The 144,179-nt window shown below is 42.1% G+C and overlaps 3 protein-coding genes across 5 annotated transcripts in view; all 3 read left to right on the forward strand.

Annotated features, from left to right (window-relative positions):
• ATP6V0E1 (ATPase H+ transporting V0 subunit e1) overlaps positions 1–18,948 on the forward strand; it is a 37,775-nt gene extending 18,827 nt beyond the window's left edge. Inside the window, exons 3-4 of the mRNA XM_029217909.1 lie at positions 9,818–9,947; positions 18,452–18,948. Coding sequence (XP_029073742.1) covers positions 9,818–9,911 — 94 coding nt within the window. The 3' untranslated portion in view covers positions 9,912–9,947; positions 18,452–18,948. The remainder of the gene's footprint in view (positions 1–9,817; positions 9,948–18,451) is intronic.
• A 12,898-nt stretch (positions 18,949–31,846) lies between these two features.
• Positions 31,847–97,038, forward strand: CREBRF (CREB3 regulatory factor). Of its 3 annotated transcripts, XM_029216518.1 has the most exons (10): positions 31,847–31,943; positions 57,143–57,336; positions 59,555–59,680; positions 61,136–62,222; positions 69,233–69,427; positions 71,081–71,270; positions 72,482–72,555; positions 80,382–80,504; positions 87,301–87,436; positions 96,917–97,038. In XM_029216518.1, exons 2-9 carry the CDS (start codon positions 57,328–57,330, stop codon positions 87,414–87,416), a joined length of 1,920 nt encoding a protein of 639 aa, XP_029072351.1. In that variant the 5' UTR covers positions 31,847–31,943; positions 57,143–57,327; the 3' UTR covers positions 87,417–87,436; positions 96,917–97,038. The 3 variants fall into 3 exon arrangements, with proteins under 3 accessions (XP_029072351.1, XP_029072350.1, XP_029072352.1); XM_029216517.1 differs by lacking the exon at positions 96,917–97,038 and having other exon boundaries at positions 87,301–92,981; XM_029216519.1 differs by lacking the exons at positions 31,847–31,943; positions 96,917–97,038 and adding an exon at positions 32,797–33,136 and having other exon boundaries at positions 87,301–88,200.
• BNIP1 (BCL2 interacting protein 1) lies at positions 96,980–115,691 on the forward strand. Its single transcript, XM_029216520.1, has 6 exons — positions 96,980–97,193; positions 99,924–100,016; positions 103,812–103,903; positions 107,056–107,157; positions 107,964–108,082; positions 115,067–115,691. The coding sequence occupies exons 1-6, from the start codon at positions 97,110–97,112 to the stop codon at positions 115,261–115,263; spliced, it is 687 nt and encodes a 228-aa protein (XP_029072353.1). The 5' UTR covers positions 96,980–97,109; the 3' UTR covers positions 115,264–115,691.
• The last annotated feature ends 28,488 nt before the right edge of the window (positions 115,692–144,179 follow it).

The raw sequence follows: 144,179 nt of genomic DNA on the forward strand, positions 1-144,179 counted from the left end.
GTAATTTGAATAATTGTTCTTTATGCATTCTTTGTCCTCTGGATGTTATCAAGATTTTCGCTTTATCTTTGCTTTTCAGCGTAGTTTCACTGTGATGTGCATAGGTGTGGTTTTCTTTGAATTTATTCTGATTGGGTTTGCTGAGCTATTGGATCTTTAAGTTAATGTTTTCCACCAAATTTGAGAAAATTTCAGCCTATAGTCTACTTTTTTTTCTTTTTGCTCTATTCATTCTCCTTCTGAGACTACAGTTCCACCTATGTTAGAGACTGTTTGATTTTTTTTTCCAATATTTTTTCCCTGTTTCTTCAGATTGGATAGGTTCTGTTTTTCTCATCAGGTTCACTATTTCTGTCATCTTCAATCCTCTGGTAAATCCATCCAAATATTTTTCAGTTCATATATTATACTTTTTAGTTCTAGAATTTCCATTTGGTTCTTTTTTAAAGTTTTAACTTATTTTCTGAGATTCCCAATCTGTTCATTCTTTATAGCCAATTTTTCTTTTAAGTCCTTAACCATACTTATAACGCTGTTTTGTTTTGAGTTTGTTTTAGATCAATAAACACCTTTATTACATGAGCTAACATAAGAAGGAGGAGGATTTCTTTGCTTTTCTGGGCCTTGATTTTCCTCAGATAGAACTCCAGCTCCTTGCCCTCTAGTACATAGCCATTTGCAGGCCACACCTACTTTAGAGACATTACCTTTTAACTGATCATCTGTGTCATTTTGGACTCAGCTTCTGTTGATTCCTTTGTCCTTGATTGTTGATTACATTTCTTGGGGTTTTTGCATGTGTGTTTTTTACTAAATGCTAGATATTGTAGATGATAGACATTCTGGATTCTCCTTTGTTCCTCTGAAAAACGTTAAATTTTTTCTAACAAACGGTTAAATTATTAATTGATCACCTTAAACCTGTGGAGGGTTGGTTTTACACTTTGTTGGGCAGATCTATTTCAGTTTTTGCCCTTAGAGTGAGTTCTCCATTAAGATGTGGCCCTTCTGAGGTTTCAGTGGAAAGCCTGAGGTGTTTACCAAGCCCCTCTAACTTCAGACTCCAAGTTCTCTTTCGCTGCTGTACGCAGCAGTGGAAATGCTCTGTTTTTTCGGCCTTCTGGGTGTCTTCCACCAGTCCTTGGCATTTGCATTCATGGTCCAAGGATGAGCCAAGGAGTTAAGGGGAATTTATACACAGGTTTTGGGGCTCCCCTTTGTGACACATCTCTTTTTGTGGTTTCCCCTCTTAATTTCTAACTGCTGGCAGCTCTGAACTTCATCTGTTGATACCTCAAGCCAGTAAGACTGCAGGGTTTTGCTAGAGCTTCACACGGACTGGACAGTGTCCTCAGGGGAAATGCTGTATAAAACTTCCTTCCTTCTTTCAAGGATTGAATCCCTTCTAGTCTCTACCTGCTTTGGGCACTCTTTAGTACCATCAGTTAGTTGTTTTTCATATTTTGTTCAGAGTTTATAATTAATATCTATAGAATGAGTCTGATATAAGCCACTCTGCTACTACCAGAACCAGAACTTTACCTGTTGACTTTTTTTATTTTCAGGTATTATATTTTTCATTTCTATAGAAGTTCTTTTTGCTGCTTTTATAGTTTTGTTTTCCCTCCCTCCCTATCCCCTCCTTCCCCCTCTCCCTCCCTATCCCCTCCTTCCCCCCTCCCTCCCTTTCCTCCTTCTTTCTTTCTCCCTGCATGTGTTTTAAGTGTATCTTATTTCTTAAAACATAGTAGACAGTTTATTTTTAGTGCATATCTGATCATTCCATTATCTGAAGTCTCTTCAGGTTTGTGTCTGCTCTTTTCTGTCTCTCACTCATGGTGTCTTGTTTCCATATGCATTTAGTTATATTTGACTGCCATCTGTCCATTTTCCCTGTAGTGTGTTCTTAGGTTTTTTCTTTTGACTGTGCCACACGGCTTGCAGGATCTTAGTTCCCTTACCAGGGATTGAGCCTGGGCCCTCGGCAATGAAAGTGCAGAGTCCTAACCACTGGACCACCAGGGAATTCTCTGTTTTCCCTATAGTTTTATATGTATGACTTCTTGGGGGCCTGGTATGAGGGTGGGCTCTTCCAGAAAGTATTTACATTGCTTCTGCCAGGTGCCTAAGGCCATCATGAGTGTGGCATTAAATTAAGTAAAATTCTTGGTATGTTCTTTTTTAAAACCATGTAGTTGGCAAACCTTCATGAAGACCAGTTCTCAATGGCAGTGTTTTTCTCCTTCCTCCTTGGTGTTTGTATTTGAGACAGTTGATTTTCCTAGCATTCCACTTAAGGGGGTCGTTTGATTTTTCCTTATCTTGAGACAGAACCCTTTGGGGTCTTAGCTTTTTTGCGGTGTGTGGGTGAAACTTTCATTAGACTTTCTACCTTCAGTGGGCGCTGGGCTTTGTCTGCCGTTTTTCATGCCCTTCGATGTCTGAAAATAAAAGCTGAAGTTAATCTGGTTTAGTTATGCTCTCAAAGTATGGAACACAACCTGTAGTCACTTTATTTTCCTCTCTGGGTACTTGCCTTCACTTAGTTTTTTGCTCTGAGACTTGCTTACATTTCTCTCATGGATTCATGTAAAATATTTGGATGTCTTGACTGTTGATAGTGGAAAGGAAATCTAGGTACCTGTAGATATTATTATCTACTATATTATCTATTATCTACTATATCTATTATCTACTATATTAAAAGTTTATTTTTCTTACTCTGACCATATAATCTTTTCATTTATAATTTGGCAGATAAGAGAATTTGAACTGGAAGGCCTAGTATAGAAAGTATGGAGAAAAGAAAGGAAAAGATGATTCAACTTTAGAGCTGGCAAAAATAGGGCATATTCCTATTTTTGTATTGTAGTAGTGCAAGGGCCATAGAAGAGATACAGTTGGCATCAGGTTAATGGAAAGTAAGTTTATGCCTTCTCATCTGGAGCTTGGGGTCCTCTTCCAAACTCCCATGGCTATGGCAGAATTAAGTTCCTTGTGGTTGTAGGACTGAGGTCCCATTTCCTTGGCTTGGGTATTAGTTGGGGGCTGCTCTCAGCTCCTAAATGACACTCACATTCCTTGCCATGTAGCTCCTCCATCTTCAAAGCTAGCAAGAGAGAATCTTCCTTTGTGTCAAATCCTCCTCATCCTGTAGCAGTCTGGGTCCAATAAGGAGGTAGCAACCACACAATAGGTTAAACACAGGAAGTTTAACATAATTATTCACTATGGCAGAAGAGTAACTATAAGATAGAAGGAAACTCCATATGGTACCCTAGGGCTCAGGGAGAGTACCCAAGCAAGGACAAACTTGGAAAGAATTCAGACCTTGTTGGAGAAGGTGTAGTTCAGCCCACCAGATAGCAGAGAAGTTCATTAGTTTGGCCAGGCTGGAGTTGGTCTGGAGTTGGTCTGGAGTTGCTGGGCAAGCAGTTGGCCACGCTCTAAGTGCAGGTAGCAGAGCAGGCTGGAGAGATCAGTGGCTGGGTAGTGGGAATTCTTGTGCCAGTGTGATCAGGAGGACTTCAAAGCATGTAGGCCAGGTAGGGGTTCTGGTTTTCATATCGAGAGGGCTGCAGAAAGGTTTTTTCCAGGCCAAGTCTCTAGATCAAAGAGCAACCGTGTTCTGGGCCAGAGCCTGTGCAGATTCCACCAAATGTCCTCATACCCACTCCCCCAGCTTCTAGCCCATGCTGTGTCCCTCCAGCTACCTCTACTGAGAAAGCTTAACATCGTGCTCACTTTAAAGGAGAAAAAGGGATTCAGTTTTTTATTACAGAGCACATGTTAAAGGGTGCGTTGCAAGATGGTTGGCAATGAATTAATAAGTGATACACGCACTCCAAATGGCCTTCATCAGAAAGAGCCCTGTCCCTTTTAGGAGCTCACCTGATTAGGTCATGCTCACTCGGGGTAAATTCTCTTTCTTTTTTTTTTTAAATTGAAGTATAGTCGCTTTACAGTGTTTCAGGTGTACAGCAAAGAGATTCAGTTATACATATACATATATATATACACACACATATATATTCTTTTTCAGATTTTTTTCCATGATTGGTTATTACAGGATATTGAATATAGTTCCCTGTACTGTACAGTAGGTCCTTGCTGGTTATCTATTTTGTATATAGTAGTGTGTATCTGTTAATCTCAAGCTCCTAATTTATCACTCCCCTTCTCCCTATGGTAACCATAAGTTTGTTTTCTATGTCTGTGAGTCTGTTTCTGTTTTATAAATAAGTTCCTTTGTATCATTTTTTTTAGATTCCACATATGAGTGATATCCTATGATATTTGTCTTTCTCCGTCTGACTTACTTCGTATAGTAATCTCTAGGCCCATCCATATTGCTACAAATGGTATTTTCATTCCTTTTTATGGCAGGGTAGTATTCCAGAGTGTGTGTGTGTGTGTGTGTGTGTGTGTGCGTGTGTGTGTGTGTGTGCGCGCGCGCGCGCATGCGCATGCACACATCTTCTTTATCCATACATCTGTTGATGGAAATTTCCCTTAAAGCCAGCTGTATCTTTTTTTTTTTGAGGTATAGTTAATGAATAATATTATGTAAGTTTCAGGTGTACAACATGGTGATTCACAATGTTTAAAGGTTATATTCCATTTATAGTTATTATAAAATATTGGCTGTATTCCCTGTGTTGTACAGTACATCCTTGTAGCTAATTTTATACATAATAGTTTGTATCTCTTAATTCCCTACCTTTATATTGCCCCTCCTCCCTTCCTCTCCCCGTTGGTAACCACTAGTTTGTTCTCTATATCTGTGAGTCTGTTTCTGCTTTGTTATGTTCACTAGTTTGTTTTATTTTTAAAATTCCACATGTAAGTGATATACAGTATTTGTCTTTCTCTGTCAAGCCAGCCGTATCTTATAATCTAATCACTGCAGTGACTGTCCCTACATATCCACCATCCCCTGTTTATACAGGGTGTGTACGCAAGGGGATGGGAATTTTGAGCAACATCTTAGAATTCTGCCTACTGCAGAGCAGCTGGGGGCGGGAGAGGAGGTGGAGATGAGCATGACTCAGTGCAGCATGAGAAACTCCTTTGTAAAGTAAAATAGGTTGTATTTCATTCTGTGGCTTGAATGCATTTTTAGCTGTATCACAGAGAAAGAGAAGGAATAAGTAGTATTTATTGAACACCTGTTTGTCAGCTACTACACGGAGCACTTTCATATATTATTCCTTTAATTCTTTTTTTTTAATATAAATTTATTTATTTATTTTTGGCTGCGTTGGGTCTTTGTTGCTGTGCCTGGGCTTTCTCTCGTTGTGGCGAGCGGGGCTACTCTTTGTTGCGGTGCATGGGCTTCTCATTGTGGTGGCTTCTCCTGTTGCAGAGCATGGGCTCTAGGTGCACAGGCTTCAGTAGTTGTGGCACACAGGCTCAGTAGTTGTGGTGCACAGGCTTAGTTGCTCCGCGGCATGTGGGATCTAACTGGACCAGGGCTCGAACCCGTGTCCCCTGCATTGGCAGGCGGATTCTTAACCACTGTGCCACCAGGGAAGCCCTTTTGTTTTTTTTTTTATTTACTTATTTATTTGGCTGTGCCAGCTCGTAGTTGTGGCACGTGGGATCTTCGTTGCCGCATATGGGATCTTAGTTGCAGCATGCGGGATCTAGTTCCCTGACCAGGGATCGAACCCGGGCCCCCTGCATTGGGAGTGCGGAGTCTTAACCGCTGGACCACCAGGGAGGTCCCTCCTTTAATTCTTAGTATCTTGAGGCAGGGATTATTATCTTCATTTTACAAAAGGGAAAACTGAGGCTCGGGGTTGTAAGCTCACTTGCTTGGAGTCACTCCACTAATATTTGATGTAGTTAAAATTAACATCCAGCCCTGTCTAATACTGAATCCCGTATTTTCTAATAGCATATAGTAACACTGCTGCCCTTGAAAGAATTTGCGTCATTGGATTGGGATAAGGATATTTGACAGAGGTCACCTCGGTAGAGACAGGGCAAGTCACTTCTCTGCTGTTTCTTAAGGAGGTGATAGAGGTTACGCCTATCATGGCCCTCGCTGGAGGGACAGCAGATCAGAAGAGAAGTTCTAGCCGGACTTCCCTATTCCAGCAGGGAAGCTGAGCAGTTATCCGCTTGACCTGTGCATCACTGGGAAGTAACCATGCCTCTGTTCCCTGTTCTCATATCTGAATGTGGAACAAAAGAACAAAGCAGGATTTGAGAGAGCTCGGTATATAGCCTTTTCTGTGGGGAGGACGTATTTTATGCTTGAAGAATTCTAATAACCAAGAGCTGAGCTCAAGATAAGTGGCCAGGAGTGTTTGTAGATGAAGTACCCTCTGCCTCTCTCTTCCAGAGCATACTCTGCCCCCACCCTTGGTTTGTCTCTCACAAGCTCATGAGCCCCTGGGGGCAGGGTGGGGGGGTTGGCCCCTCAGCTGATTCCTCTGAGCATCCTTAGGGCCTGACGATGGAGCATGGCATTGGTAAATGATTGTGGAATAAAAGGGGAACTCCTAGGCTGCCTGATCTGTTTCATCCTTAATACCCCATGGAAGCAGCCTGGTATCAGGGACTCAGAAGTCCTGGGTTCCCTTTCCAGCTCTATCCCTGATTCGCTGTGGGAGTTTTAAGCTCCCTAGGACATAGTTTCTTTGCTGTTAAAATGAGGACCGTGAACTTGACCTCTGGTGCATTCCAGCTCTTCAGTTCTCTGGAAGATGTTACCGTGCCATAGCTGCCTCGGTAGTTTGAATAAGCTCAGGTTAGTTATTAGGCTGGACTTCAGGTTGTGGAGACATGTGGAACAGTTTGGGCAAATATGAAGAGTACATTTAGTTCTGTTTTCTTGGACACGTGAAATAGTAGATTCATTGGAATATGATCTCTTTCTCCACCCACTTCCATCAATTCAGAGTGGATTTTTTTTTTTTTTCCTCCTTCCAGTTCTCCCCACTGTTTATCAGCTTTAAAGAAAAATCTGAAGTCAGGCAGTAATCAGAAGGGCAGACGAAGAGCTCATCTGGTTAGAGGGGGGAATTTCCTCCAGGACATTTCAAATGAACTGACCTGGGCTGTTTCCCAAGGAATTTTCTTGAACTTCGGTTTGTTGTTGTTGTTTTAAGTAAGATGTTTCACTTGATTTGAAACATTAAAAATAGTACGTAAAATTAAATTCAAAAAAGTTTCCGAATACTGATCTGAGCAAGCAGAGTGGACTTCGTTCTTGCTTCTGGATATTTCTTCTTTACCTCAGGTACCAAAGGCTCATGATGGACTTCATCTGTAGTTAGCAGATGGATTCTTTGTTTCCTTAACTCCCAGACAGTTTAGATTTAGCTAAACTGATTGATGCTTTCTGAACTGTTGTCAGTTAAAATATTTCAGAAGGTAACTTTTGTACAGAAGGTAACTTTTGTAAGAACATTAGTCTGACCTGATTTTGGGTTCAGGAGCTGCTACCACCTAATTAGTGTTGTGACCACAGGCGAATCATTTCACCTCTCTCTGCCTCAATTTCCTTAACCATGTTGTGGGAGAATTAAAAGAAAGATCATTTGTGAAGTCTACCATCATTTTTTTTTTTTTTTAAAGCTCCCTGGGTGATTGTAATGTGAAGTCAGAATTCAGAAGCATCGCTATCCCACATCGTACAAAGTACTGGGAGATGGTGTTTTTATTCAGTATTAAACATTTTTGGTAACGAGAGGAGACAGAGGCGAGGCTCTAACATATTTTTTATTTAGCATTTGTAAGCACTGGCCAGTATTTCAGTCTGTCCTGAAAGGACGGACGACTGTTTGTACCGTCTGCTTCCATTGCCTGCTGGGATCGGGAAAGTCCTGGGCCTGCGGAATTTTCCGTGACTCTCAGCTCTGCACCGTTACTGTTCACTGCAGTCGAGCTCTTCAGTGTGTCTGCCTGTGCTCCCCTCCTCTTTCTTTTTTTCAGGTAGATGTTAAACCTCAACTACAAGTATGGGTATTTTGTTTGCGTCAAATATTGTAGTTCTAAGGACAGATCAGAGAGTCTCATCTGAATTTTTTGTTTATAAAGTGAGTCAGCTTGAGGTAGCTGTCTTGGCTGGATGTCCTCAGGTGTCACGTTTCCTGTCACAGAACCACCTTCTGTTGGGCTGGGGTGGGGAGGGGCGGGTACACTGTTTCTGTAGGTGAAGCTGCTGTCGCTGCTAGATTCTCCAGCAGTCTGATCACTGGTGATCAGAATCAGCTTTTTGATCCTTTTATTGGAAGAGTTCTAAATATTACAGCAAATGGAAGAAAAGAGATCCAGCCAGATAATGGTTGCGTTTGGCTAGTTCCCCTCCTCTAGGGGAATTTAAAGTCCTAAAATTGTAGAAGGAGACTACAGGATAGCTGAGGCAGGGTAGCTCCTTTCCCTTAGAAAGCAGTTCTCTGTATCCCATGCAGAGAGGACAGCGGTATCAGATTACGATGCTAAAATCCATCCTCCAAGATCAGTAGTGGATGGAGTCTGGGCCTGTTTACCAGACCCCCTCCCCCCAGATGAGAGCAATTCTAATTTCTAATTTAAATAAAAACTCATGTATTTTGAATAGGAATTAAAGGCACTGTGTGTTCTGCTTCATTCTGTGCTCGCTTGAAGCGGTAACTTCTTCGAAAGGCCTTCCTGACCACCCCATCAAAGGAGTACTACCTCCATCATTCTCTATTCCTTCGCCTCACTTTATTTCCTTCCTGACGTTACATTCCGTAAGCTTTGTGAGGGCAGTAGCATTTCATTTTCTCCTTTGTATTGCTGGGGCCTGGAGCCTGGCAGGTGCTCATTAAATATTGGTTTAATAAAGTAAAACATGGAATGGTTTGAATAGCCAGCTGTTTATTTGCTGTCTTTCTGTTGAGCCGTACGAGTTCTTTATATACGTTGGACATTAGCCCCTTATCAGATATATGATTTGCAAATCTTTTACTGTCTTTCTTTTTGTTCTTTGCTTTGGTCTTAGTTCAGTGATTCTCAAACTTCACTGAGTATATGAATTCCCATATCAGATACAAAACCATTTATTCAGAACTTTGTGAGCAGTAGAAGAAAACTTTAAAGACAGTTTTGGCTATGTACTGTTTTGCACTTCCGACCCTGAGGTACATATGTAACACCATCATACTTCCTCCATAATCGGTCTGTGATACAGAGGAATACCTTGTTACTTAGATCTGAAGTAAGCAGGGGGAGTTAGATGCCCATTTGGTTCAGCTCCACTACTGCCCAAAAGATATGTAACACGTTTTAGTGGTGATGGTGATGAGAGAAGGGGTGCTCAAGTGATATAGTCTAATTGGGAGACAGTGGGCTGAAATTTAACCTTGGCTATACCGGTAAAACTGAATGTGTCATTTTGGTTGTGGGTCTTAGCATTTGGAGAATGGATAAAGTAAAGTAAACTGATTTTTCCTGAGCCCAGAAGTTGTGATGATGATGATAAACTGAGATTACGCAAAAACACTCTGAGGTGATGATATCATATGAATTCAGGAAATCTTGACTACTTGGAAAGGGAATTAAGAAAATGAGAGAAAAGACAGAGACATACTATGATGAAGCCTCACTGCTTTGTCAATAATGTATCAGATGAAGGGAGGGTGTGTTCTGTGAAGGCTTTTTCTTACAAGACATGCTTCCATTAGCACAGTGTGCTTTATGAACTTTAAGTGTGTTGAAGGTTTGGTCTGAACAATAGATTTAAATTCTACTAAAGCACTTTTCTCATCCTAATTTAAAATGGTCCCGTTCCAACATGATTTCACCACTTTCTGTTGTCCTTCCTCCCCCATTATTTTTTTAGTTGGCTGATTGCAATTCTGGCCCAACTCAACCCTCTCTTTGGACCGCAGTTGAAAAATGAAACCATCTGGTACCTCAAGCATCATTGGCCTTGAGTAAGAAGACCTGCTCGCCAGTGCTCAGTCATTGAGGTGACTATGCCCTTGACCTTTCACATCAATGTTGTCAATCGGTCAGCTAGAGTTTGCCTGGACTTTTCCTCATTTTAACACTTGGCAAGGGCAGACTGCTGAAAGCAAACACAATCTGAATTGCAGAAATAGATTTGGAACTTAGGCCATTCACTTTTAGCAAAGGATTTATCCATAAGATTCTTTTAAATTGTATTCTTACCCAGCCAGTTAAATAAATTATGTTTGCATGTGGTCTTTCGGACACAGATCAGGAATGTGACTATGTGTACTTGGTATTTTGAGATTTAGCAACTTTAAGTGGCTGACAGATTTTAGATGAAGGGCATCTGTGAATGCTTTGGACAGAGAGAGACAGACGCTTTTTGAAAATTGGCCTCAAAATTGCAAGTTTCATTTGCTTCTGAGGATCAGGGAAGTAAGGAGTGGTGTAGTGGAATGATTTATTCACTGGCCAAGAGTCAGAAAGCCTGTCATTTCATTTGTTCTTCAGTCTCCATTATTATGTTAACTGGAGGTTAGCGCTAAATGTTTGACTAGATTCAGGTTCAGCTTTTTTGGCAAGGGTACTTAAGTGGTTCTGTGAACTTCATATTGCCTTATATCAGGAGAGACGTGATGTCTGGCTGTCTGGTCGTTAGAGATGCCAAGGTGATCAGTGGGTTCTGGTCCCTCCAGGTGTAAAGGTCTCTGTCAGCCTTTATCCAGTGATTGTATCCATTGATGATCTTAGCCTGAATGAAGCATTGCAGTAGAAATTGCAAAAATGGTGATTTTCTAGTTTTTGTTATTACTTCCATATTTGATTAGGTGAAATATTTCTATAAAAAAATGAACTTTTCCTGGACTTCCCTGGTGGTGCAGTGGTTAAGAATCCTCCTGCCAATGCAAGGGACATGGGTTCCATCCCTGGTCCGGGAAGATCCCACATGGCACAGAGCAGCTAAGCCCTTGCACCACAACTACTGAACCTGTGCTCTAGAGCCTGCGTGCCACAACTACTGAGCCCGTGTGCCGCAACTACAGAAGCCCACGTGCCTAGAGCCCGTGCTCTGCAACAAGAGAAGCCATCACAGTGAGAAACCCGCACACCACAATGAAGAGAAGCCCCTGCTCGCCACAACTAGAGAAAGCTTGCACGTAGCAACGAAGACTCAACACAGCCATAAATAAATAAATAAATATTTTTTAAAAAATGAACTTTTCCTTATCAACTAGAGTTATTTACTAACCTTGAAATGTAGATCATATAAGAAAGATGGGATACACACTTAGTTTTTTTCTTTTAATTTTCTTTTCTTTCTTTTTTTTTTGTGGTACGCGGCCCTCTCACTGTTGTGGCCTCTCCCGTTGCGGAGCACAGGCTCCGGACGCGCAGGCTCAGCGGCCATGGCTCACGGGCCCAGCTGCTCCGCGGCATGTGGGATCTTCCTGGACCGGGGCACGAACCTGTGTCCCCTGCATCAGCAGGCAGACTCTCAACCACTGCGCCACCAGGGAAGCCCTCTTTCTTTTTTACTTTATTTATTTTGGCTGTGTTGGATCTTTGTTGCTGCATGTGGGCTTTCTCTAGTTGCAGCGAGCAGGGGCTACTCTTCGTTGCAGTGTGCGGGCTTCTCATTGCGGTGTCTTCTCTTGTTGCAGAGCATGGGCCCTAGAGCATGTGAGCTTCAGTAGTTGTGGCACATGGGCTCAGTAGTTGTGGCGCACGGGCTTAGTTGCTCCGCGGCATGTGGGATCTTCCCAGACCAGGGCTTGAACCCGTGTCCCCTGCATTGGCAGGCGGACTCTTTAACTACTGTGCCACCGGGGAAGTCCCTCTTTTAGTTTTCAAAGTGAGTAACTTGGTGCCCAAGTTACTTCTGGGGTATTCAATGAGGTTTTCTTTTCTTTCCTTTTCAATTTTAATCAATTAAATGTTTATTATCCTTTTTATAAAGTTCAGTTGTTCTTTCTTTGGCCCTGTGGGCACCTGTCTAGACTGGCTTCTATGTCCCTTTGATATTAGTCTTTGATGATTTTCTTTCTGGCAACATCAAGGTGTCCCAGACCTCTCTTGTATGTTTCTTGACTTGGAATCAGCTGTTCCTCTAATAACTTTCCCACTGAAAGGATTCCCTGGTTCACTAGTCAGTCCTCAAGCCCAGTTGGCCCTGTTTTTCTTTCAGTGGAAGTGGTATTTATAAACCATGATCTGATTGCTAGGTGCATTCATTTCTGTTGGGGTGTTGTTGCTTCTAAGCCTTTACAGTGGACAAAGCCAGGAAGTATGGATTTTTAAAAAGAAAAAAAAAATCACGGGTTCATGTCAGTATTTCTAATTCAGATTTAACATTACAGGATTTTCATTTGACTTCTTCAGTTTTATACTTGAATATCATTCACATATGCTGAAAATCTTGGCTCCTAAAGACAGTAACTTAATTACTTAATTTGATTATCATATAATATATATAAAATAGTTTCAAAATTACCCCAATGTAACTACTAACTATAAGGTTATTGAATGCAGTTTAGGATTTCTTTGCTGCTTTATTTGTTCTTAGAACAAATAAAGAACAACATGCTGTTTTCTGTGGTTACTTTAAATTATTTCCTCTGGTGGTTATCGATTTGTTATACAGTTAGGTTAAGATGATTTATTTTGTGTTCAATTTATAGTAATTTTTTCTTTTTTTTGGCTACATTTTTTGGAATATGTAAAACATTTCCAGAGTCAAAATTTTAAGTAAGCTATATTCATAGAAGTCTATATCCTTCCAGTGTTTCATTGTGCAGAGATAAGCAAATACATTGTGTGTGTGTGTGTGTGTGTGTGTGTGTGTGTATTCATCCTTCCCTGACACACACAGCTGTTACAGAAGAAATATCATATTACGTATGCTATTCTGTACCTTGCTCTTTTTCACTGAACAATATATCCTATCAGTGTATAGAGATCTTCCTTAATTCTTTTTATAGCCATTGATATCCTTTTGCATTATTTCCAGTCTTTTGTTATTATTGATAAAGCCACAGTGCCATCCTGTGCGTATGACATTTTGTATTTTTACCAATTTTCTTTAGATTAGAGTCCTTGAAAATAGAATCTCTGTGTTAAAGGTATAAATACTTTTTCCAGGTATTACTACATGCCCTTCTATAGGGACTGTACCATTTTTGCATTTCTACCAACAATGTATGTGAATTTCTGTTTCCTCACAGCCTGGATTTTTGCCAGCCTGATAGGTAGGCAGCCGTTTTTTTCCCTTAGAGTTCTGCCTGCCTAAAGGGGTTTTGATTCCCTTTTATATAGATTTTTTTTAAAAAAAAATCTGATTTTTATATATATATAAAATCTCCCCGCCCCCCCCTTTTTCCCCATCAAGTTCTGTTTTATGTCCTTCCTCTTAACTACAGTGAATGTTAGGTGGTGGTATTGATTGGGGTTTAAAGCTGAGAACCTCAGGCCTCTCAGAGTGAGATCTTCATTCTAGCATTGCCTTTCACTTACCTTCTCTGAGCCTCATTTCCATCTCTCACTATAAGTAAATGGGGCCCACAGTGAATAACACTGTGTGTGTGGATCTGGTGTCATTTGCCCATTCTTTTCAGTTCCATGTGTCTGTAACCTGAATGATGAATTCCTAATGTTTGCACTCTGGTCCACAGCACAAACTAGGACTGCTTGAAACCCTTATGTTAACGGTTGTTCCTTTAAAAGCAGAATGGCAGGAAATAGAGCACAGCCAGGCAGCCCTAGTTGTGAACATCATGTCACATTGATTCCATGTTTGAGGTGGTGATTGTGGTAGTATTGTACCTCTAGTCCTATGGAGTTATCACATCAGGAGATCTAATCTAATCATAACATTGGAGCAAACAGAACTCTCTTTTTTTAAAAAAAAAAAAATTATTTATTTATTTATTTTTGGCTGTGTAGGGTCTTCGTTGCTGTGCGTGGGCTTTTCTCTAGTTGTGGCGAGTGGGGGGCTACTCTTCATTGTGGTGCACGGGCTTCTCATTGCAGTGGCTTCTCTTGTTGCGGAGCACGGGCTCTAGGCACGCGGGCTTCAGTAGTTGTGGCTTGCGGACTCTAGAGCGCAGGCTCAGTAGTTGTGGCACATGGGCTTAGTTGCTCCACGGCATGTGGGATCTTCCCGGACCAGGGCTCGAACCCATGTCCCCTGCATTAGCAGGTGGATTCTTAACCACTGCACCACCAGGGAAGCCCATAAACAGAACTCTTAAGACAGGACTTCACTTTTCTTGGTGGTAAAATTCAAAGAATGAGCTAAATTCCCTTTAGAACTTCGAACTTTTACACAACTGTGAGATGATAAAGGAGTGCAGAAACCAGATTTAGGCCTGTCCTCAGCTGGTAAGGAAAAGTGTTCAATTCTGTATGTGATTCTTTAAGAGGCCAGATTTGGAAAGTAGGAGATGTAAGCCAGGCATGGTATTCAGCAGAGAAAAATGAGGAGCAGTCATGAAAGCTTTCAAATAATAATTCTATACAGATGAAATTGAACTGATCCTGAACAACACGGTTAAACAGCAAGCCGGTCTTTTGCTACTCTAAACACTTTAATTGCCCTGATTTTCTTTCATATGTTGATAGGCTGAGTTATAGCACATTATGTTTATTGGCTGGAAATCTTACCCCATACTTCAAAGAACTATGTTCACGCCATCTCTGTCCCCTGCCAACCTTGGCTGCCTCTAGAGCCTCGATTCCTGAGATGCTTATGGAACTATCACATCAAGGTTGCTGTTTTTCCGATGTCCCATTTTCCTGCAGCTTTGGGGGTGTGATGCTTGTATGGAATCTCCTTGGAATGGCTTCAGACCAGTGTTCTGTAAGTTAGTTGGTTAACCGCATCATGGTGATATGTTTAGATAAGCCTATATGGTTTACCGCAGTCCTAAAAGGGCAGGCATTCTATTTTATTACAAAGTCTGGACCGGAGAGGAATACACTATTGGTAATTAGGCCTCTGCCCTGAGGAAGCTGTTTTTCTATGCATTCCAAAAATATTTGAGTGTCACGAGGTACATAGTACTGAGTGGGGATTTCAGAGGAGGCTGTGGACTCTGAAGGGGTTTGTGATCTGTTGAGAGGTTGGAACTAAGCCATACTTGTGAAAAGTTAAAACAGTGCAAGGTGTTTTATGGTTAAAAAGCCTGTCACAGTTTTCCCTGTCACCTAGAACCCATTCGATCGCTTCTTTCTCCTCTTCCTTGAATCCAGTTGAGCCACTTATGTCACTTGTGTCTGCCTGTCTACTCTGTTCCTCTGTCGGGGACCCTACTATCTGACCCAGTCACTGCGGCTCTGAATTACTGCAGTGGCTCCTCATCACGCCTGCCTGCCTCTACACTCAAGGTATCTACAAACCACCACCCTGTTTATCTTCCTGACATAGCACTTCCTGAAACACATCCTGCTTGCCCCAGAAACTTTGAGTAGCTCTCCGTGGGCTACAGCAGGGCTTTTTCTTAAACCCAAGGTCCCTGATTTTAATGGGTACGTGCCGCTTGGAATGCTGTATGTACCGTGTTGTCAGCACAGCTTGTCAGGGTCGCCAAAGGTCCCATGAGCCACAAAAGATGAGAATGACTAGTCTGCAGATTCTGTCCCACTTTCTAACTTGGTGGTCAAGGCCTGCCTAGTTTGCCTTCCAACCACCTTCGCCGCTCTCTGCACAACTTTCCTCCGTGACCTACTGGTTCCAGCCATACCATTTTCATGCTCTTGACCTAATTAGCTTTACTTAGCTTTTCCTGCCTCACTACCCTACCGCAGTCGTTAATGTAGAAGGCCGGTTAGTAAACACACTATTCAGCGAACATTCTGGTTTCTTGTCTCCACTTGCCCATTCTCAATTCTTTCTGATGTTTTCTCTGAGTGTCCAGCTTGCAAGTCCTTGCACTTCCTTTCCTGGCCACTTGGCTTCCCAGAGATCTCTTCTCTCCTAAATGTATTTAGCTCTGCTGTTTTTGCCTTGAATTGTGAAACACTCAGGCCTTTATAGGTTGCTTAAATACCTCTTGTAGTTAATCTCCTACAATAAATACATACCTTACCATGAGAGTAAAGAAGGAATTATTTTGCAAAGTTATCTGAAACGAAAAAATAAAGATAAAAATGAGACCTCTTTTTTGTTTTAAAAATATATATATTCACTCATCATCCTTCCCTGAACAGATTTCTTGATTCTAGCCTTAATATTTTTATCTTTTTTTTTTTTTTTTTTTTTTTTTTTTGCGGTACGCAGGCCCCTCACTGCCGTGGCCTCTCCTGTTGCGGAGCACAGGCTCCGGAGGCGCAGGCTCAGCGGCCATGGCTCCCGGGCCCAGCCGCTCCACGGCATGCGGGATCCTCCCGGACCAGGGCACGAACCCTTGTCCCCTGCATCGGCAGGCGGACTCTCAACCACTGCGCCACCAGTGAGGCCCTAGCCTTAATATTTTTATGTTGTCTTTATTCTCAGTTTTATCTGAAAGTAGCTTTGTGATTCCTTTATTTTACAAAATGAGAGCATGGACCCTTTGGTTGAGTTCCCCACCTCCACCCCAGAATGGCTATTTCATATCAGAGAGATGATTAGAATATGTGCTTCTTTAATTCACTCCAGAATCAAACCACAGGTCTTCGAGCATAATGCTCGTTCACATTAATCTTAAACTGGTATCACTGAGCTTGAGGGAAAATTATTCCCTCTTTCGGTGTGGTTTTTCAAAAGTGAAGACCTGTTTTCCCCTTCTGTGATTGTTCATTCATCCAGAAAGGCCTAAACAGTGAGGAAGTCTGACCATATGCTCTTTTTTTAAAATTTTTGGCTGCGTTGGGTCTTCGTTGCTGCACGCAGGCTTTCTCTAGTTGCGACTAGCAGGGGCTACTCTTCAGTGCAGTTTGCAGGCTTCTCATTGCGGTAGCTTGTCTTGTTGTAGAGCGTGGGCTCTAGGTGCACAGGCTTCAGCAGTTGCAGCAGGTGGGCTCAGTAGTTGCGGCACGCGGGCCCTAGAGTGAGCAGGCTTCAGTAGTTGTGGCGTGCAGGCTCTAGAGTGCAGGCTAAGTAGTTGTGGCACACGGGCTTAGTTGCTCCGTGACTTGTGGGATCTTCCTGGACCAGGGCTCAAACCTGTGTCCCTTGCATTAGCAGGCGGATTCTTAACACACTGCGCCACCAGGCAAGTCCCCTGACCGTATGCTCTTCATAGGAACTTCACACACAAAACATTTGGATTCACTGCTTCACATATTCTCAAGTAAATTAATAATCTGCCTGGAACTCAGGTCTATGCAGAGGGCTGTTCTGCTGGCCTAAGGAAGAGAAGAGAAAATGATCGTGAGATTAGAGGAAAGGTTTCATGAAGCCATGGAAGCAACCGGTAGCTCTGGTCATTGCCCCTACCTAGCCTGCTACGGTTATTTTCCTTAGTACGTGGTAAAAATGGTCCACTAATTACATCTTCAGTTGACTGTTTGCACTGTCCTGCCCTAGTGGGTCCCCAGCAGTCCGGTGCTTTCCACCGTGGAGGGCGGCTGGCCTGCCCAGCTTGCTCCAGTGAGATTTACCAGCAGTCTCATGTCTGCTTCTGGGCACTTTGGCCCCGGAGCCTTGGGAAACCCGCCATTTAATCTCCCGGCACTGGGGATTCTCCAGGGTGCGTGCCCACTGGCTTGGGAAATCGCAAGGGCCCGTGTGGTCTCCCTGTGGGCTTTGTGACCTCCAGCCTTCCAGACCTGCCTGCTGCAGCCGTGCCTCATCCCCACTTAACTAGCCCCTCACTCCGCCTGCACCTCCCTCAACACCCTAGCAAATGGTGGGCCACAACCAGCTTGTTTTCTTACCCATTAACTCGAGGCTTGTGTGGAAATCACCTCTTAAAGACACTATTTAACTTTCATTTTCTCTTTATTTTTTCTCTTTAACTTCAAAAGTAGCACATATGGCTTTATTTATCAAGACGTTATACAATGTGACCACTGTTAGCAGTCTGATGTGTGAAGATACCTATTTTAAATGTTGGCCAGCTCTGCAAAGGTGGTGTTGCAGCTTTAAGCTTCTAGAAGAAGAAATTCTCATTTGTCACCTACACTTGGGGTGGCAAGAACGGTGAGCCATCTCGAGTAGCAAGGAGCCTGCTCTTTAGGAATCTGACGCAGGGACCAGCTTGCCCGCCTGTGGGAGCGGAAGTGCAAATACAGATTCTTGAAGCCCAAGGGAACTTGTCAGGTCCCAGTGCAACGGGTCTTAGTCAGCTCCACTCTTCCTGCTTTCTGTGATACCGTCAAACCGGGACTTGGGATCCTCAGTTTAGCATTGTCCTTGGTAACTGGACTTATTGTCACAGCCCTGCAAAACCTGCCCGAACTTGCACATTAACTGAGCCCACTTTCATTTAGGGGTCATCTGTGTATTTAAAATTATTGGCCTGGTTGACTTTCTTGGTGTTACCCTTTTGTCCTCCTGAGGTTGATGGAAAGGCCCAGTTACTGGAACGGTTTTGTTTTGCAGGTCACGAAGAGAACTCCTTTAGATGCAAAATCACCTCCTTACCCAGGCCACCTTCCTTGACTCGCCCACTTTGGCTGTCAGCTGCCTTAAACGTTCCCACCACATTTGAATATCTTATTCTACAATGCAGTATTTTTTCCTGTCACCTTTTTTACACTGTGATGAATGATGTGCCTATTGAATCTGAACTGTGCTGCCTCTATAAAATGTTTATGTACTGTTTGGAGATAGAAAGTGCTGTTCTTTTGAGAAATAAGATTACTCTCTCCTTGGAAACTGTGGATTTGAAGATGGCTCCTGCCTGCTCACAACATGAGAATCAGCGAAGTGTTTAAAAACTATTACATGACAGTAAGACTCCAGTGGGGCAGTCAGTAGGAGAACATGTTCAGAGGGAAAGTCTGTCCCACCAGAATTATACCAAAGTATATTTTCAGGATGAGTTTCTTATTTCTGCCCTCCTTTGGAATAAATTATTTTTCTGCTCTCAATGGAAATCTGGTTTTGGTGTTTGTTAAGCTCATTTCTGTAAGCTTTTCTGTCTCTGGATAATGCCTTTTTGAAAAATGATTTTGTAGTCCACTGGCTGTGTAGTTTGAGATACCTGAGGAGTCTGGTAAGTACTGTTGTTAATCATCCGGTAAACACCTGAGTGCTTGTTGTAGCCACTGGAGGAATCAAGGATGTGGAAATTGGGTCCCTGTAAATTCAAGAGCTGGAATGCTATTTGGGGAGGTATATAATTCAAGGCCCCGTTTGACCATTGTCCATAAAAATGTGGTCATGATGCTAAGCAGGTAGAGGGGCGGTGCCAGCCACAGGGACAAGCAGGAACCAGCAGTTCCTTGTACCACCTCACTATCAGAAATAGGACTGAAAAATCAAGTGGTTAAAAAGCCTGGGACGGGAACAATAATTCTGTGTTTCGGTAGCAGGCCTCTCAATAATTCACTAACTTGGGGACTTTATTAGTTTTAAGAAATTTAAAATGAAAATGGATCTAAATTTTCACCAGCTCATGGCTCTTTGACAGCCAGCCAAGAATGGGTTTCCTGTTTTGCAGTTTGTACTTTTCTATTCCTCCCAAACTATCTGAACTCATTGCTTTGCTATTCTTATGACCAAAGAGAGTTTCAAGTTGACATGACTCTCCTGCTTTCATTTCTTTCTTTTCCTTCATTTTGAACTCAAAGTTTTTCCTGAGAGGCAGCTCTGTACTTTACATTTCCAGCAAACAGGCCTCTTTAGCTAATTTCATGGAATCCAGAAAACACTGAAGATTTGATGTTGAGGGACCATAGTGATACATGCTAACCCCATCATTTTATAGATGAGGAATCTCAGCCCAGACAGGGAGAGTTACTTTCCCAGTTTAAACATAGCTGGTCAGAGGCAGATGGGAGAGTAGGATCCGTGTTTTCTAATTTCTACTCTAGAGCACTTCTTCCTTGTACCCTGCCTCTCTCAGAGTTCCACTGGCCAGGAGCCAGCTCTGGGGCTCGGGTGGGAGGGAAGAATTATGCCTTTGTGGATGATCAAGCTGTCTCTCATCGGAGCAACTTACTTGATCCTTAATCGTTATTTGTCATCTAAGAAACCAATGCTGGTGGTTACTGTGGGTACATGAAAGGATGCCACAGTCTTTGAGTCCTGACCGCGGTCGGGGGAGCGTGACTTGAGTGCAGCTGTGTACCCAGATTCTTCAAGTCAGGCCCTACTGCCCATCATCACTGGCGGTCAGTCTGAAACCGTTCCAACTCCCACCCTGGACTGCTTCCCAGCAGACCACCATGGGTTTGAAGCTGAGCCTCATGTCGTCCCTAGTGTGGTGCTTCCCTTGAGTGTTGCTTTTGCCTGTCCCGAGTTCAGCACGGCATGAGCTGATAGGGAGCCTACATGGGTTCAGCACAGCAGACCTCGGCTGTGGCATGCTTGCAGCAGTGATGGAGGGCAGCTCTTGGGGGACCCTTCTCATTCACGATCGTGGTTTGACACATTTCTGATTTAATGGCATGGTTGAAGACAGAGGTCACAACCCTGGCTGATCCAGGTCCCTGAGTTCTGCCTTGTTCTGTCACTTTGTACGGATCCATTTTCGTACTTCTTGTTCGCTGTAAGACATTAGGGGGTAAACTGGATTACATTGCTTTTTGCACTTGGGCTTGCTTGCCATTTGGTGGGATCCAGTTCTTACAGATGGGTAGGGAAGATTTATGTGTTGGCTCCGCTAACAGCAGTGGGAGACACAGGGACATGAGCACTGAAGGGCCTGGTGATGTGCCAGGGAGGTTTTGAAAAGCCTGCTCAGTAAACTTTGTAGGGAGATAAAAGGCCCTAATAAGGCAGCAGCTCAGGCCTGAATCTAGAGGGTTTTCTCCGAACCCTACTAGGACTCACTCCTAATGAGGCCTCGGTATAAAGCCTGTGAAGAAGAAAGGAGCTCATTTCCTAGCCAGATTGGAGATCAAAGGCCACCCCCCCACCCTCCCGCCCCTCCCTGCCCAAAGACTGATTGCAAGCTCCTAACAGCCAGGTAAACTCAGATATATGTTTTCTCCTCACCTCCTCCCTAATAATTGAACCATTTTGTTAAAACGACCCAGCATCTGAGATGGATGCCTGTGAATCCTATTTCCTTTGACAGTGCCCTTGCTCTAGTGCTTGTCAGGGCCCAGATTGGAAGGAGCACCATCCAGCGCTTTAAAAGGATACTGGAAGTGTTTCTCTCTTCCAAAGTCCTGGTGAACATGGTGTGGCCTGGGGATGATCATCAGACTAGGAGAAGCCCTAGCTTTGCAATTATTCCATCACTTGCTAGTTATGTGACTTGGGTAAAATCACTTAATATCTGAGCCTCAGTTTTTTCATCTATAAAATGGGGATAATACCTGACCATTCTGCTATGTGAGGTTGTTACCAAACGTGGTGGTGAAGGTGATTTGTAAATTATAATAATACACAAAGGGTATTTTTCAAAGAAATGGTAAAATCCCTAGGACCCACTGACAGTACTTTTCTATGAAGATAGGCCCCAGAGAGGCAGCCAGCTGATTTTTTTTTTTTTTAAACATATGGTTTCCCTTTTGTTTAGTCATTTGTACTTGGGTTACAGAAAAATAAAAGGCACACACCAGGATCCAGGCCTGATCTCTGAGCAGGGAGATGGATCTCTTAGAAACAATCATAGCATAAGTGTCTAGACCACATCCTTCCTGCCCTTCCAGGCTCTACCAGCTCATATACCAGAACGGGAGTATTTCTGGCATGCTTTTGAAGATGTAGTTCAAGGGTCATTGGTTTCTTTTAACATTCTTTTTGTTGTTTTCTTTAAACATATGATGTCTGTACTTTTATCACTGACCCAACAATTTTTTATTATATCTTCCTTTGGTGTTGCTTCAGAAGTGGCACCTTTTTGTTTATTTCTTCTGGCCAGTTTTTTATTTTTTTTTTTAAGCACTGGTAGGTGTTCTGCCATGTGGAGGGAAATATAGAATTGAGAAATTATTTTAAACTGTTGCTCGGACTCATGGAAGATTTGGCCCTGGATTTCATCTTCCAAAAATTTGAAGTCAGTTGCTCCTTTATCAACTATATTTAAATTACATTTAAAAATATCTATCTGGCAGTTTAGAATGGTTTCGTCACCCCACCTCTCTATGCAAGAGCTCTCTTCTGTTTGGAGAACAAATGTATTTAAAATGGAGATGGACTCAGAAGTGAAAATTGTGTATTACTTTTTCCCCTGTCCCTTTATTTCAGTTTTCTCTCAAGAATTGAATGTATGAAGTTAATTGTAGAAAATCCATAATTTTCTAAGGAAAAAAGCACAATGTAAAATGCTGTCGTGAAGGATATTTTTTGTAGCAGAATTGATGGAAAGCAACCTTAATGTTCAACAAAAGGAGATTCTTACATAAGCCATACTGCATACAAATAAAGGAATATCCTGGTGCATTTAATAATTTTTTCCCCAAAATATATGCCTGGAAAACGAGATTGAAAAGACAAACAGCAGAACTATTAACATGGCCTCTGGATGGTAATTGCAAATGATTTTAATTTTCTTTTTCCTTTTCAGCATTTTCTCCAATGAAGCTGTGATACTTTAGCAAAAAGAAGAAACAATAAGTTTCTTTAATAACAAAAGATAATAGGATATTATGTTAAGAGGGAAAAAAACCCCACAGGATTTCAAACTTACATGCACAGAAAAAAACCTGATAGGAAATGGACCAGAATGTTGATTGTGATTATGTCTTTTACAGCTTTGTGTACTTACAAATTTTCGACAAAGAGCATGTTATTTTGTAATCAGGGGAAAAATGGTGTTTTGCAGGGGAACATTGTCAGAATAGTATTAGTACTTCCTTCAAAGATTATATAACACACACGCAAATACACACACACACACACACACACACACACTTTTATTTTAAGAGTAATTCAGGGCCCAGGGAAATGAAGTCAGCTAGATTTATTAAAACACTGAAGCTGGGCTTCCCTGGTGGCGCAGTGGTTGAGAGTCCGCCTGCCGATGCAGGGGACACGGGTTCGTGCCCCAGTCCGGGAAGATCCCACATGCCGCGGAGCGGCTGGGCCTGTGAGCCATGGCCGCTGAGCCTGCGCGTCCGGAGCCTGTGCTCCGCAACGGGAGAGGCCACAACAGTGAGCGGCCCGCATACCGCAAAAAAAAAAAACAAAAACAAAAACAAAAAACACTGAAGCTATTCTGAATCAATGAAAATCCGCGAGTTCACACAGCAGTTCTGATTAACTGTTTGCACTGTGCAGGATGGAGTGCAGAGCATTCAGCTTATAAAATGCCAGCCTCCCTCTGTATAGGTGCTCACAGTGACCGCGCGGTGAAATGAAAAGGGAGCATTGATTTTGATTCTGCCCACATAGAAAAGTGGAAGCCTGGGGTATGAATGTTCTGGGGTCCCACACGGGTAGAAAAAGCCCTACTGTTCTTCCAACCCCAACTGCTCCAAGCAAGTCTTTCATTCAGGCTATGTTGCTGTTTCATTTCAAACCCCCTCCTTGTGAAATGTATTGGCCCTTTTTTCCCCACCTCCCACTACTTCTCCCCAGCCCCCCTTCCCAGGCCAACTCCAAAACAGGAGTATTCTAGCTGAGGATGCTCAACGATGAAGACGGCTACCCACGTGAATCCAGCCAAGCTTCTATTTAAGTTGCCATCAGAATTTTGACATGGTTTCCATAGTTTCTTTCTACTGTCCAAAGTGTGGTACTGCTGTGGGCACCACCCCAAAATGGAACGCGAGGAGCAGATGTTTTGTAAAAGTAAGCGCTGTGTCTGGGGAAGTGTGAGTTAAGAAGCTAAGTGTGACTTTGCAAGCCGTGTAAGGTTTTCAGCAACATTCAACAAGTATTTTCAGCTCCTGTTCTTTGTCCTGATGTTACCTGCTTGAGACACTGGTAAGCGGAAGAAACTCAGCCTGTGACCTCCTCGAGCTGAGAGTTTAGCAATGGACCTCAGTGTAGGTGCAGCATCTTAGCAAGTACAGGTTGCTGGGTAAGAGCACTAGGAACCCTCAACGAGTGGTGGAGGAAGGCTTTTTAAAGGAAATGACCTTTAAGGGGAAACCCAAAGGATGAGTAAGAGCTAGGCAAACAGGAGTGAGTGAGGTGTTCTAGGCCGATGAGTGGTGAAGTTGTGGGAGTCTAGGAAAGGGAGAGGTGTCCTGGATTATGGGAATAGGAGTGAAATGAAGTCAGAGAAGTAGCTGCACTGGGGCCATATTTATTAGCACATACAGATGACTGATGGATGTCAGAGGTGGGGGGAGAGGTCAAGGATTACACCCAGGTTTCCTGCTGGCTGGACCATGGAACCTTTCACTGAGATACGGAGCCATGATGAGTTCAGTCATGGGCAATGAGAGTTTGCAGGTGCCTGAGATATCCACATGGACGTACCTAGTGGGCACTTTTTACATGGGCCTGGAGGTTGGGAAGGAGGACCAGGCTGGAGGTAGGGATGCTAGGCACCAGCACGGATATTACTGAAGCTATGGGTGTGGTTATGGGGGCTGAGAAGCAGTCTAGGCTGGAGACCTGAGAAGCACCCACTCTTAAGGGGTAGGCAGAGGACGAGGGGTCTGTCTATAAATGACATCATTAGTAAACCCTGTGGCTTAGACAATAGTCAGCACCACCTTCACCTCCAGCTTACCAAATATTTTCACATATGTTATCCAGTGAAGTAAGTGGGACACATTATTCCTATTCCACAGTTGGAGAAATTGAGGTCAACAAAGGTTACATGACTTAGCCAATGCCACCCAGAGGTCTGTCTTTATAATACATCAAAGGTCATCACATTCCAAAGGTTTTTTTTGCCCCTTCAGCGGGTATGGTTACAGGGCCTCCAACCTTCCTACTCATCCACACCCAAGCCTCTTCCCATCTCTGAGATCCGGGAGCTCTTTTGCAACTTCTTTTTTTTAGTTTGTGTTTTTTCCTTCATTGTTATCAGTCCTATTGCTAATGATAATAGCTAGCACTTATGTAGCACTTGGGTAAGCAAGACGTTGTTCTAAATGTTTCACATATGTTAACGTGTTTAATCCCCACAATAACCCTGTTAGGTAAATACTACGATTATCCCTATTTTACAGATGAAAAAATTGAGGCCCAAGGCCACAAGCTGCTGCATAGAGGTAAGGGGATTTAAACCCAGAGGAGTCTGATCGCAAGGTCCCGGGCTGCTGCTGAGCCTCCATGGCATTTTGTCCCAGGGTAAATTTCCTCACGTGACCCTTTTAGGGTCTTGCAGTCTTAGCTGCTTCCCCGTGGTTTGTTTCTATGGTACCTGCGGTAAAGGAGTAGCCCATACCTACACCTGCATGTCCGAGGGAGGGGGTGCGCTTCCTGCTCTCCGCTGGCATTTCTGAAAAGCAGGGTCACCAGTGGAATTTTCAGGCATAATGTAGCACATGCACAGAAAGTGCGGGTCTGGGCAAAGCATGGTCTCCTCTCTCACCTCCCTTTGCCTAGAACACCTCGCACCTTTCTCATCTTGCTGTGTTGACCCGAGTCAGGCCCTGGGGGCGCTTTCTGACCTCCTCCCTTCCTAAATTGTGCCCCCTCTGGGTCCCACAGCAACTGTGGCTGATTCCTGTCATCACAGCTGTGTAATTTACAGGTCTTTCCCCCCAGGCTGCAAAAGCTTTGCTGTGCAGCATCTCTGGCTTGTTCGTTTCAAGTGTTTGATCTCTACAACCTTGCACTAAGTAGTTGCTCAATAAGAGTCCTATGCGTGGCCAGCTTTCAAATGCACATTTTGTAAATTCCATTCTTGGGATACTGAGTTTGCTTAAAGCAAAGGTACAGTGGTCTGACCTAGAGCTCTAAGGTCTTGGTGAGCCAGCTGCTTGGGTGTGGGACATGTGCAGTCAAGCAGGACCCCATGCAGAGAAGGGTCCCACACCTGGTTTAATATTCTGCTTTTGTTGTCATGAAATTCTTACTAATTTTTGAACAAGGGCTCCCTGCATTTTCATTTTGTACTCGGACCTGCAAATTATGTAGCTGTTCTGTAGGCTGGAGTGTGTCCTTCTGACCGCAGTGGGTCCTAATCAGAGTATTACAGAAATATCTGCACACCCCCTGAAATCACCTGCAAAATTAGGTGTGTGTATACTTGTGCGCTTTTTTCTGGGGAGCAAGTCTATGGCTTTTATCAGACCCCTAGGGAAGTTCAGAGCCATTGTTATTAATAATAACAACAATAGCTAACCTTCACTTAGGCTTGTTGTGTGCCAGACTCTAAGGACTTTACCTGTGTTGCCTTACGCCTCACCAGAGTGTAACTGAGTTGGGGCAGGGCAAGAGCAGTATTGTACATTTCCCTCCTTTCTAATACTCCCTACTCCTCTGTTCCCCAACCAGAGGAGAGAAGAAAACCACCGACCTGGTCCTCCCTTCTTTTATGGAGTTGGCAGGAGCCTGAACCTTTGTTTGGAGGAAAGGAGAACCACCCCTTACTTTGTCCTGATCCACCCTACTCCCAAGTTCCCCAAAGGCGACTTCTCTTTTGCCAGACTGGGAAGAGGTGATTGGGTAAGAAGCCTCTTCATGTCCAGCTGACTGGTTATCAGGGCACCAAGAAGGAGCTGTAGCCAGCTCACCAGGACTTCTGCCACCAGAATCCTGACGTAAGCCTGAGTGGTGGGTGCACCGCCCAGGTTGCAGGGAGCTGGTGCCCTTGGGATATGTATGGAAAGGCCAGCAGCCCTGCAGGAGCCTAGATGGGCACTGAGTTATGGGGGTAGATTAATGAGACTTCCTCCTAGTACTGCCCTCTTAAGACAGGATAGAGTCCACAGCTGGCATTCAGGTTTGTCAGTGTGCTCTATGTCTCACTGTGACTGGAGTGTGAATTCAGGTACATTGCACCCATTTATTTTATGCATCTCACTCTTGGGCTGGACCTTGTGAAAACAAGCTGGAAACTCAAAACTGGTGAGCACCATCCCTGGTTTTGCTGTAGCATGAGGGAAATTTATGACCTTGTGAATTTATGGGGTGGGGGGACCTTGGATACACAGGACCCCCTAACTTCACCCTCAGTTCTCTGTACTTTTTATTATTATTTCTTTCCTTTAGTGACCTTTTCTGGACTCTACTTCCTGTGTTTAGAAATCCAGCTTCACAGTTTTACACCAGGTTGGGCCTTTTGGAATGTGCCTCTATTTGTAGTTCAGCAAACTGTTATCTGGCTACAGGTCTTGGTTTCTACTTCTTATCAGTCTGTTCCTCCGCTTTCTGTTTTTATTGTCCTATTTCTGGCCTCCCCAACAAGAAGGTCTTATTGTACCTGTCCGTTGGGAGTCTTTCCTACAACAAACACTAGATTGTTCTCACTCCCTGGCTTCCTGGTTAGCTCTCAGTTAGAGTGGCTGATAGTAACAGTGTATCTTCAGCTCAGCACTGACAAAAAACCAAAACCAAACCAAAAAACGAAAACCCCACAGGACCTACTAGATGTCCTGGAAATTTTCAGTCTTAGTGAAACAGACAACAATTTTGACAGGAATGCTGCCTTGGAAGATAATGGCATCCCAAAACAGTCTTGAGTTGCTTGCTGCCCTCTCTTGCCATGCCACTTTCCCTTCTCTGCTGCTGCTTCTCTTCCAAGAAACTTCCCGTCACATTCCTCCCTGGAAGGTAGAGGAGGGGAAGACCAACACTGTTGAGCACCTATTAGGCATCAGGCCGTGCATTTCATCCTCAAAATCAACTTGTGAGGCAGGTGATGACAGAAATCAAGGGATAGACAGATTAGGAACTTGCCCAAATCAGTTAGCAAGAAAGTGGCCCTGAAACACGCGTCATGTTCTTAACAACCAGGTCAGGGCTTCCCCTCTTATAAACTCTTTGTATTGTCACCTTCCCAAGTCAGTCTCCTTCACCAGGTTCTGAGTTCCTCCAGGGCAGAGGCTGTGTCTTCCTGTACACATTAGGCACTCAACAAATGTCAGTTTCTTTATTGCTTTCTCTTCCCTTATCTGTCACTAAGCAGGCTTGAATCTGCTGTCTACTGATGTGCCTGGCATTCTCTGTAATTCAAGGATGTATTAGTGTTTATGCCCCTTGATTTACTCGAGGAAATAATATCAACACATGTTACGAATAATACAAAGCAGTAAGTACATTAAATGCTCAGTTGGGTGGAAGAAGGAAGGAGATTAATGAGGGCAGAAATAGATATGATAGAAATAAACTTCATAAAAGATATGGGGGGCTTCCCTGGTGGCGCAGTGGTTGAGAGTCCGCCTGCCGATGCAGGGGACGCAGGTTCGTGCCCCGGTCTGGGAGGATCCCACATGCCGCAGAGCGGCTGGGCCCGTGAGCCATGGCCACTGAGCCTGCGCGTCCAGAGCCTGTGCTCCGCAACGGGAGAGGCCACAACAGTGAGAGGCCCGCGTACCGCAAAAAAAAAAAAAAAAAAAAAAAAAAAAAAAGATATGGGGTCTTCAGCCATGGAGGATGAATAGGATTTAGAGGTTAATCTGTGCCTTCCGACCACAAGCAGTTAACAAGCTCCTATCCTGTGGCAGACATGGTCTGGGTTTGGAGAATGAGGATTCAGGGGAAATAAGTAAATGATCGACTAGGGAAGTGCATTTGGGGCTGAACTTCGGTGCCTCCCAGGAGGAGTAAGAAACCGAAGCTCAGAGCTGTCACATAAAGAACACTGCATCCTATTGAGAGGTTGAGGCTATGGGAAGAACTGATCTTTTCTCTTCCCCCAAAGAATATTTTTTAGGAGGGATGAATGAGGGATGGGTGCCAATTGCCAAACATCAATTAGTATCCCTTTTAGATTCACCCTCAGGAACGCTTCAGTTTTCTCAGGAAGAAAATTGGTTTTCAAAAGTGTCAGAAGGACACCGCTTTTCCTGGAGATCTTGATTAATCTTAATTAATCTCACTTCTAAAGCTGTGAAATCTTAACATATTATACAGATCCAGAGGGGTCTGGAAAGAAAACACAGATTCAAAAGGAAAACACTCATTTAGAAGATATGTGCATGACCAGCAGGCAGGGCTCAGTCTGTGCTCCAATGAAAAATTACACACAGTGCAAACTTTAGGTCAAAAGGAAAGTTAGGACCTGTGGCAATTATTTTAATGCTTTCAGGAGAACTCAAAGTTAGAAGGACCATAGGGAACATCCAGTTCTAGCCCAGTTCCTCCTGGTGAAGAAATTGGAACCCAGAGAGGTCGAGCCCCTCACCCTGGGTCTCATAGTTGGTGGTAGAGCTCCAACTGGGGTCTTGGCGCCAAGAACAGTGTTTCAAATACATCAAGGCTTAAAGTGGGTGAAATGTCTGCATTTCCAATGTCTCTCTAAGGATACAGAGAGTGTGGGTAACCGTGGTTGGTTCTGAGAAGGAGAAATGAGTGGCCAGGGAACAGGGGTGGGAGAGAGGTTTAATTTTCACTGAATACTTTTTGTACCTTTTGAATTTTGTACAGTGTAAACATGTTACCTAATTAAACAATAAAAATTATTTTTAAGAATTCAGTGGAGTCCTAAGTATTACTTTTTTACTCCATTGACTCATATTTGGGTAAAACATAGTTTTCTGACTCAGGCTATCCCAGTATGTAAATGGTTCTGCAATATCAAGGTTAAGCATTTTGGAAGTGGTCATGGCAGTTGGTTACTGCTTTGTGGCTAGAACAAGAAGAGCCTTCTGAAACTCAAAGCAATGCTATTCCAGAGTCCTAACTCCCTGCCAACTTTGACTGGCAGGATAAAGCCCAGAGAAACAGAAATCAATTAGGAGTCAGTGATTTCATTCACTTCAGAGCAGGAAGTAGTCATTAATAAAGCTTGATGGAAAGGTCTCTGTTAGCCAAAAGTCTGTCCTTTCCAAGACAACAGAACATGCAAAGGCGGGAATACAACGTAATTCATTAGTAAGTGCTTTCAATGGGCAGCGTCTCGTGCTGGGAGAAGAATCTGGGTGGTCCTTGAGCCCAAGAAACGGTTGCCCAGTAGAGGAGGTGAAAATACCTATGTTCAAAGGGCAGTAACAGTGGAAAAGCTAACCATCTGCTGGAGTTTTTCCAAATATAGTATTACGAGAGAGGATTATCTGTGACCTACAGAGATTTAATGCATGAATCTCATGAATGAGTGAGAGGAACATGGCTCAAACTTCCCAAGCTAGTTTTTCTACTGGGGTTTCATTTTTAAACTCCAGTTCATGTGGAAAATTAGAAGGTGGTATGTTAGACTTAGGAAAATAATTATAGTCCTGCTACTTCCTGTGCAATAGGGAAAATACTCATTCCTTCATTGGGTATTGAGACCCTAAGGCATTTTGAAGGATACAGAGGTGAGATTTACTTTTACTGTCCTCTTTGGTATCTACATATACTTATCTATTAATATGGTGTACAAAAGTATTATTTCAGTAGCTGTTTAACTGCTGAAGTCTAAAGTTATCCTTGCTTGTATTTAGTCTGCTGTGGATCTTCTAAATAATGTCTAATCATACTATCATTCATTAAGTGCTCACTATAGTTGAAGCACTATGGTAAGTGCTTTATACGAATTATTTTCACTCAGTTCTCACATCAACCCCATGAGCTACTTACAGTGGAGCCTCACGAGGTTGAATAATTTGTGCTGATTCACACACGGTAGAGCAAGATTTCAAATCCAGGTTGCTATTCAACGAGTATTTAATGACTATGTGGCAGGCATGAAAGGTAGAGGATAAACAATACAGGCTGGTCCTTGTCCTCTTGAAGCTTATGACCTATAAAACTCTCTGATTCAAAAGTCCATGGTTTTGACATTGACGTTACTACTTCTCTATATGTGTGCAAAGAGGAGCCACCTTTTCAAAGGCAATTACTCCTAAGAGGAAACTGGCATCCTAAAGGAATCTAGTCAAGCATTTCTGTTCCCCAATCCTCCTTTCCCAATGCTTATTAAAATTAGATTTCTGTGCTCAGAAGATGAATTCTGTGCCTTTAAGGAGAATAAAGAGCAGTCTGCAAGCGCAGGCTGTGGTGACAGAACTGGGTTCTAGTCCCAGTTGGGTCATTTACAAACTGCCTGACCTTGAGCAAGTAACTTAACCTCTCTGAGCCATAATTTCCCCGTCTGAAAAATTGGTGTATTAGCACTGCGTGTTATTATTAATAGAATTAGGAAACACACACACTCAGGTCCATGTGTTACGAAGGCTTGTTTGTCTAGGCGCTCTGGTAGCATTTTGTTTGTACCGTTGTGTACAGATCGCTGTCTCAAAGGTGCACGAAATCTGGTTTATTCCAGCATCTGGAGCAAACGTGTGCAATAAATATTAGTTGAAAGAATGATCGAACGACTGAAGGCAAGGTCAGTTTCTCAGTGAATTGAGAGGTTCAGATGCGAAGAACATTCATAAAACAGAAAGTGGATGCAATCCCCCTTCTAAGTTAATGCCCTCTGTTTTCCTAGATCCCTTCAAGTTTCAGTGAACTTAAACTGTAAAATGGGCATACGGGCACTTCCGGCCTCACGGCGTAGTTCTAAGGTTAGATAGAATGCAGGACGTGAAAGCATTTGTAAACGAACAGCGCCGAGAAACGTGAGGGTAGCTGGCTATCAGACGGCCCACGCCCACAATGCAGCTGCAGGCGCCGAGCCCCCGCTCCGCCCCCTCTTTCTGGTTTTTCCCGGCCACCCGCCCCTCCCGCGTCATGTGATAGGGGTGCTTCACCGGGCCGATCTCCTGATTGGCCGGGCTGCAGGACGCCTCGCGATTGGCCCGAGGCCGGCGGGCCCCCGCCTCCCTCCTCCTCCTCGCCGCGGCCCACGTGAGGGGGGCGAGTCACGCGATTTCCGGGAACCCGTCAGGAAGGACATAAACAAAACAAACCCGAGGAAGCATGGAGAGGGGCCGCGGCCCCTGCAGCGGAACCGGACCCAGCCCCTGAGCCGCCCCCACTCCCACAGGTGAGCTCCGCTGCCCGCCACCCGGAGCCCGCAGGGGCCAGGACTAGGGGACGAGCCGGGCGGGGGGCGGAGGAGGGCCGCTGGCCTAGGAGGTGGCAGCGCCGGGGCTTTGCGCTGGGCTGGCGCGGGGCGGGGGCCAGGACCAGGGCAGAGTCTGGGGGCGCGCGGGCCGCAGGCTGCCGCCTGCCGGTCACGGGGGTTCTGGCTCCCCTCCCCCACCCCCGGCCCGGGATGGTTATATAAAAGCGCGGGGCGGCGGTAGAGGGAGCTACGGGCGGGAGGCAGGCTAGGCCAGGGGTGGGCAGTGCCGGGCGTCCGCCCTGCCAGGCCGCCCGGCCCTTCACCGCTGCCTCGGAGCCCGGGGCCGTGGCTGCCGGCAACCGGCCTGTCAGAGAAGCGAGCGGGTGGGAGGGGCCGGGGAAGGGAGGGGAGGAGAGGCTGGCGGGGGAGGACGAGAGAGAGGGGCGTGTGAGGAAGGGCCGGGGCCACGAAGGTTGGAACCAGGCTGACAGGAGACGAGGAGGCGCGGGCTGGGGGTTGGGGGGCTCCTGGCAGGGGGGTCTCGGGGGTGGCCGCTCCCCTTCCCGTCCCCGCCCCAGCGACTGGCGAGCGGGGGCCTCCCTCCCGGGATTTGTTTATATGTCTTCTCAAAGCAGCTTGAAGCGGCTTGGAGGCGGCGCTTTCTGCGCAGAGTGGCAGGTCTACTATCCAATGGAGCAGGCGGATGAAGGCTGCCAAGCCAATGAGAGTAGGGGAGGCGGTGCCTCGGGCCCCCAAATAGTTAGGCTGTGCCGGGGTGGGCCGGGTGGGGCGGCCATGTTAGATGGGAGGGGACCGGTGGTGGTGGGTCACTGAGAGGGGAGGAGACAGGGCAAAGGGCAAGGGAGCCGGGCCGGGGGCGTTTCGGGTGTCCGAAGGCGAGTCATATCGGACGATGAAGTAGCTCAGGGGAGCTTGACCCCGACCCACCGCTCTCCCCACCCGAGCAGAGGAGGCAGGGAAGTACCGAGGGCAGTCTAGCCGCCCCTTGGGGGTGGGTCCTGGGACTAGATGGAGCTCAGTCTCTGGATTCGCCCTCTTTCTCGGCCTTACGCTTCCTGACAAACCCGGCCGCCAAACCCTGTAATTGCCCTCCTTTAACCCAAGAAGGCAAACCTTTTTGCTGTTTCTGAGCGAGCTTGAGCCTTAAGAAGGTACTTGGATAACTAGCGGTCTAAATTTCTGCACCAGGCCTCAGATAGAAGCAGTGAGGAGGAAGTTATGTTTTTCTGGATTTTGCACAGAGGAAGCCAGGACTAGAAAAGCCGAGAAAGTTAAGGGCTGGGCGGGGTCTCCGTTTTTTCATCAGGATACCTTCTAAAGATCAGGCCCCTCGTGTTTGCCCTAGCTTAGTAGTAATTTGCCCCTCCTGCTTGCATAAATTAGTAGCTCACTTAAATTAGCTTCGTGAGAAAACTGAGCCATGAGAAAATTATTTAGGTTTGAAGGTTCTTTAGGACTCTGTCTTGCGAATATCCTGCAGGTGAGAAATAGGATCAAGATCTGACTTCTTTTTGAAAAAGCAGAAAATAAGATTTCTTTGTAAATCTTGTGATTTGTGGTAAACTGTTTGTCACTTGGTTGTACTTCTAAATATTTTTTTTCCCATTTTCTTGTAATCCACAATAGCTAGGAGAAACACCAAAGATGAAAGAGGAAATGGTATGAGTAATTAGAAAGTAACTTATTTTACTTTATTTGCTTCACGATTATTTTGGCATCTTGTCCGCCGTATTAGATGCTTAATTTAGTTTTATGTTAACATAACCTTACAATCTGTGACTGCAATGGTATTGTCAAGGGTACCAGGCTGTTGTTGCATCTTTGGTTAAACACTTATGGTTAGGAACATGCCTTAGGTATATCGTGCAGGGGCTATTCAAGAGTTGACTGTTTTTATTTAGGAATTTGCATTATCTCCTATTTTGTTAATTGGAGAAAAATAATAATTGGTAAATAAATGATTTATCGATTTCTGTATTAATTTGATATGATTGACTCACAGTTCTGTTAAGAATGATATATAAAAATATAATCCCTGATTATTTGATAGACTTCAGCTATTAAGTATAATTTTTATGACAAATAAAAATATTACCTTATTTTTTCTCTTATTCTAAGAATGGTAAATAGATCCAACAGGACTTATTTGGATGTAATTCTTTTATATGATTGATAAAGCATTTTTGGAATTTTTAGACTAGTAAGCATAGAAGAGGCTAAATATATCCAAAAGAAGAGACTTGGGATCCTCCACTTACTATCCCATTTTCTGTCTGTCATGACAAGGGGAAACAAGCTTTTACAAAAACTATGTCTCGTCTGGTTTACTAGTTTATCATGTGTGGGTTCTTGGATGCCAGTGTAAGGAATAAAGGAATAATTATGGCTCCTTGTGGTGGTGAACTAAATACAAGTGACAGTGAAAATACAGTGAGTTTGCATATTGATTCTATTAATGTAGCACAGTTTTAAAAGATTAAGAGAACTGAATTCACTGTTCGCTTTTAAAGTTTAGTTTTTAGTCAAGATTGACAACTACGAGACTTTCAGTGATTCAGCAGAGGTTTGTTTCCATGTGGGTTTGTACTTGGATGTTTTGGGGACGAATCCTCTTTCACCGTATTCAGTAGTTTGTCTTTCAGGGTAGATAAACTCTTAGACTGGACATAAATTTGTCAGATCGTTGGTGCTAATGATTCTAAGATAGTGTAACCTGTACAGACTTCCTGTACAGGGTCAGGTAGTAAATATTTAGGCTTTGTGGACCATGTAGTGTCTGTAACAGCTACTGAGGTCTGCAAATTGTAGCATGAAAACAGCCATAGACGATATGTTTGGGGCTATAATCCAGTAAAACTTTATTTATAAGAACAGGCTGTATTTGAAGGCTGTAATTTGTTTGTCAACCCATGTTCCAAGACATCAGTCTCTGGGTTTTAAATACTTAGATGTTAACTTATTGCAGCATATATAAACGTGAACTTCAAGTAATATTTGAGCACTTGCAGAATGTACATATCTCCTGCCTTGAAGAATTTTTAGAGTATTGTATTCTATATTTTTATTTTATTTGCAAATAGGTGTTTTCCTGAAAAACCATTTAAAGCAAATGTTGGACTATTAAGTCCTATTTACTTTAGAGGTGCATTGTGATTGAAAAAAAATTTGGCTTTAAGATGTCTCTAAGAACCTCAGTATATTCAAGGGTATAGTCCTGTTGAGGTTTAAAAGTGCATTTAACACATCATTCGTAACAAAACTGTACAGCTGTTTGAAGAGAGGTTGGTCAAGTGAATAGATAACACACTTAGCTCTTATTTATATATTTATATATATATATATACATATATATATATATATATATATATATATACACATACAGTTAATTTGGAAGCCACATTGATTGTGTTGTTGCCTGAGATGTTTCTAGAATTACCTAAATAAGGTGGGGTGCTTTTTCAAAGAAGACCCCCAAAATTTTTAGGTTGCCGCCACTCCCCTTCCTTGGAAAATGTCAGGTCGTGCTAAGTGCCCAATGAAGCAGAGATGCCGTAACTAAAAATATTACACAGGCAAATACTTTTTCATGTGTAGTTTTTTGTTTTGTTTTTATGTAATATTTCACCAGTCTTGTTGATTTGAACTGGATTTCAAGCGTGAGCATGAAAGTTCAGGAAAGAGAATATATTGACCTCTTAAAGCTGAAAAGCATCATGTGGCGTTCAATCTTGTTTCTAGTTCTAGTTAACCTATGTTTGCCTGGGTGACTATGAGTAATTCAATTTATTAATTTGTTAATAGTGGGGATGTTTTTCTATCTCACAGAGGGATATTGGGAAATTGTTAGTTATTGTGTGCTCAAACTCTTGTACTTTGAATATGCTAATGCTTCAGGCCGCTTGAAACCACATCCCAAATCTGGATTCAATTTTCTTTCTCTTGGTGATTGCCTCTCAGTTTCTCTTTATTAGGACTTTCCCCACCCTACAGCATTTCTCTACCCACTTAACAGCGAGCAACTTGAGGTCAGAGTCTGCCTCTTATTTCTATATCTCCAGTGCCTCACACCTTTTAGTGCTTCTGAACTACTTAAATAAATGAGTGAATCGCTAAAAACTGCTTATCTGGAAGGCAGTGAAGTCAGTCTGCTATTAGTAGAGATGTTGGGCTTTCTGAGTTGGAAGGGAGTAATTAATCACCATCTTCTCATACAAAAAGTCTTCATGTTAAAATTGACCCTTTCTTGTAAGAAAGTTTATAGAGAAGCTATTTCGATGATGTCTAAAAACCCCTTGAATTCTTTTATTAATTTTTTTCAGGTACATTCCGTTAGTTAGACTCATTGAATATTCCTTCCAGGTGCGCACACTCCCAAAAAACAACAACAAAAAGACCTTGTGCTTTGTCCTTGGATTTGTCATTAGCTCTTGGCACACTTGGTCTTTGGGTGTTTGGCAAATGGGAGTGAAACCTCTTATTTCTTAGCTCTTTGGGATAATTATTCATCTATGTAGCAGGGTCCCTTTGGGGGAGAAGCACTGTAAAATCATTCTGGCTAATAAGTCTGATTTACCCCAATGGGGAAGGCTAGATGTGGAGGGAGTTTGATGCAGGGGACTGCAGTGGTACTTTGTGACTGCAATCCCGTTCCATTGCCAGCCAAGCCTTGTATGCCTTTTCATGACAGTATGCCTTCTTTTTTTTTTTTTTTTTTTTTACAACTTAGAATTTTTATTAAAACAATCATTTAAATTACAGCAATCCCCCAGAATAGAAAATAGCCTTCCCTGGTCTGGCCCTGACAGGAGGCCCCATAGTTAGAAGGGTGGTTTGACGTCTTTGAAAATGGATGGATGGAACTTCCCTGGAAGCCCAGAGGAGCCAGCCTGGCCCCAGGGCGGCTGGGAGAGGCCATCTCCCCGCCAAGGCCACCCCCTCCAGGGGCCTCCAGGCCCCAGCCCTGTCAGCGGGTGAAGCTTAGTCACTGTCGCAGGTTGTCAGTCTCAGGACTTGCGGTTTTGATTTGAAAGAGAAAAGAGAGGGAGAGAGAAAATGGTACTTTGTGACTGCAATCCCATTCCATTGCCAGCCAAGCCTTGTGTGCCTTTTCATGACAGTATACCTTTTCAATGCCAGTTCATGACATTCCTTCCAAAAATCTATATTGGAACTCTCCTGCCCCAACAGCTTTCTAAACTACTCATCTCTCCACTAATTCCCAGCAGCTCTGATCATCCTGTCATTCTGTCCTTTTAACGCCAAAACCACTTTTACATTTTTTGTTACAAAGTCATGTTTTCACTCATTTATCTTTGGGTATTATTGATGTTGACAAGTTTCTGACGAAAGCGTCATGAGCTTGGTGATTTTTTGTCCTTCTTCAGTTTTCTTCAGATTCTTTGTTGACACTTATTTTCTTCCAGATAATGTTTTGTCTTGGTGAATTTAAGCTGCCCCTTTTGTTTTGTAGAGGAAGTTCCTTTGACTGCTACACACCATTCCTGGTACAGTTTGCCTTCTTCCCTATTATATGTTTGCCATTCACCAAGAAATTAAAGCATTATGAAAACGAAACTTAAAATGTCCTTGATGTTATAGGGAGAAACAAGGGGCGGGGTGGATATACTCTTGTTTGAAAGATTCACTGTACCCTTTTTTTTTTTTTTCCTGGCCTCACTGCTCAGCTTGCAGTATCTTAGTTCCCCAACCAAGGATTGAACCTGGACCCTTGGCAGTGAAAGCACCGAGTCCTAACCACTGGGCCGCCAGGGAATTTCCTCACTGTACCCTTTAAACAGCAAGGCTTCAAACATCCTACTTGTGTTGTAAAAGATGAGGTAGACTTTATAGCTTTTTGAACTGTTTTTAGTAAGGGTTTACATCCTTACTACTGAATCCTCTGCTGGAGTTGCCCATAGACGAGTAGAGGAGACAGACATTGCAGTTCAACATTATAGTATTTAGAACAACATGTCCTGAGAATATGGAAGATGGACTACTAACTCTGCCTGGGCAAGTTGGAGAAGCTTCCCAGAAAAGACAGCATTTGAACTGGGTTTGAAGACTAGTGAAGGAAGTCAGGGAAGTCTAAAAAATGTACAAGATGTGTAGGGTGGGGTTGGGTATGAGAAGGCCTCAACTAAGGCAGAGGTGGAGATGGAAGAGGAAGGGACTACTTTGTGAGATTTAGGAGGAAAGAACATTTTTGCTTTCCCTTGGCCTTTAATTCTCTTGGGCCTGCTTTGCTCTCAGGTCTCTGTAGCTCTGACTTTGGTCTCTTTCCCCCTAGTTTTTAGTTTTTCTTTTAGCCCCTCATCAAGGTCTGACACGCCTCCCTTCTTCTGTCTTCTCATCTGTGGTCACCAGGTACCTTTGATTCTGACCCAGTGTGTCCCTTACCTTTACTTCATCTCCTTGCCGCCATCCCTTCCTTTACTCTCTTTAGGTTTCCTTTCCCTTTTTTGAGTCTTACTTTTCATTTTGCTCTATTTAAAAAGAAAACAAAAATTCTTTCACATTACTGTTTATTTTGCATATGAACAGCAATATATGTCTGAGTTGATTCCCTCTTGGGAAATCTTGTGAAATCAACTTGTCTTTGATACCTATCTAGGTACTAATTATCCATCTCTATGAATTTCCTTTTTCGAAGCATTTTCCTTTGTATTCAGAGATGTCACTTCTCATAGGCTACAGTGCAGAATATTACTAATTATATCTTGTGTTTTTTACTTCTTATGTGCCTTAAACTTGTTCTGTGATGAGACCCAATTCAAATCTCACCTTGCCTGAAACTTTCCCAGGTAGAGATGGCAGTACTCTTCTCTCTAGTTTTATAGCCTTTTCTGAACACCTCTTTTTAGAACTAGCTTTATTGAGGTATAATTTACATAAATTCACACAATTTTTAGTTTTGACAAATGTATGCAATTATTTAACCTCCTCTGCAGTCATGATATAGAACGTTTCCATTACCACAGAAAGTTCCCTCATGCCGCCCTTCACCCCGGCCCCAATTACTGATTTACTTTCTATCACTGTAGTTTTTTCTTTTCCGGAATTTCATATAAATGCAATCATAGAATGTGTTGTCTTTCGAGTCTGACTGCTTTTACTTAACATAATGCTTTTGAGATTCATGTTGTTTCAAGTTATCAATTGAGTACTTGTTATTATACGGATGTACCACAATTTGTCTGTCCATTTACCAAGTGGTGAATATTTGGGTTGCTTCCAGATTTTAGGCTACTGTGAATTAAGCTGCAGTAGACATTCATGTACAGTTCTTTTAAATACCTGTTTTCACATTCCCTTTCATTTTGGAGGTCGAGTTGCAAAATGGTTAAGAATGAAAGTTCTGGAGTTACCTGTGTTCACAAACAAGCTTTTTGCTAATTCTGTGGTTTGGAGAATCTTTTTTTTTTTTTTTTTTTTTGCGGTACGCGGGCCTCTCACTGTTGTGGCCTCTCCCGTTGCGGAGCACAGGCTCCGGAGGCGCAGGCTCAGCGGCCATGGCTCACGGGCCTAGCCGCTCCGCAGCATGTAGGGGTCTTCCCGGACCGGGCCACGAACCCATCTCCCCTGCATCGGCAGGCGGACTCTCAACCACTGCGCCACCAGGGAAGCCCTTGAGAATCTTTAAGATTCCCTACTTGTAAAATGGGACTGGTTGGAGATTGGAGCAAGCTGGAAAGCACAGGCCCTTTTCAAGCGATAACTCTCACTTCAATTCAAGTGATCTTCCTGAGAATATGTACCCAATGTTGTCAGGTCTGATATTTCTCCCCCAAGGGAGTGGCATTTGATAACAGGATACAGAAATTTTATATGAAATTTCCAACTTAAGTGCTGGCAGTTAAAATTTAATTTTTTCAAAACACTAACGTGTGGGCTGAACAAAACTCATATGTAGGCATTGATTTGTGACTGCAATCCAGTTTGAGATCTTTGCTTTAAATCTTCGGTTTTTTGGGAATTCCTGGGCGGTCCAGTGGTTAGGACTTGGTGCTTTCACTGCTGGGGCCAAGGTTCAATCCCTGGTTGGGGAACTAAAATCCTGCAAGCCGTGCAACATGGCCAAAAAAACAAAGCCTTCAGTTTTTTGTCTCTTGTTTTAAAATGTACATACTCTTGGTACAGTGAACTTATTAGGACCTTGTTACATTCGTTTTATAGCTTAGAATAATAACTTGCTGATTTTCTATCTCCCAAGTTAAAAACTAATGAATTACTGTAAATGAATTTTATTCTGTTTTCTGATTGTAGGGGGATATAAGAATTATGAGTGTCTAATGGAAGGGTGGGACCAGATTCTTTTTACTCTTTGTATTTCTCTTCTGAGAGCTGCTGATTCTATTCAAAGCTATGTTTTCCCAGCAATTGGGATAGTCTGCCTCCTTTGATTTATTCTGAACCCTGTTGAGACAAGTATGGTATAGATTAAACTGTGTGTTTGTATGTGTGTGTGTTCGTTAGAAACTGTGTAAGGTATTACGAGTACAAAGATAAATTTTGTATAAATCCATTCCCTCGAGTTGCTCAGCCTCTTTGGTGAAGCCAGTATAAATACTATAAAAAAGATAAATTGTATGTAATTTTTTGAACAATAAGGGCAGTAATTTCTCTGAAGAAGCCTTTCCCCTTGTAATTTATCCACCAGTTCTTTACTGTGTGTAGAGATGACTAGTTTGCAACTTTATGAATTACTTTGTGACTCCAGAGATTCTTTTGCTGATTAAACCAGCATGTTGAACATTTCACCCTCATAAAGCTGGAGCGAGGGTGTTAAATGACCTGTGTTGCCTGCATATCCTTTATTCACCCTAGTTCCAGGCAGTTGGGTTTTTGTGATAATTAAGTGTGGAATTCAGACAATCTAGGATTCTGAATTGAGTTTAGGTTTATACATTCAATAGCAGCCACATCCCAGGAACATCTTACACTGACGAAGGAATCAGGAAACAAAAAATAGCCACCATTTATTGTCTGTTTTGTGCCAGGGCTAGATTCCTTACATATTATCATGAATCACAATATCCCTGCAAAGTAAGAGGGGGAATTCTTGTATTTACAAATAAAAGAAGGCAAGTAAGAATCTGGAATGAAATTCCAAATACTCAATTTTAAAGCAGAACCTTTTATCTTGAATCTAGAGTTTGTTTCTCAAAGAGCAAGTCTTTAGGAGTATTGGAGCCAAAGAGGCAGCCAGCCTTTCTCAGTTTTGAAAGAAATGATTGCAAAACTGTATTCACAACCTCTTTGTAGCCCTGCGCCACAACCTCTGTACCTCTATAGTCCTGAGCTGGTGGTTTATATAGCCCATTTCACACTAGGAAGGAATTCGAAGGGAATTTCAAAATTGTCTCTAGTATACATTCATGCTACTTGTGAAAAGCATCAACTCTGAGAAGGGAGGGAGGAGACAATAAATTTTGAGGAAGGGTCCAGATCCCTGATAACAAGAGCACTGAAGTTGTTAGGGTATGTCCCCAGTGTCCTCTATGATGGATGTTTCCCTGCAATCTTGCTGGACGGCTCAAGTGTGATGTCACGTGCACCGCTGTTTTTATGCTGCCACCTTTAATTGTACTGTTCCCTTTTTACATCTTGTAGATTTTTGCAGAACGGCTCAGAAAACGAAATGATTCTTTAAAACTCCAATGTTTAACCTGGATAAAGTACCTTGTCTTAGTTAAAAATGTGTGTGTATGAGAGAGAGACAGACAGAGACAGAGAGAGAGAGCGCATGCGAAAGAGAGAGAGTATAGTACAACATTTATTAGTCCAGGGGCTTCCCTGGCAGTCCAGTGGTTAAGACTCTGTGCTCCCAATGCAGGGGATGGGGTTTGATCCTTGGTCAGGGAACTAAGATCCTGCATGCTGCATGGCGTGGCCAAATAAAATAAAATTAAAAAAGAAAAAAGAACATGTATTAGTCCAGTGCCTGGATTCAGTTGGTTTAAATAAGTTTTAATCCTCCTCTTTTCCTCTACCCTCTCCTCCGTAGACAAAAATTATTTCAGGTCTTTAAAATTGACTGAAATTCAAACACTACTGTTCCTGGAAATTTAAAAGAAAATTCAGGAGTACAGTGTTAAATATTTTTACTATACAATACTACAGTGGTTCAAGACTCAAATGAACAAGCTTGTACAAGATACTTTGGAGCATTTAAAAGAGACTTAATAAATATATACTGAATGACTGACTTCTTTGTAATGTACTCTTTCTACATGAAGAATGTCGCACCTCTTGACTCCTTATCCAGAATGACCTGTGGTCTTAGGAGATTTCCTGTTTGCTGTCAGTCAGCTCTTGTCTGCATGCCTGTGCTGGGCATAGCATTGCTTTTGGCACTGTAGTGAAACAGACATGAGATGTAATGGTCATTCTCAAAAATTTTACAATCTCTGGTAGAAGAGGCAAGGGGTTGGGGAGGAGAAAGAGGAAAAACGTTATGGGCAAAGGCATGAAAAGCTGGAGTCTCACTGCTGGCCATCCTTAGTGGAGTGAAGTGGGATTGTAAGTACTTCAAGGATTTGGGGGAAAATTGTAAGACCAAACTAATACTAATGTTATATTTATCAAAGAGTAGTGGAAGATGGGGTTGGAAAGATAGTTTCCTTGTGTCTGAGTATTTTGAATATTATCCAAGAGATAACGGGAGTTGCTAAAAACTTATGAGCACAGTGCTAATATGATGTGGTAGTTTAGGGAAAATAATTTTATAATGGGGCATAAGAACTGGAGAGAGGGAGAGGCTGGAAGCAAGAAGACATGCAGGGCAAATATTGGGATGGTAAATAGAAAATGATGAGGTCCAAGCAAGGGTTGAGAAGGTGGGAAAGGCAAAGTCAGACAGGTACATGCATGCTCTGTACAAGGTAAGTCGTCAGTGTATTTTTGATAAACGAGACTGGCGTGATTTAATAACAAAGCAAGTGGGGAGGAGGAAAGAAAGAGTCAAGGCTGAGATCAGTGGTACATGCCTGGATGTCTGAGAGTGATGATACTATTGGCAGAATAGGAATGTTTGGGTGGGGAGGTGGCATGTTGTGTCCGAGGTCATGGGATGCGGGTGATCCAGGGAAATACCTGGATCTCAGATGGTAGGGATGGTGCACTGGTGTGTTTAGGATGAAGAGGTAGATTCGAGAGTTCTCTAGAGATGACTTTTGAGGCACTGAGAGTAGAGATGGTCTTTGTGATGATAGGTTTGCACAGAGGCATCCATTTACTGGATGACCTTGGACAACTCTTGTCCTTGCTGAACTTTTTAAATTCATGTACAAGTGGTTAGACAGAGGGTGGGGGGTGCTAATACTAACCCTAATTACTTCACTAGGTTTTGTTAAATGACAAGGTATAGCAGTGTTTCTGTAATCTGTAAACAGTTACATCAAATATAAACTGTGAATATTTGTTGCCAGGAGTAATCAAAGGTGGCTGGGGTTAGAAATGCATTCTTTGGTTCTATCTAAAACTGTCTCATGCTCTTATTCTTGTGCTTTGAACAACTTAATTGACAGGTATCAAGGCTGCAGAAAGAGCCTACTAGTATCTTAACCGTCAGTAGTTTTCAGAAATAAAAACTCTTCCCATTCACCTCATGCTGATCTAGAAACCTGCCTTAATGATCTTTCTTATTGGTTCCCAAAGTGGTTTAAATAAGCTCTAGTGTGATGTCTCTGTAGCCCAAAGATTAACGTTGGGCCAAAGCCTTTGGAAAAGAACTGAATAAAATTCTCTGAGAGGGCTTGTGTCTGTCTAAGACAGCATTCCAAGGAGAGATCACTTTTGAGATTTAGTATATTTTCTTAGCTCCTCAGGATCCTCAGGAAAATGTGGTTTTAATTATTTAATTAAGATATTGTGGCCAACCTAATTTACCCCCTTATTTTTTAAACTCTGAGTGTGAGGATAAAAGGTGACTATTGGGTTGACCCAGGGATAAAGAGTTCACAAGGTGTTATGGCAGAAGGATCCATATCCCGATTGTATTAACATCTAATTAGGATAACCATCTAGATTGAAATTTACTTACTTGTTTTTCAGATTTTGGAGTCTAGAGAACTGCTGTTGAAGGGCAGAGAGTAGCAATTTCTCTGCAGTCATGTTCACAGGATTTATGTTACATGATGAAGGGAGAATGCAGCCCCCGCCTTTTCTCCAATGTGTTCCTCGCATAGTCAGCCTCTTCCTCCTCAGTGGTTTGGAGATTTGGGGGTCTCTGATTTCTGTTGTACCATGAAATAGGTAGTGGCTTGATTTAGTAAGCATCTGAAGGTTTGTTTTGTTCAACTCTTGCTAAGTAGTTTTCAGAAAGCAAGGAATTGTTGAGTGGGACATTTGAAGTGTAACAGTTTGGACGGAGTGTGTGGGTGTCCTTCCTCCTTCCCTCCCCCTCTTCCCTTTCTTTCATCTTGGGGATTAAATCTCAGGAGGAATGACTGATTTAAATTAGGGGTCAGGACAATTACCACCTACAGAGAGAGAACCCAAGAACTCTGCCACCTGAAAGAAATGATGAACATGAACTAGCAGAGTTTAGGAAAGATCAAAATAAACCGTGGTATATAACAGTATAAATGTGTTGGCCTGTCTTACCACAAACTTTTTTTTTTTTAATTTCCTTGTGGTGAATTCCTTGGTGGTCCAGTGGTTAGGACTCCGTGCTTCCACTGCAGGGGGCACGGGTTCGATTCCTGGTCAGGGAACAAAAACAAAGATCCTGCAAGCCATGCACGGCGTAGCCAAAAAAAAAAAACCAACAATAATAATAATAAAAATTTTTCTTGTGGTAAAATAAACATAAAATTTGCCATTTAAACCATATTGTGTACAATTCAGTGGCATTAAGTGCATTGACAGTTTTGTATAACCATCACCACTGTTCTGAAATATCCAGAATATTTTCATCACCCCAAACAGAAACTGTACTCTCCCAGCCTCTGGTAACCTCTCTTCTCTTTCTGTCTTCATGAATTTGCCTATTCTGGTACTTCATATAAGTGGAATCGTATATTATTTGTCTTTTCTATCTGATTTATTTCATTTAGCATAATGTTTTCAAGGTTCATCCATGTTGTAGCATGTATCAGAATTTCATTCCTTTTTATTACTGGATAATGTTCCAATGTGTGTATATACCACATTTTGTTTATCTTTTCATCTGTCAATGACCACTAGGGTTGTTTCCACCTTTTGGCTATTGGAAATAATGCTGCTCTGAACATGGGTGTACACGTATCTGTTTGAGTTCCTGCTTTCGATTCCCTTGGGTATATATCCAGAAGTGGAATTGCTAGATCATATAGTAATTCTATGTTTAACTTTTTGAGGAACTACTAAACTGTTTCTCAGCTGTATTGTTTTACATTCCCACCAGCAATGCACAAGTTTTCTGATTTTTCCATATCCTCACCAACACTTGTTATTTTCTCTTATTTGGATGATAGCCATCCTGATGGGTATGTCAAAAATTTTTAACATCTACTCTGATGATTCAGAAGTGCTGCTTACTATTGTGAGGAACCAGTTCCCTCAAGATAGTAAAAGGGAGCAGTGGCCTAAGGCAGTGACATATAAAAGAGGAGCTGCAGGGATTCTAGCCATCATATGCAATATCTGCTTATTCATAGACATTTTTATTTATAAAGAGGTTTATATTTTTCTTGATGTCAACCTTTTTTTTTGTAAAATATGTGGACCCTTAGGGATCAGCTGAAACCCTCAGATTTGGAAGGGGCACAATTTAGGAGCCCTTGGGTATGTGTGAGCTGCCTGGGCCACACCAGTCAGCTCTTGGATTTGGCTTTTAAGGTTTGGATTCGTGTTGTGAGCAGTCCCGGGGATGAACCTTTGTAAGAAGTCCTTTGATCTTTCCTATCATTTTACTTGACCTTTTGCCTTGCCTAATGTACATAGTAAGCCTCAACATATTTTCAAACGGAGAACCAAAAAAACGTAGGGTAGGACCTGGTGGAAAGGGCTATGAAAAGAGATTGAAGCTGTGGCTCTCTTCAGGTGGTACCATTGCTGCTCATAAATAAATCATTTGCCCCATCTCATTGCTTTAGAGAGGTAGTTCTCTGTTACTGCAATGTCTTCCTGCCCCTAGGAGCTGTTGTTGAATAGTTTTGAATGAGCCCAGGTACAGAAAATCTATTGGTAAATATTGTTTCTGATGGACCACAGTCTTCTCTCCCTTGAAAGGCTCACAAAACTGTATTGGGACTGGTGAGCCAGAGCTGTGAATAAGAAAGTAGTAACTAGGGGAATTAATTTAGCCTTTCCCCTAGCTGTCATTGTTGGGTTTTTGTTTTTTCGGAATAACTACTAGTCCTTGAGGTCAACTTGAGGGCAGGGTGGAGGATTTTTTGATCAAATAAGTTTGAGAAATGAGATCTGCTCTGTTCACCTATTGGGGGTCTGTAATGCACATTAACACCTAGCATCTTGAAGTTTCCAAGAAATTCTGCATAAAGGCAGTATAAGTTCGGTTAACATGGTGTTTTCATAACCTCACAACCCTTTTGTTGAGTAACCATTTAACATTGCTAGGGACAAATATTCCTCAGGTCACACATTGGGAAATTAGATCATTAACTTTTTATGTACTTTAATATCAAAAACTTTGAATAAAATATGGATATTCTTGAGACCACAGAAGTGTGAAGGCATCCCCAAAAAGCATGTTGTTACACCTTCCTCCTCAGTGTCACTTGGCCATCTAAGTATTAATGTGCCTTTTGTATATGGCTCCCTGGTATAGGAGGTAGTTTGTTTTGTTTGCCTTTTTTAATAAATTTATTTATTTTATTTATCTTTGGCTGCATTGGGTCTTCATTGCTGCACGCGGGCTTTCTCTGGTTGTGGTGAGCAGGGGCTACTCTTCATTGCAGTGCACGGGCTTCTCGCTGCGGTGGCTTCTCTTGTTGCGGAGCACGGGCTCTAGGCGTGCGGGCTTCAGTAGTTGTGCCATGCGGGCTCTAGAGCGCAGGCTCATTAGCTGTGGCGCACGGGCTTAGTTGCTCCGCGGCATGTGGGATCATCCCAGAACAGGGCTTGAACCCGTGTCCCCTGCATTGGCAGGCGGATTCTTAACTACTGCCCCACCAGGGAAGCCCTAGGAGGTAGTTTTGGAGCAGCGTGTCATTATGGAAGATTCTGTGTAACGGTGTAACTGTAACGGTGTAACTGCTGTAGAAGTCCTTATTCTTCTTTTTCCCTTCCACTTTTGGGTGGGGAATTTTGCTCTTCTTGGTTGTTTCACAATAAATGTTTGGAACAGTACCAAGCATTTCTGGAAAATGGGTGCAAAATGTTGGGAATGAGGATAGTTGGTGTTGTGACCTTTAGTCATTAGTTTTAGAGACTGGGAGAGTTTATCACTGAAAAGAGGTTCTACTGCTTGGGGTAGAATTGGCCCCCCCCCATCCTGTTTGCTGCCACCTAAGAGACTAGGAGAAGCAACTAAGGACCTTTATCCCAGGAGAACAAGCTCAACCCTCTATATGGTGGATACCCTCTTTTTGGGAATTGGAGTCTTTAAAATATACAGCTTTGTTGTCAACAGCTGTCACAGATGTTGAGTTTTTAAGCTGGAATAGCTGTGGGAGAAAAGAATGTGTTGGCAAAATACACCTATTGATAATAATCACCTTTCAGATTTAGTTCATTGCTACATCCTAATCTAATATCTCATTCAATTCTCATAACACCTCTATTACATAGTTAAGGGATAATAATTGTAATTCCTCAGTCTGGGAGCTAAAGCATACATTTAACTAACTTGCTCTAATTCATAAGGCCGTTTAGTTTTTTTCTTTTTTTTATTGAAGTATAGTTAATCTACAGTGTTGTGTTAGTTTCAGGTGTACAGCAAAGTGATTCAGTTATACATGTATATGTAATATTCTTTTTCAGATTCTTTTCCCTTATAAGTTATTACAAGATATTGAGTATCGTTCCCTGTGCTATACAGTAGGTCCTTGTTGGTTATCTCCTTTATATACAATAGTGTATGTGTTAATCCCAAACTCCTAATTCATCTCCCCCACCCCCTGCTATCCCCTTTCATGACCACAAGTTTGTTTTCTATGTCTGAGTTTATTTCTGTTTTGTAAATAAGTTCATTTGTGTCATTTTTTTAGATTCCACAAATAAGTGATTATCATATGGTATTTTTCTTTCTCTGTCTGACTTACTTAATATGATAATCTCTAGGTCCATCCATGATGCTGCAAGTGGCATTATTGCATTCTTTTTTATGACTGAGTAATATTCCATTGTATGTATATGTACCACATCTTTATCCATTCCTCTGTCAGTGGACATTTAGGTTGCCTTCATGTCTTGGCTACTGTAAATAGTGCTGCAGTGGACATTGGGGTGCGTGTATCTTTTCAAATTAGAGTCTTCTCCAGATATGTGCCCAGGAGTGGGATTGCTGGATCATATAGTAACTCTATTTTTAGTTTTTTAAGGAACCTCCATGCTGTTCTCCATAGTGGTTGCACCTATTTACACTCCCACCAACAGTGTAGGAGGGTTCCTTTTTCTCCACACCCTCTCCAGCATTTATTATTTGTAGACTTTTTAATGATAGTCATTCTGACTGGTGTGAGGAAACACCTTACTGTAGTTTATTTATTTATTTTTTTCCTTATTGTAGTTTTGATATGCATTTCTCTAATAATCAGTGATATTGAGCATCTTTTCATGTGCCTCTTGGCCATTTGTCTGTCTTCTTTGGAGAAATGTCTGTTTAGATCTTCTGCCTATTTTTTCACTGCGTTGTTTGTTTTTTGTATATTAAGCTGTATGAGCTGTTTGTATATTTTGGAAATTAATCCTTTGTCGATGGCATCATTTGCAAATATTTTCTCCCAGTTCATAGGTTGTCTTTTCGTTTTGTTTATCGTTTTCCTTTGCTGTGCGAAAGCTTCTACATTTAATTAGGTCCCATTTGTTTATTTTTGTTTTCGTTTCCATTACTCTAGGAGACAGATCCAAAAAAATATCACTGCAATTTATGTCAAACAGTGTTCTGCCTATGTTTTCCTCTAGGCGTTTTATAGTATCCAGTCTTACATTTAGGTCCTTAATCCATTTTGAGTTTATTTTTGTGCATGGTGTTAGAGAATATTCTAATTTCATTCTTTTACATGTAGCTGTCCAGTTTTCCCAGCACCACTTATGGAAGAGACTGTCTTTTCTCCATTGTATATTCTTGCCTCCTTTGTCATAGATTAATTGACCATAAGTGCATGGGTTTATTTCTGGGCTTTCTGTCCTGTTCCATTGATCTATGTATCTTTTTTTGTGAGTACCATACTGTTTGATGACTGTAGCTTTGTAGTATAGTCTGAAGTCAGGGAGCGTGATTCCTCCAGCTCCATTCTTCTTTCTGAAGACTGTTTTGGCTATTTGGGGTCTTCTGTGTGTCCATACAAATTTAAAAAAATTTCGTTCCAGTTCTGTGAAAAATGTCATTGGTAACTTGATAGGGATTGCGTTGAATTCTGTAGATTGCTTTGGTACTATGGTCATTTTAATAATACTGATGCTTCTGACACAAGAACACTGTATATGTTTTCATCTCTTTGTATCATCTTCACTTTCTTTAAATCAGCATCTTATAGTTTTTGGAGTACAGGTCTTTTGCCTCCTTGGGTAGGTTTATTCCTAGGTATTTTATTCTTTTTGATGTGATGGTAAATGGGATTGTTTCCTTAATTTCTCTTTCTGATATTCTTTTGTTAGTATATAGAAATGCAACAGATTTCTGTATATTAATTTTGTATCCAGCAACTTTACCACATTCACTGATGAGCTCTAGTAGTTTTCTGGTAGCATCTTTAGGATTTTCTATGTATCTGCATATGTATCTGTATCTTCATGTCATCTGCAGACAGTGAAAGTTTTACTTCTTTTCCAATTTGGATTCCTTTTATTTCTTTTCTTTTTTTTCTTCCTCATTGCTGTGGCTAGGACTTCCAAAACTATGTTGAATGAAAGTGGTGAGAGTGAGCATCCTTGTCTTGTTCCTGATCTTAGAGGAAATTCTTTCAACTTTTCACCATTGAGTATGATGTTAGATGTGGGTTTGTCATATATGGCCTTTATTATGTTGAGGTTTGTTCCCACTATGCCCACTTTCTGAAGAGTTCTTATCATAAATGGATGTTGAATTTTATCAAAAGCTTTTTCTGCATCTACTGAGATGATCATATGGTTTTTATTCAGTTTGTTAATGTGGTGTATCACACTGAATTAATTTGTGGATATTGAAAAATCCTTGCATCCCTGGGATAAGTCCCACTTGATCATGGTGTAGGATCCTTTTAATGTATTGTTGGACTTCGTTTGCTACTATTTTGTTGAGAATTTTTGCGTCTATGTTCATCAGTGATACTGGCCTGTAATTTTCTTTTTTTGTGATATCTTTGTCTGGTTTTGGTATCAGGGTAGTAGCGGCCTCATAGAATGAGTTTGGAAGTGTTCCTTCCTCTGCAATTTTTTGGAATAGTTTCAGGAGGGTAAGTGTTAACTCTTCTCTTAATGTTTGGTAGAATTTGCCTGTGAAGCCATCTGGTCCTGGACTTTTGCTTGTTGGGAATTTTTTAACTAGTGATTCAATTTCAGTACTGGTAATTAGTCTGTTCGTATTTTCTATTTCTGCCTGGTTCAGTTTTGGGAAATTGTTCCTTTCTAAGAATTTGTACATTTCTTCTAGGTTGTCCATTCTTTTGGTGTACAGTTGCTCATAGTCATCTCTTATGATCCTTTGTATTTCTGTGGTGTTGGTTGTAACTTTTCCTTTTTCATTTCTGATTTTATTGATTTGGGCCTTCTCCCTTTTTTTTCTTTTTCTTTTTCTTTTTTAAAATTAATTAATTTATGGCTGCTTTGGGTCTTTGTTGCTGCGTGCGGACTTGCTCTAGTTGCCTCGAGCGGGGCCTACTCTTCATTGCAGTGTGCGGGCTTCTCAGTGTGGTAGCTTCTCTTGTTGCGGAGCATGGGGTCTAGGTGCACAGGCTTCAGTAGTTGTGGCACATGGGCTCAGTAGTTGTGGCTCACGGGCTCTGGAGCACAGGCTCAGTAGTTGTGGCGCACGGGCTTAGTTGCTCCACAGCATGTGGGATCTTCCCAGACCAGGACTTGAACCTGTGTCCCCTGCGTTGGCAGGTGGATTCTTAACCACTGTGCTTCCAGGGAAGTCCCTCTCTTTTTTCTTGATGAGTCTGGCCAAGGGTTTATCAATTTTGTTCATCTTTTCAAAGAACCAGCTTTTAGTTTGTTGGTCTTTTCTATTGTTTTTTTAGTCTCTACTTCATTTATTTCTTCTGATCTTTATGAGTTCTTTCCTTCTACTAACTTTGGGTTTTGTTTGTTCTTCTTTAGTTGCTTTAGACATAAAGTTAGGTTGTTTATTTGGGATTTTTCTTGTTTCCTGAGGTAAGCTTTATTGCTGTAAACTTCCCTCTTAGTATTACTTTTGCTGCATCTCATAGGTTTTGGATTATTATGTTTTCATTTTCATTTGTCTCTAGGTATTTTTTTATTTCCTCTTTGATTTCTTCAGTGATCCATTGGCTGTTGAGTAGTGTATTGTTTAACCTCCACGTGTTTGTGTTTTTTGCAGTTTTTTTCATGTAGTTGATTTCTGGCCTCATAGTGTTGTGGTCAGAAAAGATGCTTGATACAGTTTCAGTTTTCTTAAATTTACAGAGGCTTGCTTTGTTGCCCAGCATGTGATCTGTCCTGGAGAACGTTTCATGTGCACTTGAGAAGAATGTGTATTCTGCTGCTTTCGGATGGAATGCCCTATAAATATCAACTAAGTCCGTCTGGTCTAATGTGCCATTTAAGGTCTGTGTTTCCTTATTGCTTTTCTGTCTGGATGATCTATCCATTGATGTAAGTGGGGTGTTAAAGTCCCCCACTGTTGTGTTACTGTCAGTTTCTTCTTTTTTGTCTGTTAACATTTGCCTTATATATTGAGGTGCTCCTATGTAGGGTGCATATATATTTACAATTGTTGTATATTCTTGGATTGATCCTTTGATCATTATGTAGTGTCCTTCTTTGTCTCTTATAACAGCCTTTATTTTAAAGTCTATTTTGCCTGATGTAAGTATTGCAACTTTGGCTTTCTTTTGATTTCCATTAGCTTGGAATACCTTTTTCCATCCCCTCACTTTCAGTCTGTATGCGTCTCTAGATCTGAAGTGAGCCTCTTGTAGGCAGCAAATATTTGGGTCTTGTTTTTGTATCCATTCAGCCAGTATGTGTCTTTTGGTTGGAGCATTTAGTTCGTTTACATTTAAGGTAATTATCGATATGTATGTTCCTATTGCCATTTTGTTAATTGTTTTGGATTTGTTTCTGTAGGCTTTTCCCCCCATTCTTTGTTTTCTTGTCGTGATTTGGTGACTAACTTTAGTGTTATGTTTGGATTTCTTTTTCTGTTTTGTGTGTATATCTATTATGCATTTTTGTTTTGTGGCTACCATGAAGTTTTTGTATAGGAGTCTATATTTATATGTGCTTATTTTAAGTTGCTGATCTCTTAATTTCAAACGCATCTTAGATACCCTGAATTTGTATTCTCCTCCCCTGATGATTACTGTTTTTGATTTTCTATTTTACATCTAATTGTTTTGTGTATCCCTTAACTGCTTATTGTTGGATACAAATGATTTTACTACTTTTTAAAAAATTTGTTTATTTATTTATTTAGTTGGGGCTGCATTGGGTCTTCGTTGTTGTGCACGGGCTTTCTCTAGTTGTGGCGAGCAGGGGCTACTCTTTGTTGCAGTGCACAGCCTTCTCACTGCGGTGGCTTCTCTTGTTGCAGAGCACGGGCTCTAGGCGCACAGGCTTCAGTAGTTGTGGCGCACGGGCTTAGTTGCTCCACGGCACATGGGATCTTCTTGGACCAGGGCTCAAACCCGTGTCCCCTGCATTGGCAGGCAGATTCTTAACCACTGCACCACCAGGGAAGTCCAGATTTTACTACTTTTATCTTTTAACCTCCCTACTAGCTTTGTGTGTGGATGATTTCCTACCTTTATTGTATGTTTGCCTTTCCCAGTGAGATTTTTTATTTTGTAATTTTCTTGTTTCTGGTTGTGGCCTTTTCTTTTCCACCTAGAGCAGTCCCTTTAGCATTTGTCGTAAAGCTGGTTTGGTGGTGCTGAAATCTTTTAGCTTTTGCTTGTCTGTAAAGCTTTTGACTTCTCTATCAAAATTGAAAGAGAGCCTTGCTAGGTAGAGTATTCTTGGTTGTAGGTTTTTCTCTTTCATCACTTTAAGTATATTGTGCCACTCCCTTCTGGCCTGCAGGGCTTCTGCTGAAAAATCAGCTGATAGCCCTATGGGAGTTCTCCTGTTTGTTATTTGTTGCTTTTCCCTTGTTGCTTTTAATATTCTCTCTTTATATTTAATTTTTGTCCTTTTGATTACAGTGTGTCGTGGTGTATTCCCCTGTGGGTTAATTCTGTATGGGACTCTGCACTTCCTGGACTTGGGCGACTATTTCCTTTCCTAGGTTAGGGAAGTTTTCAGCTATTATCTCTTGAAATATTTTCTCAGGTCCTTTCTCTCTCTCTTCTCCTTCTGGGACCCCTATAATGTGAATATTAGCATGCTTGATGTTGTCCCAGAGGTCTCAAACTGTCCTCATTTCTTTTCATTCTTTTTTTCTTTTTTTGTTTTGGCAGCAGTGATTTCCACTACTCTGTATTCCAGCTCACGGATCCATTCTTCTCCTTCATTTAGTGTACTGTTGGTTCCTTGTAGTGTGTTTTTCATTTCAGTTATTGTATTCTTTAATTTTGTTTGTTTCCCTGGTGGGTGAGGTTAGTCCAGGGGCTTGTGCAGGCTTCCTGGTGGGAGGGGCCTGTGCCTGCCTCCTGGTAGGTGGAACTGGGTCTTGGTTTTCTGGTGGGCAGGGCCATGTTTAGGGCTGTGTTTAGAGGCAGCTGTGGACAGGAAGTCTTTAGGCAACCTGTCTGCTGACGGGTGGGGCTGTGTCCACACCCAGTTTGTTGCTTGGCCTGAGGTATCCCAGCACTGGAGCCTTCAGGCTGTTGGGTGCAACCAGGTCTTGGTGCCAATATATCAGCCTCCCCCATGTATCTTTCACCAGTGTCTATGTCCCCAGGGTGGGTCACAGCTGCCCCCCACCTTCCCAGGAGACCTTGCAAGACCAGCAGGTAGGTCTGGCCCAGGCTCCTGTGAAATTACTGCTTTTGTCTTTGGTCCTGGTGTGCATGAGATTTTGTGTGCACCCTTTAAGAATGAAGTTTTATTTCCCCCAATCTTGTGGAGCTTCTGCAATCAAGCCCTGCTGGCCCTCAAAGCTAAATGCTCTAGGGGCTCCTCTTCCTGTTGCCAGACCCCCAGACTGGGGTCCCTGATATGGGGCTCAGAACTCTTGCTCCTGTGGGGAAACCTCTATAATATGATTATTCTCCAATTTGGGGTTCACCTACCTGGGGGATATGGGATTTGATTATATTGTAAGTCCATGCCTCCTACCAGTCTCATGGTTCTGTCTTTATGTCTTTAGCTGTAGAGGATCTTTTCTGGTAGGTTTCAGTCTTTTTCAACAATGATTGTTCTGCAGATTGTTGTGATTTAGGTGTGCTTGTGAGAGTTGATGAGCTTAAAGTCCTTCTACTCCGCCATCTTGGCCACTCTCCTATTTCGTTTTTTTGTTTTTTTTTGTTGTTGTTGGTTTTTTGGGTTTTTTTGTTTTTTTTTTTTTTGCGGTACGCGGCCTCTCACTGTTGTGGCCTCTCCCGTTGCGGAGCACAGGCTCCGGACACGCAGGCTCAGCGGCCATGGCTCACGGGCCCAGCCGCTCCGCGGCACGTGGGATCTTCCCGGACCGGGGCACGAACCCGTGTCCCCTGCATCAGCAGGCGGACTCTCAACCACTGCGCCACCAGGGAAGCCCTCCTATTTAGTTTTAATTATGGAATCAAAACTGGAATCCAGGTCTCTTGTCTTCCAAACAAGTGCTCTTTTTGCTAACTGCATTGACAAATTTGTTTCGATGCCAAGTGTTTAAAATAACGTTTTACATAAATATTTGTATTTGTATGGAAGTTTTATGGCTTAGAAAATTTGGTAGCCAGGAGTAATATTATTTTCTTTATATAGATGAGAAAAATGAGTCTTAGAAAGATTGACCTACCCAATATTGTAGAGTTTGCAAGTGAGAGCAATAACTAGAACTTAGCCCTTTTTTTGTCCAGTGTTTTCCTGATAAACCAAGCTGTTGGTACATGGTGTCTATAGTGGCTGTCAATAAATATATGCCAAAATATATATGTTGTAGAGAACTCAATCTCTTCTTGATTCTTCAACCCTGTTGCTAGAAAGGATAAGTTTCAGGTTTTAGAGAGTATCAAACTTTTCTCCCAGATCCAAGGTTATAGACCAGGATTATACTAGTCCACTTTGTTGAATGCATCACTTGAATAATTTGTTTTTTTGGGGGGGTCTAAGTAATAGGTCTGGAAAAGGCAACTGACCTTGTTTCTCACAGGAATCATGGGAAGAGTTAGGACTGAGAGTACGTGTCAGCAGTATGTCCAAGGAGGAATTGGGCCAGAACTAGCCTTTGGCACAAGCAGGCATCAGTCCATTTAAACTGTAGTACTGGATTGAGATGCACAGTTAATTCTGTTTCTGGGCCCAGGTTGGGCACTTGAGGGTGTTTCCTAGGCTAGAACAGTGCACTGAGAATGACAGCCCACTAGTGGGAAAAGCCCAGCAAAGATCTAGGAAATGAAGGTGATACTCAATTTATTAATCTAATTGAGTAGAACAATTATTTCGTCCTTGTTGACTATCTCTTATTTGTTCAGCAAGAGGTCTCTGAAATTGATGTAATGTATCACTCTAAAGCTCTAGGCCAGAGAATGTGTTAACTACAGAGGGCAGCGTAGCTTAAATTGGCTCTTTACATCAGTCTAAGAAATGATACTGCATCTAGAATGAATAAGAGCAAGGAGTTCAGTTTAAAGCAGAGGTTCTCACATTTTAGAGAGGAGCAGAATCACCCTGAGGGCTTGTTAAAACACATTACTGGGCCCTACGCTCAGAATTTCTGCTTTAGTAGGTCTGGGCTGGAGCCCAAGAATTGCATTAGTAACAGATTTCCAGGTTGATGCTGATGCTGCTGGTCCTGGGATCCCACTTTGAGGACCACTTATCTAGGAAGAGATGATGAAGTGGCTATAGCTGTTTAGTTCTTCTTCATTAAAGCCTTCACAGAGGAGGGAAAGGGGAACTAACCTGTCAGTTTCTACCACAGTCAAGACGCTGTGCCAGGTGACTTGCAGTCATTTAATTTAACCCTTGAAACCACTCTGCAAAGTAGTCCTTTTCCCCGTTTCCCCTCTCAACATACACGTTCAGAGCTTACTGGAATAATTCTTACTTCAAGGACAGATTTCACTTATAACTCAAAGAATAATGCTGCGTATACCATTATGAACATGATTTTATGTAATGTAGAGGATATATTAAATTCTGTTATTGGTGATACATATTCATTGCTCTTCTTGTACATTTATGAGAGATATAAAATGTAGGTTCACTTAGCAGTAATGATTATACAGTAGATGGAATTGCTGAGACATTATGTTTTCTCATACAAAACATGAAGAGAATGGGAGGTTTATTTTAACATTAAGTAAAATACATTTTTAGATCACAGGAAAGATGGGCCTATGTTAATAATATTTTTTTTCCTTTTGGCCGTGCCACCGGGCATGTGGGATCTTAGTTCCCCAACCAGAGAATCGAACCTGCGCCCCCTGCATTGGAAGCATGGAGTCTTAACCACTGGACTGTCAGGGAAGTCCCAGGCCTATGTTAATTTTGTCAGCGTTTTTTTTTTTTTTTTTTTTTTTTTTTTTTAAATGGTGCCAGTTGGTTATTGACCAGTCCTATTGTAGAAACAAATAAAGGGAGGGATGGTGAATTTCAGAATAGTTGGTACTAAAAAATGGCCTAAATTCTTGATAGTACAATCACAGTACTTATTCCTTTAAAGTGTTCTTTGTTAATGTTATTTTTGAAAGGTCAACTTGTTTCTAGTGGCTTTCAGTGAAGTAACTTTGTGTTGTTGACAGATTCGCACAGAATTATTAAAAAAACAACAGTGATACAAGCAGTTGAATTGAAGGCATTCTGGGAAACCTGCTGTTTATTGTGAAAATCATCTTTGATCTTGAAATTAAAAGTAAAGCTGGAAAGGAATTTACAAACGAGAAAAAACAGAAGTTTGGGATCGGACTCACAGGATCTGGGCTTGGAAATGCCTCAGGTAAATCATACAGAGTAGGTGCAAAGTTTTATATTTTCCCACTGCAGTTGGTTCAGTAAGTTCTCTGAATCTTAACACAACTTGCTATACTATCTTTTAAAGACATTTTGCTGCTGATCTCAACTGGTTTTGAATACGTGTCCTTCCTTTGCTATAGCTTTGAAATTTAATGAGGTTGACACAGGAAAAGTTGGTTAGAAGGTAGCAGAGGTGCTGGCTTTTATGGGGTCTAAACCAACTCCCCTGGAAATTAATCTGCCACAGAAAGCCCATTTCCATCCCCTCTATCTTCTTCTAGTTTCCCAATTGTTCCTTTCCCTTCATGCCCATTGAATTCAGTTAGGAGGAAATGGTGAGGGACTTCAACCTTTCTGTCTTTCACACACACACATACACACACACACACACACACACACACACACACATATATACCTATACCTCCCACAAAACATGTCTAAGGATGACTATTTATATCATGGTAACTACTTTGAATTGCTCAGTTCTGGTTTGAGGCAATCACTGAAACAATAAATGAAGTCCTGTTAGTCCCTATTCGGCATACCCAAACTTCTTCCCTTCCCCCCCAGTGGTTAGGTCTGCTGCACGCGGGCCCTCTCCAGCCGCGGCGAGGGGGGCCACTCTTAGCCGCGGTGCGCAGGCCTCCCACTGCGGCGGCCCCTCCTGCCGAGGAGCACGGGCTCCAGAGCGCAGGCTCAGCAGCTGCGACGCATGGGCCCAGCCGCTCCGCGGCACGTGGGATCCTCCCGGACCAGAGATCGAACCCGCGTCCTCCGCATTGGCAGGCAGACTCCCATCCACTGCACCACCAGGGAAGCCCTATCCCTCCTCTTTTTATGCTGGGGAGAAACCTAGAAATAATGAGAGGGCAGGGACCCTGAGGTGGCTTTATGTGGGGCCAGGCAGAACTGTGCCTCGAGCACAGGAAATCAGCAACTTGCCGAGATGGTCCAGTGATTTGGAGGCAGGCAGCGGAGGCAAAAGGGGGTTTGCTAGCTGATAGTAGAAAGACCAGTGGCCTCCCTCCACCCCAACCACTATACCAAGTGGACTGCAGATACCCATTTTGAGTTCTTTCCCATTCAAGGTTTCATTCGCTATTTATTGAATACTTGAATTTAGGTCTATAAAACACTTATTTTGAGCTTGCAACCTGGCAAGCTTGCGGAAAATTAGAGAAAGAAAAGAATGGGATGGGAAGTACCCATGAAGGAAAACATGGTGAAAGAGTGTGTGAAAAGGGGTCAGTCTGTGGTAGGTAGAAGGTATATGAATAGAGAAATATAAGCAAGTAGACTAATATAATTTTAAAAGTTTTGACAGAAACTTGCAAGAGAAGAACAAAAAGGCAAACAGGGAATTTGTATTCTTTCCCATCTTCTTCCTTTATCCAAGTTAGATTTCAAAGTGAGGACTTTGACTTGTTTGGGCCACTTTAGTAGTCTTAGCCCGAACTTCACTCTGAACTGATTTGTTTAGACCTTGAAATGATAAAGGGGGGATAAAGAGAAAAGAAGGAGCATCAACTCTGGGTGCCGAGGCTCTTTTTCTCCTTTTCTTATTTATCATAGAAATTGTATCCTTCTCAGGGATCACGATTAAGGCTACTGAGTTCATGCCCCAGTTACTGGCCTCACTCAGCAGATTTTTTGATATTTGGCTGATCCTGACTCCATCACGTTCCTGGAGGCATTAGTTGGACTAGAGATGCCCAAATGGTCTTACACTTGTTTTGGGAAATAAGACATTGAACTCATTTAGGAGTATAGAGACTGTTTTGCTATCTCTTCAGACCCGAAGAAATGGCAGGGGATTCTCCACTTTCTGGAGTTAGAACAGCGAGTGTTGTTAGAAATGGATTTGAAGAAATGTTACATAGCTAATAAATAAAAGTACTCATTAGGTACTACATGCTGACTCTGGTGGCTAAATAAGCTTTAGTTTTTAGAAGTTAGGTATAATTAACAATTTCCAATCTATTCCTTTTCCAATGTTTGATGCATCTTAGTTATTTTCCTAATATAATTCCATAGTTTAATGTTAGTTAGATATTTTAAATGTACTAAAATTAAAAAGCAGGAAAAAATACAAAATTGTTTTAAAGATAATTATTTAGTAGGTGTGAGGGTGGGGCTTGTGTGTAATAAACTGGTCTCGAAGCAGTCGTTAACTTTCCAAAATTAAAATCACTCTGTTGTAGCCTAGTGTAAGCGGAATGGATCCGCCTTTTGGGGATGCCTTTCGAAGCCACACCTTTTCAGAACAGACTCTGACGAGCACAGATCTCTTAGCAAACAGTTCAGATCCAGATTTCATGTATGAACTGGTAAGTAACATTTTCTTGGATTCTGCTTTAATCGATTTGAGGTAAAGGTGTTGTATCATTTTTTTATTTATAAATGTCTAAAAAGAAAAAATGATGTGATCAGGCCAAATTTTTTTCTCGTCACTATCAGTCTGGTATTTTAGAAGGGTGTATGAGCCCATTGAAAATAGTAAGAGGAAAGGTTATCTAAATATCCTTAACTCTAGTTTTTGACGATGAAGGTAGAAGCCGTCTTTTTAATATGCCTAACTGCTAAAGGACTTTTCAGCTGGGATATTTAGGACTGATAACATTGAGCAAGGCAGGTGACACAGAGAATGTGAGACAAAGGTAGCAATTCCAAGCAACATCTGAATATACTAATTATTTATTCTCGAGGTAAAAAGACACTTAAGATTCTTAAGAAAAAGACTTTAAGAATAGCTTAAATTACATGCAACTTCAGAAACACGGAGGTATATCAAAACTGGAAAACTAACACAAATCTGTTAATTTGCTAAAAATTATTGAGTTGTACGCTTAATAGAGGTGAATTTTGTGGTATATAAACTATGTTTCAATAAAGCTGTTAAAACACACGGAGACATACGTGCAACCAAAAAAAAAAAAAACCAAAACCCCACAAACAAATGGAGAAATCAAAAACAGAACAAAAACAAACTGGAAAACTGAAAATTTCCTCATTTTCTTCCTGAGCCTCCACCCACCAAACCTTCTCCCCAGAGATAATTACCACTAACAGAGGTTTTCTATGCATATATAAATATATGAATATTTTAAATTGGATGACATATCATTGATACAGTATTCTGTAACTTAACTCTTTCTAACATAAAAACGTGGTAAGTGGCCTTTCATCCTAGTACATTAGAGCTTAACTGCATTCCTTTTAATGGCTGCATAGTCTTACTGACATTTAAAAAATCATCTCTCTACTCATGAGGAGTTAAAGTACTTTCCCATGCCCAAGAGTTGTTATGAGGTCTTACCAAAGATCTTATCTTTCTGTGGCTGAGTTGCACCTCTCTTTGGATTGCTCTTCACCTCTATGTTTAAATTCTCACTTAGGAAGACATATTCTGTGATGAAGGTAAGGCCTTTGTTATTTGCTTTATAACTGAAGCTTGTTTCTGAGAAGGTCCCAAAATCCTTCTAAGTTAAAGATCAGGAAATGTAAACTTTTTTTCGGGAAGAGTGTTTACAGTGAAGTTCAAGAGCCCTGAACCATACCTAAGTTTCTCAGGGGACATATTTTCCCTATTTTTTTTTTTCCTTGCCCGAGGAAATGATATTAAATGGAATGGTAGAGTGTCATGTAAGTAGTGTTTATCGTAAAAGCAGGCCAGAGGTTGAGTACTGATTTATCAATTTGATGCATGAAAGTGAGGATGGAGGTAAATAATTCTTTCCTCAATTACAGTATGTGATTTATATATTTTTTTAAACCTTTCTCAGGATAGAGAGATGAACTACCAGCAAAATCCTAGAGACAACTTCCTTTCTTTGGAGGACTGCAAAGACATTGAAAATCTGGAGTCTTTCACAGATGTCCTGGATAACGAGGGTACTTTAACCTCAAACTGGGAACAGTGGGATACATACTGTGAAGACTTAACGAAGTACACCAAACTAACCAGCTGTGACATCTGGGGAACAAAAGAAGTGGATTACTTGGGTCTTGATGACTTTTCTAGCCCTTACCAAGATGAAGAGGTCATAAGTAAAACTCCAACTTTGGCCCAGCTTAATAGCGAGGACTCTCAGTCTGTTTCTGATTCCCTTTATTACCCTGATTCACTTTTCAGTGTCAAACAAAATCCCTTGCCCTCATCATTCCCTGGTAAAAAGATCGCAAGTAGAGCAGCTGCTCCTGTGTGTTCTTCTAAGACTCTTCAGGCTGAGGTCCCTTTGTCAGACTGTGTCCAAAAAGCAAGTAAACCCACTTCAAGCACACAAATCATGGTGAAGACCAACATGTATCATAATGAAAAAGTGAACTTTCATGTTGAATGTAAAGACTATGTGAAAAAGGCAAAGGTAAAGATCAACCCAGTGCAGCAGAGCCGGCCTCTACTGAGCCAGGTTCATGCAGATGCAGCAAAGGAGAACACCTGCTACTGTGGTGCCGTAGCCAAAAGACCAGAGAAAAAAGGGACGGAGCCTCTGCAGGGCCATGCCACTCCAGCTTTGCCTTTTAAAGAAACCCAGGAACTACTACTCAGTCCCCTGCCCCAGGAGGGGCCTGTGTCTATTGCAGCAGGAGAGAGTAGCAGCCTTTCTGCCAGCACATCGGTCTCAGATTCATCCCAGAAAAAAGAAGAGCACAATTATTCCCTTTTTGTCTCTGACAACTTGGGTGAACAGCCAACCAAATGCAGTCCTGAAGAAGAGGAGGAGGACGAGGAAGATGTTGACGATGAGGACCATGATGAAGGATTTGGCAGCGAGCACGAACTTTCTGAAAACGAGGAAGAGGAAGAAGAGGAAGAGGATTATGAAGATGACAAGGATGATGACATCAGTGACACTTTCTCTGAACCAGGTATTGTAGTGCTTGGAGGCTTACTGAATTGACTTTTTGCTACTCTCTTGAAATAGAAAGTTTTGCTGTGGATGCTTTCTTTGTCTTAGTTTGGGGATTAAATGACTTAGTATCTTGACTTGGATATGTAATTGCTTTTATCTATTCAAACAGCTCTAAAATAATCACTCTTGCTCATGTGTAGTTCATGTGCTGATTCCTCGAGGGCTTCTTCTTAGTTTATCTTATGTTAAGTGATCTGATTTGTTACTGTCTTGAGCAGCTGTGCAAAGATGCCAAAATTGATTGGTTTAAAAAATATTCCTACTTCTGCATGTGTCCCTCTGTTATAATTGAGGTATGTTTGGAGTCCCTAGAATGGTGAACCAAGCAATGATGGTTTATATTACTCATTCCTAATAACCAACAAAGCCTACTTAATGAATAAGGTAAAAGAGAGCTTTTTCTTTGTGTCTGCTGCATCTTTCATTTGCACAGTATTTTTCCACTGAAGAAAAATACATGCTATAATTTAATGAGCATGAAGGAGTCTCTGCTCTATTTATATACAGTGCATATAAAAAAAAGGGAGAAAGAAAATGAAACCTGTGGGGAACTGGTTCACTTCAGCATGTACATGGTTGGGCTCTTGCCACTGTTGGCTTGTGCAGTTTATTTATGAAAATGGTGTTGCCAAGTGGCACACAGTTAAATGCACAAAGAAGTGAAGATCTTCACATTTAAGCGAAAGTTATTTTCTTCAAAAATAATGTTGGTACTATAACTTCTACATAAAAGACCAAGTTATTAAGAAAAATATAAATTGTCAAAGAGAGCCCTTTCATTGTTGGAATTTCAGGCAGTATAAACATTGGTATTTAATTTTCAGAAAGGTTTTTCAGCCATAGTAGCTATATTGTAGCCAGTGAAGCATATTATTGCCCAGAGACTTTCCTCTTAGTGAAATTTTTCTATTGCACAAATGCTTAGATTTATGCATTTGATACAATTAAGTTGTTTGACTTGAGTGGATTTTCAAGTAAGGAGAAGGTGGAGGAAAAGGGTTTATGCCTTTTCTTTGGTTTACTTTAGCACTCAGTATAGTCTAGACAGAACAATTGTCTTTTCTACTTAGCAGGAAAACTTTTCTCTCAACAAGTTAATGAAATCTGTTTTGAGATGTTTCAAACTGTCTTTGCAGTTAGCAGTAAGTTATATAGCTCCCTCCCATAGGGAGACCAAAGTGCTCTCCATGAGTGGTCCTTAAAACCTGACAGGTCAGTCCTATTGTTTCGAGTCCCATATTTAGAATTAGGGTAGGAGGGAGGGTAAGGGTTGAGACAAGGAGTGATAACTAGGGTGATAACTAGGAAGTGGAAAGTGTGGGGAAGAAAATGCCTTTACTGGCTGGTGCTAAAAGGAATATATAAATCTGAGGGAGTCGGTAAATGCCACTATCACCAAGCAAGGCAGGCAAGGACTATACTGTTTATTCCACTTCTGGTTGTAGTTTTGCTTTTCTTTGACTTTTTTTTTTTTGGTGGGATCTTAGTTCCTGACCATGGATTGAACCTGAGCCTCGACAATGAGAGCTTGGAGTCTTAACCACTGGATTGCCAGGGAATTCCTGCTTTTCTTTGACTTTTAACTCCAGTCATCCTTGATCTTTTGACTTGATTTCACAAGGATAAATGTGTTGAGAGATGAGTAGGTCCATGAAAAGAAACCACTTGATAAGTTGACCCTCATTTCCATTTTCTCAGCCTTTTGACTTGTCGGGGGTGGGGCGGGAGAGCCCTGATTTGTGAGTTTGTTGGTGTTAAGCAACCAACAGTGCTTTAAACAGAGATGTGTTAGCTGGCATTTGTCAGGATGAAGCCCTCTTATTGGCACTATTTAACAATACTAAATGTTTGGATGGCATTTAATTCACTCACTTCCAGTTGACTTGAAGTAAAACCTCTTTGGTTAGTATTACTTGGACACTTCTCACAAATGTCAACGAATGACATGCCTTATCCACAAATCAATGATATTTTATGGTATTTTGGGGGCTTATTCTCATTTGCTAATGAAAATTTCCCTTCTTCTTGGAAGAAAGAGCTAAACAAGTGACTTTAAGAATACAAATGTGAGTTATTGGTGAGAGGCAAGAAGAAATTCTTTGAAGCAGAAAAGTGGGATAGTTATAGTTTCTTCAGAGTGGGTTGATTGGTTTAATTTGCAGCAGTTTACAAAGGCCCTTTTGTGATGACTAGCTCCCTTGATGCTGTTTCTTGGCAGTTGGCTACAACAGTGCCTGAGCCTACAAAGCTCCAGGAAAGGTGTAAAATGGAGTTTCAGTCCCTACTCTGGACTTGCTCCCAAGTTTTAATAGAGCCTATTCTGTGGACAGGCTACAACTGTTTGGGGTCATGGAATTACATGGTTGTAAGGCTAAGAATTAGGCCCCCAGAATGAGAGTTTATTTTGTAATCCCTACTAAGGATTTTCATGATTGACTTTACCAGCTTAATGGCAGTAATCTGCACTAACCAAAGACGTGTGATCAGAATTTTAGGCCTTTTTGACTACGTTTTGGAAACTGTGTCAGGAAGGAATGAGTTAGATCAATATGGTGATCCATCAAATGAAAAGAAAATGGAAAAGGCTCCATGGGAAATGTTACATTAAACAAATCATTGATTTGTTAAAAAAAAATTGTGGGGGGGGGCCTATTTTTGTGTTAGGCACTGTGTGTACTAGATTTTTGGCTATGCAGAGATGAACAAAATAGACATGATCCTTCATGCAACTTAGAGCTGAGTGGGTTTATTTACTGTCATGATTTCTCAGTCTTCTGATCTTATGTGTACTGTGACTTGGCAAGAGAAAGATTCAGGACAAGAGTTTCTTAAAATTTATTTGATCACAGAACTCACTTGGGATTGAAGACATTTTATAGTAATAGTGCTCCTCAGAACACACTTCAAGAAATATTTCATCACCTTAAATGCAAGACCAGTGATCTGGGAATATAATTTTCATGCATTCTACTTGATCACAGTAGTCTCTGTATTGAAAAGCAGATGACTTTAACAAATCCATTGTGTGTATGTGTGTCATTGTGAGTTCATGGTGTATGCTATTAGAAAATATTAAAATATTAGATCAAAGAAAACTGATAACCCTTAAATACTTTTTTTGGGAAAATGCTGAACATATGTAAGTAAATAAAACTGGTTATTAATTTGGGTGGGAGAGAAGAAATCCAAATCCTAATGACTCTTTGGATTTAACGTGGAATATATGTGGGGAAAAAAATCTGTTTAGACCATTTAACTAGATAGGCACAGGCAATGCGGGAAGCCCATTTGGAGCTGGAGTCATGGAGCCTGAGCCAGTCCCAGCTCTGCCAAATCACTTAAACCCTCCATTGAGCATGTTTCTTTGTGTAAATAGGGTTAATAACCTCTTCCTACCCAGTTCTTAGAAGCCTCAAATGAAACATCTGTGAGTGAAATACGTGAGTACATTAAATGAGAGAGACAGTGTTTTGCCAGAAATCTAGGCCACCTGAGGGAGCATATCAAATAAAGTGTCAGGGGATGGGTTGCCTGAGGAAGCTATATGTAAAAATGTTTACCTTATACTTTGGGCCGGGGTAGACTTGGGACACCAGTTCTTGACATTGATAGGAAGATGGGAGTGTTTTGGTTGGTGCTGCCTGTGTTGAGGTGTTCCCAGCCATACTAGGGTAGTCTCTGTGAGCCAGTAATTTTAGCTTGGCCTCATGGAGCAAAGGCCTTTTTTAAAAGGCCATATCTGGCGGAAGTATGTAGCCCTTGCACCTTTTCCAAAGCTAGGTTGATAACTGGAATAAGATAAAGTCCTTTAATTTAAAATGATACATTAACACAAGTAAATAAAAAATTATTACTTTATGTATCTAACAGAATTTTCAAAAATCAGATTTCCAAAAGTGATTGTGTCACTTGTGCCTCATTTCTTATTTATTTATTTAAATTGTATTTTTGGCTGCGTTGGGTCTTCGTTGCTGCACGCAGGCTTTTCTTTAGTTGCGGCAAGCAGGGGCTACTCTTTGTTGTGGTGCACGGGCTTCTCATGCAGTGGTTTCTCTTGTTGTGGAGCACAGGCTCTAGGTGCGTGGGCTCAGTAGTTGCAGCATGTGGGCTGTAGGGTGCACGGGCTTCAGTAGTTGTGGCACACAGGCTCAGTAGTTGTGGTTTGCAGGCTTAGTTGCTCCACGGCATGTGGGATCTTCCCGGACCGGGGCTCAAACCCGTGTCGCCTGCATTGGCAGGCAGATTCTCAACCACTGTGCCACCAGGGAAGTCTGTGCCTCATTTCTTAAGAAGAACTAAGGTTCTCTGTCACACTGCTTGCCATGTTGTTGTTTTGTTTGTTTGTGTTTTTTTAATTTGTTTTAAAGTACTACATGAGCATTATAATGCTGTTAAGCCAGCAGTGCTACAAAAGCTTGTCTTTACTGTTGCCTCGAAATCATTCTGCTCTCTGAATTGATTCTTTTTTCAAAGGTCATGTTTATCGAGGCATGACAGTAAAATTCACCCCTCTTTAAGTGTACACTTCTTTGAGTTTTGACGAGTGCATGTAATCATGAAACCACCACCACCACAATCAAGGTACGGAATAGTTTGATCACCCCCCAGATTTCCCTCCCGTTCCTTTATAGTCAGCCTCTCCGTCCACCCCCAACCTCTGGCAACCACTTTGTCCCTGTACTTTTGCCTTTCCCACAATGTCAAATAAATGGAATCATGTTCCTAATTAACTCTTAATGTGAAGAAAACCTGGCAAAATTCTAAAATTCGATTTTATTTCCAAAATGTCCAGATGTCATCACTTTCTTAGTGTCAGTTCCAGAGGAGTCATGTTTTTAGGAGGGAAAATGGTCATTTTGCTTGGCCATTGCCATCCAGTTTTTCCTTGCTACCTTAGGTTTAGGGCTGTATACACCCCGTGCACAGCCCATCTCCATTGCCCCAGGTACCTAGTACTAATTAGGTGGAGTAATCTCTAAGATGGGCATGCTCTGAGGGTATTTTAGATTTATAGGTTATTCTGTATTGGGTCTGACCAGTAGTTCTAGCAGCTCAGAATTAAGTATTTTCTGAAACTTCCTATTAGTAGGGAAAATAACTTCTTAAAAAGTGAAGTAAATGCAAATTGCTTCCAATAAAATATTAGTTAGAATAGGCATGTAAGTTTTTATTTGAATAGCCTGTGTGAGAACTGTCATTTTTGTACTTTTACAAAAAGCGTATTGTGGGAAGTAGGAAGAAAACCACTGCTGCCTCACAGAATTCTGCTTCATAGGATACCTTCCCAGAAATGCACACAGCTTTCTGTCTGGGGATGTTTCTGATGCATGAATATTAGACGGAAGACATTAAAAATAATTGTATAGTGTCTAAGTACCGTTAATTAATGGTACTTTTTAACATTCCTGTGGCTGTATTTCTTTTTTTTTAATTGAAATATAGTTGATTTATACAATGTTGTGTTAGTTTCTGGTGTACAGCAAAGTGATTCAGTTATACATATATATATTCTTTTTCATTATAGGTTATTACAAGATATTGTATATAGTTCCTTGTGCTATACAGTAGGAACTTGTTGTTTTATCTATTTTATATATAGTAGTTTGTATCTGCTAATCCCAAACTCCTAATTTATCCCTCCCACCACGTTCCCCTTTGGTAAGCATAGGTTTGTTTTCTATGTCTGTGAGTCTGTTTCTATTTTATAAATAACTTCATTTGTATCATATTTTAGACTCCACATATAAGTGATATCATATGATACTTATTTTTCTTTCTCTGTCTGACTTCACTTAATACGATAATCTCTAGGTCCATCCATGTTGCTGCAAATGGCATTATTTCATTCTTTTTTATGGCTGAGTAGTATTCTGGTGTGTGTGTGTGTATGTATGTATATGTGTGTGTGTGTGTGTGTATATATATACACACACACACACACACACGACATCTTCTTTATCCATTCATCTGTCTGTGGACATTTAGGTTGCTTCCAAGTCTTGTCTGTTGTAAATAGTGCTGCTATGAACATTGGGGTGCATGTGTCTTTTTGAGTTAGAGTTTTCTCCTGGTATATGCCCAGGAGTGGGATTGCTGGATCCTATGACAACTCTATATTTAGTTTTTTAAGGAACCTCCATACTGTTCTCCATAGTGGCTGCACCAATTTACATTCCTACCAACAGTGTAGAAGGGTTCCCTTTTCTCCACACCCTCTCCAGTATTTATTGTTTGTGGACTTTTTAATGATGGCCATTCTGACTGGTGTGAGGTGATACCTCATTGTGGTTTTGATTTGCATTTCTCTGATAATTAGTGATATTGAGCATCTTTTCATGTGCCTGTTGGCTGTCTGCATGTCTTCTTTTGGAGAAATGTCTGTTTAGGTCTTTTGCCCTTTTTTTTTTTTTTTTTTTTTTTGCGGTACGTGGGCCCCTCACTGCTGTGGCCTCTCCCGTTGCGGAGCACAGGCTCCAGACGCGCAGGCTCAGCGGCCATGGCCCACGGGCCCAGCCGCTCCACAGCATGTGGGATCCTCGTGGACCGGGGCACGAACCCATGTCCCCTGCATCAGCAGGCCGACCCTCAACCACTGCGCCACCAGGGAAGCCCCTCTGCCCATTTTTTGATTGGGTTGTTTGTTTTCCTGTGGCTGTATTTCATTTTTCTCTCAATCTCATGTGAAGATACAAAAAAAAAGTGTCATATACTAACCAAAGAGAAACCTAAGGAAGGTAAACAGTGTAGTTATCTCTGTTTATTAGTCTCTAAATATTTTGAATTAGAGATTTCTATATTAAAAGTTATTTTATAGATTTGGTTTATTATCTTTGACATAATACTGTTTTTTGATGAAAGGAAATGTGTCAAATGGTAAATAGAGGGGATCTTTTTGTTTGTCCTGATTGGTTTATTGAAATGTACGGAACTTAAAAAATTCGGGGGGGGGGGCTTTCTTTTTTTAAGGCTATGAAAATGATTCTGTGGAAGATTTGAAGGAGATGACTTCAATTACCTCTCGGAAGAGAGGTAAAAGAAGGTACTTCTGGGAGTATAGTGAACAACTCACACCATCACAGCAAGAGAGGATGCTAAGGCCATCTGAATGGAACAGAGATACCTTGCCAAGTAACATGTATCAGAAAAATGGCTTACATCATGGTAAGAGGGGATTGTGATCATGTATGTTCCCTCCCTCCCTCCCTTCCTTTCTCTTGTTATTGAAATATAGGTGATGTGCAATATTATGTCAGTTTCAGGTGTATTACATTGTGATCTGACATTTGCAGGCACCATGATCACCATGATAAGTCTTGGTGTAACCATCAGTCCTGGATATTTCATGTCACTTTTAAATAGAGATAGTAAACCATAATGCTTAATCATTATACATTATATGTAGGTATTCAACCCTTCCTAGCAAATTGGAGAGTAGAACAGTAGAGGTGCTGTATTTGCTATGACTGCTCTTCATTCACAAATAGCTTTTATCAGTACTGAGAGCCATCACCTAAACAGGGAAGAAAGCTTGTGTAAAAATGATTTCTAGTCACTTCTTGTTCTATATATCCTACCCAGGAAATGACCCAAGAGCCTGCTGATTCCTGACCTGTCACAGTTGCCATAAGCAAGAAGGGTTGGGGAAGAAGAGAATGGGCTCTAGCATCTCTGTCTTTCATTTTTGTCCAATCTCCAGGCCTAAATATAAACAGGGAGATTGGAATCAAAACGGTGGTGGAGAGAAAAGAGGAGGGAAAGGAAAGAAAGGAAGAACAATTGCGGAGAAAAGGAATGGAGCAGGAAGAATTGAATAGTAAGAGTCAGGAGAGGCTTATAATCTTAGGTAGGCCAGATTTTGAACTGTGAACCCAGGAGGATGTAATTGAGTAGAATTTCTTCTGCACAGATGTTTTTACCTTAATCCAAAGTCTGTACCGAGAAGGTGAGGGGCACTAGTAGGCTTGGAGCTCAGTGAACAGTTTAGTAGTTGCTCATGCTACAGATATAAGTTGCTAAGCATTTTTGACACCGAAGTTGTATCAGAAGTATATTTGTGCCTCATTTTCCCTTTCCACTGGCACCCAGGTCTGTACTCTATTATCTTTCAGTGAATAAAGGCCTAGTTTTTGACTTCAGATTAATTTTCTACCAGAAGTGAAAAGATGGGTCCAACAAATAGGTCCAGGTAGCATGTAGTGAGTAGTAGGAAAGTTGTTCAGGGTATTGTAGTTCAGAGGACAGAGCCGTTCCTCTTGCCTGCAGTGGTAGGGAAAGTCTTCTTGAGTCTTCTGTAATGTTATTTATCAAGCTAACTGAAGACGTGGTTTCTGAAAAGGCAATCCTTATTTGTTGGACTTTTGGGTCCAACACAGGAATATATATGTCTGACAAATTTTCAGTCATAGCAGCATAAACGTCTTGGTTTGGGTAAAATTTCCAAATTTGTTGCTGACCATATACTGTACCCTAGCCCTGATTTTTGTGTGCAGGTGAACTTGGACTCCAGTCCTGAGGTTTGAGATGCTTATTACTTCCATACAGATAATTAAGAATCCATCATACCAGGGCTAGAAACCTTAAGGTGGAGAAGGTTTGGGAAAAGCCTGGAGTTGTGCTCTATTACCCCCATTTCTTGCCATCACAAAGTGGGAAGGAGAGGAGGCCAGCCCTTCTAGCGTAGGTTGTTCACATGGTGAGACCTCTGAAAAAAGAAAAGTGGGGAGGGGAGAGATGGGTTTTTACATATGGCTATATAAAATGTATCTCTTGTTAAATAAAATGATCTCACTTAAACTTCTTTTAAACCATCTATAGGAAAATATGCAGTAAAGAAGTCACGGAGAACGGATGTGGAAGACCTGACTCCAAATCCTAAAAAACTACTCCAGATAGGCAATGAACTCCGGAAACTGAATAAGGTGATTAGTGATCTGACTCCAGTCAGTGAGCTTCCCTTAACAGCCCGGCCAAGGTCAAGGAAAGAAAAAAATAAGCTGGCTTCCAGGTAAATGGTAATGTTTACTCATGTGATTGAAGTCTAGGAGGTGAGGTTAGACTTCAGTGAGCTTTCATAGAGGAGATGGCCCTCGGCCCTTTTTTCAGAAATATACTTTTATAAATACTACAATGAGAGTATTATAATTTTTCCTTTGAAAGTAAATGATAGTATTTATGCTTCATGGAAGAAGTTTTTAAAGGGGAGAGGTGAATGAACTCAAATGCCTTATAGTATAAAAAGGAAAAATTTTATCATAGCTCTTTATTTTTTGTTTGTTTTGCAGTAAGTCACGTTTTTTTATTGAGGTATAATTTACTTGATAAATTCTTCACTTGCAGCGTATCCTTCTGTGAGTTTTGACAAACATATCCAATTATGTAACCACAACCACAGTCAAGATATTGAACATTTTTATCACCTTAAAATATTTCCTTATGCCTCTTTGTAAAAGTGAACTCCCTCTCTCACCCCTAACTCCTCACAACCACCGATCTGTTTTCTGTTCCTACAGTTGCGCCTTTTCCAGAATATAGATGGAATCGTATTATATGCAGCCTTTTGAGTCTGGCTTTGATATCACAGAGGACGAATTTGAGATTCATAATGTTGTTGTGTGGAGGAGTATTGATAGTAGTAGTCCTTTGAAGTGATACACTGCAGTGTATCTGTTCACCGGTTGAGGGATAGTTGAGTGGTTTCTAATTTTGTGCAATTATGAATAAAGTCACCATAAACATTCATCTGCAGTTGTTTATGTGAACATAAGTTTGCATCTCTCTTGGGTAAATTCCCAGGAGTGTGTGTTTAACTGTATAAGAAACTGCCAGAGTAGCTATTTCCAAGGTAATGAAGTAAATTAAAACAATATTTACTGTTTTTCAAAGTAGTTGTATGTACTGTTTTACATCCACTCCAGCAACATACGAGGGTTACACTTATTCACATCTTCTACACCACTTGGTATTGTCAGCGTTTGTTTGTTTATTTTGGCATACTAACCATAGCTTTATTTTTGAATCTATGCTGAAACTTTAAAAATTCAGTTTGGATAAATGATATTGTATGTTTTGGGGTGATGATTGAGGCCCTCGATACAAACATCAGTAGGCAGCGATTTTTGGTTGCTATTAGAAAATGTCTGACAGCAGCAAAAAGAAGTATATTCTGAATGTTCCTTTTAAAAAAAAAAGTAAACTAATTGCTCCTTCCTTTCACAGGGCTTGTCGATTAAAGAAAAAAGCGCAGTATGAAGCTAATAAAGTGAAATTATGGGGCCTCAACACAGAATATGGTAAACCTACACTTTTAACAATTTGATTAACTTGCTTTTACCTTGCTGACCACTCTCTTTTTCTTTGGTTTTGTTATTTGCTTTCCTTGTATTCTGCCCAGCTTTAGGCCAGCCTCTTTTTTGTTCATCCATTCAGTAAGCTATATACTCACTCTTACTCATTCACGTCCTTCTCTTAGTATGTCCGTCTGTGGCGCGCCAAGCCAAATCTCACCTCTGTCCTAAAGAGCTCACCTCTTGTGACCATGGGTAATCTCTGACTTCCATTTTACAGTTGTGTGCTGGGTTAGCCAATTTTATTAACTAATGTATATTTTAACCTTTGAGTAGATAGTTTAGAAACATGTTTTACAAATATGATTGTTCATTAGAGTCATTTGTGTGTACATGTTAAACTGTAGATTTCTAGGCTTCTCCCCAGATACTCTGAACTGTAATCTATGCAAGTAGAACGCAGGAATCCATATTTTTAACATTACCCCAGATTACCCTTTTTTTTTTTAATTTAATTCATTTATTTTTGGCTACGTTTTGGGTCTTCATTGCTGGGCACGGGCTTTCTCTAGTTGCAGCGAGTGGGGGCCACTCTTTGCTGCAGTGTGTGGGCTTCTCATTGCGGTGGCTTCTCTTGTTGCGGAGCACAGGCTCTAGGTACGTGGGCTTCAGTAGTTGTAGCATGCAGGCACAGTAGTTGTGGCTCGCGGGCTCTAGCGCTCAGGCTCAGTAGTTGTGACGCACGGGGTTAGATGCTCCGCGGCATGTGGGATCTTCCCAGACCAGGGCTCGAACCTGTGTCCCCTGCATTGGCAGGCAGATTCTTAACCACTGCGCCACCAGGGACCCTACCCCAGATTACTCTTATGCAACCATCCTAGTACATATTTGGGAACCGTTGGTTTAGATCAGTGCTTCCCAATCTTTCACATCATGGCACATGCAGAAAACTATCATCCCTAAGGCATCCTGGAGTATAACAGAGTAGGCTGCTGATGGGAGGAGGCCCTTTTGGGCTGAGATGATCATTATCTCATACACCTGGAACCCTTCTACAACGAACTAGTGGGTTGGAAAGCTCTGCTTTTGATCTTCTGTAATAAGAACCACCCCTTCTTTCCCCCTTGCTCTGTTACTCTTCCTTAAGCCTGGTAGCATAAGAGCTCATATGTTCCTTTGCCTCGAAAATTGTCTTCTTCACTGTGTTGCTCTTGGGCTAAATTGTATCTGAAAGTGGAACAGTGGCTAAATGATCGATTATTATTTGTTTCCAGAGGTTTTCTTAAGTCCAGCATGATGTCTGGCACATAAGTGCTCAATAAATGTTGTGGAGTTTTTTCTTAATCCTTTATCTTGGTTATCTTGTTTCCATTTGTGAGGACAGAAAGAGGATTTCCAACTGTGATGTTTACAACTTGTGAAAGGAACTGATGGTTTTATTTATTAATGACCACACAGGAATTCTAATCAAGGTAAATGAATTAGGTAAAACAATAGTTGGTTTGTTGGAATGGAGATCTTCCCATTTTCCCATTATTCGTTCTTGCTTATTGAAGCATTTTGACCTTGAGCTCTGTGAGTATATATATGATTGCAATGTCATGGACATTCATACTTCATTTTAGAACCCAGCTGACTCACACTGCAGGGAAATGGGGTGAGCTCCTGGGAGCCTTCTGGTCTCTTTTTCTCTGGACACATGTAGGCATATATCTGTGTGTTACTCAGTTAATAAATTTATCCATAATGATGTACATCTGTGTGGCCATATGTTTTTGCATTTGTATATATGTACATGCATGCCCACGCACACATGCTTTCTGTCTATGATGTAAATATATTCTGGGGTGTGGAACAATTGGGGAATTGGTAAGGGCCAGGAATATGTGTATTTCTGAATGTGTTGTTCTATCTCAAATTGAGTTTTTGATGGCCTTAAATGTTTCTTGTTTCCAGAGCTAGCCTAAAGCCTCTAGATATTTTCATGTAGGAAAGGACTGTCTTTATTTTTTATTTATTTATTTTTTTAACATCTTTATTGGAGTATAATTGCTTCACAATGGTGTGTCAGTTTCTGCTTTACAACAAAGTGAATCAGCTATACACATACACACATCCCCATATCTCCTTCTCCCTCTTGCGTCTCCCTCCCACCCTCCCTATCCCACTCCTCTAGGTGGTCACAAAGTACCTAGCTGATCTCCCTGTGCTATGTGGCTGCTTCCCACTAGCTAGCTATTTTACATTTGAAGGCCTGTCTTTAAAAGGTAGCATTTTCTTCTCAGTCAGCATGGAGGAAAAGGATCTTCTCATTCATTTATTTCTCTTCCACTTCTGTCTTACTAGCTTCTCTCCTCCAGTCTGGGGAAGAGCAGCTTCGACTATTGGTTTAGAAGACATCTCAGAAGCAATGAGATACTCCTGTGTAGTTTGCCACATGTAGTCTGAAAGTTCTTCCCGGAGTTTCTGATACATCTCTCAAGGGAATGGTGCCCTTGATTCCTCTAAATATCTGGGAGTCACTCTGTTACTGCTTTGTGGAACACTTTTATCCGTTACTTATCTTTTTTTTTTTTTGTGGTACGCGGACCTCTCACTGCTGTGGCCTCCCCCGTTGTGGAGCACAGGCTCCAGATGCGCAGGCTCAGCAGCCATGGCTCATGGGCCCAGCTGCTCTGCTGCATGTGGGATCTTCCTGGACCGGGGCATGAACTCGTGTCCCCTGCATCGGCAGGCGGACTCTCAACCACCATGCCACCAGGGAAGCCCTGTTACCTACCTGTTGACCCAATGGTTTCTAGAATTTGTGATTTACAAATCGGTGACATCGGAAAAAGATTTTGGGACTTGGGAACCATAGTGTTGCCAGCTTTATATTTTGCCACGTGAAGCCATTAAAAGGAACATCATCTACAATTACTGTCATGTCATACAAGGAAGAATATTTTAGCATTAGAAAATTGAGACAGGCATAATTTCAGAGTAAAGTTAGCTTTATGAAAAAATGTACTCTGTTGTCCTTATCCTTTTAAATTTGTCATCAACTAGCACCGTTCCAAGGACTAGCTTCAGGGCCCAGGACTGTCCTACTCATCCTGTCCTATCCTGCCGAACCTCCTCCTCCTATTGATTCCTTCTACCAAAGCTCACAAGAAGCTGCTCCGTGAGTCAAATGTAGATTTGTTGACTCAGAATGAAAAGTAAAGCTACTAAGAGGATTGGACGTTCATCCTGATTGACATATTTTATCCCTAAGCAAGCTACATGAGAAAATTAAAACTGGAAGATTCTTGGATGAACATGGAATCAAAACAGGAGGGATCTGTTAGAGATTTAAGGTTTGGCCTCACTTTCTGAGCCAGATGCCTCCGCTTCCTCACCCAGAAGTTTTTGATGTTGTTAGAACCCTTCACCTCTGCCCTCCCTCCCCCCAGGGCCTGGCATGGACACTGCCCAGGTTGAGAAGAGCTGTTCTGCTCTGTTTCAATTTTGATTTTACAGTGGGGGTTTTTTTTTTTTTTTCTTTCTTTCTTTTTAAAAGTGACCTGGGGCTTCCCTGGTGGCACAGTGGTTGAGAGTCCGCCTGCCGATGCAGGGGACACGGGTTCGTGCCCCGTTCCGGGAGGATCCCACATGCCGTGGAGCGGCTGGGCCCGTGAGCCATGGCCACTGGGCCTGCGCGTCCAGAGCCTGTGCTCCGCAACGGGAGAGGCCACAGCAGGGAGAGGCCCGCGTACTGAAAAAAAAAAAAAAAAAAAGTGACCTGATTTACTTTACCTGTTGAAGATGAGGGAACCTCATTGCTTCTCGTAAGTCCAGCCTGCATGTAAATGTCGTTATATTTGAGTAAATGGTGTTCTCTCTCAGTTATTCGAGAAGAAGCATAAATTTCTTGTTTCATGTGATTTAGGGAGTCAGCTGTGCTTTCCTTGTTTACTGACACGTTTTATATATATTGTTCCTGCATGTAGTTTTAAACTGCCTCCCCACCCCCCACCCCCAGTTATTTCTGACTTCTCGCTTCAATATTAGTCTAGATTGGTCTCTTCTAAGTATTACAAGGTTAGGAATAACACATCATTGATTTCAAAGCAGTGTCTGAAGTAGTAGAGATTTATTTCAGACCATAGGAATTCTGTGTGTTGAAATTGGAGATGTGTTCCCCCCTGCAACTTTATTGAGGTATAATTGAAGTACAATAACTCTACATATTTAAAGAGTATTATTTGGTTAGTTTGGACATATGTATATACATGTGAAACCAATCAAGATAATGAACACTTTGATCACCTCCAAAAGTTTCATAGTGCCCCTTTGTATGCTAACCCTCCCTCCATTCCTATCCCTTAGTAGCCCCGATCTGCTTTCTGTCACTGTAGATTAGTTTACATTTTCAGAATTTTATATTAATGGAATCCTACCATACATTCTCTTTTTTTGCCTGGCTCCTTTCACTCTGAATAATTATTTAAAAATTTCTCCATGTCATCTATATCAATAGTTAAATCCTTTTCATTGCTGAGTAGTATTCCATTGTGTTAGATATATTACAGTTTCTTTATCCATTCACCTATTGATGGATACTTGGGTTGTTTGCTTTCGCTGTAACAGAGCTGCTGTGAATATTTCCGTACAAGTGTTTGGGTGGACATATATTTTAATCTCTCTTGCTTAAATACCTACGAGTAGCTGTATAGGAAACCGCCAAACTGTTTTCCAAGTAGCTGTACCATTTTACATTCTCAAAAACAGTGTATGAGGGTTCTAGTTGGTCCATATCGTTGCCAGCGCTTGGCAAGGTCAGTCTTCTTACTTTTAACCAACCTAATGGGTGGTATGTGGCAGTATCTCGTTGTGGTCTTAATTTGTATTGCTTTGATTAATGATGTTCAACATCTTTACTGTACTTACTGGCTATTCATTATACTTTGTGTGTATATGTGAAGTATCTATGAAAATATTTTGCCATTTAAAAATTTTGTTTTCTAAAAGTTCTTTATTCTAGATACAGGCTCTTTGTCTGATATATGTATTGAAAATATTTTATACTAGTCTTTGGATTTCCTTTTTGTTTTCTCACTGACATCTTCCAAAGAGCAAAAATGTTCAATTTTGATGAAGTCCAATTTGTCAGTCTTTCCTTTTATATTTTACATTTTTGTGTGTTCTAATTAGAAACTTTGCCGACTCCAAAAATTGTATTTTCTTGTATATTTTCTCCTAGGATTTATGTAGTTTTAGGTTTTACAGTTAAGTTTATGAGATCTTTTTCAGGTTAATTTTTATGTATGGTGTAGGCTAAGAGTTGATTTTCTTTCCCCATATGAATATCCAGTTGATCAAGCACCAGTCATTGAAAGAACTTTCCTTTCCCCATTTGATTGTTTTTGCACCTTTATCAGATCAGTTGATCCTATATGTATGGGTCTACTTCTGGACTCTGTATTCTGTTCCATTGATCTATTTGACTGTCTTTATGTGAATATACAGTGCCTTACTGTAGTTGTATAGTAGATCGTGAAAGTCAGGCAGTGTTAGTCCTTGTTAGTCTTCTAATTTTGTTCTTTCAAAGTTGTTTTGGCTATTCTAGGTCCTTTGCATGACCATATAAATTTTGGAATCAGTTTATCACTTTTTACAAAAAAAGTTTCTTGAAATTTTGATTGGAATTGCTTTAAATCTGTAGATCAATTTGGAGAGAATTATCATCTTAACAAAATGGAGGCTTCCTATCCATGAACTTGGTTTCTCTTTCCATCTAGTTAGGTCTTCTTTAATTTCTCTCTGACTTGTTTCATAGTTTTCAATGTAGAGTGCTTGACCATCTTTTGTTAGATTTATTCCTAAGTATTTTATGTTTTTTGGTGCTGTTGTAAATGGACTCATTTTTGAAATTTCAAATTCTTTCTTGGTAGTATATAAAATGAATTTTTGTGTATTACTCTTATACCTTATTTTCTTGCTAAATTTATTAGTTCCAGTAGTAGATATTCCAGCAGATGCCCTGGAATTTTCTATTTAAGCAGTCATCATCTGCAAATAGAAATGGCTTTATTTATTCCCTTCTGAGCTTTATGCCTTTTAACTCTTTTTCTTGCCTTGTTGCAATGTCTAAGACATTTGAATAGAAGTGGTGACTGCCTCGTTTGCAGGGGAGACTTTGACCTTTAAGTTGATATTGGCTGTAGGCTTTTTTGTAGATGAGATGCTCTCTATTATTTTGAGTAAGTTTCCTTCTTTTCCTAGTTTCATTTATCATGAATAGATACTGAATACTGTCATTTTCTTTCCTTTTTTTTTTTTTTGCATTTATTGGAACAATCACATTGTTTTCCTTTATTCTGGTAATGTATCACATATTCCCCTGTTAATATGGTGCATTATATTAACTAACTTTTTATTAAACCAACCTTGCATTCTTGGAATAAACTCTATTTGGTTATGATGTATTTTCCTTTTTATATTAGAGTCTATTGAAAATATTTTGTAAGATTCTATTCCGATATTTTAAGTTGGATTCTGTTGTTAATATTTTGTCAAGGATTTTTATATCTATATTCAAGAGGGTTATTAGTCTGTGATTTTCTTTTTTTGTAATGTCTTTGTCAGGTTTTGGTATTTGAGGATACTAGCCTTAGAGAATGAATTCAGCCATGATCTTTCTTCCTTTTTTTTTTGAAAGTTTGATGAAATTAATTTTATTTCTTCATTGTGCATTTGATAGAATTTTCCATTAAAGCCCTCTGCATTTTCTTTGGGGAATACTTTTTGATAAATTCAATTCCTTTATTAGAAATGAGCTGTTCAGATTTTCCATTTCTTCTTGTGAAGTGGCATTTTCAATAAATTTGTCCATTTCATCCAAGTTTTTGAATTTGTTAGCATAGCATTTTCTTATTATCCTTTTAATGGCTGTATTCTGAAGTGATAACCCGTTTTCCATTCTAGGTAGAGGTGATCAAGCCGTCTAGCTGGAGATGGGGATGAGGGTGGGAGTGGGTATCAATTTTGTTGATATTTTCAAAGAACCAGCTTTTGGCTTTGTTAACTTTCTCTGTTGTGTGTTTGTGTTCTGTTTTATTGATTTCTGCTCTTATATTTATTATTTCCCTCCTTATTTACTTTTGGTTAACTTTGCTCTTTTTTTTTTTAAAGCTTCTTAAGGTGGGGAAATTTGTTGTTGTTTTTTTAATTTATTTATTTTATTTTTGGCTGTGTTGGGTCTTTGTTGCTGTGCGCGGGCTTTCTCTAGTTGCCGTGAGGGGGGCTACACTTCTTTGCGGTGTGCGGGCTTTTCATTGCGGTGGCTTCTCTTGTTGTGGAGCGCAGGCTCTAGGCACGCGGGCTCTAGAGCACAGGCTCAGTAGTTGTGGCGCACGGGCTTAGTTGCTCCGCGGCATGTGGGATCTTCCCGGAACAGGGCTCGAACCCGTGTCCCCTGCATTGGCAGGAGGATTCTTAACCACTGAGGCACTGGGGAAGCCCGGGACATTTGTTTTTAAAGCTTTGTCTTTGAAGGGCTTTGTTCGATTTATTTAATAAACATTTACTAAGACCCTATGAGTCAATATACCAGGCACTGTCATAGCTGTGAAGACAAGTAGGGCAAACTGCTTACAGGATAGTGGACATTGATACATGTCTACAATCTGTTATCAAAAGTGGCATATCGTTTGATTATTAGTCTCTTTGGATAAGAAAGCTTACAACCATCACTGCTTAATGTTTTCTTATATGTTCTTCATTTTTAATTGAGTATCTGTTATTACATAATTAAAAGTAAATTCTTCCATGTTAATGACATGCTCCAACTGTCCTGTTCTGTCTTACAGATAATTTATTGTTTGTAATCAACTCCATCAAGCAAGAGATTGTAAACCGAGTACAGAATCCAAGAGAGGAGAGAGGACCCAACATGGGACAGAAGCTTGAAATCCTCATTAAAGATACTCTTGGTAAGAAGAACACTGGATAAACTAATAACCACTAATAACGTATAGTGTAAGGTATATGATTCAAGGGAATATTCAAAATTCTTTTAAGGAAAAACTCAAGTGGTCTCATTGTAGTTACCTCCCTTTATGAGAAGATTTGTTTTTTGAGAGTTAGCATTCATAAACATGTTCTGCTGGTTACCACGATTGATTGATTGATTGATTGATAGACAAGAAGTGATTTATTAGGACGCTTACTAGGCTTACAAGTGGGCAGGTGAGCGTTGTGCTGCCCCACAATTTATTATTTAGACTTCGTCACTGAACTGTTTTAACACTTAGGAAAGATAAACTTCTAGCAACTTTAACCTTCTGTGGGGAAAATAAAGATCCCTGACCTTGTCAAGCCTGCAGTATATACTTCAATAGAGGTTCTTACCTATTTGTTTTACTCTTTCACAGGATTCTAACAGACTTGATTATCTGGTTTTCCATCCCTGAACAGTTTATACCACATGGGGAGGAACAGAGAGGCAGGCATCCAGAAGTCAGGCAGAGTGATACCTGACAGGGAGGGTAGAGGTAGCTAATGTAGACAAAGACATGCAAACCCTAGAGGCCCCAGGAGCTTGGCTGCCATAGGAGCAAATCACCCTATGATCAGTAGCATCCCAAGGGCATTACAGCATAACACAAGCCATGAAAACCCTGAAGCATCATAAAATTGTTTCAGCTATATTATATGTTCTTTGTTTAACAGTTTTTATTCTAGGACTGTCTCTTAAAAACTGGTTCTTACATAGTTGTTGTATAGAGTAGTAAATTTCACTTACCTGAGAATTTTCTTCCCCAGGATGCTGACTGTATATTGAATCACGTCACTTAAAAGAATTACAGCTTACTTTTCAATCATTAATTAGTTATTTACCTGAATTTTAGAGTGCCAAACACTATAACTAAAAAAAATTTTTTTAATTGTAAATATCTTAGAATTTGTTAAGACAATTTTTCTGACTTCCAGTTACTATAAATTCATTCATTCCACAAAATTTTTTCAATGCCTACTATGTTGCCAGGTGTTGGGGGATACAGGGGTTAAGTAGAGACTTGGTTGCTACTCTTCTTAGATGCTTGTAGTCTAAAAATGGAAGGCAAGGAATAGAAAACCAAAAATAATAATAATAACATTGTGGTAACTGCTATGAAGAAATCAAGATGCTTAGATGCAGTGGAGTGAGCAAGAATATTTTATTTCTACTTATACAGAAATGCTCCTGTATACCAAATCTGCTACCCAAATCATTGCATTTTCTTTAATTGAAAATAAGTACACATTTAATGCTTCCATGCACTTAGTAAGTTTCTTATGGTTTTTGAAATGTCATTAATTTCTCTTGTCAGCGTTGTGTTCATACTGAACGTAAAATATACTAGTGTTTCTGTAGGGCAATTTGGAATCATTAGTAAAATTAGCAAGGCATATAGATTTTAACCCAACGATTTCATGAAATTTGACAACTTTCATGTTTAAAGGCCAAAGGAGAAGATCTAAAAGAGAGATTAAGAGATGAGAAAAAAGAATTCCTTAGTCTAGGAAGGGATAAACAGCTAACATTTATATAGTACTTATTATGATCCAGGATCTGTCTACTCAGATTTAGTGATTTACTTCCACAGTTCTGTGAAGAAGGTATTATTATCCTGGTTTTACAGATGAGGAATTGGAAGCCCAACAAGGTATTAAGTAACTTGCCACAAGTCCTATAGCCAACAAGTGGCAGGACGAGGAGCTAGAAGTAAGTGCTCCTAGTTGCAAGTGCTTGCACTGTACCCATGGATCATCACTTGGCCCTGTCATCTGACACTCATCTCTAGATAGTTTCTGAACTGTATAGTTCCCAAGTGGCCCACTAATTGCCTCATCCAGTAGACTTACTTGAGAATTTATTTTTCTTGACATTCTGTGTAACATTTGATTCTTTTGAGCATTTATCTTCATTCTTAAAACATTTTCTTTATCTTAAGGTACTTAAGGTTCTGCATGCCTTGTTTCCTATCTTTTTACACACAAAATGCTAGTGGTTTCTCTGTGGCTCTAGCAATACCCACTGGTCATGTGCAGAAATTAAGATACGTTTCCAAAAAACAAAAGCTCATTTAGCATAATGGTTAAAGTCAGAGTATTTGAAATCAGTTCTAGATTCAAGTCCTGGCCCTGCCACTTACTACCTGAGGACCCTAGGGAAGTAACTTCACTTCCCTCAACCTAATTTTATTCATCTATAACGTAAAGTGTGGACAGTTGTGTGGATTAAATGGAAAGAGTGCATGTAAAGCACTTAGCATACTGCTGAACACAAATTCTCAATACTTAGTAAGTATTAGTTGTTGATGTTACCATATTACATCGTAAACATTTTTTAATTAATTTATTTATTTTTGGCTGTGTTGGGTCTTCGTTTCTGTGCGAGGGCTCTCTCTAGTTGCGGCAAGCGGGGGCCACTCTTCATCGCGGTGCACGGGCCTCTCACTATCGCAGCCTCTCTTGTTGCGGAGCACAGGCTCCAGACACGCAGGCTCAGTAGTTGTGGTGCACGGGCCTAGTTGCTCCGCGGCGTGTGGGATCTTCTCAGACCAGGGCTCGAACCCGTGTCCCCTGCATTGGCAGGCAGACTCTCAACCACCACGCCACCAGGAAAGCCCACATCGTAAACATTTGAATTTTTTTCCTTAAAAGAATTTTATTTCTACATTGTCTTCCTGTGTTAGGTAGAGAGAGGAATTTAATGTTATAAGAAAAAATTCTTCCTGCCTTTTTATTTTTTAACTTAAAGGTCTTATATATTGATAAGTTTGTGTTTTCCCTTTGTACCTGATTGTCAGTTTTACCAGATACAATCCTTGACTCACATTTTCCTGCCTTGAGTATTTTAAATATGTTTCTGCATTTTTATTCTGGAATAAAGTGTTGCTGTTGAAAAGCTAATAATTGCCTAATATTTTTCCCTTATGCCGTTTGCTATTTTTGCCCAGATGTCAACAGGATTTTTTCCTTTTTCTTTAAATCCTAGTAATTTTACTAGACCATGTCTTGGAGTTGGTCATTTTAGGTTGATATTCTCATATACACTCTGTGCTCTTTCAGTAAGTAGCTTCAGATCTTTTTAATTTTTATTTATTTTTAAAATTTATTTAATTGATTTATTTTTGGCTGCGTTGGGTCTTTGCTGCTGTGCGCGGGCTTTCTCTAGTTGCAGTGAGCGGGGCCTACTCTTTGTTGCGGTGTGCGGGCTTCTCATTGCGGTGGCTTCTCTTGTTGCAGAGCACAGGCTCTAGGCGCCTGGGCTTCAGGAGTTGTGGCTTGCAGGCTCTGGAGTGCAGGCTCAGTAGTTGTGGCGCACGGGCTTAGTTGGTCCACGGCATGTGGAATCTTCCCAGACTGGGGCTCGAACCCGTGTCCCCTGCATTGGCAGGCAGATTCTTAACCACTGTGCCACCAGGGAAGCCCATATGTTTTTAATATTTGATTTGTTCCCTTGCTTTGGTTTTCTTCTTTGGGGACTCTTACTGTTTGTGGGTTGGATCTTCTTTGCCTGTCTTCAGTATTTTCTGAAGTATATTCACTTCTTCTCAAATTAAAAAAAAAAAATCTCTTAATTTCTTATTTTAAAATTCTTCCCCTTTTCACTGCTGTTTCTCTTAAATGCATTATCTGTTGTGTTTATTTGCGGCTCTTATATCCTTTTAGATTTGTTTTAATTTCAGGAGTTCATTTTTTCTCTTTTTTTTTGAGGTGTGATTCACATAACATTATATTAATTTCAGGTGTATAATGTACTGATTTGATACTGGTATATATTGCAAAATGATCACCACAGTAAGTCCAGTTAGCATCCGTTAATATACATAGTTATAAAATATTTTTTTCTTGTGCTGAGACCTTTTAAGATCCTCTCTCCTACCTACTTTCAAATATGCAGTACGGTATTATTAACTACAGTCACCATGCTATACGTTACATCCCCCTCATTATGGATTATAGTCTTTACCATCAAGAAGCACACATCTTTTGTTCACAGCTTTTTCCCTGAATTCAATCTTGTCTGATCTTACAGTCATGAATGTAGCTTTCTTATTATTTACCTTTGCTTGGTAGCCTTCCCTTTTATTTTCAGTCTTTCTGAATTACTTTATATGATATACATCTCTTTTTAAAAGATCTTAATTAGATTAAAATTTACATTTTAATTTCGATTTGCATACCATGAAATTCACTCCTAGATTTTTATATGTAACTTGTAGTTTGATTTTCTTTATTAGTCAGTCTAGTTTTTCTTTAATGGATGAGTTTAGCTCATTTTTTTTTTTTTTTTTGGCTGCTTTGGGTCTTCATTGCTGTGTGCAAGCTTTCTCCATTTGTGGTGGCTTCTCTTGCTGCAGAGCATGGGCTCTAGGCTCACGGGCTTCAGTAGTTGTGGTGCACAGGCTCAGTAGTTGTGGCTTGCAGGCTCTAGAGCTCAGGCTCAGTAGTTGTGGTGCACAGGCTCTAGGGCACGTGGGCTTCAGTAGTTGTGGCTCGTGGGCTTGGTAGGTGTGGCTCGCGGGCTCTAGAGCACAGGCTCAGTAGTTATGGTGCACGGGCTTAGCTGCTCTGTGGCATGTGGGATCTTCCTGGACTAGGGATTGAATCCGTGTCCCCCGCACTGGCAGGTGGATTCTTTTTTTTTTTTTTTTTAAATTTTTATTTATTTATTTATTTTTGGCTGTGCTGGGTCTTCGTTGCTGCGCATGGGCTTTCTCTAGTTGCAGTGAGTGGGGGCTACTCTTCGTTGCCGTGTGCATACTTCTCATTGTGGTGACTTTTTTTGCTGCGGAGCACAGGCTGTAGGCTCATGGGCTTCAGTAGTTATGGTTTGTGGGCTCTGGAGTGCAGGCTCAGTAGTTGTGGTGCACAGGCTTAGTTGCTCCGCAGCATGTGGGATCTTCCCAGACCAGGGCTCGAACCCATGTCCCCTGCATTGTCAGGGGGATTCTCAACCACTGCGCCACCAGGGAAGCCCGGCAGGTGGCTTTTTAACCACCGTGCCACCAGGGAAGTCCCAGCTCATTTTTATTTATTGATGTATGTTTGGTTTTATTTCTGTTATCAAAAGAGCTGTTAGGGCCTTCCCTGGTGGCGCAGTGGTTGAGAGTCTGCCTGCCAATGCAGGGGACACGGGTTCGTGCCCTGGTCCGGGAAGATCCCACATGCTGCGGAGCAGCTAGGCCCGTGAGCCATGGCCGCTGAGCCTGCGCGTCTGGAGCCCGTGCTCCGCAACGGGAGAGGCCCTCGTACCGCAAGAAAAAAAAAAAAAAGCTGTTAAGATTTGTTCATACAGCTTTCTTGCCTTTTTATGTCATTCATTGTATGATCCATTATTATTATAGTTTCACTTTGTATGTGTCCTCTGATTATTTTCAAGCTCTACATTTTTGTCTTGCAGGTTCACTTTTTAGCTAATAACATGTATACTTAATTTTTTTCTCAACTTTTCATTTAAGATATCAATCCTACAAGAAAAGTAGAAAGAGACAGTCCAGTGAACACCTGTGTGTCATTCCGCTAGATTCACCAGCTGTTAATATTTTGCTGCATTTGCTTTATTTCTGCCTCTGTGTACATTTTTTCCCTATATATTTGAAGGTAACTTATAAACATATGATTCTTCATCCATAACTACTACTTCAGCATGTATTTCTCAAGAACAAGGACACTTTCTTACTTAGACACAATACTGCTATAACTTCCGTTGATGTGACATCTATATGGAGTCCATATTTAAATTTCCCCAGTTGTCTCAGTAATGTCCTTTATAACCTTTTTGTTTGTTTTTGATCCAATTAAGGATCATGAGTTGCATTTAGTTGTGTCTTTTTTTTTTTTTTTTGTCTCCTTTAATCTAGATCAGTCTCCCAGGCTTTTTTCTTCCATAAAAAATCCAGGTAGTTGATCTTGTAAAATGTCCCAACATTTGAATTCATCTGTTTGCCCATGATTAGTTACAGTTAAATTTTCTTGGCAAGAATACATTGTAGCTTATATATCCTTCTCATTATGTCAATCAAGAAACAGTATCAGTTTGTCCCATTATTGGTCAGGCTGATTTTGATCACATGGTTAAGGTGGTGTCAATTCTCTGTTTTTTACAGTATCTTTTGACTTCTTATGAGCAATTACTGCATAGTATTTTTCTGCTTCCATCTCCTTTAATTGCTCAGTTTTGTATTACATTTAAAACACGTACACCTCTGTTACGTAAAATCAATATATCAAATATCTTTGATCTCAGCTATAGAGGATGAGGAAGATGAAAAAATCAACATACCTGCAGTGTCTCCCACCTTTCCTTCTTCTCTTCCAAGTTTGCTTATTTATCCACTTTTCTTTAAAATGAAGAAAAAGGAACGTAAAATTGATCATCATTATAAAAATGAATGAAAACATCTTTTCTTTAAAATGAAGAAAAAGGAACGTAAAATTGATCATCATTATAAAAATGAATGAAAACATCCTTCAGGTATATATTTTCAGTCACGTGGGTGAAGCCCATCCATGAGATGTAGTGAGGTTGGAGCAGTTGGAAGAGACTGGTGGTTTGAGCCTTCTAATCTTGTAGGCTCTAATTATGGTGGGTAGAATTATGTTTTGGGCTGCAGTAGCAAACGGCAGAACACTCATCTGGGACCAGTGTCTAGCTGAGAGTCACCCCTGACCCTCAGATTTTCCTACTCCTCACCTTCATATGTGTCTAAGTGTGCCTATTATTCTTTTCTTCAGGTCTCCCAGTTGCTGGGCAAACCTCAGAATTTGTTAACCAAGTGTTAGAGAAGACTGCGGAAGGCAATCCCACCGGAGGCCTTGTAGGACTAAGGATACCAACATCAAAAGTGTAATCAGCCTCATTGGACCACTGGTCAGAAATGTCTGTGTTTGTCACGTTATTCATTGTAAATTTTCATTCTGTTTTGCATGTCAGTTTAGCATTATGTAAACATTTACAATTAGGTTACATTGTTTTAAGAACTAAGTAGCATAAGTGAAGCATGATCCAAAATACTTGATTATTACATTTTCAGAGCATAAACCGTTGGTTAAAACTGCTACTGGCATCAGAATTGAAACTCATACATTTAAGTAGATGTTTAGATACAGATTACAAAATCTGTTAAAGCAAAACATTTTGGAAGAGTGAAGAATAGTAAATGCCAAATATTGTGGCAGGTTTATGCTCTGAACCACACAAAAAAATTGAGGAAGCATTTTTTTAAACAGTCAGTTTAGATTGTTTTTAGAATTATTGCTTTTTATTCTAATTTTCCACAACCATTAATCTCACTTGTACATGGCACAACCCAGCACTCATGCCCATGTGCCATATTAGATGTTCATTTTCCGAGCTCAATATGGTATATATAAATATATATATAAATATATATATATATAATGTCTGTGCAAGTAAGAAAAAAAAGCATATTCTTTGTGCCTTGTATTTTGGGGAAACTATAAAACTGGTAATATTTTGTATGATGAAAACCCTAATGAGGAAAAACAAGATATATAGATGGAAAAATTATGGGGTTTAAATGTTTTTTTGTTCCAACTCTTTTTCAAATTTTTTGAATGTATATAGGACTATGTTGAAATGTAGATATATGCCACAGAGTCTGTGTATTGTATAAAAAACAAAACAAAAAAACAAACAAAAAAAAGATGGCTCTAGAAAACTCATATTTCGGTACTTGACCGGAAGAAGACAAATACTTGCACATTATTGCGATTGTTTTATTTTTTGTACCAAAGACAAATGCAACTGATATGGCATACTGCCAGTCTAAGTAAAGTTTTGCACAGCTTACATGATACTGTATGAATGTATGAAAAAAAAGGAGAAAAAAAAGAAAAACGAAAAGGTCAGGGTTAGGGATCTTACTGAACTGTGAATTTTATTTCTGTTTGGGTCCAATTATCTACAGAAGGAGCATCCACACATACAGATATTATTTTGCTGTTCCTCTAGTTCGCTTCCATAGTAGATAAGTTGGTGGCCATTTAGGTGTCTATAAGTCTTTTTATTTCTGCACTTATTGTAGGAAATTTTAATATATTTCATTTTAGTAAGCTATTGGTAAAATAGTTTTTGACCTTGAAAATTAAAAAGTTTATTTAGCTTATTGTAGTATACTTCCACCAAACAACCAAAATACAGATTATTTTTATTGTATTATGTATATATATATGTAAAGACAGGAAAAAGCTAAAAATATCTAATTCTTTAGTTGCCACTTTTCCAATTGATGTATTATTGTGCATGTAATATTTTCAAAGATCAACACAAGCTTAAAACAAAAACAAAAAGATTTATAGATTTTTATATTTTTGTACAGGTATTTTCAAACTAGCTTCTTCAAACTTAACATGTGACTTATTCTTCTTCTATAGTTTCTAGAACTGAGAAATATTAACACATTTAGTTTTTAGGTGCTCTTTTTTGTTCACATAAAACAGCTTCATTAGTCAGTGTTTTAACTATGTTAAAGCTTTACCTCTTGATGAGAAATTTCTTATGTCAAGGCAACGTTATAAACCTTCCCTACAGATCTTTCCATCCTGTCTCTCTTACTGTTTTATTTTCAAATCTTGTGTTTTGAACTCTGAAAACTGGTAGCTTAAAAATTATACCTTAAAAAAAAATCCTATTTAGCCAGAAAAAAAAATACCAAAAATTTCCGACCTAGCTGCCGGGAAAGTATCTATTTCTCCAACTATTTCTCCATTACCCCTTGGAGAATTTATTTTTAATTATATTTTGTCTATACAGTGTGTTTCCTTTTCTGTTATTTTCTCCCTCCCCACCACGGTTTCCCATTTGTAAGTGATAGCACATGAAGCTATAGCTTATAAAGGTTTGCTTGATTCTAAAACACACAGTAACAAGTGAGCAATGTTGCTTTCATGCTTCTTTGACATTATGAAAAAGAAACTCCAAGAAGGATTGTCTTAACACCTTAGCTGAACTGTGATGCACAAGATTACCCTGTGTGCTTGGTGGAAATGTACCTGGTTAGTACATTCACACTAAACAGATAAGCTTAGATCTAATGGTTTAATAGAATGTAAGTTTATTGTTTTAAAGTTTTTCATTTTTATGTGGGAGAAGGCAAAGCACAGGTTTGTAACTTGGAGGTATATGAAGTTTTGACAGAATGTGTCTGGGAAATTGAAACATGTTCCAAAATATGGCAGTTTTGCAATCAGGTGAAAATCACTTCATGATAGAGATTCAGCTGATGAGGTTTATAAAATTGCCCCTTTCTAGCTGCTCTGTTAGGAATTCTGGTTTTTTATACCTTTTTCTTGTCTGCAAACCAGAATTTGATTTTTTGGTCTTGCATTTCAAAAAAAGACTTTGAATCTGTTTAGTAGATTCCATATCCTTGCATTTCAGTGTTTTATATGTACTACTTAAGTTAAATAGGTAAAAGCTTTTAAATAGTTGAGCTTTTTAATGTTGACACTTTATTTTGTACCTATTTATATATGTATGTATATCTTAGAAAAGCACTTTGTTAAAAAAAATTGCATTTTATATGATTCCTGCCATTTGCTGCTAAATCTGGGCTGGTCAGAATGCTGCAGCGATACTTGATCTAAATAAAAACCTGGCAGTAAAATGTAGAGTGAAAGTTAAATCCTCTTGCTGTTTTAACTTTATCATAAAGATGACATAGGCAAGCTGTGCAGCTTTACATTTTAACCAGGGGACTCTGTGGCATTTAAAACCGTCTAGAAATGGTTGTACTTTAATGCCAGTAATAATCTGCTTCCTCTATTGTCATTAAAATGTATACGTTTAGTGTATCACACAAACAAATCTTATAAGGGTAACGTAAAAACCCCAACAATTGTACGTGTTCTGTTTTTGAAAATTGTGGCATGTATTTTTGGGTGAAGATCATTAGAGAAGAGCTCTCTAAAGGTTTTCTGTGTTCATACATGGTATACAGATAGCTCATAATGAAGTCCAGAATTTTACTTTAAGTGAAGGCATTGTGAATTCACCTCAAATAAACCCATTGTTCCCAAAGCGATTATAAACTTTGACTCTAGTACTACTATGATTTAAAAAAACAAAAAACGTTCTTCCTCTTTTCAGATACACTGGATTCTTTATAGAGTTTGTCTCCATATGAAAGCATGCTGTCCAGTTGTTCTTGTTAAGATCTTGTCTGAGTTTTGAATTGGGTGCCACACTTTTTCAGTCAATATGATTGCTTGTTCTACTGTACCATGTACGATTCTTGTCCTCTCCTATATCCTTCATGACAGATTATGATGTGGCTTTATATTGTGCCTTACTTGTACATTTAAAACAAAACATCTCCATTCCCTTTCACTTCCTAAATCTTTCACTTTGACCTTTTTGGTAAGAGAATCAGAGCTATTATAAAAACATCATGAAGGATTTCAGATGGGTATGGTTTCAAATTCCCTCTCTTTATTGTTATTTTATATTTGTATGAAAGACCAGTTTTGAATGGTCTTTGAATATGAGGGGGAGAGATTAGCAGTAATTTCACTACATCCCTTTTTCCTAACTTTCATGAATTTGTCATACATCTTCTTTCTGATGCTTGACTTCATTTGCTCCTTAGCAGTAGTCTGCATTTAAAGAAAGGTATGCTCAGTTCATCAGCTTGAAATTGACTATTTTCATTTTTCCAGAATTTTTTAGGAGAAGAGTACTCATTTTGTTTGTTTTATAAAACAGATGACAAGTCTCTTTAAAAGAAACAGAAGTACAGTACTTTTGAAATACAATGCTGTTAGTTTGGATTTCTTTTTTTATATATAATATTCATACAGTTATCTGATGTTTGCCTTCATTAATAAAGCTGTTAGTTTATTCACCAAAATGTCAAGAATGGATGTGCTTTTCTTTATTCCATACATTTCTAAATATTTTAGCTGCTAAGAGTTAGTTAACTTTCTAAGAAACGAAATCAAGTTGCCTTCAGCAGGAATTAACAAAAACTTATGTTCCCTTTCTTTATATAGTCTTCCTAAAATTCTGTTCAAGTATTTTCTAGTTAATTATGTAACAGAATGTTAGCATCTCTCCAAATCTTGAAACTTGAATTTTGAGAACGCATTGAATTATGCTTTCAGTGTTAAAGTTTCAAATTATCCTTCTAGTGAAGTCTATTGTGGAATACCATTTCCCATGGAACTAAGGCCATTTCCACAACTTTGCACAGAACTGCAGTCTTGTTCTTCCCTCGGATCATGACAAATAAGCCTCACACAGTGCCGTAATACTTGTGGATTCTTTTGTAATCTTTGTAATCTTAATAAGGGCATTATGAGAAGATGACTCCATGTTTTTTAAATATTTCAAACACATTGGGATGTAACCATGAATGTCAACTGTAGGAATGGTTGTTTCGTTTTAAGGAATAAGCATGTTGGGGGAAGATGATGAAAATGTACTACTGACAGTTTTACACTTCCATAGACAAGTGGGATTATGTGTTGAAGCATAATCCTCGTGCTTAGTAAACTGACTGAAATTGTAGAAATTACACCTAGGAACTGAATTATGCCAAATTGCCATTTTCCTTTAGAAAAGAGAGATTTGGGGGTAGTGGTGAGGGAATAGAACCTTAAAACTACTTCCAAATAGTATTTTGGAATTGATGACTTGGTGACTAGTGAGGAACATCAAAGTTGGGTATTTCAATGTGCCAAGTTCGGGTGAACTAAGTTTGCCTCTTTCATAACAATGTAAACACAATGGTGTAGTTAATTAAATTATGGGTGGATGTGAGCGGGACTGATTACTGTGTCTTGCCCTTCGCCCTTTGTTTTTTTCAGAACCAAATAACAGAAATGTATATGTGTGTACTGTATCTGCCTTTTCACCACATTTTTATGACACTGTATTCCACTGCCTGCTTTTTTTTTTTTTTAACCTTCTTTCCCTAGGATTTGTCCTATAACTTAGCATTTGTGGTTAACAGTGATACTAGGGCTGACTGCACATAAGACGTCACAAGAGAAGAGCGGAAGGGCAAGAATTCAAAGTGTTTGTTCATACAATGTGGCGACCTCTTTTGCATAGTTGCGTAGGATCCTGTTTGTAATGCTATCATAAATATTCTGTAGTTTTGTTCCCCACTCCCCTAACTGTAGCTATGAAACTTTTTATTGGATTCAGTCTTGTCTATTGTCTAGAAAGAATTTTATCTCGTTGACGCATGAGCTGTTTAAAAATTATTCTATTAAATGTTGGTTAATAGTTGTGCAGTTTTTCTTTTCAGAAGAAAAGGCAATTCAAACATTGCCTTTGTTTTCTGTCACTTTCCAACCCCTCAGCACTTCTAGTCAGATACAGATTCATCAGTGTATGCAACATCCTTTGTAATTTAAAATAAAAAAAGATGAAAAGAAAAGGTTTTGAATTGTTTGCCTCATGCTTTCGTCCTTCCTTTTTCTGTTGCTTTTCTGTTGCTTTCCAAGGTGATCATCCACCCTTCAGAATAACCCACTGCAACAAAATTCCAAACTAGAGACAGCAGTGAACTCTTGATCGCGCTGCCCCTCTCTTGGTGTAGTGTGCGAACAGCTAACGTTTTTTTTTTTTTTAACACTTTGGGCTGCTTTTTCAATACTTTAGTTAAATTTAGCTATTACGTAGAATTATTCATTGACAAAAACATTTACATTCTTTATAGTTGAGAGCATAGTTTAGTTTATCCTTATTTCTCCTCCTTGATTCTTTGGCCAAGCGATTTCTCTGAGGGAAAGAAGGTATTTTGAGTCTCTCCTGACTTAAGCCTTTGTATGTGTTTGTGTGTTTCATAATTCTAAGTAGGTCCCCAAGCTAGGCTGGGCATATACATAGAACTGTTAAATCAGGGGACCCGAGTAAACACCACTGTAGCAGTGTGTTCCTTCGGCCAACAAACATTTGTTTAGCACTTTCTCTGCCAAGACTTGTGCTGCGTACTGGCCAGAAGGAGACTAAAGAGACCGCCACTAACGTTTAGTCTGCTGAGGGAGGCCACGTGTGAACAGGGCCACAAAACAACACAAGAGCTGTTAAACACGCAAAGGGTTCTAGGTACGTTACCGCAGAGGTATTTGCAAGGACACTGGTACCACATCAAGTGGGGTATGTTAAGAGAATTGACAGGCTGTGTGCATGACATCCCTGGTCCCTTGAAGAAGCCCTTTTTGCTTCATTTGAGTGACACTGAGGCTGTCAGGAAGCAAAGTGGGCCTAGCGTCTCATGGACTGGTTCTGCTTCAGGACTTGACCTCACAGGAGCCTCTGTCAGAGTCTGGGCACTTTAAGGAGCTGGGTGAGCCAGCCCTTCCAGTACAGCTCTTAGGAAACCAACCCGTCTGTTAGGTAGCGCCCAGTGAGATGGGCTGTTCAGTTGTCTCTCGTTGCCCACATTGATTTCGGAACCAGGAGAGCACCTTAGAGAGAAAAACATTAGTTGGGAAATACTTTAATATCCCAGCTGAAAGGTTCAGAATAGGAAGAAGGCATTAGAAAGTCCTAGAAGGCTAGGGTGGCATTCATTAAGCCCCTGCTAGGTGCTTTCCTATCAGGGAACTCACCTGCTGCTCTCTGTGGCCCAGTAAGGTGGGTGATCATGTCCATTTTACAAAAGAGACTAGAACCAGATGCAGGGACTCACCCCAGACCCAGCTTAGATGATACAGAACTCCAATTCAAATGGCAGTCTGCTTGCAGCACTCGGAGACAATCCATACTCCTCTGTAAGGGACCTGGCCAAGTCACTGGCAATATTTGGATGGATGTCTGTGTAGGAGGGAGATAATGGGCTTAGGGTCTGAAAACCAGAAAGAACCAAAGCCAGAATCTAGTAGATGCAGTAAACAAAAGCTAGTCTCAGGATCAGTAGGTAAAGGTGACGGAAGCAAAACAGCATTGGCAGTAGTTAGTGATGGGGAGTGCGGGTCACCAAATTGTATATCTATCCCTCAAAGATGGCCTCTAGCTGAAGGCCTTAGAATTGAGTCTTTTTTGTTAGAATGGAGTATGTTGGAGGGTGGAGAAAAGAGGAGCTATGTTTTCTCTAATTGCCTCATGGAAATGCAATTGGTGACTGTTGGTTGCAGAGGAATTTCCACCAAGTAGCATGATGGGAAAGGGGCTCAAGGTCACGTGGGCCTATCTACTGCGTGCAGAGTTTGGGTTTCTTCAGTGTCCTGAACAGGGAGCTTCTACTTGAGGATCCAAAACGTTTGACCTGAAGAATGTCAACCTCAGTTTCTTTAAAAGGTTTTAATCTTAAAATGTCTCCAGGAATGAGCTTAAAAGAAAATGTACAAACTCTGAAGAAAACATTAAAATACTATGAAGGATACAGAAGACGACTTGAACAAGTGGAAAGATAGACCAAGTTCTTGAATAGGAACAGTCAACAGCATAAACCTGTCAGTCCTCCTAACTTAAATGAACAATTCAGTGCCATCCCGATGAGACATACCAATACGATTTCAAAAAACTAAAGTTCACGTGGGGAAAAAAATGGGGTGTTCGATCCTGACAGATATTAAAACACATAAAACTAATATTAAAACAGTGTCATTTTGGTGAATGAATGAATAGGCCAACAGAATAGAATGGAAAGTATAGAAATAGATTCAGATGTATTTATATTTAATTTATATATTATAAATAATATTAATATAAGTTATTAATTTATATATTATTTATATTTAATTTATATGGTAAGTGTGGCATCTGAAACCAGTGAGAAAAGGATGGATTGTTCAGAAAATAATGTTGGAACAACTGGGTAACCCTCTGGAGAAAGTAAACTTGGCTCTGTATCTCCCACCATAAGCCAACACATATTTCAAAATGGGTAAAGATCTAAATGTAAAAATAAAATTTCAAATAAAATTTTTTAAGGCCCCAAACACCATAAAAGCCAAGTCAAAATTCTGTAGACTAAGAGACAAAGCTCATTTCTAAGGGCAAATCCTCCTAATATCTAAAGAACTCTGGGAGCTGATATGAAAAAGACTGACAACCTAATAGAAAAATGAGCAGATAGTAAAATAAATACAAGTAGTTCTCCATTCATGATAAGAGAAATGAAAATTGAAAGATGGCATTTTTCACTTAATCAGATTGGCAAAAATCCCAGTGTTTGTTAACACACCGTGTGTACGAGGCCGGGAGAAAGCAGGCATTTGTACCACATTGCTGGTGGGAGTGTAAATTGATATAACTTCTATGAAGAGCAATTCGGTAGCATGTATCAGAATTTTAAAATGCATATATCCTTTGACCTAGCAATTCCATTTGCTCTGGGCAAGTCATTATCTCTCTGTGCCTGTTTCCTCATCTGTAAAAAGTGGATAACTCTGCCTCACAGGGTTGTTGTGAGAGTTAAGTTAGAATGATACACATAAAGCACTTAGTACAAAGTACCTGGCACAAGGGGAGTGCTCCACAAATGTCAGTAATATAATAATAGCAGTCATGTGCATTGCATTCTTACGATGTACCACATTACTACATTGTGCTTGGTGCTTTTTATGTATTACCTCTTTTAATCTTTTAGTCAATGCTGTGATCACCAGCATTTAGCCTCTGAAGCACAGAGATGTGAAGTGGGTTGTCAAGCAGGATTCAAGCCAGGGCAGATGCCCAAGCCTGCAATATACAGCCTGTTTATTAGGTGCAGTGGGGTGATGAACACCTTAAGGGAGGGTGTTCCCTCCAAGGCTACAGATCCAAAAAGAGCTTGAAGAATCCAGGAAGCAGACAGGGCTGTGTGGGGCACCTGATGCCCTTGAGGTCCAGCTAAGAAACTTGGACTAGTTAATAAAAATACAATGAAAGAGCCTCCATCTGTTGAGGGTCTCTTCTTAATTATTTCCATCGAAACTACTCCAGCGAGGTAAATTTATTAAATCCAATTGTACACAAAAGGCAACCACCAGGAGCCAGTGAAGGGGTGTAAGCTGGAATGTGACTTGATCAGTTGTGCGTTTTAGGAAGATCCCTTGAACCGTGGGCTGGACTGACAGGAAGTACCCTAGCAAACTGCTTTGAATTCCGTACATTTAAAAAAGTAATGATAACATTTGTCATTTTTTTCTTTCACTCCACAATTTATATTCACTGTAGAAAATATGAAAAATACAAGAAAGTTTAAAGAAATATAAAAAACTGTTAATTCCACCTTCCAGAGACATCCCAATCGATACTTTTCCTCCAGTTTCTTTCCCCCCTCTATGCAAAAAATAGGCAGTCATTAGAATGACTGATGGGCGGAAGATGGGGAGAGGCCCCTGTTAAAGCGTTGCTGATAATTCCCTCCTCTCTTTCTCTCCGTCTTACTAGGTCCACACCAAGAGGCCGACTGATTTTTCCCACGAGTCAGGGAAAGTCCACACGACTCGGCGCTACCACCCTCGCTCGCCGCAGGCCGGTCTCTAGGGGGCGCTGCCGCAAGACCCGACGGGGAAGAAGGAAGCCGGTGCGAAAACGCGTTGGAATTTGGGCACCGCGGCAGCCCGTAGCCGGTTTTCCCAACATGGCGTTTCCCCAAGACGTCCACGTCAGGATCTGTAACCAAGAGATTGTCAAATTCGATCTGGAGGTGAAGGCGCTTATCCAGGTACTAATGCCCGGGACCCCCGCCGGGGTCCAGTAGCCCTAAACCCAAGCTCCACTGGCCTTCTGTGAGCTCGGCGGTCTCACTCCCGAGCTTTTCCCCCTTGGTCCCGTCCCCTTCGTCCCCTTGACCGTTGGCCTTGATACTCCATCTGGCTGCCGTTGGCTCGCCCTCTTCCGGGACGCCCCCTCCACCTCAGCCCCGACCAGCCTTCCCCTTTGTGGCCCCTCCCCTACACACCTCTGGCCGTCGCCTCGCCCCCACGACAGCCTCAAAGCTTACCTGTCATCCTGCTTGGCCCCGCCTTCTGACACCGTCCTCTCCATCCTTTGGTAGCGTCCTGGAAGCCATTAGCCTCGCCCCCTGCTGGCCAGCTCCCTGGGTCCGATGCCCCGTGGCACCAAAGGCCACCTGGCATGGGAGGCACCGTTCGTTACGTGAAACGAACGTCACCTGGACCGTAGTTGAGATTGTTGTGAATGAGGAAATCGAGTCTGCCTGGATCAGAAAGCAGATACTGGCAAAACTGGGACCCGGACAGGGAAAATCAGTCTGTAGAAAAGACTTAAGAGTCTACTCTTTCGTTTAACAGATGGGGTAATTGAGGCCCTTTGCCTTAAGCCAATTTTAAGGGTAGAAGGTAGTATTGCAGTAAACCAATTGGCATAGGCAAGAGTTAGGAATGTAGAAATGGTTCCTTGAGTTTAGCAAAAAGAAACCAGAAGTTTAAAACCTTCCTTTTAGGCAGATCGTTTCCATTTCCAACAAATGTTACTAAACATTCGATGTAGACTCAGAGTTTGCAACTAGCTGTCGTAAAAGGTGAAGGAAAGTAAGGCTACCCACGGAAATCAGATGCAAAATAAACCAAATTAATAGCTTATTATATGTTGCAAGGACTGTGATTTAACGAGTAATCCAGAGAACAAGTGAGGCAACTTGACGCAAACATTTAAACTTCTTGAACTTCACATTTCCCATGTGTAAACTACAAAACATCTGGGCCAATTCTAGAAAAATAAATTTAAGATTCAGAACAAATGAAATTGCCTTTTCACATAATCTAAATTGCTTAAGCGCACTTTTGCACTTTCTAACATTTGCGTTCTCATGGTGAGAGCAATTGATGATAGCTAGATTTAGCATACTCTTACTGTGTTCCAGCTCCTCTGCTAAGTCCTTTACATAGGTACCTGGTCTGTGAAGTGGGTATGTTGTGATGAGGAAACTGAGGCACAGAGGACTCTAACTTTCAAGGTTACACAGCTAATAAACTGCTACAGCCAGAATTTGAATCCACATAATCTGGCTCTAGGGCCTGCTTTAAAACCTGCCCTGGGATGAGGTCTCCATAGACCTCTACGAGCTGGAGGAGGAGTATTACTCGTCTAGCTCAAGTCTTTGCGAAGCTAATGGTCTGCCTCTGTGTGAAGCTTACTGGAGGCTGGACCTCAACACAGACTCCGCTGACGGCCTCTCAGGCCTTCTGCCGGCGTCCCCAGAGCCCAGTGCTGGCCCCCTGCAGGGTGCAGCCCCTGCCCACTCCCACGCATTTGGCCCCGGCCCCATGGAGCACGCCTGAGCCTCCCAGGGCTCCCCTCCCCGGGCCTCTAGGGTCTTAGGAATGAAATCCAGTGCTCCCCTCTGGGCTCACCACAGCCTCAACTACCTTCAGCCTTGGGGAGCCGCCGTGGCCTCTTTGGGAACTGTTTCAGCCGAGGGACAGCCCACCTAGGAGTGTTGGGGGAAAGCAGTGCCCCCAACCATACTGGGGTGGCCCATCCTTCCTCGAGTCGTCACCCCTTATTTGCTACCTTCCTGGCTGGCTGGATGGAAGGAAGTTTCCAGGATAGTTTGTCCTGTTGAGGACCTAACAGCGGGGCAGGGTTGATGCCCAGCATTGGGAGACCTGACCTGAGCATGGTGTTTACAATGGCGGGGAGGATGGAAGTGCTCAGAGTGGACAGTACTAGCCAAGGCCAGGGCCCCATGCAGAGCTCTGCCCGCTACCTTGCCCTGAGGCTCTCTGTGCTAGCTGACTGCCCCTGCAGGGCTGTGGGGAAAAGGGGGCTGCCCACTCTTGCAGAAGTCAGGCAGGGTCCTTCCTAATTCCGCTGCTGCACACATTTTGGTTATTTTTGTAATGAGACTGTTGAATAAAACCAGCTCCGCCCTTTTGCAAAAAAACCAAAAAAACAAAAACTAAAAACCTGGCCCAGGTAATTTTGAATGTCCAGAAACAAATTCTAAGTCTACCTTCAAACATGTCTATAAACAGTGTGATTTATAATAGATGGTTTGTAAAATTAGATTGAGAAGTTAATCTTGTCATATGATGCCAGGAATTTAGCATCCTGATTTTCAAGTTGGAAAGATCTAAAGTTATAGTATCTCTTTCGGATGTTTATTCTTGTCAGATGTATAAGCTGCTTTAAGTCTTTCATAGTGGCTGGGTGGCGTTTTGTTAAGCTTCAGGAACTAATAAGTCAAGACAATTTTGTTTCTATCTATGCTTTTATGTTGCTTGCTCAGAATTATCCTAAAGAGGGATGAGAAAATGTAAATTATAATGTTTTTGCTTGTGTTGCAGAGGTAAACAGCAAAGATCAGGATGAATTACAGTCAGTAGGCCAAACTTAGTTGTGCTGTAAGCCAACCCTCTCACTATACAGCTGGTGTCATTTCATTGCATTGTCTTGAGAAAGACCTCTTCATCTCTTCAATGTCTCCTAGGATATTGGAGATTGTTCAGGGCCATTAAGTGCACTTACCGAACTGAATACTAAAGTGAAAGAGAAGTTTCAACAGTTGCGGCACAGAATACAGGTGAGTGTCTGCAGAGCTGGGATGCTGACACTGGGTAACGATGAACGGGGCTTCGAACTGGGACTAACATCTGCTCGAGAGCTGTCCAGGTCCTTCAGTAAATGTTCAGATGGGAGTAGTAAACGTTTAGACAGTGGAGGTAACTGTACTAACCTGCTATCCAGGTAAAGATGAGGGACTTCTGAATGCACAGCACTGCCAGCTATGTTACAGGTAGATAGTAGGGACACCATTGTCCTGGGAATTTTTCAACTTGAAAACTCTGAGGTCACTTGCATTACTTTCTTTTCTCTACCACTCTCTCCAACCCATCCACCTCAATCCATTACCAGTGTCCCCTGGTTTTTTTTTTCCGTGCTGTCACTTTGCCCAGCCTCTTCCTCTCTGTTTCTGTAGTCTCCGGTCACATCATATGCATATGTAACAGTCCTGAATTTGACTACGGTATATGTGCTGTCTCCAAAAACAATAGAATGAGAAAAGTAGCAGTCTGAATAGCATAGGTGTTTCTGTGCTTGTGCCCTGAGTGAGGGTAAGATGGGAGGCATGGATCTGGCCATTCCTGTCTGGGTCTTGGGGCACCTGGTCTCGCTGCATATGGTTCTTGGATTTAAAGACTTGTGCTCTCTTTATGACATGGCCCCAAATGCCAGCCAATAACCCTGTTTTTGCTTACCAGAAGAAGACAGTCTGTTCCAAAGATGATAGAAAAAGTGGCAGTTTGGACCCTGAAAAACAGGATGTCTGTGTCCTGTGCGTTACTTCCTAAGGGATTTTCAAGGGCAATTTTGGCAATATGCAGTTTTTGTCAAAGGAGTTCACTTGAAGATTTCAGCAATGTCACTGAACCTGGCTGATCTCTTTCCACCTCCATCTCTAGTGCTGATTTAATCATTTTAATTTTTTAATTTAGAAAGGCTGTTACTTTCACATGTTTTTTATATATGCGTATATGTGTGTAGATATTGGCAGGCAGGAAAAAGTGCAGTGAAAACCTTAGGTGTGCCTCCTTATTTGTTCTCTGTTCCCCTCCTCCAAATAGGTAACCACTCTTATATGTTACTTATGTATCTTTCCATAGTTTCTCTACTCAGATACTAAAAAAGACAAATGTTTTCTTATTTCTTTCCCATTTCTCATCTAAAAGGTAGCATATTAAAAATGGTATTTTCATACCATTTTTAAACTTAATATGTATTGGAAATCTTTCCATGTCAGTATTGGGAAGCTTCCTCATTCTTTTTTTGTAGCCATAATTTATTTTTGGCCTGTTCTCTGTCAAAGGGCATTTATTTGGACTGTTTTTTTGCTTTTTAAAGCAGATTTATTCCATGAAAGACCTTTTTTCAACTCATATGACTTCAGCTCTCCAACCACACTCACCACCTTAAGTATAAGTATTTCCTTGTTCTTTCTGTTTAAGTTTCTGTGTGCTCACCCAGTGTTTATGTCCTTCACTAAGTAAGATAACCTCAGTACATTTACACATTTGTTATGTCCCTCCCTCCCGATCATCAGCTCTTCAAGCACCAGTCTACCCAGGCACCTAGTAAGGCCCTAATAATTTTGCACATGGTCAATGAATATTGACTCCATCCCAGTTTTAATCTGCATCTCCAAACATTTATTAGTGTATAAACAAGCATATAAATAAATAAATTAGTATATAAATGAGCTAATAGTTTATGTTTTTGCATCAATAGCTTGATTAAAACTGGAACTTGTTTTAATTTGAAAGCCAAAAGTATGACATGACCAGACAGGGAAGGACAAATATCATATGATATCACTTACACGTGGAATCTAAAGAATAATACAAATGAACGTATTTACAAAAACAGAAATAGACTCACAGACATAGAAAACGAACTTACGGTTAACAAAGGGGAAAGGGTGGTGGAGGGATAAATTAGGAGTTTGGGATTAACAGATACACACCACTATATAGAAAAATAGATCAACAACAAGGATTTACTGTACAGCACAGGGAACTATAGTCAAATCTTATAATAACCTATAATGGAAAAGAATTGGAATATATATATATATATATATATACATACACATATAACTGAATCACTTTGCTATATACCTGAAACTAACACAATATTGTAAATCAACTATACTTCAGTTAAAAAAATATGACATGAGACTCAAGGTATATTGACATCTTTAATTATGGTCTGTCTGATAGTTCCATCATCTGAAGTTCTTGGGGGTCTCAGACAGCTGGTTGTTAGGTCTGCTGTCCCTCACTGTGGTGGACGGTTGGGTCCTGGTGTTTGGTTATTTTGGGCTCTGAGTACTCCTCTTCAGAAGCCCTTCCTGGTGGGACTTTTGTGTGGCCTGAGTTGAAGGCAAGTCTCTTCAAAGGTTTTTGCATTTGCTTTTGCCAGGTCTCCTAGGATTATCACAAGTCTGGGAGCACTTTTATGTTCATTTCTCCTCGTGGAGTTTCTGAAACCACTCAGGGAGTATGAATTTGAATCCTAGATCAGTGTGAGGGTAGCTCCATGGTTATATATTCTCAGGGAAGATATTTTGTATCCCTCTAGCCAGACCCCGCAGCAAAAAAGGACAAGCTTCCACATTTTCTCTGCTGGTTGACAGACATTTTCCTAGTTCACCTTTTCACTGAGGGTGTATCCCTTTGTGGTGTTCTCCGTTCCAATTCCTGGCCTCAGATGGCCAAGGCTTCATTTTCTGTCCCCACATAGACTTTATTTTTTTGTTGTTTTTTAAAAAATATTTATTTATTTGGTTGCGCTGGGTCTTCGTTGCAGCAGGCGGGCTCCTTAGTTGTGGCAGGTGGGTTCCTTAGTTGCTGCTCGCCGGCTCCTTAGTTGTGGCATGTGAACTCTTAGTTGTGGCACGCATGTAGGGTCTAGTTCCCTGGCCAGAGATTGAACCTGGGCCCCCTGCATTGGGAGCGTGGAGTCTTAACCACTGCGCCACCAGGGAAGTCCCCCCACATGGACTTTAAAACCCTCTTTGCCTCCAGTCTAAAATGAAATATGTACAGAGATTGAGAGTAAGCATGAAGCAACAGCAGTGGTATTTCCATCATATTTCAGAGTGGAATCAGTAGGCTCCTATATAGTTACATTTTTTTCCTTTTCTTTTCAGGCATGCCCTAGATTAGAGAAGCGTATCTCCTGCTCCAGGGCAGCCTCACATCCCTCACAGGAAGGCCGCTCTGGCTCTTAGTTCCCTTCTCATTTTGTGGTCCTGGGGATGCTCCTTACTTTCCTGCAGACTGAGCTATCTATGTAAAAGGATGTTTATTGTATGTGAACTGGCATTCCTAAGTCTTCCGTTCTAGGAGGGTTTTCTTTTTTCTAATATTTATTTATTTGGCTGCATCAGGTCTTAGTTGTGGCATGTGGGATCTCTCGTTGCAGCACGTGGGCCCTTCATTGCGGTCCGCAGGCTCCAGAGTTTGCGGGCTTAGTAGTTGAGGCATGTGGGTTTCTCTCTAGCTGAGGCATGTGGGCTTCTCTCTAGTTGTGGGGCACGGGCTCAGTAGTTGCAGCACATGGGCTCTCTAGTTGTGTCGCGCGGGCTGTAGAGCATGCGGGCTTAGTTGCCCCGTGGCGTGTGGGATCTTAGTTCCCCGACCAGGGATCAAACCCGCGTCCCCCGCGTTGGAAGGCAGATTCTTAACCACTGGACCACCAGGGAAGTCCCTAGGAGGGTTTTCAAGTGCTGTTGCATAACTGGTAGACATAGAAGTGCTGTCCAGTTTTGTATTAGCTTTTAAAGTCATTTTAATTTAGAGCTGTTTTCCCCCCACAGGAGCTTGAGCAGTCGGCTAAAGAGCAAGACAAAGAGTCGGAGAAGCAAGTTCTGCTCCAGGAAGTGGAGAATCACAAAAAGCAGATGCTCAGGTAGGTAGAGCCTGGCCTCCTGCTAGTGGCCTTGGCTGGGCTGCTTGCTCCCTGTGAGGCTTGTGCCAGGGTTTGCCTAATAAACCTAGCTTAATGACTCAATTGTGCCATTTATACACAGACCGGATGTAATTCTCAAAGCTGGGGGGCAAGCAGGGGCTGTTGGGTAAGTGAGACTGTGCGTAGTTTACAAAAGCATATTTAACATTATACTGTATTTTATATTTTTAAAAAAGCAAAAAAATGGTTGCTTTTGTAATACAAGGTCCTTTTTTTTTAATATTTATTTATTTGGCTGCACCAGGTCCTAGTTGCAGCACGCGGGATCTTTGTTGGTGCGTGCAGAATCTTTAGTTGCGGCAGGTGAGCTCTAGTTCCCTGACCAGGGGATTGAGCCCGGTTCCCCTGCATTGGGATCAGGGAGTCTTAACCACTGGACCACCAGGGAAGTCCCAGTAATACAAGGTCCTTTTTAATCTAAAGAGAATTGATATCTTAAAAAGTCCATTGAAAGTGAACCTACTTAAGACGGACCAAAATGTAGAAAGTTTTGAATGGGACTTTATCTTAAAAAATGAAACAAAAAAATGTAAATAAGCTTATGTTAAATAAAATTGAGGTTTTCATTGCAGCTATATGCTTATTTGATTATATAACTGAAGGTATGTGCTATTTCTTGGTATTGAAATTGGGGGACTTATCCAACAAAATTGTCTGATAGCATGAAACTGTACCTGACCCTTCACATTTGATGTTTGCACCACAATCAAAAAGAGGGTTGTTATTGCAAAAATATTTGAGGGCCCCATCAACTTTTCCAAGCCCCTGGTAGCCATATCCTTCTCTTTTGAAGTCTCTATCAATGTCACCATCCTTGTAGGTTTTCTCTTCATCCTTGTTAATTGGACTAACTGTCACATCTGTATTTGTCTATGGGCTTTGCTTCTGATTTGAGTAATTCTCCAGCATCATCCTTGCTGACAGCAGCTCTGTTTATAACGCCCAGCCGTCAGGAGGATAGGGACTGACAAAGACATGGGTGTGGTAGAGGCTCCTGTGAGGAGGGAGGGATGTGTGAGTGGGGACCAGTGAGACTTTGTGTCATGATGGCTTTCCTTTCCGTAGGCCACCATGGGGACTCAGATTATAAACATTGTGTAAAGAGGACCCTTGTGTAAAATCTAGCAAGTTACACCAGCAAAACCACCTCAGCATGGGTTTAAAGTTGCGAGTGGCCATTCAGGATGTGCAGTTCCAGGATAGAGGAGAGAAAGCAGTAAATTAATACTTTGGCGATTTTGTGTTGAAACAGTACTTGTGCTTACCTGGGTTGTCGTGCTTGTCACACTATACAGTAAATATTTTTGCTTGTCTTTCTCCCCAGTAAATGTGAGTCCCTGAGGGCTGCAGGGCCCAGCAGAACTCCCTTGTAAACAGTTGAAAATGTAATTGATTCTTTTAAAGTATCAGGTGTGAGACGGCATAGCAGATGCTGGTCAGGCATCAGAGAGCTCATTTGAACACTTTCAACATAGAGGTGCTATTCAAAACCACCCTATCAGTTCGTGTACTCTTATTTGCCTCTTTAAATATTCCGGGGGTTAGCACAATTGATTTGAGCCAGCTGTGTAAGAGTTCTAGTGCATGAGTTTGATTCTCTGAGGAGCCCAGTTAACTTTTTTATAGTCCATCAAACAGAGGCCTCACTCTAATGTAAATTGATGCAGCCGCTATGGAAAACAGTATGGAGGTTCCTCAGAAAACTAAAAATAGACTTACCATATGATCCAGCAATCCCACTTCTGGGCATATACCCAGAGAAAAGTATAATTCGAAAAGATACATCCACCCCTATGTTGATGTAAATAGCAGCACTATTCACAATAGCCAAGACATGGAAACAACCTAAATGTCCATCGATAGATGAATGGATAAAGAAGATGTGGTACATATATACAATGGAATATTACTCAGCCATAAAAAAGAATGAAATAATGCCATTTGCGACAAACCTAGAGATTATCTTACTAAGCAAAGTAAGTCAGAAAGAGAAGGACAAATACCATATGATATCACTTATAAGTGGAATCTAAAATACGACACAAATGAATGTGTCTATGAAACAGATAGACAGACAGAGAGAACAGACTTGTGGTTGCCAAGGGGGAGTAGGGGAGGGAAGGACTGGGAGTTTGGGATTAGTAGATGCAAACTAGTATGTATAAGATGGATAAACAACAAGGGCCTACTGTATAGCACAGGGGACTATATTCAATATCCTGTGATAAACCATAATGGAAAAGAATATGAAAAAATATATATATGTATAGCTGAGTCACTTTGCTATTCAGCAGAAATTAACACATTATATATCAACTATATCAACATTATATATCAACTTCAATAAAATGTTAAATAAAAAAAGACCCCACTCGAACTCCAGGGAACTGTTCACCAAATTTGAGTTGTTTCTTGCAAGGAGATCAGGTAAAAAATGTAAATAAATCATGTCAGACTGGACTCTTCTAATACAGTGTGTTTGTGTTGTCCATGATTGGTCTGTGGTATGTAAAGAACAGCAAATCTTGAAGAAATACTGAAGAAAACTGTCTTATAATGATTTTTCTACTTCCTGTTACACATATTGATTGAGCAGCTAATGGGCCAATAACTGTTGTTCTGGGTACTGGTTATACAAAGATGAGCGAGGCATGGTTCTCGAGGAACAGAACCAAGCCGCACACAAGGCAAGGCAGTAATGTGTAAGAGATAACTTTGAACGGGGCCTCGTGTGCCCCGCTGGGAAGTTTGGATGTTACCCTGAAGTCTGGAGCCATTGTGGGCTGTAAACAGAGGCATGCTATGGCCAGGTTGCTCCCTGTGGCTGTCCTGGGGGGAGAGGGACAGTTAATGGGCAGTAGGAAAACAACTCAGAGACAGCCTCCAGGATCCAGACAAGAGGTGTTGGGGCCTGAGCTGGAGCAGCTGCTGGGGCAACCAAGTGGAAGAAGTGGTGGGGGGGGTGGGGATGGACCCTGGGCCAAACTCGGGTGGCCTTCCTTACTCCCTGGCTGGAAGGAAGACCTGCTGTGACTTGAACTGACAGCCTGGTGGCATCAACAGAAACTCACACATGACCCTTCTAATTCCAGCAATCAGACCTCATGGAGGAAGGCAAATCTCACTTGCAAAATTGCTATTGACAACCTAGAGAAAGCAGAACTTCTCCAGGGAGGAGACCTCTTCAGGCAAAGGTACCTGTCTTTTTGTCTTTCTGCGTTCTGGTGACAGAATAAAGAGCAATCAGCAAGGTGCAAAACCCACTGTGGGGAACCCCTTCTTGTTTTCAGCATAAAATTAGTATTTAATTTTATAAATAATTTTTTTTTAAGTATGAAAGAAATATATTCTTGTTTGTAGTAAATTAGTAAAATAAAAATATGAGTAACAAACTGAAAGTAAGTCATAATTGTTACTACTCACAAACGTTTTGATATATTGCCTCCTCTCATTATTTTTTCTTCCATATTTTTTATAAAGTCAATATCATACCATACATAAAATTTAGTCTCCTACTCCCCTTCACTTAGTATCGTTGCACAGACTTACATTTTTTTTAAAAAAGCTCTTTAAACAAAATGTTAATAGTACATAGTATTCCCTTATATTAACTAATCCCCTGTTTGTGTGTGTTTATATTTCTAGTTTGTCAGTATTATAAATAACACACCAGGGCACATGTCAGTACATAAGGCTTTGTCCACATTCTGGATGTTTCCTTTGGAGAGATTCCCAGATGAGGTTATTGGTTCAAAGGCGTGAACATTTCTAAGGCTCCTAATACATATCGCCAGATGGCTTTCAGAGGGTAGCACCAGCTTACGTCCCTAATCAGCAGTCTTTAAGAGCATGCTCTCTGCACGCCTTTGTCACCACTGACTATAGTCATTTAAAAGTACGTACTAATTCGATAGATTAAAAAATGGGATCTCATTTGAATCTGGGGCCTTCCCGCAGCCGGGCTTTTGTTGACATTCCTCCTCCCACTCTGGACTTCTAGGAAAACCGCCAAAGAGAGCCTGGCCCAGACGTCCAGTGCTATCACAGAGAGCCTCATGGGGATCAGCAGGATGATGTCCCAGCAGGTCCAGCAGAGCGAGGAAGCCATGCAGACGCTGGGTAAAGCCGGGCCTGCAGTGGGAAGCTGCTCCCAGAGATACGGCCTCCAGAGCCCTTGCCCCCGGGCTCCTCCACCTCTGCCCCCATCCGCCCCCAAGCTTACTGATCTGTGTGGCTTCTCACTTCTTTGACAGCCTGGTCTTACCCAGAGTGGGATACGCCTCTCTCATTTCCCTTTTCGGTTTTTATAGTTGTACTACAAGATCCACACAACCCCATCAAAATGTGCAGAAGCACTCCCAGGGGCTTTCTCCTGGAGAGTGGGTGCCAGCAAGGCTGGAGGAGGGGCCTGGGAGTCTGTTTGTCATCTAGGGCTCTGGGGACCCCCCCTGGCCAGGCAGAGAGATGATCAGTTATTGGCTGGCAGCTAGTCTGCTAGCATTTCATCAGCTTACAGTTGTACTCCCCAATGTTATTTTTACTGTGAGCTCCTTTTATTTCTTTATTTTTGGGCTGCACCATGCGACATGCGGGATCCTAATTCCCCGACCAGGGATCGAACCCGTGTCCCCTGCAGTGGAAGCACGGAGTCCTAATCACTGGATCGCCAGGGAAGTCCTGTGAGCTCCTTTTAAAAGATGCAGTCAGGGCTTCCCTGGTGGCGCAGTGGTTGAGAATCTGCCTGCCAATGCAGGGGACACGGGTTCGAGCCCTGGTCTGGGAAGATCCCACGTGCCACGGAGCAACTAGGCCCGTGAGCCACTACTACTGAGCCTGCGCGTCTGGAGCCTGTGCTCCACAACAAGAGAGGCTGCGACAGTGAGAGGCCCGCGCACTGCGATGAAGAGTGGCCCCCGCTCGCCGCAACTAGAGAAAGCCCTCACACAGAAACGAAGACCCAACACAGCCAAAAATAAATAAAAAAAAAAAAAAAAAAAAAAAGATGCAGTCAGAGGCCACAGAAGAAGCTTCCGCAGACCATCTGGGTCTCCCCAACAGCTTTTCCATGATGTCTCCCTTATAACACAGAAGAGAATCTGCCCTGCCCAGGATCCTCCGTGTAGGAAAACAGGAAGAGAGTTTACTCTTTGAAAGACTTTTGGAAGATTTTACGCAGAGACAAAAGTAGAGAGCCTGGTACATGAGTCCCAGGAACCCATCACCCAGCTCCAGCAGTTGTCAACTCTTGGCCAGTCTTGTTTCAACTCTGTCCTCACTATGCTCCCATCTGGATTAGTTTGAAGCAAATCTCAGACGTCATCCATATAAATATTTCAGTATGTCTCTCTAAAAGATAAGAGACTCTTGAAACAAAAAACAAACAAAACAAAACCACAATACCATTACCACCCCTAAAAATTATCTGTAATTTTGAACCACTCTTTTTTTTTTCAGTGTACTATCAAAACAGGCAGAAGCAAAAGGAAAGCAAGCAGCTTATCCCCAGGGTCACTCCCTGTGTTTGAAAATTTTCTGGGTTTAGGCTCGGAACCAGCTGGTCACCTCCTCTGAGTGTGCACCGGGGTCATGGCCTGAGCCTGGGGAGAGGCCTTGGAGAACGTGAGAGGGAGGAGCCGGCCTGGCCTTGGAATCGAGGACTTTCCTGCCTCTGGTGCGAGCGACAGGACACCCACACCCAGCACGTATATCAGAAACAGACCATATATTTAAGTGGTGAGAAGGCTGCACAGATCCTGATGGTTTCTGGGGTGTTGAGGGTCATTCTTGGGGTACATTTTGTAGGAGAGATAGCCATTGAAAAAAGAAGAATGCAGTTCTTTTTTTCTTTACTTATTTATTTTTGGCTGTGTTGGGTCTTCGTTGATGCACCAGGCTTTCTCTAGTTGCGGCGAGCGGGGGCTACTCTTCGTTCCGGTGTGTGGGCTTCTCGTCGCGGTGGCTTCTCTTTGTTGTGGAGCATGGGCTCTAGGCGCACGGGCTTCAGTAGTTGTGGCTCTTGGGCTCAGTAGTTGTGGCCCACGGGCTCTAGAGCGCAGGCTCAGTAGCTGTGGTGCATGGGTTTAGTTGCTGCAGGGCATGTGGGATCTTCCCGGATCAGGGCTTGAACCCGTGTCCCCTGCATTGGCAGGAGGATTCCTAACCACTACACCACCAGGGAAGTCAAAGAATACAGTTCTTAATCCTTTCTTTATGACTCACAAATTCAAAAGTCGTTTAGGGGCTTCCCTGGTGGCGCAGTGGTTGGGAATCTGCCTGCTAATGCAGGGGACACGGGTTCGAGCCCTGGTCTGGGAGGATCCCACATGCTGCAGAGCAACTAGGCCCGTGAGCCACAACTACTGAGCCTGCGCGTCTGGAGCCTGTGCTACGCAACAAGAGAGGCCACGATAGTGAGAGGCCCACGCACCGCGATGAAGAGTGGCCCCCGCTTGCCACAACTAGAGGTAGCCCTCGCACAGAAACGAAGACCCAACACAGCAAAAATAAATTAATTAATTAATAAACTCCTATCCCCAACATCTTCTTAAAAAAAAAAAAGTCTTTTAGGACCACAATTTTTTTTTTAAAAGCCCATTAAGGATATGATGTCTGGTATTTGCTGTAAAATTGTAGGTGGGGGGAGTTGAATGGGGGTCGTGAGGGGACAGGACTGCCAGGGAGTTGGTGGTTCATGTGTATGGGTGATGGCACATGGCACTTCATGATATTATTCTGGCACTTCATGATATTATTCTGTCTACTTTTGTGATGGTTAAAATTCTCTGTAAAGAAAGTTTAACAAAGAAAGGCCTATTAGGTTTTTACTTAACAGGTTCTTACTTAGGTTTTCAAAATGGCAGCAGGCATGGAGAAAGAGGGCTGAGAGGGATTTTTGTTACATGAGTGTTTGTTTTTACCCCTTCTCTGTGTTTTTTTTTTTAAATAGATCTTTATTGGAGTATAATTGCTTCACAATACTGTGTTAGTTTCTGTTGCACAACAAAGCAAACCAGCCATATGCACACACATGTCCCCATATCCCCTCTCTCTTGAGCCTCTCTCCCATCCTCCCTATCCCACCCCTCCAGGTCATCGCAAATCACTGAGCTGACCTCCCTGTGCTATGCGGCTGCTTCCCACCAGCCAACTATTTTACATTCGGTAGTGTATATATGTCGACGCTACTCTCACTTCACCCCAGCTTCCCCCTCCCGCCCCATGTCCTCAAGTCCATTCTCTATGTTTACCTCTTTATTCCTGCCCTGCAACTAGGTTCATCAGTACCAGTTGTTTTTTTTTTTTTTGATTCCATATATATGCGTTAGCATACGGTATTTGTTTTTCTCTTTCTGACTTCACTCTGTATGACAGACTCTAGCTCCATCCACCTCACTACAGATAACTCAATTTCGTTTCTTTTTATGGCTGAGTAATATTCCATTGTATATGTGTGCCACATCTTCTTTATCCATTCATCTGTTGATGGACATCTGTAGCTTCCCTGTCCTGGCTATTGTAAATAGAGCTGCAATGAACATGGTGGTACATGTCTCCTTTTGAATTATGGTTTTCTCAGGGTATATGCCCAGTAGTGGGATTGCTGGGTCATAAGGTAGTTCTATTTTTAGTTTTTTAAGGAACCTCCATACTGTTCTCCATAGTGGTTGTATCAATTTACATTCCCACCAACAGTGCGGGAGGGTTCCGTTTTCACAACCCCCTTTCCAGCATTTATTGTTTCTAGATTTTTTGATAATGGCCATTCTGACCGACATGAGGTGATACCCCATTGTAGTTTTGAGTTGCATTTCTCTAATAATTAGTGATGTTGAGCATCTTTTCATGTGCCTCTTGGCCATCTGTATGTTTTCCTTGGTGAAATGTCTGTTTAGGTCTTCCGCCCATTTTTTAACTGGATTGTTTGTTTTTTTGATATTGAGCCCCATGAGCTGTTTGTATATTTTGGCGATAAATCCTTTGTTGTTTCATTTGCAAATATTTTCTCCCATTCTGAATGTTGTCTTTTTGTCTTGTTTATGGTTTCCTTTGCTGTGCAAAAGCTTTGAAGTTTAATTAAGTCCCATTTGTTTATCTTTGTTTTTATTTCCGTTACTCTAAGAGGTGGGTCAAAAAAGATCTTGCTGTGGTTTATGTCAAAGAGTGTTTTTCCTGTGTTTTTCTCTAAGAGCTTTATAGTGTCTGGTCTTACATTTAAGTCTTTAATCCATTTGGAGTTTATTTTTGTGTATGGTGTTAGGTAGTGTTCTAATTTCATTCTTTTACATGTAGCTGTCCAGTTTCCCCAGCACCACTTAATTGAAGAGGCTGTCTTTTCTCCATTGTAAGTTCTTGCCTCCTTTGTTGTAAATTACATGCCCATATGTGTGTGGGTTTATCTCTGGTCATTCTATCCTGTACCATTGATCTATATTTTTGTTTTTGTACCAGTACTATACTGTCTTGATTACTGTAGCCTTGTGGTATAGTTTGAAGTCAGGGAGCCTGATTCCTCCAACTCCATTTTTCTTTCTCAAGATTGCTTTGGCTATTCGGGGTCTTTTGTGTTTCCATACAAATTGTAAAATTTTTTGTTCTAATTCTGTGAAGAATGTCATTGGTAGTTTGATAGGGATTGCATTGAATCTGTAGATTGCTTTGGGCAGTATAGTCATTTTCACAATATTGATTCTTCCAATCCAAGGACATGGTATATTTCTCCATCTGTTTATGTCATCTTTGATTTCTTTCATCAGTGTTTTATAGTTTTCTGAGTACAAGTCTTTCACCTCCTTAGGCAGGTTTGTTCGTAGATATTCTATTCTTTTTGTTGCAGTGGTAAATGCGAGTGTTTCCTTAATTTCTCTTTTTGATTTTTTGTTGTTGGTGTATAGGAATGCCAGAGATTTCTGTGCATTAATTTTGTATCCTGCAACCTTACCAAAGTCATTGATTAGTTCTAGTAGTTTTCTGGTGGCATCTTTAGGATTTTCTATGTATAGTATCATGTCATCCTCAAACAGCGACAGTTTTACTTCTTTTCCGATTTGGATTCCTTTTATTTCTTTTTCTTCTCTGATTGCTGTGGCTAGGACTTCCAAAACTATGTTGAATAAGAGTGGTGAGAGTGGACATCCTTGTCTTTTTCCTGATCTTAGAGGAAATGCTTTCAGTTTTTCACCACTGAGTATGATGCTTGCTGTGGATTTGTCATATATGGCCTTTATTATGTTGAGTTAGATTCCCTCTGTGCCCATTTTCTGGAGAGTTTTTATCATAAATGGGTGTTGAATTTTGTCAAAAGCTTTTTCTGCATCTCTTGAGATGATCATATGGTTTTTATTCCTTAATTTGTTAGTGAGGTGTATCACATTGATTGATTTGCGTATATTGAAGAATCTTTGCATCCCTGGGATAAATCCCACTTGATCATGGTGTATGATCCTTTTAATGTGCTGTTGGATTCTGTTTGCTAGTATTTTGTTCAGGAGTTTTGTATCTATGTTTAACAGTGATATTGGTCTATAATTTTCTTTTTTGTGATATCTTTTTCTGGTTTTGGTATCAGGGTGATGGTGGCTTCGTAGAATGAATTTGGGAGTGTTTCTCCCTCTGCAATTTTTGGAAGAGTTTGAGAAGGATCGGTTTTAGCTCTTCTCTAATCTGTGTTTTTCAAAACACTACTCTGTTTCCTCTGGTAATTTCTTTTATTTGTTAATTAACTTGTAATTTTGTGGAAAGGTAATATAAATTACGTGGTTAAGGAAAAAACCTCCAGGCCAACACTGTCCCATGGAAACATAATGGGAGCCACATACATTCACTTAAAATTTTTCATTAGACACATTAAAAAAAGTAAAAACAAACATATGAAATTAATTGTAATCATATATTTAACCATTTCAATATGCAATTCATAGTGAAAATTATTGAGATATTTGACATTCCTTTTTTTTCTTTCCACACTAGAGCTCTGAAATTGTGTAGGTATTTTACCCACAGAGACATGGATATTTGGATTGGACACATTTTACACACTCAGGTGTCACATGTGTCTAGTGGCTGTCATTCCGGGCTGCACAGCCCTGGACAGTACAGGAGGGAAACAGAAAGACTGCTCTCCCTTCTGACTTCCCCCTGCCCCTGACCTCCAGGTCTGCTGCCAGAGGGGCGCACTGTTACCAGTTTCTTTCATAGCCTTCTGAGACCCTCCAGCAGGCAGAGTACAAGCAAATTAAATGTTACCTATCCCCTTCTTTCTTACAGAAATGGAAACATTTCGCATGTTGTCCTTCATGCCTCACCTTCTCACCTGACAACATGTTTCATTCTGTGGATGGTCTGATGATGCCCTGTTATGCTTTGTAGAGGAATCTTGCCAGGGAAACCTTCTTCCTCAAGTGTCAGGTCCAGAAACCCACACTCCAGTTAGTTTGACATGTGGGCACAACGAGCCTTAAGGGACACGTGCCTCCTTGTAGGTTTCACACAGGGGCTGGAGCACAGGTGTCACGTGTTTAAAGCTACAGCCAGTGTCCCAGGACTGCAGGACTGGCATGTGTGAGGGCATGTGGCAGGGCCCAGGACATCCCTGCCCCTTCACGATCCCACAAAGAGCAGATCTGACCACCAGGCGTCCCGGCGGGTGCACCTCACAGGCGGCAAGTCCTGCCCCCAGCCCTGCCCCCACAGAGACCTCACAGTGCCTGTCCACGGTCACCCGCGTTAGTTTTGCGGCCGGGGGTTCTTCTCAGCAGCGCCTGCCTCCTCCAGAAAGCGGAGATTGGTGGTGAGGAAAGGAACCGTCCTCTGCCCTTTTCCCTGGTTATGTCCATGTTGGGAGGACTCCTAGTTATGGCCCTGTGACTGTATGTAAACAAACCTCATCCTTCCCTGAGCTGGATGGGACCCAGGGAAGTGCCTCTCCTTGCCCTGTCCTTGTTCTGTGCTCCTCTGCGTCGCGTCTGTTCACATCCTTTGCCCTGGCTCAGAGGAGCTTGCTTCCGAGCACAGTGTTAATTACTGGGAGCCCAGCTGGCAGAGCAGAGTCTTTGGATTGGGTGTTGTACACTTTCTTAGTCAGGCTCCCTCCCTCTTTTGTTTCAGTTAATTCTTCACGGACTATCCTGGATGCAAATGAAGAATTCAAGTCCATGTCGGGGACCATCCAGCTGGGACGGAAGCTCATCACAAAATATAATCGCCGAGAGCTGACTGACAAGCTTCTCATTTTCCTTGCGCTCGCCCTCTTTCTTGCTACGGTTCTCTATATTGTGAAAAAGCGGCTCTTTCCGTTTTTGTAAGATCTGAGAGCTGCCAGCTTTTGCCCTTTGAGTTCCAGTGTCAGGATCCAGCCACGCTCCTGAGCTCTGGCCCCGGCCACCAGACTGATCCACGCCCCCCAGTCTGATCCAGTCGCTCAGCAGGTCCGATGGAGACACAGCCCCGCCTCCCGGAGCTTCTGCAGGTGGCTGGCGTGTAAGGGGCGAACAGAGCAAGGGGAGGGAGGCCTGTCATCGGGACACCTGCAGAGACAAAGGGACTCCAAGAGCTGTCCCACACTGTGGGTGGCTGCCACTTGAGGCACTCGGGCTGGCCTCCAGGATTTGATGCCCCTCTTGGGTCCCCCTCCCCCACTGCAGCCTTAATGCCAGATCTGGAGGAGGGAAGAGAAAAGGGGGAGAAAGAGGAGGATGGAAACTCACGTTCATTCCTTGAATAAAGTTGACTACATTTTTTTTTTATTTAAAAAAATGTATTTATTTATTTTTGGCTGTGTTGGGTCTTCATTGCTGCACGTGGGCTTTCCCTAGTTGTGGCAAGCGGGGGCTACTCTTCATTGCGGTGGCTTCTCTTGTTGCGGAGCACGGGCTCTAGGCATGCGACTTCAGTAGTTGTGGCTCTAGGGCTCTAGAGCACAGGCTCAGTAGTTGTGGCACGCGGGCTTACTTGCTCCGTGGCATGTGGAATCTTCCCGGACCAGGGCTCGAACCCCTGTCCCCTATATTGTCAGGCGGATTCTTAACCACTGCGCCACCAGGGAAGTCCCAAGTTGACTATTTAACAGCATGAAATGCATTCGGTTTTCTAAGGTATCCCTCTGGGAATTCGTGTGCCTGTCTTGATGTCCAGATTTCTAGAACATGAATTTGGATCACTGATTTGTTCACTCAACAAAGAGTGATTAATCAACAGCCACATGCAGGGTGTTACAGACAACTGCCGTGGTCCCTCCCTCAAGGAGCAAGACGAACAAGATCCCGCAGACTCTCAGGAAGGAGGGTGCACCCAGCCCCCCCTGGAGGAGGCTCACACCAGTGTCTGAAGAGGATGAGGCAGACACCCTCTTTCTACGCACAGTGGCCTGGCCTGGGCTGGGGGTGTGCACTGTCTCAGGGGCTGGCCCACACCTTTCTCTTTGAGGTCCAGAGCTAAATATAACCAAGAGAGTGAAGCTGGTGATAAGCTGGGGCCTGTCTGGGCCTGAGTTCTGTTGAGGCCTGGGGGATAGCAGGGCCCAGGCTAGGCCAGGCTGGGAGATGTTAGTGTCTCCTTGTGCTAAAGGCCTGGCTGACCTCGTACACAAAATCCCAGCCTCCCCCACTATTTATAGCCCCAGAAGCCCTGGGAGGGTAATGTGGGGGCAGAGGGGAAAGTGAAAAGAACATGTGGATTTGAACGTTGCTTCAAAGACTTGGTTTTGAGTCTTGGCTCTACCACTAAGGAACCACATGACCCTGGGCAAGTTACCTTATGTCACTAAGCCTCAACTGCCCCCCCTGTAAAGTGGGGGTGATAGTCCATATAGATGCTTGTAGGGTCCATTTGAGAATCACACAAGAATGTAAAGTAGCAAGTGCAGCTTCTGTCTGACTGAGCCATGGGCTTCCCAAATGCAGCCACCTTCAGGCCTCTGGGCCCCAAGGTTTCCTGAAGCAAACACCCAGGTTCTCCAGGGAAAGCTGGCCTGGGCATCAGAAGTTCTGTTTAGATCTGTTTGAGCAGAGGATGTCGACAGTTAAGGCCTCAGTTATGAAGTGTCACGTCGTCCTGGGACCAAGTTAGAAGAGACTGGCTGCACACCTCAGACTGACTAGTTTAATGAGTAGGTTCTGAGTTAAAGTATACACAGTTTATATATATATATATACATATATATCTCATCCTTAAACAACTTCTGGCCCCAAAGGCACTCAGTGCAAGTTGTGCATGTGTGTGTCTTATTTATAGTCAAATTAAAGCTGAGACTAAAGCACAGATGGGAAATTCCCACTCAGATTCCAGCTGTAAGTGCAGCAGATGGATGTGATCATGTTAGGATTTTCTTGCTTAACATTTTTCTTTACTACTTTCCACTAATTGTCAACATCCTCCTCACAGTATGGAAATGTGTGGGCTCTGTACTCCCTAGAAATTCTCCTTTTGACACTTTATTCCTCTTTTCCTTGCCTCCGTCTGAAAATAGGGTTGAATGTGACCCATTTTGAAATGTCATCGATAGCATATCTCGCAACCCCACCAGGTCCGTAAGTCGTCCCCAGTGGGGCTGGTGGTGCAGAAAGCCACACCTCCATGTTCAACCAGGAGGGGGCAGTACTCACATTTGCTCTGTGGTCTTGCTATGTGTAGACTATTTCCATCCGTCCGCATGAAATGCTCTCATGGATTTTTTCTTTTTTAAAAGAGACCAGATATTTTAAAAACACGCAAATGTACAAAGTTTACCTGTATAGTTTTTGGAAGACATTTCATGAATCACCTTAATTTTCACTGTTAACCAGTAAGGCAAGCTTATATTCTCCATTTTGCTTAGCCGACAGTCAAGGAATTAAAAGTATTAGAACAGTCTTCAAGGGGTCATTCATTCAAGTATTTACTGAACACCTACTTTGTGCCAGGCACTATGTTAGGGATACTCAGTGAACAAAACAAAGATTCCCTGCCGTCCTGGAACTTGTAGTACGTGGGGGGAGGGTGGGAAGATGATAATTAATGGCCTAGAAAACAAACTTGTGGCTGGCTACCAAAGTGGAGTGGGAAGGGAGGAGGGACAAATTAGGGGCATGGGATTAACAGATACAGACTACTATGTGTAAAATAGATAAACAACAGGATATATTGTATAGCACAGAAAATTATAGCCATTATCTTGTAATAATTTAAAATGGAGTATAATCTGCAAAAATACTGAATCACTATGCTGTATACATGAAACTACTATTATTAATCAATAATACTTGAATATACTTCAGTTTAAAAATTAACATACTAAATAAGTCATTCATTATGTTAGAAAATAAGTGTTTTGGGAAATGTGGCCCCAACTAATGAAGATTTGGAATGGGGGGAGGGCAGGTTTGCAGTGTTAAGTCGGGAGGTCACAGTTGGCCACATTGACAGGCAAGATTTGAGCAGAGTGGACGGCGGAGGGAATAGGGTTCCACACAGGGACCAGCTAGAGCAAAGGACTATGGTGGGAGCATCTGTGATATTGTGATTCATAATAAGAAATATATATTTGGTCTTTGTTGTCTTCCTGGCACAGAGGTCCTAAAACCATTGGAATTTCCTACGATAAAGGAGTGATAGATTTGTCCTTTGTTATGTTCAGGAGGAGAATTTTGGAAAGCACAGAGGATGGGGGTTGGTTGCCAGGGGAACCAACCACATGATTAGTGGATTGGAACTTACAGTCCTACCTCCCAACCTCCAGGGAGGGGAAAGGGGATGGAGACTCAGTCTATCGATCATGAGTTCAATCATCGATGGCCAGTGATCTTCTTCCCTCTCCAGCTCTACATATTCTCAAAGGCAAGCTGATCCATCCATGTCCCCAGAGCTGTCACCATCATCTAAAGGACCATCATCAAGAGTTTCAAAGTTAGAACATGAAAAAGAATATGTATATATATGTATAACTGAATTACTTTTTGTACAGCAGAAATTAACACAACACTGTAAATCAACTCAACTTCAATAAAATAAATTTTTAAAAATTTAAAAAATAGCATTACACAGGAACTATATTTAATATCCTGTAATAAACCATAATAGAAAAGAATATATATGTATAACAGCAGAAATTAACACATCCTAAATCAACTATACTTCAATAAAATAAATTTTTAAAAAATTTTAACAAAAAGATAAAATTCAAAAATAGAAAAAAAAAACACCCAAAGTTTTATCTCCACTCAGGTGAGCTCTGGACGCCCCCTGTCATCTGCATTCAGATGTCCCCGAGGTCCCTTCACCTCAACTCATCCCTGACCTCTCCCACACACAGCCTGGGCTTCTGCAGGCTTCTCTATGTTCCCTGACATCCTCTCATTTCCCCTTCCTGGGTTCCTTTTCCCTCCACCAAGCCCCTCCCCTTGACTCCTCTTCCCTCTAGCCCAGGAGATAGGACTTCGTTCAACAGGTACAAGTCCTGCCTCCACCACTGTGTGGGTGAGTTTAAGGGGCCCAAAAGGCCCTGCTGGAGGGGATCTAACAAGGCGACTCAATTTGAAGATGCTTCTAAGGAAAAAAGATTTTGTGAAAAAAGATAGTAAAATGTAAAATAAGCTCTGTTTTCTTCTTTGGTGAATGGCGGTCTCCCCTGGGGCCTGGCCTGAGGGTTTGCCCAATCTGTATTTCTTCCCTAAGCAAGGGCAGAATAAAAATAGCTGGGGGCTAATCTAAGAGATAACAGGCGGGAGTCTCAGCCATGCTGTCGGGAATGAAGGGCTGCAGGCTGGGGTGAGGGGAGTTGGGTGTTAACAATCCCCTCTCCTCAGTCCCTAACAGCGAAGCCCCAGGGCCTGTGGTATTGGTCAACCCGCCATAGTGCATGGTGGTCAAAATTGCGGCCTTTGGGTGAATTGCACTCTCCCTGGCCCTATGTCCTGGGCAGGGTTCGCCCCTCTTTGTTTCCTCCTCTGGAACACAGGGACAGCCAACACCACTGACCTCTTAGGGACACTGGGAGGATTAAAGGACAAAACTCAGGCCAAGAGCTCACACCATAACCCCAATGGCCACTGCATCCATTCCCCTTTCTTTTTGGGACCTTATTTTGGGGGAAATGGTGCTTAGGCCAAGAAAAGGATGTAAGGAATCAGGACTAAGGATGGAGTGGAGTTTCGCAAACGGCAAAGGTCTGAGAGTGGGACAGAGCAGCCCGGGTCAAATCGGTCATCTCTCCCAATCCATCCAAAAAACAAAAGGCAATGGGTAGAATTAGCTCAGTGTAAAATGTTCTCTTTTTTATTATTCTTACATCTTCGCTCTTCCCCTCCTCCCCTGACAGTTTTTTTTGCTGGCAGAGTGCTCCTGGATGAAATGAATGCATAAAGTAGCGAAGGAATATGGGCTGAAGAATGAGGAAATGGCCCATCAGTTTTAATCTGACAGCTTAACTGGTATGAAAAACAAGCATGCTTCTGACGGAAATGTCACAGTTTCTCCGAAGGGTGTTCATGGTTTGCACGAGATGGCTCTTCCACGCATTCTCTGCCTCCACCTGAACAGGTTTGTGAATCAGGGGATGAGAGGGTGAAGGGGGTGTGAGTTGCTGGACTCTGCAAGCTCCTGGCTGCCTTCCTGAATGACCTCATCCATCTTACTGAGTGTGAACACTGGCTACACACTGTGCTGGGCGCCGAGGACAGAGAGGTAAGATTCCACATGCCTTGTGGAGACTGCATTCTGTTGAAGACAGACCCGGAGCCAGACAGTTAGACTAGAGGGTGGTAGGTGTCCTAGAAAGGGCCCCGGAAACCCTGGGAGCCCGAAGTGACTTCTTTAGACTACTTAGAAGAAGCAAATGGTAGTCTAAATAAAATTAATGGTAAGCAATTATAATGTGATCCTAAAGCAGTATTTGGTGAGATGTTTATGTTCAGCAGGTGATGGTGATGTTAATAAATTTACTGAGTGCTTACTTAGCATTTCATTTAATCCAGGAATTCTCTGAGGTAGGCAGTGTTATCGCAGCTGAGGCGATTAAAGACCCAGAAAGGACCAGAAAGATGCCCCAGGTCACACAGCTAGGAACTGGGGGATCTAGGGTTCCCATCAGGCAGTTGGGCTTCAGAGACTCTGGAATTCTCTCAACAGCAGGAATAAGGGGGGCCAAATAAACTCTAGGGGGAGAGGGACTAGCTGCTCCCCCTTGATGCAGACCCCACCCAGCAACCAAAATCATCTAAAGGGGAGGATGGAGAGGGAGGGGTTGAGGGGTGTGAAGATGCCTGTTGACCTGGGGTTGGCAAGGGGAGTTCAGGAACGGGGCAGTCACCTAAGCTTTTGCTTACGTGGGAATTCACTGGCTCATATAACACGGAAAGTGGCTTTAATCACGCTGGATCCAGGTGCTCTAATAACGATGTTAAGAACTGGTCTCCCTTCATCTCCCCTCCCTGTTCCTCTCCATGTTGGCTTAATTCTCGGGCGGATTTGCCCGACATGGCAGGTCTCCCCCTTCCCCCACAGGCAGCTTCAGACTAACATCCACTTAGCTTGGGACCCCAGAAGAGAGATCCTTTTCCCTAAGAGTTCCTGAAAATCCCGGGGTGGTCCTGCCTGCACTAGTTCTTGCAGCCAGGGGGGCAGGATGGCCTGATTGGTCAGGCCCAGGTCACATGCCCAGCAAGGGGGTCGAGTCAGCCCTGCTTCCACCAACCATAGAGTGGAAGGCGGGAGGGGGCGGTTCCTGCTGGGAAATCAGGGGGCTGTGATCAGAAGGGGTAGCCGGTGCAGGCTACCGGCTGGATCCCAAACCTCAGGGGTAGTGATGGGGTGCATGTGAGTTTCCAGCCACCCTAGGGTCAGCCCTTCACAGACGTCAGCTTGGGGGTTTCACCCCAATTTATGAAGGCTGGGGGATGATTCCTTTGTAGGAGGGAGCATACTTTTGTCAAGAACGGTTTTCCGTATTACGAAAGCAATACAGTATATGCCAATTGTAAATATATTTAATCAGAACAAACTTCTCCCCCCAAATATATGAAGAAGTCATAATCCCATCTAGAGAGAATTGCCATTAACACTTGGGAGTGGATTATGTATCTTATTTTCTTTCTTTTCCATCTTCTTCAAAAAATACGGGATCACATTGTACGAACTTTTTTTTTGCTTTAAAAATAGTTTTACTGGGATAAAATTGATATATAACAAACTGCACATAATTGAACTGTACAATTTGATGAGTTCTGACATAGGTATACAACCATAATCAAGATGATAAGCATATCCATTACCCCCAAAAGTGACCCTTTGTGATCTATTTACCCTCACTGCTCCTCTACTGCTCCTGAAATTTCTCCAGGCAACCACTGATCTACTTTCTATCACTATTGAATATTTTGCATTTTTCATCATTTTATATAAATGGATCATACAATATATACAATTGTGGGGGTGTGGGTCCTTTCACTCAGTGTAATTATTGGCTTCTTTCACTCAGTATACTTATTTTGAGATTCATTTGTGTTGTTGAATGTATCAATAGTCCATTCCTTTTTATTGCTGAGTAATATTTCATTATAGGAATATATCAGTCTGTTTATCAGAAACGAATAATAGTCATTAGAGTTATTTCCAGTTTTTGCTATAACAAGTAACGTTGATATAAACATTTGTGTAGAAGTCTCTATGAACTCATGCTTTCGTTTGTATTAAGTAAAATACCCAGGACGGTATTGGTTGGATCATACAAGTGTATGTTTACATTTTTAAGAAATTGCCAAACTGTTTTCCAAAGCGTTTGCCGCATTTTACATTCCTACCAGCAGTGTGAGCGAGTTCTAGTTATTTTACGTCATCACCAACGCTTGGTATGGTCAACATTTTAACCTTATAGATTTGAGCCATTCTGCCAGTGTATGACAGTATTTATTGTGGTTTTAATTTGTATTTCCCTAATGACTAATGATGTTATGTGCTTATATGCCACCCGTATATCTTGTTTGGCGAAGTGTTTATTCAAATATTTTGCCCCCCCCCCCTTTTTTTTTGGCCATGCTGCATGGCATGCGGAATCTTAGTTACCTGACCAGGGATCGATCCCTTGCCCCCTGCAGTGGGAGTGCGGAGTCTTAACCATTGGAACGCCAGGGAAGTCCCTATTTTGCCCATTTTTAATTGGACTGTTCGTTTTCTTATTGTTGAATTGTAAGAGATGGGTATGATCTCTTTTTTTTAACATCTTTATTGGAGTGTAATTGCTTTACAATGGTGTGTTAGTTTCTGCTTTATAACAAAGTGAATCAGCTATACGTATACATACATCCCCATATCTCCTCCCTCTTGCGTCTCCTTCCCACCCTCCCTATCCCACTCCTCTAGGTCATCACAAAGCACCGAGCTGATCTCCCTATGCTATGCAGCTGCTTCCCACTAGCTATCTATTTTACATTTGGTAGTGTATATATGTCCATGCCACTCTCTCACTTCGTCCCAGCTTACCCTTCCCCCTCCCCGTGTCCTCAAGTCCATTCTCTATGCCTGCGTCTTTATTCCTGTCCTGCCGCTAGGTTCTTCAGAACCTTTTTTTTTTAGATTCCGTATATATGTGTTAGCATACAGTATTTGTTTTTCTCTTTCTGACTTACTTCACTCTGTATGACAGTCTCTAGGTCCATCCACCTTGCTACAAATAACTCAGTTTCGTTTCTTTTTATGGCTGAGTAATATTCCATTGTATATATGTGCCACATCTTCTTTATCCATTCATCTGTCGATGGACAGTTAGGTTGCTTCCATGTCCTGGCTATTGTAAACAGAGCTGCAATGAATATTGTGGTACATGACTCTTTTTGAATTATGGTTTTCTCAGGGTATATGCCCAGTAATGGGATTGCTGGGTCATATGGTAGTTCTATTTTTAGTTTTTTGAGGAACCTCCATACTGTCTTCCATAGTGGCTGTATCAATTTACACTCCCACCAACAGTGCAAGAGGGTTCCCTTTTCTCCACACCCTCTCCAGCATTTATTGTTTCTAGATTTCTTGATGATGGCCATTCTGACTGGTCTGAGGTGATACCTATTGTAGTTTTGATTTGCATTTCTCTAATGATTAGTGATGTTGAGTATCCTTTCATGTGTTTGTTGGCAATCTGTATATCTTCTTTGGGGAAATGTCTATTTAGGTCTTCTGCCCATTTTTGGACTGGGTTGTTTTTTGATATTGAGCTGCATGAGTTGTTTGTATATTTTGGAGATTAATCCTTTGTCAGTTGCTTCATTTGCAAATATTTTCTCCCATTCTGAGGGTTGTCTTTTCGTCTTGTTTATGGTTTCTTTTGCTGTGCAAAATCTCTTAAGTTTCATTAGGTCCCATTTGTTTATTTTTGTTTTTATTTCCATTTCTCTAGGAGGTGGGTCAAAAAGGATCTTGCTGTGATTTATGCCATGGAGTGTTCTGCCTGTGTTTTCTTCTAAGAGTTTTATAGTATCTGGACTTACATTTAGGTCTTTAATCCATTTTGAGTTTATTTTTGTGTATGGTGTTAGGGAGTGTTCTAATTTCATTGTTTTACATGTAGCTGTCCAGTTTTCCCAGCACCACTTATTGAAGAGGCTGTCTTTTTCTCCATTGTATATTCTTGCCTCCTTTATCAAAGATAAGGTGAGCATATGTGCGTGGGTTTCTCTCTGGGCTTTCTATCCTGTACCATTGAGCTATATTTCTGTTTTTGTGCCAGTACCATACTGTCTTGATGACTGTAGCTTTGTAGTATAGTCTGAAGTCAGGGAGCCTGATTCCTCCAGCTCTGTTTTTCTTTCTCAAGATAGCTTTGGCTATTCAGGGTCTTTTGTGTTTCCATACAAATTATGACATTTTTTGTTCTAGTTCTGTGAAAAATGCCAGTGGTAGTTTGATAGGGATTGCATTGAATCTGTAGATTGCTTTGGGTAGTAGAGTCATTTTCACAATGTTGATTCTTCTAATCCAAGAACATGGTATATCTCTCCATCTGTTTGTATCATCTTTAATTTCTTTCATCAGTGTCTTATAGTTTTCTGCATACAGGTCTTTTGTCTCCTTAGGTAGGTTTATTCCTAGGTATTTTATTATTTTTGTTGCAATGGTAAATGGGAGTGTTTCCTTAATTTATTTTTCAGACTTTTCATCATTAGTGTATAGGAATGCAGGAGATTTCTGTGCATTAATTTTGTATCCTGCAACTTTACCAAATTCATTGATTAGCTCTAGTAGTTTTCTTGTAGCATCTTTAGGATTCTCTATGTATTGTATCATGTCATCTGCAAACAGTGACAGTTTTACTTCTTCCTTTCTTATTTGGATTCTTTTTATTTCTTTTTCTTCTCTGATTGCTGTGGCTAAAACTTCCAAAACTATGTTGAATAATAGTGGTGAGAGTGGGTAACCTTGTCTTTTTCCTGATCTTAGTGAAAATGGTTTCAGTTTTTCACCATTGAGAATGATGTTTGCTGTGGGGGTTGTCATATATGGCCTTTATTATGTTGAGGTAAGTTCCCTCTATGCCTACTTTCTGGAGGTTTTTTAAAAAAATTACTTATTTATTTATTTTTGTCTGCGTTGGGTCTTTTTTGCTGAGCACGGGCTTTCTCTAGTTGCGGCGAGAGGGGTCTACTCTTCATTGTGGTGCACAGGCTTCTCATTGCAGTGGCTTCTCTTGTTGCAGAGCTCGGGCTGTAGGTGCCTGGGCTTCAGTAGTTGTGGTGCATGGGCTCTAGAGCACAGGCTCAGTAGCTGTGGCACACAGGCTTAGCTGCTCTGTGACCTGTGGGATCTTCCCAGACCAGGGCTCGAACCCGTGTCTCCTGCATTGGCAGGCGGATTCTTAACCAGTGCGCCACCAGGGAAGCCCTCTGGAGGGTTTTTATCATAAATGGGTGTTGAATTTTGTCAAAAGCTTTTTCTGCATCTATTGGGATGATAATATGCTTTTTCTCCTTCAATTTGTTAATATGGTGTATCACATTGATTGATTGGTGTATATTGAAGAATCCTTGCATTCCTGGGATAAACCCCACTTGATCATGGTGTATGATCCTTTTAATATGCTGTTGGATTCTGTTTGCTAGTATTTTGTTGAGGATTTTTGCATCTATGTTCATCAGTGATATTGGCTTGTAGTTTTCTTTTCTTGTGGCATCTTTGTCTGGTTTTGGTACCAGGGTGATGGTGGCCTTGTAGAATGAGTTTGGGAGTGTTCCTCCCTCTGTTATATTTTGGAAGAGTTTGAAAAGGATAGGTGTTAGCTCTTCTCTAAATGTTTGATAGAATTCGCCTGTGAAGCCCTCTGGTCCTGGGCTTTTGTTTGTTGAAAGATTTTTAATCACAGTTTCAATTTCAGTGCTTGTGATTGGTCTGTTCATATTTTCTATTTCTTCCTGGTTCAGTCTCGGAAGGTTGTACTTTTCTAAGAATTTGTCCATTTCTTCCAGGTTGTCCATTTTATTGGCATATAGTTGCTTGTAGTAATCTCTCATGATCCTTTGTATTTCTGCAGTGTTATTTGTTACTTCTCCTTTTTCATTTCTAATTCTATTGATTTGAGTCTTCTCCCTTTTTTTCTTGATGAGTCTGGCTAATGGTTTACCTATTTTGTTTATCTTCTCAAAGAACCAGCTTTTAGTTTTATTGATCTTTGCTATCATTTCCTTCATTTCTTTTTCACTTATTTCTGATCTGATCTTTATGATTTCTTTCCTTCTGCTAAATTTGGGGGTTTTTTGGTTCTTCTTTCTCTAATTGCTTTAGGTGTGATGTTAGGTTGTTTATTTGAGATGTTTCTTATTTCTTGAGGTAGGATTGTATTGGTATAAACTTCCCTCTTAGAACTGCTTTTGCTGCATCCCATAGGTTTTGGGTCTTCATGTTTTCATTGTCATTTGTTTCTAGGTATTTTTTGATTTCCTCTTTGATTTCTTCAGTGATCTCTTGGTTATTTAGTAGTGTATTGTTTAGCCTCCATGTGTTTGTATTTTTTATAGATTTTTTCCTGTAATTGATATCTAGTCTCATAGTGTTGTGGTCAGAAAATATACTTGATATGATGTTAATTTTCTTAAATTTACCAAGGCTTGATTTGTGACCCAAGATGTGATCTATCCTGGAGAATGTTCCATGAGCATTTGAGAAGAAAGTGTATTCTGTTGTTTTTGGATGGAATGTCCTATAAATATCAATTAAGTGCATCTTGTTTAATGTATCATTTAAAGGTTGTGTTTCCTTATTTATTTTCATTTTGGACGATCTATCCATTGGTGAAAGTGGGGTGCTAAAGTCCCCAACTACGATTGTGTTACTGTTGAATCCCCTTTTATGGCTGTTAGCATTTGCCTTATGTATTGAGGTGCTCCTATGTTGGGTGCATAAATATTTACAATTGTTATATCTTCTTCTTGGACTGATCCCTTGATCATTATGTAGTGTCCTTATTTTTCTCTTGTAATAGTCTTCATTTTAAAGTCTATTTTGTCTGATATGAGAATTGCTACTCCAGCTTTCTTTTGATTTCCATTTGCATGGAATATCTTTTACCATCCCCTCACTTTCAGTCTGTATGTGTCCCTAGTCTCAAGTGGGTCCCTTGTAGACAGCATATGTATGGGTCTTGTTTTTGTATCCATTCAACCAGTCTATGTCTTTTGGTTGGAGCACTTAATCCATTTAAATTTAAGGTAGTTATCTATATGTATGTTCCTATTACCATTTCTTAATTATTTTGGGTTTGTTATTGTAAGTCTTTTCCTTCTCTTGTGTTTCCTGCCTAGAGAAGTTCCTTTAGCAATTGTTGTAGAGCTGCTTTGGTGGTTCTGAATTCTCTTAGCTCTTGCTTGTCTGTAAAAGTTTTAATTTCTCCATCGAATCTGAATGAGATCCTCGCTGGGTGGAGTAATCTTGGTTGTAGGTGTTTCCCTTTCATCACTTTCAGTATGTCCTGCCGCTCCCTTCTGCCTTGCAAAGTTTCTGCTGAAAGATCAGCTGTTAACCTTATGGGGATTCCCTTGTATGTTATTTGTTGCTTTTCCCTTGCTGCTTTTAATATTTTTTCTTTGTATTTAATTTTTGATAGTTAGATTAATATGTGTCTTGGCATGTTTCTCCTTGGATTTATCCTGTATGGGACTCTCTGTGCTTCCTGGACTTGATTGACTATTTCCTTACCCATATTATGGAAGTTTTCATATATAATTTCTTCAAATATTTTCTCAGTCCCTTTTTTCTCTTCTTCTTCTGGGACTCCTATAATTTGAATGTTGGTGCATTTAATGTTGTCCCATAGGTCTCTGAGACTGTCCTCAGTTCTTTTCATTCTTTTTTCTTTATTTTGCTCTGCGGTAGTTATTTCCACTATTTTATCTTCCAGGTCAATTATCCGTCCTTCTGCCTCAGTTATTCTGCTATTGATTCCTTCTAGAGAATTTTTAATTTCATTTGTGTTGTTCATCATTGTTTGTTTCCTGTTTTGTTCTTCTAGGTCCTTGTTAAATGTTTCTTGTATTTTCTCCATTCTATTTCCAAGATTTTGGATCATCTTTACTATCATTATTCTGAATTCTTTTTCAAGTAGACTGCCTATTTCCTCTTCATTCGTTAGGTCTGGTGGGTTTTTACCTTGCTCCTTCATCTGCTGTGTGTTTCTGTGTCTTCTCATTTTGCTTAACCTAATGTGTTTGGGGTCTCCTTTTCGCAGGCTGCAGGTTAGTAATTCGCGTTGTTTTTGGTGTCTGTCCCCAGTGGCTAAGGCTGGTTCAGTGGGTTGTGTAGGCTTCCTGGTGGAGGGGACTGGTGCCTGTGTTCTGGTGGATGAGGCTGGATCTTGTCTTTCTGGTGGGCAGGACCACTTCCAGTGGTGTGTTTTGGGGTGTCTGTGACCTTATCATGATTTTAGGCAGCCTATCTGCTAATGGGTGGGTTTTGTTCCTGTCTTGCTAGTTGTTTGGCATAGGGTGTCCACCACTGTAGCTTGCTGGTCGTTGAGTGGAGCTGGATATTAGCATTGAGGTGGAGATCTATGGGAGAGCCTTCACCATTTGATATTGCTTGGAGCCGGGGGTCTCTGATGGACCAATGTCCTGAACTTGGCTCTCCCACCTCAGAGGCTCAGTCCTGACACCCGGCCAGAGCACCAAGGCCCTGTCAGCCACACGGCTCAGAAGAAAAAGGAGGAAAAAACAGAAAGAAAGAAAGAATAAAATAAAATAAAGTTATTAAAATAGAAAAAATTTATTAAAAATAGAAAAGTAATAAAAAAAGAAAGAAGAGAGCAACTAAACCAAAAAACAAATCCATCAGTGATATCAAGTGCTAAAAACTATATGAAACAAAAGCAAAAACAGAAAAAAGGACAGTCAGAGCCCTAGTCAAATGGCAAAAGCAAAGCTATACAGACAAAACCACACAAGGAAGCATACACATACACACTCACAAAAAGAGAAAAAGGAAAAAATATATATATATATAAAAAGGAAGAAAGTAACCAAATCAGTAAACAAATCTACCAGTGATAATAAGCTCTAAATACTAAACTAAGATAAACATAAAACCAGAAACAAATTAGATGCAGAAAGCAAACCCCAAGTCTCCAGTTGCTCCCAAAGTCCACCCCCTCAATTTTGGGATGATTCGTTGTCTATTCAGGTATTCCACCGATGCAGGTACATCAAGTTGGTTGTGGAGATTTAATCTGCGGCTCCTGAGGCTGCTGGGAGAGATTTCCCTTTCTCTTCTTTGTTGGCACAGCTCCTGGGGTTGAGCTTTGGATTTGGCCCCGCCTCTGTGGGTAGGTCGCCTGAGGGTGTCTTTTGAGAAGTCTGAGGTCTTCTGCCAGCGTTCAGTAGTGTTCTGTAGGAGTTGTTCCATATGTAGATGTAGTTTTGATGTATTTGTAGGGAGGAAGGTGATCTCCATGTCTTACTTCTCTGCCATCTTGAAGGCACCCCTGGGTATGATCTTATTTTCAGTCAAAAGCTCCCTAGTTAATACACAACCACTGCCATCAGCTTCTTACATCTCTTTCCAAAAATGTTCTAATGTATCCATTCACAAAATCAGGCTTAGCATTCAGCTGGGATGCAGCAACAGGGCATATCTGCCAGCATCCATGTTAACTGGGTGGTGACCTGCTCTACCAATTGCTAAATATTTGGAATATTGCCCCTGTATTCAAGTATATGTGTGTGTTTACATACATATGTATGTAATATACGTGCAGATGCGTGTATATATAATTTGTACAAGTGGAAGAATCCTGCGCACACACTTTCGCACCTATATCAGTACATCTTGGAATCTTCCCATTTCATTTTTCACAGAGCTGCCACATGCTTTCAAATGGTTCTTTGTAGTCCACTGTGGGAACACACTGTAAAGGATTTACTCTGTTCTCTGTTGATGGACTTTGAGATTATATCTAGTTTCATGATTGCATCGTACTCCATGATACTTTTAACCAATCCCATAGTTCAAAGAGCATATCAGTTATTAACTTTCCCCCTGCTATTTGAATAATGCTTGGTTAATATCTTTGTGCATATATCTTTCCTTCCAGCCTCCCTTAATCAGCCTAACATTGGTGCTTGCTAACATTTGCCATCCAGTCAAATACCTCTGGGGCTCACGGTCAGGCACCCTATCGGTTGTGCTAATACTTGGGAGGTGCAGCATGTAGAAGGAGGAGATGAAGTTATAATTGGAAGCTCATGTGGTAAGTCTTGGCTGTGACTGGTTTATAACAGCTTTGTTTAGATATAATTCACATACTGTACAACTCATCTTTTAACGTGTACAATCCAGTGGTTTTTAGTATATTCACAGATATGTGCAACCATCACCACAGTCAATTTTAGAACATTTCATCACCTCGGCAAGAAACTCAGTACCCGTTGGCAATCACTCCTCCATCCCCCCATCCCACCCCCAGCCCTAAACACCCCCTGATCTGTTTCTGTCTCTATAGATTTCCCTATTCTAGACTTTCATTTGATTGGAATCATATAAAATGTGGTCTTTTAGAACTGGCTTCTTTTACTCAGCATAATATTTTCAGAGTTCATCCATGTTGTTGTAGCATGTATTATCAGAACTTCATTCCTTTCATGGCTGAATAATTTTCTAGTGTATAGCTCGACCACATTTTGTTTATCTCTTTGTCTGTTGATGGACATTTGGGTTGTTTCCACTCCTTGGCTGTTATGAATATGTTATGAACATTCGTGTAACAGGTTTTTCTCTTCTCATTTTTAAGATTTATTGAACATTGATTATCATGGTTCATACTTTTTAAAAAAATGTTTTATTTTATTGATTTAGTTTTGGTTGAGTTGGGTCTTCGTTGCTGCGTGCGGGCTTTCTCTAGAGCAGCAGGGGCTGCTCTTGGTTGCGGTGCGCAGGCTTCTCACTGCGGTGGCTTCTCTTGTGGCAGAGCACGGGCTCTAGGCATGCGGGCTTCAGTAGTTGTGGCTTGTGGGCTCTAGAGCGCAGGCTCAGTAGTTGCGGTGCACGGGCTTGGTTGCTCCGCAGCATGTGGGATCTTCCCGGACCAGGGCTCGAACCCGTGTCCCCTGCATTGGCAGGTGGATTCTTAACCACTGGGCCACCAGGAAAGCCCCGGTTCATACTTAAAAAAATTTTTTTTAATATATCTTGATATTAAAAAAATTTTTTTTGTGTGTAACAGTTTTTGTGCGGACACATGCTTTCATTTTTCTTGGGTATATACCTAGAAGTGGAATTGCTGGATCATGGGGTAACTCTAGATTTGACTCTTTGAAGGACTGCCAGCCTGTTTTCCAAAGACTGTTTTCACATTCCCCAGCTCTGACATTTCTGATGCTGAGCAAGTTCCTAGACTTCTCTGAGGCTCCACTTCTTTCAGCCATAAAAAGAAACTAAAAACTCAGGGTTTGGGGGCGGATAAATGAAAAAAATGGATATGAGGGCACTTTGCAAATTAGAAGTGTTTTAGTAAGTCTAGGGGAAAGTTGTTTTTGCTTTTTTTAAATGTTGGCTCTGTCATTAAAGTGTCTGTGTGTGATTGGTTCTGTGGTTGTGGGGACTTGCTCTCATACCAAAACAGTTAAGGAGTAAGAGACACTGAGGTGTCATTATCTTCTCTGACCTGTTCGTGATCAAGACAGAAGGCCAGAACTGTCTGGAACTCGAGGCTCCTACTCTCAGCCTTCTGCTCAGAGCCAACTCACAGGGGCCCTGAGTTTACAGATGCCGGTGGTTACCGCCCTTCAGTGATGAAGGTGACGCTAAAGGTCGGGGAACCTGTGGCCGCATGCAACCACGTGGTCTTAGGGCACATCGAGGACAGTCGGACCATCTGGCTGAATGTGTCTCTCAGCTCCTTTTGGCATTTCCAAATAACAAGTGGCACTGTAGGGTGGAACATTCTCTCGAAGGCCCAGTGAGTGGCATGCACCCTCGGTCACATGCCTCACATGGTGTCCACTCGGCGTGACCATGCCAGCTGGCGTTTAACTGGGCACTTCCCCGAGCATGCCCAGAGGGACCCCAAGCTTGGCTGCTGGGGGAGGCAGTGGAGCCCAGAGACGGCCTGGTGCCTGGGTCAGACTTCTTCCCAGGGAGCTGAGACAGCCCTGCTTCTTAGAATGTGGTTGTCTGCTCCGTTCTGGAAGCTGCTTGTGGGAGAGCCTGTTGGGTTCCCTGGGAATCCCTGAAGGTTAGCCTGGTGGGCAGGGCGTGGCTGGGAGTGCGGGCCTCAGGCAGGAGATGGATCTCTCTCTGTACAAGGCAGGATGGTCTGGGGACTGAAAAGCCCCAAAGGCGCCCGGGCAGTTGATGGGAGTCAGGAGATACAAACGGCCAATAAAGGATGAAAAGATGCTCTGCCTCAACTGGAAATCCACGATCTGAAACTGAGATGGGATACATACGATGTCTCGCCCACCAGAGTGGCAACAGCGAAGAAGACCCGTGATTACTGGGCTCTGGCGAGGGTGTGGGTAAGTGGGAACAAGCACTGCTCGTTACCCCAATCCTGAAATCTGGATCCTGAGTCATGGACTTCAGAGAGCAACAGGCTGTGCCATCCTTGATCTGAATGGGAAAGACCATCCTGCATCTCCAGTCCATCCAGAAATCCTGACCGATTTCCCCAAACATCATTGCAAATATACACTCTTAGGCACCATCCTCACAACTCATCAGGCATTTTGGGATCATCAGACATTTCGGCATAATATCTGGCATTTAAACAACTGTTTCACACATAAAGTGAGTATGTTTGTGTTCAACACAAAATAATGCCATACAATAGCCAGTACACGTGACCCTTCCTGATTTGTTCTGGTATTCGCTTATTACTCTTTGTCACAACTTTTCTCCTAGGTTTCTTAGGCATACAGTTTCTTCAGAAACTATTCTGCTTTTTAAGAAGTCGTTTCCGCTCAGTTGGACTGGATGTTGGATAGGCTAATGAGCGTGAACTGTGACCCTGAAGCATTAAGGTGACTTCCAGGCTCTCCATTCTCTTCCCGGGACCCTGCAGAGCTTTGATGTCGTTGCTGGTACTGCATGCAGGTTCATCAGAGCCAGTTTTGACTCAGCTAGTGAGCTTGGGGTACACATTTTTACACGCCACCACAGCAGATCTTCAGTGAGTGACAGCTGTCATCCTCCTCCTCTAGGCGAGGCTAAGCTGACACAGCCTCTGAGAAGGGCACTCTCTGCCCCAGGACCCTGCTCCTGCCGCTTCCCTTCTCTGCGCTTCTCTAGAAAGGCTTCTTCTTTCAGCCTCCTCACGGCAGGATACAGGCCCACTTGCTGCTTGGGGATTTAAGAGGACAGAGGGAACTCTGTCTTACATATTTAGTAGGAAAGATACCAGGATACATGGGACACCAAAGCTGGAAACTTCAAAGTCACATTCAAAAAAATCCCTGTACCATCACCTCTGAGGGGGTGGCCATTCTATTTCCAAAGGAGACTTTCCTTTGGTTGACCCTTTCCTGCCTTTGCCCACTGCCCTGATCTGACCTGGGCTGGCTGATGGCAATAACTTTCTGTATGGTTCCCTCCCCCAGGCTCCGAGGGACTGGCTTATTTAAGGTGAAGAAACTGAGCACATGCCAAGAATGTGAAGGAAAAGGGAGAGAAAGGATGGACCAATAGGCTGGGTGAGGTCATGGAGGAGGTGAAGGGAGAGGGGTCACCTTGGGAAGGGGGTTCAGATTCAGCCCTAAGAATAGGTATGTGTGGGGACATCTGCTGTCTCTGGTTTCCCTTTCATAAGGGGACCAGGTCTTCTGCTGAGAACAGAGGGTCCAAGGTGGGGTTTAGGGATGCTGAGAAGACAGGTAAGACGGGGACTCATGGGGTCGTGGGTAGGATGGCTGCTAGGGTTGGAGGACTACAGAGGTTCTTGGGAACTGTGGTTCAGGAAAACACTGTGCAATCCCTTTTTAAAATGTTTGCATATTTCTTGACATTCCTCCCATCATAATGTGGAGTCTGAGTCCTCTCCCCTTGAATATGGGTTAACTTTCATGACTTTTGCTTCTAATAAGACTGCAGTGGAAGTGTCACTGTGTCACTGTGTGACATTGGAGGCTATCTCATAAGGCAATGCACAGAGCACAGAGCACAGAGGAGGTTATTTGGTTGTGGTAGGAGATGGTCTGGGAGAAATTCCCACACTCCTTTCCCTTGGGCAGGGAAGGGAGATCCCCCTTCCTCTGGCCTCAGGATTGAGAGGAGAATGCCCTGTGGTAGCATCTTCTGTGTCTGCCTTCATCTGGGGATTTTCCTTTGTGGAAATACTCTTGCCCACTCTCAGTCTACCTGGTCAGGGTGGAGCTCACCCAACCCCCGATGCCAGGGTTGGAGATGTGACCTGGACAGTTAGTGTCAGAGTGATTGGCTCACATAACCGAAGCCAGGCCACTGAGCATCAGTCCTGGGATGTTTGCTGGAATTCTCCAGATAGAAGCATTCTCTTCATCTGGGATCAATCAGCTTGTAGGAAGGGATCCTGAAACTATAGGGTGACCATCTTTGGGGGGAGCCTGTTCAAGACGAGAGCTGAAAGACAGAGGGACAGCATTCTATTGATATCATTTAAGGCCCTGGATCCAACCAGTCCTGAAACCGGATGTATCTCTGGTCTTCCTATTTAGGTCAGCCAAAAATTAACTTCTACTCTGGGTTTCTGTCGCTTGCAACTCCAAGTGTCCTTAATGGTACAGCCCCTGAGAATTGGAGGTGGCTGAGATTAAGAGGGTGAGACTGGCAGGCCAACCCCCTCCCCAGCAAGGCTTTCAGAGAAGAGCCGTCTGCATCAGTGTGGCCCCAAAGCAAAAAACCTCCCCCTGCAAAGACCCCAGGCCCCAGCGCAGCCCGTTGGCCCTTGCAGCTTACTTTTCCTCTTACCACCACTTGTACAGTTGACTGTGAACTGGTCTTACCCAGAGCTGGGATTAACATTGCCCAAAAAGCCTGGGATTTGTCTCTTCTTGACATTAAGCCTGACCCTCGGCCTCATCACTGGACCCCACCTGACCACAGAAGGTGGGTGAGGGATGCCTGCTTAAATGGGACAAGTAACCGAGGATAAAAAAGCTGGGTGTCAAAACCTTTACCAACCCCATTGTTGCCCACTTTGGTTGCAACTTAATCCCCACCTGGAAGCTTCCCCCATCCTCCCTGGCCCCCAGTGCCTGGGTCAGAAATTCAACCTGTTTCCTGTCTCTTTCGTCTTCATCTCTTCTCCCTGGTCAGACACCAAGGCCTCCACTTCTACATTCAGCCTCTGCCTGGCTCAGGCCTCCTTATTAAATCAGTGCCACACATCAGCCCCTCTCTTTCAGAAGCTCATGCCATGCTTTTCTCAAAACCCTCAAAGCCCATGGCAGGGGCCATAACACAAACATCTTCAGGCCCAAGGGACCTGGGCCCAGTGATGTCACATTTTTAGGTTTTCCTAGAAAAGCCAGATACTTGAATTTTTTGTAAGTCTCTTGATTTATAGATGTTAGCTGCTAATTAAGAAAAAACAAACAAGCAAGCCAAAACCCAAAAGACAGACAAACAAAAGCACCCTGCAGGGATCCCGGAAGTTGTTGCTGCGCTCTGGGTTGCATGCTGCACGCTAGGGGTGTCGCCTTAAAGATCTGGACGGGCTGGGCTTGAGAAAGGATCAACATGCCTTTGGCTAGAGATTTACTGCATCCGTCCTTGGAAGAGGAGAAGAAAAAGCAAAATGAAGCGGCTGGTTCAAAGTCCAAGTTCTTACCTTATGGATGAAAAATGTCCAGGTTGCTCAAGGTTACCACAGTTTTCAGCCATGCTCAGACGGTGGTGCTTTGTGTAGGTTGTTCAACAGTGTTGTGACGGCCGACAGGAGGAAAGGCCAGACTCACAGTAGGGTGTTCACGTAGAAGAAAGCACCACCAATGATCCACACAACGGCCTGGATTTGTGTTCTGTCACAGAAAGACTTGTCAGTTCAATCATTCTAGTTAATCTACCAAGATAATATAATTACGTTTAATTTTTAAGGTATACACAACAACACTGTCCCATTTTGGTGTCATTTTTTCAAAAAAGTTTTGATTATGGGCAAAACAAACCAAAAAACCCTTGCATGGGCCAAACAGAACACATCTCTGCACCAGACTGACACGCAGTCCATCATTTTGCGACTTCTGTGCTCCCAGAATAGAGTCCAAAATGTCCTGGCGCATCTTCCCTGGGGAGGAGACACCTGAGCTGAGCTCTGAGAGTAGATAGAAGTCACCCAGGTGAGCATGGGGTGCTCCATGCAGAGGGATGAGCTGTTAACATTCCAGGAAGTGCTCCTTAATTTTTGTATCCTGAATTCCATCAGTTCCAAGATGCACATGGTTTTGCTGTGAGCATCTCTGAACTCAGGATGTCTTACAGTCAACCACGTGTTGTAGTTTAAATGGCAGCACATTTTCTTTCTTTGTGGTACATAAAACAGTGGTGGTCTTACAATCTAGGGCATCTTAGATTTGATGAGATATGGTGAGTTGTTTTCTTTTTTAAACGAAACAAGGTCCTCCTATACATTCTGCTCTGGGGCAGGCAGCTTCTGCGAATACGGATGGAATACAGCCAAAGGGATGGGTTACAAAAGATCATGGCTTCCGTCTTGCTAGTTCTTTTTCTCTGGCTGTCACTCTTCCTGGGCCACAGGAGCCCCGGGTCTGTGAGTCAACTTTAGGGAGCCCAGATGTGTGCGCAGCCCTGATGGTGGCCCTGTGGTGCCCCAGAGGCCACCGTGAGCCTCAGTGGCGTAGATGAGCTAGATGCTGTTCTGGGCTGGATGCTGGCTGCAGCCAAGGCGGTGCTGCCACCTGGATGCCAGACCATAGCCAGCCGCAGGGTGCCCACTGCATCAGATGGGAAAGGGCCACGGGGCTGGAGGGGCTTATGTTCTGAGTGCACAGAAGCAGCGGGTACAGCCACAGTGGGGCCCCCAGGCTTGGGAGGGAAGGAGGGAGGCGGGTGCCTGGGCAGGCTCAGCCCAGGCTGCTGGCTTGAGGCCGTGTCTTTACACAGACACTTCTGCCAGTGTGGCTGATGTGTCCCCTTTAGGGGCAACTGTGCCATTAAACCCATGGGTGGTCCATTAGGACAGTTCAGGGCTGGCAGAATGAAAAACAAAACCACATCAACCACTGGTTTCAATGTCGTCATAAGTGGAATGGCAGTACAATGCCTGTCTCTTCTCTACTTTTCAAATTGGTTATGAGAATAGATGATTACCTCTTGGATAAAAAGAACACATTAATATTCTTTCATACTCAAATTCTATATAGAAGAAGCCCCATTTACAAAACCCGTGTGAGGACAAGATGATTTCCCTTTAGAAAAATGACTAACTGCCCAGTCCTTTAAAACACAAAATCTAAAGTCTTTGCAGATCATAACGCCTTAGCAGACGTGTGTTAGATAATAGAGGACCTTAAAACTAAACACTCGCTTGGCTGTTTATATCAGAGAAATGAAAACTAACGTCCACAAAGAAACCTGTAGGCGAGTGTTCAAAGCAGTTTTAATAGCCCCAAACTGGAAACAGCTCAAATGTCCTTCAATGGGCTAAACAAAATCTAGGACATCCTTACAATAGAATACTTCTCAGCAACACAAGAGATCAAGCTATTGATACATGCAACCGCCTGTATGGATCTCAGGAGAGCGATGCATAGTGAAGAAAGCCAGCCTCAAAAGGTTGCATGCTCTGTCAGTCCACTTATATAACGTTCTCAGAATGATGAAATTAGTGAGATGGAGAACAGATTAGAGGTTGTCAGGGGACGGGGGTGTGGGGACCTGTGATTATGAAGGGAACCCGGGAGTCCATGAGGAAGTCCCTATGTGGGGATGGATCTGGTCTGTGCCTTGATTTCGATGGTGGTGACACCAATCTGTCCCTGGGATAAAATTACATAGAAACACCCACAAAAATGAACACATGTAAACAACTGGCGAGAATGGAATAATGTGGGTGATCTAGTTCACAGTAGTATACCCAGGTTGGTCTCCTTTAGATGTTGGACTACTGCTCTATAAGATGTCACCACTGGGGGACGCTGGGTGAAGGGTCCACGAATCCTCTGTACTATTCTTGCGACTTCCTGTGAGTCTATAATGATTTCGAAATAAAAAGTTTTAAAAACGTCTAAATATTAGGAGTTACTGCAGACGAATATAAATCAAGAAAGAAGACTTCACACTGACTGCTGGTGTTCATTTTACTCACTCCTGACTCACTAAGTGCTGTTCAGAGGCAGGAGTCCAAGAGCAGAAGGTCACTTAGTTTATATACTTATGAATTTGACGCGTCTGATCCCCGTAGAATTCATTCTTGTCTAGGACACCAAGGACCTTCAAACAACACACCACGGAATGCAGGCAGTTCAGGGTGGCGGGTAGCCTGAACAGCCCCTCTTAAAACGTCTAAATGGTATCAGAACCCGGTCTTGCATCTTTATTTTTCAGAGTCCCACTAAGAAATTCACTGGAGACCAAAAATACTTTCATAGCCGGGCAGGGGAGTGGGGGGCACAGAACAATTAAGAACCAGCCAACATTTCCTGAGCTCCTGCCATGTGCCCTTTTCCCAAATAAGGTTACAGTCACAGGTTCTAGGGATTTGATGTGGACTTATTCTTGAGGGGCCACTGTTCAGCCCACCACACCCAGGGAGACTCGGCTAGCAAGTGGCAGGGCTGGGACATGAACTTAGGCTGGTCTGATGATCTGGAAGCTGGGGCGGGCGGGGTGTCCTGGCCACCTGGTGCTGAGCCCAGCAGGGCCACGTCCACGGTGAACTCTCAGTGACTATGTGTTCAATGATGGAAAGAACAAATGAATGAGTGAATGAATGAAGGGGGAAGGAAGGGAAGAACTCCTGCTTCCAGAGAGCAAGGGTCGGGCTTCCCTGGTGGCGCAGTGGTTGAGAGTCCGCCTGCCGATGCAGGGGACACGGGTTCGTGCCCCGGTCCGGGAAGATCCCACATGCCGCGGAGCGGCTGGGCCCGTGAGCCATGGCCTCTGAGCCTGCGCGTCCGGAGCCTGTGCTCCGCAACGGGAGAGGCCACAACAGTGAGAGGCCCGCGTACCGCAAAAAAACAAAAACAAAAACAAAAAACAAAAAAAACCCCAAAGAGCGAGGGTCCTTTTCCTTCTAGTATCACTGTCCACCAGGAAAAGGTCAGGCTGCTGCTTGTCAACTGAAATGAGAAGTGTCTTTGTCCCTAGACTCTCAGTCCCCTTTGATCCCACGGTCATCATTTTGTTGGGGACCAGAGGTCACTGAGAGCGGAAGTACATTCCTCCTGTCTCTCTTCTCACCTCCTGCCAGTGGCCATGGGTGCTTCTAACAGAGTGGCCCTTCCAGGTGTGGCCCCGGTGGCCTCTCTCCCCCTCTCTGGGTGTGGTGGCCACTTGGGGGGCCATTCAGCTCTCCACTGCCGGCTTCAAAGGTGGCCCTTTCAAGGGCACAGACAGGGCTCAGTTGTCCTGTGAATAGTTATGAATTTGGGCGGGAACTCTAGAGAATCGCAAGCAGCTCCGATTCCCGTGCTTAGGGCCACTCAATCCCCCCGGCTTTGAAGCCCCAGCTGGGGATCTGGGCCGCTTCCAGCGGGGCAGAGTTCAGGGAAGGAAGACAGATGGCTGAGTCGTTAGTGGAGGGTGAGGGGCGTCACCCTCAGGCTGGGGATCCAGAGCTCAGGTGGGTTTCTGTGTCCCCTTGGGGGGCTCGGAGCATCTGGAAGAAGAATCCCAGGAGCCATGGCCTCGATGGCACCTCTGAGGGTCACGGATCCACAGGCCCATGCTGGCCAGTGGGTGGCACCCTTGTGTGAGAGCATTTGGCCAGTTCAGGGAGAGCTCAGAGGGCCAGGGGAGGATGCTAGAATGCAGGCTGGGACAGGCTGTGAAGGACCTTGCTTTTCATGCCAAGGGGCTTGGACCTCATCCCGTGCTTGAGGGGAGGGCCAGGAGCTGTCAGTCAAGTGAGGTGTCCCTTGATCTGAGGGAAGTCTGGCTTCCTATCTAGTGGATGTCATTGACTGGTGGTTCTGAAACATGGCGGCAGATTGTCTGACACTTGTCCTCTGCAGGAGGGGTCTGTGTCTATGTCCACAGGCTCCATGTCCTTCCGCTTGAACCTCTGAGGGCTTGGGACTGCTTTGACCGATGGAGTACAGCAGAGGTGATTCTGTATGACTTCTGAGGTCAGGTGATAAAAGAGAGAGAGTGAGCGGCCATGTAAAAAGTTCAACTACCCTGAGGCCACCATGCTGTGAGGAAGCCCAATCCACATGGAGAGACTAGGGTAGATGCTTTGTGTTGTCAGTTCCAGCTGAGCCCAGCCTTTGAGTCATCCCAGCCCAGGTACCAGATGATTCCAGCCCAGCCATTCCAGTCCCCCAGCTGGGGCTCCAGACATCATGGAGCAGAGACAAATCATCCACACTGCACCTTGTCTGAATTCTTGACCCACAGAAGAGTTAAATGGTGGCTGTTTGATACCACTGAGTGTGGGGTCGTTTGTTCCACAGCAATAGGTAACTGGAACATTATTGATAATCTGAGGAAGCCAGAGATCTTAACCTCAGATGCTTTTACTAGGGCAAGGCATGCAGTTAAAATGTGAGAATAGGGCCTAGTAATGGGACTGAGGCAAACACACTGTGTCTTGCAAACAGGACGCCAACGTGATGGCCTCGGGTGAGCCCTGTGTGACATCTGGGTTAAACTAGTGACATCTTCGTAAATGTGAATGGAGAGTTTTGGGAATGCCCCAAACTCCAACCAATGTCATCTGGGGGCAGTCTCAGGGAGGCCTAACTATTGGATGGGACTGTAGTTCTTGAAGCAGAAGCCTCATCTACTGTGTTGTGTCCATCGAGAGAAATAACCTGGTGATCACCACAGCCCAGAGGATAGGAAAGGGCTGCCCCAGAAGTCATCCCACAGTCCCCCCAGCTCTGCCCATCAGGGAGAATGGGTCCTCACCTCCCCTGCCTCTGGCTCCAGTCTCACCCACAAACACCTTTCCATGACGGTGCCCTGGTCCTGCCACCTCTGCCCCAGGTCCTTCACCAGCTTACCTCCCACCTCGGGCTCCAGGCCTCCTGATGTGTCCCTAGTATCTAGCACAGTGTCTGCACATAATAATTGCTCAATAAGGACTTGGTGCATGAGCAGGTGGCTTAAAACAACAGAGAATTCTTGTCTTGAAGTTCTGGAGGCTGGAAGTCTGAAATCAAGGTGTCAGCAGGACCATCTCCCTCTAACGGCTCTACGGGAGAATCCTCTCTTGCCTCTTCTGGCCTCTGGTAGTTACCGGCCATCTTTTTTTTTTTTCTTCGATACGCGGGCCTCTCACCGCTGTGGCCTCTTCTGTTGCGGAGCACAGACTCCGGACGTGCAGGCTCAGCGGCCATGGCTCACGGGCCCAGCCGCTCCGCAGCATGTGGGATCTTCCCGGACCGGGCCACGAACCCATGTCCCCTGCATCGGCAGGCGGACTCTCAACCACTGCGCCACCAGGGAAGCCCTACCAGCCATCTTTGACCTTCCTTGGCTGGTAGATGCATCACTCAGGTCTTGCCTACATTGCTACATGGCTGTCCTCTCCCTCTGTGTCTTCACATCATTTTCCCTTGTGTACGCCCGCCTCTGTGTCCAATTTCCCCTTCTCATAAGGGGAAGATGATAAGGACACCAGTCATATTGGACTGGAGCCCACCCTAATGACCCCATCTTAACTAAATATATCAGAAATGACCCTATTTTCAAACAAGGTCAAATTCCGAGGTACTGGGGGTTAAGACTTTGACATATCTTTATGGGGACACAATTCAACCCATAACAGATTAGGCAACCTCTGAAATAAGATCTGCTCCTGGGATGCTGATAAACCAGAATGCCCATCATAAAAAACTCTACAAATGGAGTTCCCTGGTGGCGAAGTGGTTAAGAATCCGCCTGCCAATGCAGGGGACACGGGTTTGAGCCCTGGTCCAGGAGGCTCCCACATGCCGTGGAGCAACTAAGCCCGTGAGCCACAACTACTGAAGCCCGTGCGCCTAGAGCCCGTGCTCCGCAATAAAAAAAAAAAAAAAGCCACCGCAGTGAGAAGCCCGCGCACTACAATGAAGAGTAGACCCTGCTTGCCACAACTGGAGAAAGCCCATGCACAGCAAAGAAGACCCAACACAGCCAAAAATAAATAAATAAATAAATAACAAAAAATCTCTACAAATAACAAATGCTAGAGAAGGTGTGGAGAAAAGAGAACACTCCTAACGCTGTTGGTGGGAATGTAAGTTGGTGCAGCCACTATGGAAGACAGTATACAGGTTCCTCAGAAAACTAAAAATAGGGTTACCATATGGCCCAACAATCCCACTCCTGGGCTTATATCCGGACAAAACTCTAATTCAAAAAGATACATGCGTCCCTATGTTCATAGCATCACTATTCATAATAGCCAAGTTATGGAAACAACCTAAATGTCCATCAGCAGATGAACGGATAAAGATGTGGTACATATATACAATGGAATATTACTCAGCCATAAAGAAGAACGAAATAATGCCATTTGCAGCAACATGGATGCAACTAGGGGTTATCATAGTAAGTGAAGTAAGTTAGAAAGAGAAAGACAAATACCATATGATATCACTTATGTGTGGAATCTAAAATATGGCACAAACGAACCTATCTACAAAACAGAAACAGACTCACAGACATAGAGATCAGACTTGTGGTTGCCAAAGAGGAGGGGGGTAGGGGAGGAAGGATTGGGAGTTTGGGGCTGGCAGATGCAAACTATTATATGTAGAATGGGTAAACAACAAGGTCCTACTGTATAGCACAGGGAACTATACTCAACATCCTGTGATAAGCCATAATGGAAAAGAATATGAAAAAGAATGTGTGTATGTGTTAATGAGTCACTTTGCTGTACAGCAGAAATTAACACAACATTGTAAATCAACTATACTTCAATAAAGAATAAATTTAAAAAAGAACTTCTGAGCTAGCAGGAAGGGGGGTGGAGAACAAAGACTGGGGGGATTCACCAAGTTACTAGTGGAGCACCCACACTACTCCCCCGGAGGGGCCTCTGGGGGACCCCAATGCATCAGCTACGTTGTGAGCTTACCACTTCATCCAAAGGCGATCCCCCTTTTAATATTCTTCTGCTGTCTCTTCATAGAGGAGCACTCACTACCCTGTCATTATTTTATTCATTGTAAGCTCCAGGAGGGGCAGCGTCCTTATACACCTCTTATTAGCGCTTATATCCCCAGCCCCCAACACAATGTCTCAATAAACATTGATTGAGTACATGGATGAATGAATGAATGAATGAATGAACGATGACTTGTTGGAGGGGTTAAAGGTTTCCAAAAGCTCCTTTTTTTTTTTTTTTTTTTTTTTTTTTTGCGGTACGCGGGCCTCTCACTGCTGTGGCCTTTCCTGTTGCGGAGCACAGGCTCCGGACGCACAGGCTCAGCGGCCACGGCTCACGGGCCCAGCCGCTCCGTGGCATGTGGGACCTTCCCGGACCGGGGCACGAACCTGTGTCTCCTGCATTGACAGGCAGACTCTCAACCACTGCGCCACCAGGGAAGCCCCAAAAGCTCCTCTGAACCACTCTGGAGGGGCAGAGACCAAAGTAGAGGGGACCAGGGTGGTGACCGCAGCCACAGGCTGTCAC

Source organism: Monodon monoceros, unplaced genomic scaffold (assembly GCF_005190385.1).
Source record: "Monodon monoceros isolate NGI ecotype Baffin Bay Population unplaced genomic scaffold, NGI_Narwhal_1 Super_Scaffold_12, whole genome shotgun sequence".
Classification (NCBI taxonomy): Eukaryota; Metazoa; Chordata; class Mammalia; order Artiodactyla; family Monodontidae; genus Monodon; species Monodon monoceros.

What these genes read in the sequence shown, in the direction of transcription:
- BNIP1 (XM_029216520.1), top strand. Translation starts at nt 97,110, where the DNA reads ATGGCGTTTCCCCAAGACGTCCACGTCAGGATCTGTAACCAAGAGATT. An exon ending in GGAGACCTCTTCAGGCAAAG is followed by an intron (nt 107,158 to 107,963) that starts GTACCTGTCTTT and finishes CTGGACTTCTAG; the next exon opens with GAAAACCGCCAAAGAGAGCC. An exon ending in GGAAGCCATGCAGACGCTGG is followed by an intron (nt 108,083 to 115,066) that starts GTAAAGCCGGGC and finishes CTTTTGTTTCAG; the next exon opens with TTAATTCTTCACGGACTATC.
- CREBRF (XM_029216518.1), top strand. An exon ending in TGACACTTTCTCTGAACCAG is followed by an intron (nt 62,223 to 69,232) that starts GTATTGTAGTGC and finishes TCTTTTTTTAAG; the next exon opens with GCTATGAAAATGATTCTGTG. An exon ending in CCTCATTAAAGATACTCTTG is followed by an intron (nt 80,505 to 87,300) that starts GTAAGAAGAACA and finishes TCTTTTCTTCAG; the next exon opens with GTCTCCCAGTTGCTGGGCAA.